Genomic DNA, 144,179 nt, shown 5'->3' with positions numbered 1-144,179 from the left:
TATTTTTAAATGAAAAAGTTTACCTTTAAAATGTGATCTCTCTTGGATGGAAGATTTTAAATTAAGAAAAGGATGATTCAATGTGATCAGGGATTATTACAGCAAGAAGGAACCTAACTGACATTTCATTTAATTGACTGAATTTTTTACAGGTAGGGATACCAGACCAAGACCCTGAAAAATTTTCTTAAACTGATCCTAGAGGAGAAAACTAAGAGTAGAATCTAGGTCTCCAGGAATAAGTTATGTGATTAAGAAAGCCTTATTAATGTAAATCGTTATATTTTTTAAAATCGGTTTTGATTCATACCTTTGCATGTAAAAAATGGCATCATAGTAAGCATGAATAGTCAGAGGCATAAAATGACTGCCATTTAATTCACCACTGTGATTGGGCCTGGCTTTCTCTACAACCCTTACAGAAAGAATAGGATGAACCAACTCAACTCTGCATGTAGAGAAGGAAAAATAGCTTTATGCCAATTGTCTATGCTATCTGCAAGAACGAAAGTGGAATTAACTAATTATTTCCAAAAATTTACACGGTGGAATTACATTCCAATCTGGTTTAGTAAAGAGAGAAAGGGATCGGACTAAAAAGACTAGAGATAGGGGCTTTGTATTCATTTACCACGCTGGGATTTCATTTCTTCATTTTAAAAATGATGGAGGGATATAAGCAGACATCTAAGGACTTTTTTAGTTCTGAAGTTAATTAAGTTTATGAAAATAGTTATATTAAACTATTGTTTCCATTGTTTCTCTAACAAGCTTCCATCTTGTGAGGAAAAAACAGAAAAATGGAAATAAAACAATTTGGAAGTATCTAAAGACCTGGATTATGCTCTTATACCTGGTCTTTTTGAAGGTCTTTTCTGAGATGTGGATCCCTGTGTGTTAATGTCCCTCTAGTATTAGATCAACTGCATCTGTTCATTTTACCTTCTCAATGTTGCCTAAATTTCCTGCATTGATATCAGAATTTCTGTGCATTAAAAAATATATGAGTTTGAATTTTATTATTATCACAAATATTCAGAAATGTATTAATTTATCATGTTTACAGCACCAAGCATTCTGTGCTGTTTCACGCATTCTTTTGGCATATTCACAACAATTATAACCCATTTAAACATCAACCACTTAAAAGAAATAGTTTTCTAAAGAAATGATTTATCTTAAATCGTTTTTTGTTCAGATAATTCATAGTGTAATCTCATTTGATTGAATATATATATATATATATATATATGCAGTTATAAAACTGTGCTCTTTAACACTTTGTGTGTATAAATTATTTCTATATTATAGCAAAGCTTGCACGAAATGGAACAATTTGCTAATACAACTGCTCAGGCTTTGGGGAAAAAAAGGATGCCAGTTTGTCAGTTTTAAAGACAACAACTGGATTCATTTGAAGAATGCATAATTCTAATATCAAATGAATTCCTAAAAAACACTCAATTTGTTGTAGACTAGATTTTTTTTTTTTTAAAAAAAGGAATATAGTTTAGTTATTTCTTTGAGACATTTATATATTGGTGTCTTTCAATAATTCTGTCCTTGGATATCATGTCTTGGTTTATGTCAAAAAATAATCTCTCAGGTACTTCAGGTGTTAGACCCCTCAGTTAAACCTAGGAGAAATTACTATCCCTAACCATGTTTTTTCTATAGTGTTATGAGAGTAATAAATGTATGAGTGTGTAAGATAAGTTCTCCCAGATCACAAAAGAGCAACACCCTCTGTTTCAATGTAATGTCTTGAGGAAACATAACAATACAAGTAACTGATAGTCAATTAAACATTTTGTTTTCACAATCTATTTACGTGAAAATTAATTATTTATAGGTAAATTATCTCCTCTCCTTTAGATTTCCTACCGGAGTTACAGATTTCCTCATGATGTTTTGAAGAAGGAAATTAAACTATTCACTAATTAAATTAATCTCATTGTAGAATAACATTTTGTAATAAGGAACTACAGATTCGATTTTTCTTTGGCAATGAACCTTTATTTATAATGGTATCTTGTCCTAGTCTATGGGGAAAATGGGTAGCAGCTGTGCTGGATAAACCACACGTAATTATCACATAGGATCTCTTTGCCAATGATATCGCTGGTTAGGTAAAATATACATTCTTGGTGTGTATTTTATAAATGTGTCATATTTCATATTACTTTTAATTGTATTTATGTACATGGAAACAGCCTCAATATTAGCCCTATTTATACTAGTGTAGAGAAAAATTATGTGATTCAAGTTACTTGAGGCTTATGTGATTCCTCTACTTCCTTCCTTTGTAAGACTCAATCTTAAGGGATTTTACTTAATATTCCTTCTGTCTTTTCTACTTTATTTTTATAATTTTATGATGCCTGAAAAAATACTTTTCTTTTGGGGGAATATACAGTTTTAAGACCATAAGTTAAGTATTGCCCATAATATATCAATGTTAATAAGTCAATATCAGACACAGTTAAATTTACATCTTAACACATTGTGAAATTCATATGTGAAATTGATCCATTTATGAAATCAAGCTACCTAGCACAATACTTTAGCTCCCTCTTTTGGTTGGCCCAGATTGTAATATGAAAATACAAGGAAATGCCCTAATATGCTTTCATTTCTACTGGCATTTTATGATGTTTGAGACAATATTTATTTCATTATTACTGCATAAAATTAATCATCTAAATCACTTTTCTAATAATAATAAGTCAAATCTACATCTGGACTTCTTTTTACTAGTTGAATGCTAAATTATTGAACACTTCATTTTAAAGTTAAAGATGTATTTTGACACAGTTTTACTACATATTATTTAAACTAAATTAGTATTTACTTAATTTTATGAGGATTTTCAAATATGATTTCTCCAAATAAAGTATGAGCATATATGTCACATATATCTGTTTCTCACACTCTATCAATAATTGTATCTCTAGATCTATATTCTCAACTGTAGTAGATTTTTCCAGCCTAATTTTTCCAGTCTTCAAATTTGTTCTTTCCTTTCATAACCAAATACTTAATCCTAGTTCCAGTTTGCATGATAAAACAATCTGAGTCCACCTCTCCAAATATTTCATTAAAATTTCTAGGAGTGTTTCCAAAATTCTGGATTTCATCTGTTACTACTTGCTTAGGATTCCTCTGCAAGTTTCTCAATTTATCTCAATGCTCACCCTTAATAGGTTCCTGCTTGTTTCCCTGAGCCCTACTAATTCTAGGACAGAATAGCAATTAATAATAATAATAATAATAATAATAATAATAATAACATTGCACACCCTTTACAGAAGGATAAAGGAATAAAAATGATGTTAGGGAACAGAAGACATCAGGAAAGAAATTTACAATACAGTATCTCACTGCTAATTCTAAATAGTCCAGGCAGTTTCCCAGGACTTGACTCTCGGATATCTCCATCCTTTGCTCTCAGCTTGCTGCCATGAAGCTGAAGGGCTCTTCTCTAACCAACAGGTGTTACCTTGGCACTAATTGTTACCTGGGAGCCCAGAATCCTCAATTTTTCTCAGACTATAGGAAGAGATTAACAAAAAATAAAATAATTTACTCTGATAACATTATCCCAGAGATGCCAACATTTTAAAAAAATTACATTATTAAAGAGGGGGCTTCCCTGGTGTCGCAGTGGTTGAGAATCTGCCTGCCAATGCAGGGAACACGGGTTCGAGCCCTGGTCTGGGAGGATTCCACATGCCGTGGAGCAACTAGCCCCGTGAGCAACAATTACTGAGCCTGCGCGTCTGGAGCCTGTGCTCCGCAACGAGAGGCCGCGATAGCGAGAGGCCCTCGCACTGCGATAAGGAGTGGCCCCCGCTTGCGGCAACTAGAGAAAGCCCTTGCACAGAAACGAAGAGCCAACACAGCCAAAAATAAAAATAAATAAATAAAAAATTAAACAAGAAGCTTAATATACCTGCATGACACATGAGCACTTGGATTTTTCCATTAGAGATCACAAGACCATTACTTAACCTATATCTACATGATTTATAGGGCCCCCTGAGAACAGAAAGCGCTTTCATGAGGACAAATCACACTTTCTAATTATAGAATCTAAAATACAATTCTATTAACTTTGTCAATAATATTTTGTCACTAATAACTACCCATGGGTCTGAAATATTTTATACTATCTTTCTCTTCTAATTTTGGGTAGATATAAAAATACTTAACTTTTTCTATGTTTAATATGTAGCTAAGTGAAGATGATATATATCTGATAAATTTTCTATGTATAATATGTGAAAACCAAATTTCTTTTGCTCTTCCTATAAATAAACAAAAGCTCAAATCAGTCTGAATGGCTTTCCTTATTTTTTCGGTTACCCGTTTATGAAATATTCCATTTGTAACATAGGAATTGATTCAAATAATTTTGAGAAAGATAATGGGCCTTAAACTGTTTCTTTTAAAAAATGAATAAAAATTAGAATTAATGTCTTTCAACTTATTATGAAAACTAAAGATAATATGATCTCTCACATGCATGTCATTAATTGGAAAAGAGCATATGTCTTAAGAAATAGTGGATCCCGAGGTTGAAATGGTAGCATGGATTAGATAATGGAATTCTGCAAAGTAAGCAAATGAATCTGAACCTGATGTAGGTGGCAGCACCAGAGGCTAGTCTAGCAAGTAAATGAGAATTTACAAAACTGTGCTCTGAAATGAGATTATATGGTTTCATATTCCAACCTAGTCATGTTCTAACTCCAGTCCCAGAGGAGTGATTTGATCCTTCTGAGCCCTAATTTATTTCTCTATAAGACACCCATACTAATTTTTCATATATGTTCATTTGTGAGGCTCAATGAAATATACCTAAAAAGTGTCTATTATGATAAAAGAAATATTAGGCAGAAAAATAGTTTAAGAAAAGTACTTTGCCATATGTATGTCATAAATCAAAGAAAAAAGGAAGAATAGAAAGAAGACATGAACAGTTTTGAGGTAATGACTTCCTGTATTTATTAAGCTTGAAGCTTCTTATGTTGAAAAAGAGGAGACAAAGAAAAAAATAATAATGAAAGAACTTGATAACACCCTGGTACTGAAACTCCAAATGATCTTAATGCAACCCTTTCAAAAACTATCAGGGATTAATTTAAATGAATAAAAATATGTCTTTTCTCTCTCTGGATTAAGGAATGATGTGTTCTTTGTAACTTTCTGCTTCCTTAATTTTCTCTCAATTTCACCAAAAAATTCATAAATAAAATTTATCATATCCTAAGTTTTATACTCTTAAAAGCATTTGTAACAGTCGGTTGAAGAAAACAGAATTTTATTTCATGAGTAATTTCCACATTGGACTTAATTTACTCTTGGATTTAAAACTACTACTCAGGAGAAAATTATGTGGAAAGTCATGACACATAAACTTTCTCCCAAAATGGACAGAACCAAATCCTCAGATTTTTTTAATGCAACCACTGAAAAATTCAAAGTTCATAAATAGCTAAACCTTAGATAAGCATTCTTATAAGGTAAATGGCATATAGGTTTTAAGTCTCCTGGCCAAATGAATTCCCTTTCTGAATTGATGGCAGACTCAAAAAAGCACAATGATTATACTTTTTGTATACAAATCCTCTAACTGTTTGTGTTCACATAGTGGCATTTTGTGATGAGTACTGTATTTTTTCATCGAACAACAATCTTTCTCACCTGCATCCCTCTCCTCAGCCTAGTACAGTCTATTGATTTCAGCACTGCATTGTAGAAATGACTTGTGAATGCATGGCCAAAACCCATACCTGATATTCCATCAGTGTTCTGGAAAATCCAAGATAAAGTTTGTAAATAATGGGTACTCATATGCCAGTACTGTCTGTTAGAGATATATTGAAATGTTACAGTATCAATTTCTGAGGATGGTTATAATTAAGGAAAAATTAAACTGTTCAAAACCAGTAAGATATGTAGAAATGTTAAAGGATAGATTATCTCAATAATAAAAATTATATAAAATGTCAGTACACATTGCATTTGTCTTTATCTATTCAGTCTTTCTATTTACCTACATTAGTTATGATGATGATGATGTCTTGTTAGATCAGGATGACAAAAGCATGAACTAGAAATAGTCGTTAACTAAGTTATTATTAGGAGATAATGACATACTGGATGTTCTGAGTTGCAGTGTTGACACAGGTGACCCTTATATGCTTAATGAGCAGAATACTTTTAGAAAAGACATCTGTGTCAAGTGTTTGGCAGGGTATATGGTTATAATATTATGCAATGGAAACATGAATTAAAGAATTCTGGGAATCACTATTAATGTTCAGGAAACCAGAGCATATATTCTAGAATTTATATGTGTAATAGGTATCTTCCTAAGAAGCAAACATTTGAGGGTTTTTTGCCTTTAATATATTACATTTAGTATTTTGTATCTCTGATGCTTAATGATGCTATTTATGCAGCAATTGTCTGTTCCCTTGGCAAATATATAGAGAAAAAAAATTAAAATTAACTGATCTTATCCTATTGTAGATTTAAAAGAGTTTCCTACAGAGAAGGATCCATAGCAAGAGGTGTAAGGAACCTCAATAAGGCCTGATTTTAGAAGGTTAATTATGATGCATTTTTACTTCTTAGATTTCTTCTTATAGAAAAGAAGAGATATCCTAATGAAGATTAATAGTGAGAGCATGATAATTTAAAATGAAAATAATAAATACTCTCCCTTTGGAATTCAGTAGGTTAATAGAGGTATTTCAAACCTGAATTAATCTTGTTGGTTGTGCAGTATTTCTAACTAAATTTTAAGCATTTTTAACGTTACAGTGCCTTAAAAAAGATATCCGATTATGTGCAATATGTGTAAAGTGAAAGATAACATGTTCAAATTTTTGAAACTGTCTGCTACACTTAGGTGTTCCCATCTTTTAATGCACAGACAGTGTATTGAGTCCTTTGATCTCTTGGTCCATTAGTCCTCCTCCAAATCAGACCATAATTCTATACTAACCTCTGGGTACATGATGCAGATAATTAATTTTATTGTAAAACACTTTTCATTCACAGGTTCTTATTTATTGAAAAATTCTTAGGAAAACTGGGGGACCTGAGAGTGGCGGATGGGGATAAAATAAAAATAAATCAAGAAACAAGAGAAGGTCCTTGTATGACCCAACAATTATTACAGCCCATGAGCTGGGAGTATAACTGATTCAACACTCTACACATGAGGTTGGGCAGTGGGGTGGGAACTGAGTCTATTCCTTAACAAATTTCCTTATAAGTTCATTAAGTGTGTTCTATGTGTGTCATACATAGACACACACACTCACACACACACCAATAAGTCATATCAGTGCCAATTTTACTACAGTTCTTTGACATATTGTTTAAATCATATCCCTTGTTTTGTTCAGTAAAAACTGTCTATCATGGAATTACTTTAAGAAAGGAACTAATTTATATTAACTAATCCTATTAATTCTCAAAATTCACACTGCTTTATTTGGATTACAGCATAGTGGTTGTATTATCACTGAAAAAGCCCAAAGCCCAGTTTTAGTCAAAGTTAGGTGTATTAGCTTCCTGCAACAAGGCATACTGCTCATCATGGGGAAATTGGAGATATTTGGTTGGGGGGAGTTAAGATAGGTTTATTACAGAGTTTGGGAATATACTGGGGCATTTGGGAAGTGCTTCAAAAAGCATGAATCGGCACTTGATTGGGTAATATCAGGAAATTGGGGCAATTCTGTACATGTATGTTCATTTCTATATGGAAGCTGGTAAAACAGTTTGAAGTTGACTTTGATAAAGACATAGTAAGAGAGGAAGATATTTGGTCACTTTGGGGGTGCCTAGTGGCCATGATTTTTTCCTTGTTCACTCATAGAGGGAGCTCGTCTAATGATGATATTCTGTTAAATTGTTTGTGCTCAGCAGAAGAAACAATAACCTAGCTCTTAGTTGCCAGGCCAGGTACCAGCTGTCAGCTCTCAGAGCTGATTTTTATTTTCTCCCTTATCACCTAATGGATATTTATCTTGGGCAATTTATTTAAGCACTCTAAACTTTCTTTTTTTTTGTATATAAAATGGTAATAATATAGCACTTCATCAAGAGGATGTTGACACTGTTATGTGACTTAAAGTAGATACATCAGTCCTAAAGGACTAGGGTGTTCAGGGAACTTAAAACAAACAAAAACTTTAATTTCCTCTCCCCCTATATATTCATTACAGGAGCCTAGTGGGGGTATCAGGGAGCTTCTTGTGGTCTTCATTTTGGGTCTTTGGGAAGACTTGATACTTGGTATGGCAAAGGGAAAAAAGATTGTGGCAGGATTATTTAGCAGTTTGTAAATCTTCCCCAAAAGAACATAGATCACATCCACTCAAACTTCACTGGCTAAATAGCTATAGGGAACTTCAAGATGGCAGTGAAGCACAATCCCAGTGGGCTAGAAGAGGGATACATGGGCTGTTTGTGAACAGAACAGATGATCACCAAAACTGCAAGGCACGTAACAGTGCTTGGTCTGTAAGATGTACTTCATAAATGCTAGATATAATAATAATAAATGACATTATTATCATCTCCATTTCCCTTCCCTCCACAATATTTAATAATAATGACTTATCTATCATATGTGAGCTTATTTGCAGATGAACTTTCCAGATGAAAGAAACACTGGGTTTTTAATATCTGTTAATGAGATATGAAGCAATTTCTTTGTAACTGTGTTGTGTTTGAATAGGTGATTTGCAAAGGTAACCATGCTAATATATTCTTACACTAGACTATTTGTAAAGTTTAGATAGAGAGTATTTGAAATTTAAAACTAAGGATAGTTCATGGTTGAGGCTTTTTTTTTTTCATTTTTGGGGTCAGTTTAGATTTTATTTGACTGGTAAAATTAAATAATCTGTAGATCCATTAAGAAATTGCCAAATGGTACACTAGACTCACATTATGCTGTGACTGTGAACACTAATTGAAAGCATTACCATGGTGATTGCTATAGTAACATTTAAATTGGCATCAGTGCCAAAAAATCTTTATTATTGATCTGATAGAGATTTTTTCACAGTAAATTTCAAGAATACAAATGAAATTTTGCCGGTATTTTCATTTGTATAGACTGAAAAAAGGAGCAAGTATATATGTTTTAAAGTAATAATAGATTTTTAATAAAAATTCATTAAATGCAAATGTTCATGCTTTATATATGATTTTATATTTTAATGATATCAGAGTACCTCATGCAGTTTTCTTCCATATCACATTATATTTTTAGCTTGAATTCTAAAAGAAATTAAGATATATACTATGGAATTCAATATACTAAATATTAAGTATTTAAGTCTATTAAGTTATTTAGTCCCTCAATGCATATTTCTAATCTGCTCTGTGCAAGATGATTTAATATAAAGACAAAAAAAAAAGCTTATTCTGATTTTGAATAATCGTCTGGAAAAAAGAGAGTCATAAGTAATTTAAAGATAGCTAACCTTAATTGAGAATTTTTCTAAGCCTTTCATGAGAATTATCAACAAGTTCATGAGTATTATTATTATTGTTTTACAAATTAAGAAACTAAGAAATAGAGAGAGGTTAGTGTCTTGCCCAAAGTTATACAACTAGTAGAGAGCACAGCTTTCTGAAACATTTCCAAGTTTGTGGTCTTAAAAAATGCTTCATTTTAACTCCCTGACCTAAATATTATGTAGTCAATAATGCTGAAGCATGAAAAAGAATCTTTTACCTTTACCAGGTACAGTCAAGAAAATATTACAAATTGGTAATAAATATTAATATTTAATTAACACTGTATTAGTTTCCTAGGGCTGCTATAACAAAGTACAGTAAACTGGGTGGCTTAAAAAAACTGAAATTCATTATCTCAACAGTTATGGAGACTAGCTGTCTGAAATCAAGGTGTTGGCAGGTCGCTACTCTCTCCATAGACACTTCCAGCTTCTGGGAGGTAAATTTGTGGCAGCATAACTTCAGTCTGTACATCCGCCTTCACATGGCTGTCTTCACTCTACATTTGTTTCTTTTCTTCTTATAATCCAGTAATATCAGATTAAGGCCCACACTAATTCAGAATGACTTCATCTTAACCTGATTACATCTTCACAGACCCTATTTCCAAATAAACTCACATTCATATGTACCAGGGATGAGGAGTTCAATATATCTTTTGGGGGACACAATTCAACACGTAACAAGTACTCTCATATACTAATTAAGCAATCATCCAAACTGTTGACTGAATATTTCTGGATTTCTTTCTTCCAAATATATCATAAGACTGTTTATCCTTCTTCCCAACACCTGAATTTAGACATAACCATGGGATGTGCTTTGCACATTGAAACATGAGTTCAAATGAGTAAGTCTCTTCTGCGTGGACAGCATAAGGGCCAGCCTGAGGTGCTCCATGTTCCTTCTGTCTTCTCTTGGCAATCCCGGGAGCATAGAGATGGGACTTAACTTGCCTTGGGTTCCTGGTGATAAGATTTATCACAGCCTCCCAGAAAAACCACAGTGATTATATACCCTGAGCAAGAATAAGCATTTGTTTCCAAAGTCACTGAGAATTTGAGAGTTTTATGTTACCATGGAACAATGTGACTGGTGCATAAATATCTACTGGAAGTCATATGCTGTCCTGACAACAACAACAACAACAAAACCCATAAAATTTGTAGCACCGACTTAAGGCCTGGCCATCCAGCAGTCAAGAAAGCCTTGTCAGAATCTCAAAAGATGGAAATTCATTTCATACAGGGGTGTAATATTTGGTAAAACTATCACCTGTGATAACTTGGAAGGCAGATTCTGGGGCCAATGAGCTTGTAGTCGCAGGGGAAAATGTGGAAAAACAGACTATCAGGAGGGTGTACTTGTCACTGTGGCTGTGTTATCAAAGTACTATAAAAAAGAGATAAATTCAGAGAGCTATTGCCAGTTTGTTAGCAGGAATATAAGGAAAAGGAGATGGCATGAATGGGGTACAGGCAGGGTGAGAGGAAGAGGCAACTTTTTTGATGCTTTTTCATAAAAGAGAAATAATATTTGGTGTGAAAATGGCTGATTAAAACTTTTGTAGCAAAAAGCAAATCAAGAGAATGGCCATCACTGCTATTTTTAAACTTCTGAATGGATTATATCAGCAAGTGTTGGGCTGCACCCTGCAGGCCTACAAGACCTATACATGCCCAGCTTCAACACCAACGAAAGAGCCTGGAGTCAGCAACAGAGACATCAATGGTTTAATGGATGAGGGATCTTACATGTCTGAAGCAAGGTCCTGGAGGACACCTCACCACGTGTTGTGGGCAGAAGGCGGGCAGGACCTGGTGGCAGTCTTCGCTCCAGGGTGGGAAGGGGAGATTGCCGGTTACAGGGGGAATTGAGGGCAGGTTGGCTCATGGGTTACCAGGGAAACCAGCAGAGAGGGATGCCCCTCACTGCCCCTTTGATAAGCTATCATAGTAGAGATGTTATTATCTAAAGTTAGAACAATCATTAGCTGGGGCCTGGAGCTAATATGTATGAAGTTCAGTAAAGTGAGTATGGTATAGGTGAAGCAGGCACTGGTCTAGCAAGGGATGTACAGAGAGCAAGTGAACAGGCATCTTGTGTGGTCTGACCCTACAGCAAATAATTCAGGACCCAGTTAAGTGTTCCCAATAAATCCTTTTACTTGGGCAAAATTTCTCATGTTAAAGACACTAAAGCTGTGGTTTGTCCTGTAAAGCCCAATAAGACTAAGGAACCTAAAATCAAGTTAACATAGCAAGACCTGTTGAGAAGTGGTAAGAAAATAAATAAGTATAGAAAATCTAAGTATGTATAAGTAGAAAATATCCTATGGAGTGTCTCTTGACACATGAAACTGAAAAGAGCCAAATAGAAAAAGAGGATTTAGTTTTTAAGAGTAGTACTGCCAAAAAACCACGAGCCCAGACCAAAAAACCTGGGTCTCATTGTTAAAATAATCTTTGGGCTATCAATTTCCATGGCCAGTAAACTGGCTAAGAATTTTTTTTCAACTGTCAAGGAGTCATACTGCCTTCTTCAGCTGTGGTCAGTGAGATCAATGAATATGAAAGAATTCCAGAAGGTGAAGAGCTACAAAGAACAGTGGACAAGGGAGACCCTCTCAGGAACCAGACTTGAAGAATAAGGTCTAATTATGGCCTAATTCTCCACTGCCAGGATAGTAGGATATGCGAACATGATTTCAAAATTGCCATGGATTTCAGAAGAAAAGCATTATGTTTATATTGCCCCTGTCTCAACCTATTTCTTGCATGGGTGGGGAACAGATATACTATTTTAGTTCATAGGTCTCAGGTCATGTGAAGCTTCATCTGGACTTGATGTACAGAGTACTGCATGCTACTATCCCCCTTGTACAATCCCTCAATTTGAACTTGATGACAAGTCTGCATGTGACCTGTGAGTTGTATTTTGGTACATTTTTATCCAGGAGGAAGAATCAAACTTATATTTGGTAGCTAGGGCTTTAACTATAATGATCATCCTTGTTATTTACGAAATATTTCTGAGTGTTTTGTAGGAAGGTACTTCACCAAAACCTCTGAAGTTAGACAAAGCAACCTGATTTGGTCAATGAAAAGTTGGAGAACAGTATGGAGGTTCCTTTAAAAATTAAAAATAGAACTACCATATGACCCAGCAATCCCACTACTAGGCATATACCCTGAGAAAACCATAATTCAAAAAGAGACATGTACCAAAATGTTCATTGCAGCTCTATTCACAATAGCCCGGAGATGGAAACAACCTAAGTGTCCATCATCGGATGAATGGATAAAGAAGATGTGGCACATATATACAATGGAATATTACTCAGCCATTAAAAGAAATGAAACTGAGCTATTTGTAATGAGGTGGATAGACCTAGAGTCTGTCATACAGAGTGAAGTAAGTCAGAAAGAGAAAGACAAATACCGTATGCTAACACATATATATGGAATTTAAAAAAAATGTCATGAAGAACCTAGGGGTAAAACGGGAATAAAGACACAGACCTACTTGAGAATGGACTTGAGGATATGGGGAGGGGGAAGGGTAAGCTGTGACAGAGCGAAAGAGAGGCATGGACATATATACACTACCAAACGTAAGGTAGATAGATAGTGGGAAGCAGCCACAGAGCACAGGGAGATCAGCTCGGTGCTTTGTGACCGCCTGGATGGGTGGGATGGGGAAGGTGGGAGGGAGGGAGATGCATGAGGGAAGGGATGTGGGAACAGATGTATATGTATGACTGATTCATTTTGTTATAAAGCAGAAACTAAAAAAAAAAAAAAAAAAAAAAAAGTTAATGGAATTGACCAAATGCCAAAGTTATTTTTTTCCTGCCTTGGCAAAGGTAGAAGCAGAGATTGGAGCAGGTCTCCCTCAGCCTGAAATTCTGATAAAGATGAGGTAGAACGACCTTCACAAGCTGACTTATGATAAACTTGCTGTGTGTGTGAGAGATATACATTATTGTTTTAATATAATGTTATTGTATTAACTAACCCATTCAAACTAGTATAGTCAGGCACTATTCCATTTAATTTATGTGTATCAACCAGTTTAACTCAAAACACTAAAAAAAGCAACAATAATACAACAGGCACATCAAGGCAACCAGGGAACCAATGATTAAATAACACGTTCAGGGTTACCTAGCTAGGACTTAAAATCAGGCATCTGGGAGCCAGAGGTTATGCCTCAAACAGTGACCTGTAAGAATCCAAATCTTAATATTTGAACAGTTTTCAAGGCTGACTCTACAGAAAAATGAAATCATGACAGATATTAGAACATTTGCAAATGTATTCGTCGCTAAGAGAGATTGTGGCATCTTCTAGGAATTAAAAGCTAGACCATTTGATTTTTTGAACATTTAGAGACCACTTGAAGAATCCAGGTAAAAGACAGTCTATATTTGTTCATAAAAGCATTGCAATATATTAATTACATAGTGAAGGTTATGTTTTCAATCCAGTGGTCACCTTCCAGTCCCCATAGTTTTGATCACTTGGCTTGATGTCACTACCTCCTCCTTCATACACTTTCCTCTCTGGGCTACAAGAAACCTCTCCACCCCCCACTCCTTCAGTTGCTCTGTCCTTCTTCTCCTATACTCTCTCCCTCACTTACTTCTATCAGATAGACACAACTGAAACAAACAAGGCACTCTATTGCTCTAAGACCCTTGATCTAGCTTTTACTATGACTGAAAGAACATCCCCCACATATCTAATTGGATGGCTCCCCTTTCTTCAAGTACTTACTCAACGTTTTCTCAATGAGACCAACCTGGGATTTCACTTCCCTTCCCCTGCCCAGCCCCTATATTCATATCCCACTGTATTGCTCTAAGATTTTTTTCAATAGCACTGAATACTTTCTACTATATGTTTTTCATATTTATTGTGTTTATTGGATATTGTGTTTATTTCTCTTTCTTCATGTTTTGTTTGTATCCCAAGCACCTATTGTGTGCTATATGCCTGGCAATAGTAGGCACCAGACAAATATTTGAAGAATAGGTGAATGGCTCCCTTCTAACAGACCCAATGCTCATTCGGACCATATAATCTTAGGTAGTTCCCTAGAATCAGTCTGAGACTTGGATTTGAGTACAGGTGATTGATTGAAAACGTGCTTCTCAGGAGGAAACTGTAAATAGGGAATGAATCAGGAGAGAGAAAGAGGAAGAAAACACCCTAGTTTAGTGGTTCTCATCAGTCCAGAAATATTCTCAGAAGAAGGGAGAGGCTATAGGCACTTAGCAGGCAAACCTCAGAGCAGCTGGCTGGTAAATAGATTGAAATGGTAGATGAGATCAGCATGGAACACGATAGAGTCTACTACTACAGATTCCAGATTAGCACTTAGGGTAAACCACGGATGTGCTTATGCTTGTAAACTGGTTAATGTAATAGTTACAACCCTCTCAAATCTCATTATAGTTTTCTAGGCAAATGCATAATGTTTTATTGCACATTAATAGAATATAATTATATAACAACCTAATCAATAGGTTAGTTTGAAGGAAAGGAAGACTTTAATTATGTGACATGGATGTACTATATTTCAAATTCTTTTTATACACATGATTTTATTTAATTATTATATCTCCAGTTAAGGTAAGCTTATGATTCCCATTCTAGCTATGATGAAAATAAAGTCTAGTTAATAAGCTCATTAAAACAGTGACACACTCAGGATATTAACCCCTATCCCTCTCTCCATATTTACTGTTCATTCCACTCTTCTGCCTACACCTACAATGTCAATGTAAATACATTCTTTTTTTCAAATTTTAAGTCCCTTTTATTTTGAAACATGGAGTCCATAAATTTAAACTGAGAAACATTACATTAATATCTGTACTAATCTCTAATTGAAGTTTAACATATCCCCAAATTATGTTTATGGGTATCCATCTATAGAAGTATTAGAGCTGTCTGTGACTTTATCATTAGCAGAAATAAAATATCATACTAAATATCTTGTTTGCTCATTTTTTCTTTGCAATTTTGGAACTAATCAGATCTGCTACTAAGTCTTGTTATTTATTGCATTACTTAAGAAGCATAGGTATTATTTTATAACAACCAGTTTCTAAAAATAATTTGATAGCTATATTTTAATAAAATTGATTTCCTTTTTAATACTATACATCTTATTTCTTAATTCATGCATTAAAAATATTCTGTCATCAGACTGACAGAAAGGTTCATGAAACAAAAAGTTAAAATTCTTGTTTAAAATCCATAATACTCTCTTGATTTTTGATAATAATATTAACTTGTCAGCTGTACTGTGGTAATTATTACAAATGCTTGCATATTTGTTTTGTAATTTGCTCTTTCACAGCTATTTAATTTACCCTCCTCTCCTTGGTACTGCCAAGCACATCCTACAACCCACCCACTTGTTCCCATTCTCTCCTGTTCCACCCTAAGACATAAGCTGGCCAAAAGTTTGGTCTGAACTATTGCCTTCTAGAGCTAACTCAGGAAAAAAGCTATGTCAAATCAAATACAGTTTTAAATATGGACAATTTTTAGCACTATGTGCTCTCTGTTAAACGAGAAACAGTGTAGGCTGATGCATGTGGGACATTCATTAACTTGCATCTGACAGGCTCTGATGCTCACTTTTGACACTGAAAGCTGACATGAAACCACAGGTAGAAAATTCATTTACACCTTTCTCCACTGATTAAAAATTTGAAATATAAATTTTTCTTTCATTTTCCTGATAGATTAAGTATTATTCAATAAATGACTTATAATGTCAGTAACCTATTCAGGGATGTGGCATAAACATTCTCTTGTTATACATGTAGTACACATTCCTAGAATATAAACTCCTTAAAGAAACTGATATTCTGTTCAACTAGAAAAATGTCTAGAAAAAGAGTAGGCACTTTATATATATCTGGTGAAAGAATTACTACATGGATTTTTTTTGTTGACTTCATGATATGTCCTCATATTACATGTAAATTGCATGATTTATTTACCTTTTTCCTAGTCTTAGACATTTAAGTTCATTTTTACCTTTTCCCCAGTGTTTCTGTCAGGATATTTTCAGGAAACAGATGACATACTGAATGATTGGGAAGGACTTAATGGAGAGAGTGGGCAGGGTTAAAGGTATGGTGTAGTGTTTTAGGGGTGTGTGTGTATGTGTGTGTGTTAAGCACTGCTTCACTGCCTCTGCCACTATAAGATGCTACTGCTTTATCTTGTATATTTCCTGCTCTAGTCCTAGAATCAGACATTTCTCCAAGGAGCCCTGGTTCCTTTAATTAGAAAATGGTATTAGAAACAAAGATCTGGATGCTAGGTGAGTTCACTGGTACTGGATGGTATTGTTGCTAGGCCATCTCAGCTGATAGAGCAAGGAATACACGTGTGTAGACTACCTTGTATGTATACACATATCTATAAATATTTCAATATATAGCCATCTGTAATTATATTAAAGTACATGAGTTTTCATTGACTTCTCCAACTCTAATCCACTACCACATGGATCAGGCTGTCTTCCTCCCCTTGCTTATACGTAAATTCTCACAACAGTAAGAAATGTAACTCCTAATATCAGCCATCCATTTACTTAATTATTCAATTTCAGTATAAATGTAGAACAGCATAATTGTTAACCTATACCCTCAGAAGAAACAACTTTATTAACTAGAATGCAGTGCATATATGTAATTTCTTTCCATTTAGTCTTAGAGACTTGACTCATTTCCAGAGTTATTTAGGGCAGTACCTTTCCCTCCTCCTCCTTTCACTCAGGTTGTGTCATACAATTTTAAAGTTAGATTACCTTGTGGTAGTCTCCATTTCTTCTTGGACCTCACCTCTCCAGTCCCCAATTCCTAAATGATTTTTTTTCTTTTAATGTGCATATATTAAAGTTTATTCTGTGCTGTAACACTGTGTGGGTTTTGTCAAATGTATAATGTCATGTAACCAGTATCATACAGAATTCACTGCTTTAAAGTTCACCGTTGTTCACCAATTCATCCCTACTATCTTCCTCTCAAACCACTGCAACCACTGATCTTTCTATTGTCTCTATACTTTTGCCTTTTCCAGATTGTCATAGTGTTTGAATCATTCAATATCTAGCTTTATCAAACTTGAAATATGCATTTTAGTTTTTCACTTAACACTATGCATTTTAGTTGCCTCATTTGTGTGTGTGTGTGACTTGATAGCTCATTTCCTTTTATCGCTGAATAATATTATATAGGTATACCACAATTTGTTTACCCATTGACCTACATTTTGTGCTAGTCTGAGCCTACTGATAAGCAATGTCGTGGCTAGACCAGTCCCTGTGTTTCTTATGATTACAAAACACCCTCAGCAATAACCATCAGAAAACTCTGGGGGACAAAACCCGAAGGTGTATTACTCACAACTCCTGGAAAGCACATGGCACACCTAGGAGCACACATGTAGGTCTTGGGGAGGAGGAGTTGGAGAGAGACAGAGAGAGAAAGCGAGCGAGCACGATAGCTAGTGCATGGGTTTGGGGTTCTATTTTTATTGGGGTCGAAAGTGGGGGCGTAGGGTTTCTCACACTTTATTGGTGAATTTAAAAAGTAAGAGCAGAAATTTAAGGTGCAGGAAGAGAAAAACAAGTGGCTCACAGACTGCGAGAAGTGTTGAGACTGGGAAATTTTAACTTCTATACTAGCTTAATTATTTTTTTCTGTGGAAAGCCTTCTCTTTATCTGATTTCCTACATCTTCATAGACTCTCTGTTGTGCTTTGTTTGTTTTTTTCCCTCAGATGAAAGTGTTATTGCACGTGCTTATGCTAATAAAATGGTGTGCAGTCCCCTTAGTTTTATTATAGCTCAATTTCATGCTGCATATTATGTAATTTTGCCACACCAACTTGAAAAACTTTTTGTCCAGTTTCCAGAGTTTAAGAACACACAGACTAAAAATATCCCCATTTGTGATAATATCAAATTCCACTTGTTCCCTACATCAATAATGTCTTGATAGCCAACCTTCTTAAAGAAATTGTGAACATAGCTTTCTCCTAAAAGTTTTTCCATCGCTGACCCTAAGATGATTCACTTATAAGGCATATCTCCAAATTAAAATATGTCCAAAATAATACCCCCTAATGTGTCCCAGTTTTTCTTTGTCCTGTTGTATTATAGGGGGTGCCTTAATTGAATAGATATAGTAGTACCTTGGCCAACTACAAAGGGGGCATCTTTGTAACAGAGGGTCATACGTAAGTTTTGACCCCTTGATTCCCATTCAGGGGACTGATACTGGGAAAAAACCTGCTTGCCTATCTCCTTTTGTTTGAAAGTGATATGTTTTCCATAAATCATAGAGAATCATCCACCATTATTTACTGTTTAATCTAGCTCCACTTTTCTTACAGTGTTTATTTTTCTCAGATGCTGGCAATAAGTTGTTTACATGTCTTTATATTCTATAATCCTATATGTATATATTTATATTCTGTTATGTATAATGTTATTATTGTTATTTTGGTAGGATATTGGCAAAACCTGTTGTAGAGCTTCTCTTCTGATACCGGTTTATACTTTCAGATTTCTAGAGAAGACCTTAAGCTAAATTTTTAAAGTTTAGTTTAGTGGTGGAAACTATTAAGGATGCTTACAGAAAGCTGGCAGCTCATATTTATTCCATTAATGTCTGTTTTTCTTGAAATAGTTTTATCACATTTAGTTAAAGATAGAATCCCAAATTATAATGTGATAATAATTGGACATGAAATTCTTCCAAAAAAATTAGTAAATTATTTTAGCAAACTTATATATAAATTAAATAAATATAACAAAAATGATCAATTTCATATATATACACATATATTTATATAATAAATGTAAGAATTATCAATTACTATGAAAAATAGATATGTTAAAACATATATCCCTAAATAGTTCCTTGATTACAAGACTTAAAACACTTGTAATTTTGGTGTCTGTTCATATTCACAGAATTGGTTCTTTGTATATGTGTCATTTAACTAGCTGAAATTTCAGACTTATCTCACCAAATAGTATAAAAAATACAATAGTGTGTTGGAAAGATCAAACAACATATGTATGCCTTTTGCCAAATCCATAAAATAACTGCTTAATCACAAATAGCTTTCTTTATCTCTCCAAACCTTATATATCTCATCTGGAAAAGGATTCAGAAAATACGCCTATAGCCCAGAAGTTTCTTTTTTTATTATTTGATAAATACATTAATGTATATGGAAGTACTTTGTTGACTACACATCTTAAAATGATAATATACTAAAATCAATCACATACACTTGTTTTGTATGCACATTTTATCTGAGAAACTTTGCCTGAAAATCATGATTGGGATAATGAAAATACTTTATCTGAGTTTAAACTATAGTGATAAGAAATAATGATATAATTCAATTTTGGATGTGGATTTTATATGCTGAACATCCTATTTAATTACTATAATTTACATTTTTTCTTGGTTCACAAATAGCCAACAGCCATTTTTCACAAATGCAACTGAAATATAATTAAGAGAACAAGGGAATTATAATAAAATAATTTTCAGCTTTTAAAGTTAACAAGATTCAAGTGAATTCCCTGATTACACAATCAAAATTAAACTAAACTTAAAATATTATACTTCATAATGCATCTGATGTATTTATTTATCAACAAAAATTGTGATTAAAATGCAGAGCATTTAAGGCTGATAGAGATAATTAACCATAGAAAAATTTAGTAATCAGCTTGTTGCTACTGAATAAATAAAGGATATGAAGAATTTTTAATAAACCCTATGGGATAAGAGCTTGCTAACTTTAAAAACAAATGCAACAAAAATCCTTTATAATGTTCATTTTTGTCTAAGAGCTGAGGAATGTATAGGTGTTAAATTGGCCCGGGAGGGATACACTAATTTTTCCTAAAGGTGAAAGAATTATGCCTAGAATTATGAGGAAAATGAAAGTATTTAATAGAAGGGCTTCACTGTTCAAACACTCTATAATTTATACCCATCACTTTGTGAAGTTCATACTTAATCCCATGTTATGTGAACTTTTATGATTATTACTCTTACTTCACTGCAGACTGTATTTCATTTGTTAGAAAAAAACACCAGAACTCTTTTAAAAGGCACATTTCCTCCCAGTTAAACTCTTTCCATATCTCTAAAAGCTTGCTTTTGCAGTTGAATATTGTCAATCTCATATGTGATCCCAGGCTCAAATTAGGATTATCCATTTTAGGCATGAATCAACTAACCAATTAATTTTACAAATATATTTTTAATTACCTATGGCATGTCAATAATTGTTTCATGTAGGACACAGTGATTTACAAAATATCTCACCACCATACGTTACATTATAACTAAAGGAAACAGTCAACAAACATAATCCACTAAATGAAAGGTATAATTAAAATCATTGTAAATTATATGAAGGAAATAAATGGACGGTATGAAAGAAATCAGTAGAGACTGAAGTTGGGTAAGCTTTTTTTGAAAATGTTGTTATGGAAGACTTTTCAAGAAAGCAAAGTATGATATAGAAACTGAAAATAATGAGAAGGAGTTGACTATGGATGAGCCAGGTAAGATTGTTCAAGGTCATAGTATAAGTAAGGCAAAAACCTTGATTTGGGCAAGCATGTAAAGCTCCTGAAGGAGGCTTCCAGGTGGGTGAATATGGAGGAATATTACTTAACAGCAGTGCAATTAATATCAGGAGCACTGACATCAGTCTGACAGAATTCAAATCCTGGATGCCTTCCACCTTCCCACAGGTGCCTGCCATTTTGTGATTTTAGCCAGTTACTTTAACCCCAGTTTACCCCTCTTTCTAATATGGTCATACGTTCCTTATAATATTGTTACTAGGAGTGTTAAAGAAACGGTGTCTGAAAAAAGACTTAGCACAGTGCCTACAACACAGAAGGCAAGTTAGAATAAATGTTGGTTGCCAGAATCACAGATGTTAGTAGGCTATTTCTAGAGCAGTAGAGCCCAAGTGCAAGGGAGTGCCTAGATTTAATTTTCAATCTTTCTCTTGCTATTTATATGAACTTGTGCAGTCATTTAACCTCTCTGTGCCTCAGTTTCCTTATAATAATATGAGGGATATGAAAGATTATAAAAGGATCTATTTTAAGAGGTTGCCATAAATATATAAATTAAATTACATAAAATCAGTAGACCAGTGGATCACTTTGCTTCCTATTGTTAATTATCTGAAATGTTAGTAGTAGCAGTATAAAAATGACTTCATTTTGACCAAAAACAAGAAGAAAAATGATTCTTTATTTTTCTAATAGATTTTCTTTTCCCCTGATATAAATGACACTCAAAAATAACTCAATCATCTACCTAGTTCACAAACTAATAATCTAGGAGTTATATTTTATTTCTCCTTTATTTAATCCTTTATAATCAATACATGAGAAAGTAGTATTTCCTTTTCTGAATATTGACTATGAAGATCTTACTCTGGTCTTAGGTCTGGTTCCTCAGAAACAGCCCTTGAGGCAAGGATTTGGGTGCAAGTGATAGGTTAACAGATTGCTTCTAGGTCAGGAAGTGAGGGAGAGAGTGGGAAAGCAAGACAGGAAGAAGAATCCAAGTGAGAGTATAATTTCAGCCAGTTCCAGCCTCAGCATGATTCTTTTTTTCTTTTTTTTAAATAAATTTATTTACTTATTTATTTTATTTTTGGCTGCATTGAGTCTTCGTTGCTGCACGCGGGCTTTCTCTAGTTGCGGAGAGCAGGGGCTACTCTTCGTTGCCGTGCACGGACTTCTCATTGTGGTGGCTTCTCTTGTTGAGGAGCATGGGCTCTAGGTGAACAGGCTTCAGTATTTGTGGCACACGGCCTCAGCAGTTGTGGCTCATGGGCTCTAGAGTGCAGGCTCAGTAGTTGTGGTGCACAGGCTTAGTTGCTCTGCGGCATGTGGCATCTTCCCAGACCAGGGATCAAATCTGTGTCCCCTGCATTGGCAGGCAGACTCTCAATCACTGTGCCACCAGGGAAGCCCAGCATGATTCTTTAGGGGGGCTCTGGGATGCAAATAACATGTTGGTTTTAATACTTCTGTACCTGTTAGACAATGGCTCAGGGATTCCATGGGAGATAATTGTAAACTTGCAAGCATTTAGGCTCTGTGCCTGTGAGCAAAGTGGCTCCAGTAGCCAAGGGAAGGCCTTCAAAGAGTTGCAGGTGCAGGACATTAGAAGCAAAGCATACAAAAATTGTAGTGCATGCAGTGTGTGTGTGTGTGTGTGTTGCCCATATTAAAGAATCAAAAGAAACCAGAGTAGAGTAACAGTGTCCACTTCAAACTTCTCTATGAGCCATCATCATCTCTTTCTGCCCTACAGTGATGACTTTAACTGTCTCCCCCTTAACCAAAGCCTTTCTTATCCTCTAACCTGTTTTCTAATCTGTAGCCAGATTGATCTTTTCTAAACATGGCATGTTAAAGTTTTCCAACTGCTTGCACTGGAAATGAAAATAAATTTCTTACTATAGATTATAGTGGCCTATGGGATCCTGGCCTCTGCCTAAGTCTCTGGCTCCATCTAATATATGCTGAACTTTTCTGCTTAAAGGCTTACATTCTACCTAAAGTGGGCATCATAGAACAGGCCACAGGAAATGAAGAATGTTCTTCAATTTCTCTTGCAAGTGTCATCAGCAAGGACGATGGCCAAAGGAAATTTCCCAGTGGGAAGAAACCAGGTTACCCAGTGTAGTCAACTAAGGAATTTGTTGTATTTCATCAAAGTGAATTAACAATTATACTTGAGATTCTCTGGCTGCTAATTTTCTACTGCACCATCCCTGATCAATAAAATGCAGGCATATTCTAATCTACTGGGCATTAGATATTACTTTTCCATTACACTTTTTGTAAACATTATTTGATATTGTAGTGTTCTGACATTTATTTCAGAGTTTTACAGGTTGTGGTTAAGTTTACCAGTTTCCAGTAGTTTACAGGATTGGTAATAGCCACATAAAGTTGATGGAAATAATCAATAAACAATCTAAAATAAGGATGTTGGTGGAAAAATCAATAAACAATCTATAATAAGAATAAAAAGAGTTTTATTTGGGCCAAGCTGAGGACTTTAGCCCGAAAGACATAGACTCAAGAACTTGAATTGTGTTCCGCCAGACTACGAAATGAAGGAGGCTTACAAGGGCAAAAACCTTTATACATTAAAAAGTTACATAAGCTGTTTGTCAAGAATTAGGATTGGAGCTAGCAAGAAGAACAATCCTTGTTAAGCAAGGATTGGTAGGGGTCCAAAATGGTTGCATAATTTCAAGGGGAGACCTTGAGATCATAATGTTGCAGCTGCTAGGAGATGTTGTTTAGAGAATGCGGGTGGTGTCCTTGAGTCTGATACAGTTTAGGAAACTCAAGTTCTCAGTGATGCAGGAAAGTGTCTGAAACCATGTCCTCAATGGCCACCAATCTCCATTTTGGATGAATGAACCACAATTACTCCATTTTGGTTTTTAAATGCACTCTTTTCTTAAATGGTTAAAGCAGATGTACAATGCATGTTCAATAAGCCATTGATATGCTCTTTTAATTAGCATAAAGTTCAAGTTAAACAATGTATAAGCCAGAATGACTTCCTCATACCTCAATATGTGAAAATTTCTCCCATCAAGAGTAATTATCATTGCCCAAGATTTCAGAGTAAAAGACAATAAGGTGACTTTGATTTCTCTCATTCTGAATGAGAGATTTGTGGCCACATATGTGTATTTTGTTAAGTAAGAACATTTTTTTAAATAATAGGTATGGAAACTAGGGTACATATAGCTGGGCAAGCTAATAGCTCTGTACCAATAGCAAGCATCCATTCTTTACTCTGCTATGTTGGTGATAGATTAATACATATATATGACTATACTGGAAGCAAACATGGCTGATAATGGCGATGATGATGTTGCTAATGAAAACACTAACATGTTGAGAATTTGTATGCTAGCACTATGCTAACTTACTATAAGCCACATGTATTATCTTATGTAAAAAGTATTGTTTAAAGCTGTGGATCTAAAAACTAGCTCCAACACTTACTATCTGTATGATCTTTGTCAAATTACTTAAATTCCTCACACCTCAGTTTTCTCACAGGTATATGCTGCTGTAAAAATTAAATAAATCTTTGTATTACAAATAACTATGACTTTGTGATAAAAGTTCAAGTAAAATTAATAACAATACCTTGTGAATCAGGTATTGATTATTCTCTTTTTATACAAGAAGTAGTTGAAACATAGTGATGTGGGTAAATATCCAAAAGTCTCAGATAATAAGGGATAAAGCCAAGCTAGATGCTTATATTTGATCTTTATGACTTGATAACTGCAACTGAAACAACAGATATATGGGTCCAGCATTGGACATCTGTCCTAAGCCCTGTAAATTAGAGTCCATTTCCAGAATTTTTTAAACTCAAGATAGAAAAGACTATCAGTTGCTTTCTGGATTGGATGATGTTAAATCCGAACTTCATATATTTGTATATTTCATCAGGTTGAGAAGGCTTAGGTCAAAGCCAGAGAGAAAAGAGAGAGAGAGAGAGAGCTCAGGTACTCAAGCCCCTAATTCTAGTTTTCATAAGCAGGAAATGCCCAGTTGCTTCTTTACTCCTTTCATTCTTTCCTTTCCACAACTTGATATTATAATCCAATGAATTCTTTTTTTTTTTTTTTTTGCCTACACTAGTTGGAGATGGGTTTTTATTGCTTATCAAATCATTATCATGAGCAGCAATATCTCACATCTTCTAGATCAAATCCCCTACTAATTAAACAAATTTACTAATAAATAAAGTTAATTTTGAAATATCAAATGAATTATTTTTACTTCAAGAAGAATCAACTTACTACCTCAATAGAAAAAAACATTATTTATTTCAAAATTCTGGATCAATTATCCCATAGGTAAGACCTCATATCTAATTTTGCAATATCAATTTTGTGTGCTCCGTTTTTTTTTAAATTATTTTAGGAAATATATGTGATGTTGTTTTTAATTATCAGGTAAAATGTTCCTGAACATGAGGAGAGCATGTTCTCCTCAGTCTCAAATAAATTTGAGTGACTTATTCAACTGATTTTTGGGAAAAAATGTTATTGATTGCAAAGGATCAACATGGTACAGTGCTAGGTAATGCTAGACACAATCCAAAGTATATTTGGTATCATTTAATTTGCCTTGAGGCAACATCTCAACGTATTAGAGAAGAATAAGGAGGAGGAGGAGAAGAGGAAGAGGTGAAGGAGAACAGCTTGCAAAAGTTGGTAGATTGTGAACAGAAAACAGTGTTCTTATTCATATATATGTATATATTAATAAATATTCTACTTTTATTAGTCTTGAGGACTTTAGGAACACTTGATATGATCTTTGTTGTATTATGGAGCTTATCTTTTCAAAATAATGAATATTTAAATTACTAATATATTTACATGCTATAATACAGTGGTAGTAAAGTCAGCTGTTAAATTCCTATTTAATTTATTTGTATTATATATGTCTCCCTACTTATCTGTATGATATATGAGTTTTTAATGACAGTTCACTGATGTAACATGGAAAATAATGTATTAATGATATATTATTTATAACAGTTAAATAACATTCAGAAAGTTTTATAGTTTACAGGTTATGTGAAAATGAAACACAACCTAATAAACCATTTTTCTCCTGCTACTTTTCAGGGGAAACAGACAGTACATTGAATTTGATTTCCTGCTGAAGCCGCAGATAATGAGGACTTATCATTGCCTACCACTATTCATCTGTACCTATATGTTTCATACAATTGATGCTATCCCATTTCAAGAAAGAGCTAACAGTGATTTACCAAGTGAAAGGATAGTGGGTCTGACACAAGATGATGGTAAAACGCTACATCGCACCAAGCGTGGCTGGATGTGGAATCAATTCTTCTTGTTGGAAGAGTACACAGGTACAGACACACAATATGTAGGCAAGGTAAGAATTTTTATATAAGTCTAGAAGCTGAAAGTGATAGTTATTTTTTACAGTAGCTTTCCACAGCATTAATGATAATTTTAAAATATTTGACAAATGGCGATGTGCAGAAGGCATCATGTTGTAAATTCTTTCGGTAGGATAGTGTGGGGAGTGTGATTTATTCAGGTAGTTAGCTTAGGTCAGTATCCATAATAAGCTTCAAAATAAAATAACTAATTTGTGGACTTAATTCCTTATTAATCAGCTAGATATGATTTAATATGCGTGTGCATCTAAATGATTAAAATAACTTTTTTTGAAATTTAAAGTTATGGGTAAATAATAACTCAGTGTGTTATATGAAGCAAAGCAAAATGCAATTGCAATATACCAAAAGTTAATAAAATGTATTGGTCTCTGCTGATGAATAATTTATCAAAAAAGTTAAATTAAAATGTCATTAAGATTTCTTAACTCCAAATTTCTGATATTTTCTAGGATTGTGGAGGGAGCTGGGTCTGTAGGTAGGAAGTGCTAGTAAAAAAATTAAAAATTGCACGTGGATAAATTCAAGGTGGTGGGGTTGCATATGGCAAGAAGAAAGAAATACTAATACACATGCACACACACACGCACACATCTACACAAACGTTAGTCTAATGGGATGAAGTTAGACCACTACTATGAAACGCCCAAACATGCTGAGATGTTTTTACACACAGCATGAGATGTGAATCTGTGTTAAAACCTCTTGTACAAATTCACTGTGGGTGGAGCACAAATCTGGGATGATCACTTTGCTTTCAGTGTCAGGGTGTACCAAAAGACCAAGAGGAAGAATTATGAGGATTTTTTATAAGGAAATACTGTAGAATACTTTATGTCATTTCAGATGTTTACAATATAAGAGAGAAAGGTCAGAAGTGTTAAATTAAGAGCAACTTTTGTTTTCACAATAATGTAAACTGAAGTTTACTAATTCTGTTTTCTATAATAAGGGATACCCTTGGTTCTTACTCAGGAAGATTACCAAGTAATAACAATTGCCATGTAGTTTCACAGTAATTTGAACAGACACATGTGACTGAATTACTTGGGCAGAATAGTAATACTGCTCAAGAGAAGATTTAAATTTAACAAGAATCATAGCAAAGTCTCCTAATATTCTGTTAGAGAAACTTCATATGCAATTGATTTTTTACACATTAGATCTAGATCTTGAAAAATCCATAGCTATCATGGATTAATAATCAATTGCTCACATGTCTATAATTATTGAGAACTGAGCAGATTTAACTATTTTAATACCTTGTTGTTAAAACATATTTATTGCATGAAGAGATAAATTTAGAGATAGTATTTATTATTTCTAAAGGAAACAGTTTTCATATAATAATTCTGAAATATCAACTTAATTGACCAATACATTTTAGTTAAAAGATATGTATTTTTAAAAAATTATCTGGTCACTCCGCGCATCATGTGGGATCTTAGTTCCCTGACCAGGGATCAAACCCGCGTCCCCTGTTTTGGAAGCACAGAATCTTAACCACTGCACCACGAGGGAAGATCCAGAGATATGTATTTGTACTTGATTTGCTAAGTGCAATTGTCAAACTGCCTATAAATAGTCACCATCTAAATTCAATAAGGTATCTTTTTTACAGAATTAGCTCTCATTTTTTCATAGTTTTAATTCCAAAACGTTTACTATTCCATAGCTGAAATTACCCAAAGTATAATCATAGAATTCTGAACTGGAAGAGAATTCTAGCATTCATGAAACTCTTGGTTACAACTGGATAGTACTGGTGTAGGTAATAACTAAAATGATAAGAAACAGAAACACCAGCTGCCAAATCATTAGGAGTCTGGTTTATATTTGATTGAGTATCAAACGGTGGGATGACTCTCTCTTGCAATTTTATATGTTGATGTGTGCACTAAGTATGGATATTTTTCCCAAGCATATATAAAATGATGTTCTTGGATAGGCGATTTTCTCTTAGGCTTTTAGAGTATGGCAGTATGATTTGTACAGAGACAGAAATAAAGTCTGAGATTTCCTGAAGGATATTTAATAAAATTTTATAGCACATTATAGTGTTTTACAGAATCTAAATAAATGATCTTTATAAAGGTTTTAGAATGTCATTACTTATGATGCAGTACATGTACCAGCTGCTTCTGATATATGGGCACATTGTATCCCAAAACGCTCTTTACAGTTTCATTGTTTAAAGCTAAGAACATATAAGAAAAATATTAAGCATTAAGGCTAGGTGCTCAGGACAGTCTACAAAAGCTTATTTCATACTGAATTCTACAAAATCTACTTTTACAGTAGAGTGCTATCATTTCATTCTTACTTCCAATCCCCTCACTGCCAGTACTGTAATACCACATCTCTGCACCACTGCATCAGCACACTAAATATAGTCTTTTCACTTGACTTTATTTAATTTTTAATTCTCAAAAAATATATTACACAGTTTCTTGAATGATATCAATCTCTTGGACAAAATGTATATAGAAAAATAACCTAAATTTACTTAGGTAGATTTCAGTGTTCAGTATCATTGTGTATTCCTGCCTATGTTCTATATTCCCATAATTAGGTAGCCTTGGCTCCTAAAAAAGTGAAAGCTTTCCTTTTCCAAATACTTGACCTCTATCTGATCATGTTCACAGGCACTTTTCCACAGAGTATCTAACATCCTTTTCCATAATCTCATCTCTTCTCTGCTTTAAGTCCTACATCAGGTACATCCTCCTACATAAAGCCCATCTTCATTCTCCCCAGCTAGAATTTCCTGTCAAAGTTATGAAATCATCTATCAAAACCTTATTTATGGCACAATTTTAATTATCTTGGTCCAGTAATTTATCTCCTAGAATCTGTGACATTTGGGATTTGAATTAGTGTTAGATTTAAGGTTTTTTTTCTTACTTTATCAAAATATTTGACATATTTACTCAAAATTAATATTTAGTTGATATCTCAACAGATCTTTACTGAGTATTTATTAATCTGGGTCCTGAGAGATCGACACTATAAAGCACAGAAAGAGAAAAATTAAAAGAAATATATTTCCTGTTCCTGACACGTTACACCAAAGTTGATTCCCTTTCTTTATTTCTGTTATACTCGAGGGTCCTAATTGTAACCAAGCCCCTCCCATTTTGCTCTAGGACCTCAAAACAGTACATACAGTTTAGAATAATTTCACTCCAAAATAACTACCACAAGTATTTAGAATTAAAAGTAAAATAAGTTTTTATGGAATTAGGAATTATAACTACTTCTAGAAAATTTTTCATTTAAAATATATTAGTGAGCATATTTTTTCTGGAATATAAGTAAAAAAAGTTCAAAACATTAGAATGTGGTAGAAAATGTTTATTAGTATGATTCCCAATTATATGTGTGATTTTTCCTGATATCTTCTACCAATTTCCTTGCTTTTGAACTGTTTCTAATACTCCAACATTGTCTTCCTCTACTTCCAAACTTTCAGAGGATCAAATGCACACTTACATACTCATCAGTGTTAAAAAAAAGAAGAAAACAAAAGAAAAAAGAAAGAAATAGAAGTAGTAGATTCTTCAGGAGGGTACAGGTAGAGTGATAGGGGAAAGTATTTAAGCACAAGCATCATTAATTATTACTAGTAGTAATAATTATCATTATAATAAAAGGAATTTGTGCTACTTATAAAAAACAGGTCTAGAAAATTAAAAGTTAATTAAAAAATCAAAAATAACTACAAGCATACCACCAAGACAAGGTAAATTGTTTACATATTTCTACTTATTTACTAGTTATATTTTCTTAACATTCTTGATTTTCTATTGCTTATGAATATTTTATTTTGGCTTTCTCATTCAATGTTGTGTTTTTGGATATTGTTAAAATGTCAATATTAGCCATGTCATATTATGTTGTATACATAATCATAATCATTTAAAAAGCTTCCAAATGTTCTATTTAGACTGTCTGGTTTTATACATGCATGTGCACTTGCACGCACACACACACACACACACACACACTCACATCTCTCTGTGATAAAAATTTTGTACCTGATAATTTTTAGTATGTTTTAAATTATCTTTAGGGTGAATTGGGAGATTGGGATTGACATATATACACTAATATGTATAAAATGGATAACTAATAAGAACTTGCTCTATAAAAAAATAAAATAGAATTCAAAAATTCAAAAAAAATTATCTTTATTTAGGATAAATTATTGAAAGTGAATTTCGCAGCATCAAAGATATGAATGAGTTTAAAGTTCTGGATGTATATTAGTCAATTGCATTTCAGAAAATTTATACGACTTCTCTTTCAACTATATAGGATATTTGCATGTTGTATATTTATTTGTAAGTTTATCACTGTATTTTAATGTGGATGTTAACCCTGTGCATTACTGTTCAATTAGCTTGAAAAACTGAACACCTACAATGTGGGACACTATGTTGAGTCCTAAAAATAGGAGTCAATAAGATGAACTGGTCCTTATCTTTGAAATAGATAGAAATAGCTTATTGTAGACAGGAAATTCTCTATCTACAATAAGCAAAATGCTATTATTGCTGGCCTGCTAGGAGAAAGACCCAATAGAAGTCTCAATTTAGGGGGAAGATGACACATTGTTTTTCTTATCCAGTGGACTGAATTCTTAATACCTAAACTTTCACCTAAACTGGATCATTCTCTAAATTAATAATGTTTGTTTATTTGCTAATTTAGGAACTGCCATATTTCCCTATTCCAGTGAACACAGACATTTTTACCAGATAATCACAAATATTCAAACTTTCCTCATGCAAATATTTTGTAATTTGTCCACAATAAATCCTAATAACTCACATTAAGGGTCTTATAGCTATGATGGTGGTGTCCATGGGAAAGGTGTTAGAAAGTTATTCTAAAAATTGTCCAGCCTTCTTTACACTGATTTAAATCATAAAGTAATTGTGGTCACTCTAGATATGCTATTAAATTTATAATTAGTGGAATTTCCTCAGTAAATATTCTATTTCTCAGCCAGAATTTCCTAGTGACGTGATTGCTATAAATCATCATAGTTAGAACTATACATTAAAAATTAGAGGCAAAAACAAGGGTTCAAGGTTAATGAATACGTAACTTGGCAAATCTAAGGGGAAAGAGTCCTTATTCTCCTACAGTGGGAAGTGATATGTTTGTTATTTTGTGAAAGTTTCAACTCCCTCAGTACTTACTAACAACAAAAGGTTTTTTTTAAATTAAAACTCCATTCTCCCCCAGTGTATATTCTATTTTTCCTCTATGAATACAATCAAGACTTGTCGCTATTGTGTGTTATTGGTTTTAGAAAAAAAACTTCATTTTAAAAACTGTTTTGGGGCTTCCCTGGTGGCGCAGTGGTTGAGGGTCCGCCTGCCGATGCAGGGGACGCAGGTTCGTGTCCTGGTCTAGGAGGATCCCACAGGCAGCAGGGTGGCTGGGCCCGTGGGCCATGGCCGCTGAGCCTGCGTGTCCAGGGCCTGTGCTCCGCAATGGGAGAGGCCACAACAGTGAGAGGCCCGCGTACCGCAAAAAAAAAAAAAACTGTTTTGGTAAATGTGTCTTAATACTTGAAAAAAAATGCGTTTTGTTTAGTTACAGAGTATAGTATTCTGCAATCTTAGGTAAAGATGATGACGGTACTGTTCAGTTCTCTGTCATTACAATTTGTGTATCTCCATTTTCCAATTCTTACTGTTAGAAGAATATTAAACAGTTCCATTTAAAAAGTTCCCTTCTTACGTTTGTAGATTTTTTCATTTATTTCTATGCAAGTATTTGGTGCATGGCCAATTATCTTTTATGTTTCTGATTAATTGATGTTTCATTTTTATGAAACATCACCTTTATCTTTAATAATACTTGCTTGAAGTTTACTTTGCCTGATCCAAATTTATCCATGCCAACTCACTTATGTTTGTATTTTTGTTTATCTTTTTCCATCCTTTTGTTTTCAGTCTTTCTGTGTAATTATAGTAAAAATGCAGCTCTTGTAAACAGCTCAGAGTTGGTTTATGCTTTTTTATCCAGTCTGATAATCTTTAACATTTAATTGGAATGTTAAGTCCATTCACATAAAATGCAATTATTGATATAGTCTGATAATCTTTAACATTTAATTGGAATATTAGGTCCATTCATATAAAATGCAATTATTGATATACTTGGATTTGAGTCTGCCATTTTCTTATTTTCTTTTGTCCCATTTATTTTCATACCTTTGTTTCTGCTTTCCTACCATCTTTTTTGTTAATTGCATATTTTTAAATATCTGAATTTATGTCCATTATAATTCATCCTTAACCTATTATACTGTGAACTAAATTAATATTATTTTATAATTGTTTATAATATGTTTATAATTATTACAGTAATCTTTCAACAATATAATTTCTCTTGCCTGTAGGATTTCATTCTATTTTTGTCATATATTTTCCTTCTGTATATATTATAAAGTGCATCATACATTGCTAATGTTTATTATTTAGGCATTTTATTATTTATTTAAAAGTAAAAAATTTAAAAAATGTTATAAAAATGTTATATTACATGATTACCACTTCCAGTCATGCTTTTCATTCTTTCATGTAGATCTTAATTTCTGTATGCTATCATTTCCCTTCAAACTGAAGACTTCCTTTAGCATTACTTGTAGTGTGAGTTTGCTGTAAGCAAATTTTCTTAGCTCTTTTTAATCTGAAGATATCACTATTTGACTTTTAATTTTGAAAAAAATATTTTAATTAGTTATAAAATTATATACTGATTTGACAGGTTTTTTTTCTTCCTTTCAGCACTTTAAATTTTTGTTACATTGCATTGTGGATTCTATTACTTTTAATAAGTCAGTCATTATTCTTACCATTGTTGCTCTGTATATAATTAGTATTTGTCTCTGGTTGCTTTTAAAGTTCTGCCTATATCATCGGCTCTCAATAGTTTGTCTTAGCAAGTATCTTACTTTGATATCTAAATGTGTTTTATTAATCCTGCTTGGTATTCACTGTCCTTCTTAGACCAGCAGATCTTTTTGCACCAAATTTTAAAATGTACAATCATTTTATTTTTGTGGCCAGTTCTACAAAATTAATAAACAGCATGGACATGTAGATTTAAACCACTCAAACACCAGAATGACCAAGAGTAAAAAGACAGAAAATCCCAAGTGAATGTGATATGAACAAGCTGGAATTCTCATGAATTCAAGTTGAACTATGAACGCTAGAAACATTAAAGGAGACCAAAATGGAGAAATACAATATGCTTAGGGATTGGAAGATTAAAAAATAATCTAAAGATTAAATGCCATCATAATCAATATCCCCATGTATTTCTTTTAACTTTATTTTGAATTAATTTCAAACATTCTGAGGGTTGTTCAAATTGTACAAAGAACTATACAGCATTCAGCAAGATTTACCAATTATCAACATCTCACCCATTTTATTTTATCACTCTTTTTATTTATACAGATTTTATACTGTGGCAGAACCATTTCAGTTCTGTCATTACTTCTAGGTCTTGTCTGTTTCTGAGCTCTATAGGAGTAGTTGCAAATCCACAATAACTTGGAAAGATTGAACTCTAATTTCTGTTTCCTGCTGATGAAATTCACAACTCCTTAGCCTTCTTGCTGACATTTTCTACTAAGTTTCTTGGAGTCGGATATTGTGCATGTGAAGTTTAGACATCAACTTGGAGATGTTAATGGAGACTTGAGGGTTCCATTCTCTGTGACCCTCTCTTCCCTAAGATTGTGCTCTCCAGTTTCTATCTACCCTGGCAAACTCAAACTCCAATCAGTGTCTCCTCAACCCAGTAATACTGCTTCTTCCTGCTTGGGCTCTAATTATATGCTCCTAACTGTATCTGGAAAGTACCCTTAGAGGAAAAGTCTGGTAATGATATTAGGCCACAAAAATTTAACTCAAGGTCATAGGCTTTGCAACAAAACCACCTCCTTTGATTGGTGTTTCGTGTCATCAAGCAGTTTTGTCTGTCTGTATATCCTTTGTTTGGGTCATGCTTTCATAATTATTCTCAGTGGATATATCTGTCCAGTGAAATTACCTGTGAGGATAAATGTCAAGATTGCTTTTGAGAAAACACATCATGATGTGACTATGCACATTTCATGAACCAGTAAGGCTTATTACAATATTGTAAGATTTTAAAATGTTTCAAATGTGCTAAGTCAAAATAAGCTCTATGTTTTCCCCAAAGGTATACTTATTATTTCTGTTTCATGGTTTATTATATCAGGTAGGACTTTCAGAGTGTTTTATATCATAAGCGGTAGTGAGAATTAGTTCCTTACTGTGATATGTGACTCTAAACAATACGATCCTTGGTATTTTAAGGTTCTCTGGCATGTTAAGAAACATGATGGTGCACTGTTTTCTTCCTGGCAAAGAACTCAGCCCTTCAAATGGAAATTTGCTGTGGCCATTTGTAAATGTTTTCTATTCACTTCTTGTCTGGACCAGCAAGCCTATTTTAGAGTCACATTTCTGCTTTTCCATTCCTATCTCAAATGCCCACTGAGAACAATGATAGATGTCCCTTCTTTCCAGGGCAGTTTTGAACACCACCACTCAATCTACCAGTACATCACTGAGAGCATGAGGGCAGAAGTCAGGTGTCACTAGTTAGCCTACCTCTTTTGAACTATCTACTCTTCTACTATGTGCATAACAGGGTTATATAAAATAAACATAAAGAGCATTTCATAAAAATACTTCCATTATATCCATTCAGACTAGCTTATTTTTGAAACTATAGATTTTCCCCCCTAGTTCAGTGTCTGGCATTTATTAGCACTCAATTCAATGTTGAAAGTAATCTAGGTTTTTGAACACAGGAGTGTGATGTTATCATCACTATTATAATCAATGCACTGATTAAGCACAAGATAGAAATGAAAATGAACAGGCGGATGGCTTCCAAACTCATTGAACTGTTTTAATGGAGCTTTGCAAAAGGAAAGAAATATCACATATCATGATGTTTTACTTATTAATTTTCATAAGTACAAAACTCATTATTTTGCTCATTAAAGATGGCCTTTTTTTAACATCAAGACGTGATTTTAACAAAATGGAGCAGAAGAGGGAAAAATTGTCTTAAAATATATTATGCAAAATAAGTTGGTAAAATTGAGCCACATTAAATATAATAAACAATACATGTTACTTTGTTAATTTTCAATGAGATTTAAAATGATACATTATAAACACTGTTTTAACCTTAAATTCATTCATGATATTAAAGCAGAAAATGAAATCACAGTACAAAAATGAAAGTCCATACAAAGAAATATTCATTAACACGTTTCTGAAGATATATTACAGTAGAGAGTTACACACTCAAATCAGTGAAACTTCTTGCTGTTGGTGTTGTTGTTAGAATTACTTTAAAAGCCTTGGTCATGGAAGGAGTTGAAGCTGGATATTGTTTTACAGTTATATGTTTGTGATAAATTTAAACTCAGTCTCAAATGTATATCAATAGTTAATATGATTTGCACTGCTAATATTCAAGGAAAATTTGAAGTAAAGAACTAAACTAAAATATAGGTCATAAAGGTGACTACAAGCTGAAGTACAAAAGCAAGTGATGTAATTATGTAATCAGATATCTAGCAGGACTTCCCACAGGCTACACTGAACTTAGTAACTTAGGTTTTCCAATGTCTTAGGCCATTAACTGAAGTCATAGTATAGAACTAATATGGAATGCACATTGAATAATTAATCTTAAAGCCCCATCTCATTATTAGGTATCACTTCAATGATAGATAAAAATATAAACTTTTTTTAACTTAAAAAAAAATTTAACATCTTTATTGTAGTATAATTGCTTTACAATGTTGTGTTAGCCTCTGCTGTATAACAAAGTGAATCAGCTATATGTATACATATATCCCCATATCCCCTCCCTCTTGCTTCTCCCTCCCACCCTCACTATCCCACCCCTCTGGGTGGTCACAAAGCACCGAGCTGATCCCCCTGTGCTATGTAGCTGTTTCCCACTAGCTATCTATTTTACATTTGGTAGTGTATATATGTCAAAGCTACTCTCTCACTTCGTCCCAGCTTACCCTTCCCCCTCCCCATGTCCTCAAGACCATTCTCTACGTCTGTGTCTTTATTCCTGTTCTGCCGCTAGGTACATCAGAAACTTTTTTTTTTTTAAGATTCCATATATATATATATATATATATATATATATATATATATATATATATATATGTTAGCATACGGTATTTGTTTTTCTCTTTCTGACTTACTTCACTCTGTATGACAGACTCTAGGTCCATCCACCAAACTACAAATAACTCAAATTCATTTCTTTTTATGGCTGAGTAATATTCCATTGTATATATGTAACACATCTTCTTTATCCATTCATCTGTTGATGGACACCTAGGTTGCTTCCATGTCCTGGCTATTGTAAACTGAGCTGCAATGAACATTGTGTGACATGACTCTTTTTGAATTATGGTTTTCTCAGGGTATATGCCCAGTAGTGGGATTGCTGGGTCACATGGTAGTTCTATTTTTAGTTTTTCAAGGAGTCTCCATACTGTTCTCCAGGGTGGCTGTATCAATTTACATTCCCACTAACAGTGCAAGAGAGTTCCCTTTTCTCCACACCCTCTCCAGCATTTATTGTTTGTAGATTTTTTGATGATGGCCATTCTGACTGGTGTGAGGTGATACCTCACTGTAGTTTTGATTTGCCTTTCTCTAATGACTAGTGATGTTGAGCATCCTTTCATGTGTTTGTTGGCAATCTCTATATCTTCTTTGGAGAAATGTCTATTTAGGTCTTCGGCCCATTTTCGGATTGGGTTATTTTTTGATATTGAGCTGCATGAGCTGCTTGTATACTTGAGATTAACCCTCGTCAGTTGCTTCATTTGCAAATATTTTCTCCCATTCTGAGGGTTGTCTTTTCATCTTTTTTATGGCTTCCTTTTCTGTGCAAAAGCTTTTAAGTTTCATTAGGTCCTATTTGTTTATTTCTGTTTTTATGTCCATTTCTCTAGGAGGTGGGTCAAAAAGGATCTTACTGTGTCATATGACAAAGAGTGTTCTTCCTATGTTTTCCTCTAAGAGTTTTATAGTGTCCAGTCTTACATTTAGGTCTTTAATCCATTTTGAGTTTATATTTGTATACAGTGTTAGAGAGTGTTCTAGTTTCATTCTTTTACATGTAGCTGTCCAGTTTTCCCAGTACCACTTACTGAAGAGACTGTCTTTTCTCCATTGTATATCCTTGCCTCCTTTGTCTTAGATTAGTTGACAATAGGTGCATGGGTTTATCTCTGGACTTTCTATCCTGTTCCACTGATCTATATTTCTGTGTTTGTGCCAGTACCATATTGTCTTGATTACTGTAGCTTTGTACTATAGTCTGAAGTCAGGGAGTTTGATTCCTCCAGCTCTGCTTTTTTCCCTCAATTTTGCTTTGGCTATTTGGGGTCTTTTGTGTCTCATACAAATTTTAAGATTTTTTGTCCTAGTTCTGTAAAAAATGCTACTGGTAATTTGATAGGGATTGCATTTAATCTGTAGATTGCTTTGGATAGTAGAGTCATTTTGACAGTATTGAGTCTTCCAATCCAAGAACATGGTATATCCCTCCATCTGTTGTGTTACGTTTGATTTCTTTCATCAGTGTCTTATAGTTTTCTGAGTACAGGTCTTTTACCTCCTTAGGTAGATTTATTCCTAGGTGTTTTATTATTTTTGTTGCAGTAGTGAATGGGATTGTTTCCTTAATTTATCTTTCTGATATTTTGTTGTTAGTGCATAGGAATGCAAGAGATTTCTGTGCATTAATTTTGTATCCTGCAACTTTACCAAATTCACTGATTAGCTCTAGCAGTTTTCTGGTGGCATCTTTAGGATTATGTATGTATAGTATCATGTCATCTGCAAACAGTGACAGTTTTACTTCTTTTCCAAGTTGTACTCATTTTATTTCTTTTTCTTCTCTGATTGCTGTGGCTAGGATTTCCAAAACTATGTTGAATAATAGTAGTAAGAGTGGACATCTTTGTCTTGTTCCTGATCTTAGAGGAATGCTTTCAGTTTTTCACCATTGAGAATGATGTTTGCTGTGGGTTTGTCCTATATGGCCTTTATTATATTGATGTATGTTCCCTCTATGCACACTTTCTGGAGAGTTTTTATCATAAATGAGTGCTAAATTTTTTCAAAGGCTTTTTCTGCATCTATTAAGATGATCATATGGTTTTTATTCTTCAATTTGTTAATATGGTGTATCAAATTTATTGATTTGCATATGTTGAATAATCCTTGCATCCCTGGGATAAATCCCACTTGATCATGCTGTATGATCCTTTTAATGTGTTGCTGGATTCTGTTTGTTAGTATTTTGTTCAGAATTTTTGAATCTATGTTTTTCAGTGACATTGGTCTATAATTTTCTTTTTTTGTAATATCTATGTCTGGTTTGGGTATCAGGGTGATGATGGCCTTGTGGAATGAGTTTGGGAGTTTTCCTTCCCCTGCAATTTTTTTGGAAGAGTTTAAGAAGGATGTGTGTTAGCTCTTCTCTAAATGTTTGACAGAATTCACCTGTGAACCCATCAGGTCCTGGACTTTTGTTTTTTGGAAGATTTTTAATCACAGTTTCAATTTCATTACTTGTGATTTGTCTGTTCATATTTTCTTTCTTCCTGGTTCAGTCTTGGAAAGTTATACGTTTCTAATAATTTGTCCATTTCTCTCAGGTTGTCCAATTTATTGGCATAGAGTTTCTTGTAGTAGTCTCTTATGATACTTTGTATTTCTGCAGTGTCTGTTGTAATTTTTCATGTTTCATTTCTAATTTTATTGATTTGAGTCTTCTTCCTCTTTTTCTAGATGAGTCTGACTAAAGGTTTATCAATCATTTTTATCTTTTCAAATAACCAGCTTTTAGTTTTATTGATCTTTGCTATTGTTTGTTCCTATTTCATTTATTTCTGATCTGATCTTTATGATTTCTTTCCTGCTACTAACTTTGGGTTTTGTTTGTTCTTCTTTCTCTAGTTCCTTTAGGCATAAGGTTAGATTGTTTATTTGAGATGCTTCTTGTTTCTTGAGGTAGGATTGTATTGCTATAAACTTCCCTCTTAGAACTGCTTTTGCTGCATCCCATAGGTTTTGTATCATCATGTTTTCATTGTCATTTGTCTCTCTTTTTTGATTTCCTCTTTGATTTCTTCAGTGATGTCTTGATTATTTAGTAATGTATTGTTTAGCCTCCATGTGTTTGTGTTTTTTACATTTTTTCCCTGTAATTCATTTCTAATCTCATAGGATTGTGGTCAGAAAAGATGCTTGATATGATTTCAGTTTTCTTAAATTTACAGAGGCTTAATTTGTGACCCAAGATGTGATCTATCCTGGAGAATATTCCATGTGCACTTGTGAACAAAGTGTAATCTGCTGTTTTCAGATGGAATGTCCTATAAATATCAATTCAATCTATCTGGTCTATTGTGCCATTTAAAGCTTGTGTTTCCCTATTAATTTTCTGTCTGGATGATCTGTTTGTCCATTGGTGTAAGTGAGGTGTTAAAGTCCCCCACTGTTATTGTGTTACTGTTGATTTCCTCTTTTATAGCTGTTAGCATTTGCCTTATGTAGTGAGGTGTTTCTGCTGGGTGCATATATATTTATAATTGTTATATCTTCTTCTTGGGTCAATCCCTTGATAATTATTTAGTGTCCTTCCTTGTCCCTTGTAACATTCTTTTTTTAAAGTCTATTTTATCTGATATGAGAATTGCTACTCCAGCTTTCTTTTGATTTCCATTTGCATGGAACATATTTTTCCATCCCCTCACTTTCAGTCTGTGTGTGTCCCTAGGTCTGAAGTGGGTCTATTGTAGACAGCATATATATGGTTCTTGTTTTTGTATCCATTTAGTGAGCCTGTGTCTTTTGGAAGGAACATTTACTCCATTCACATTTAAGGTAATTATCGATATGTATGTTCCTATTACAATTTTCTTAATTGTTTTGGGTTTGTTTTTGTAGATCTTTTCCTTCTCTTGTGTATCCTACCTAGAAAAGTTGCTTTAGCATTTGTTGTACAGCTCGTTTGTTCGGGCTGAATTCTTTTAGCTTTTGCTTGTCTGTAAGGCTTTGATTTCTCCATCAAATCTGAATGAGATTACAATTCTTTTAGAACTGTTAACAGTTGAATATTCACTATTATTCACAGCATAATCACACTATATTTAAAGTGCCATTTAACCCCCATATCTCCACAGTTTATTTATCCTCTCCAATCAATTCTCTGACTATTACATCTTGTTCAATTTAAAAGGTCTACATTTAATATCACTCTCTATGATTCATTTACCCGTCTGCCAGGCAGCAGTTGCTATTTTCCCTGTGATGTTACTGTATATTTTACAGGGTTTTTAAATGTTCTTATCACACAGTTGTATTTCTCTGTGTGTGTATGCAGTTGTGTGCATGCTGTGAATTAAAACAAAAACAAAGTCATTTTCAAATTCAATGCCCCTAGTACAGTGCAGGCATACACACACACACACATCAGAGCAATAAGAATAGCTTTCTTTTAAGGAGATTAAACTTTGCAAGCAAATATTCTAAGACAAATACTGTTGTTAAAGTACATTTCAACCATGTAATTGATTTTACCAACATATACGAATACTATGATACATGATAATGATTCACTCTAAACTCCCTTCTTTTTGACTTGCAGGTTTTTATTTTTAATGAATTTTGTGCATTGAGATCGCAATGGATAATACTATTTAAAGTGGTTCCTACTAAACCATTATTTCTCTAAAGTTGGAATAAAATAGTGAGAGTGATAATACATTGCCATAGTTAACACTCCCCAGAGTATAAAAATTGACTTTTTTAAATGATGTGTTCAAGGCTATAACCTTCGTTTCTATTCTATGAGATATAATATGACTGATAAATGAATCCTAATTTTCTATCATGTCATTTCACTCCTTGTAATATGTGCTTCATCTTGACCATTTTTATGGTGAACAATGCTGGAATCACACAGTACACATTGTCTTTTCTGACTTTTGGTCAAAGCTAGAAACAGAGGCTCCCTTTTTTAGCTTTGCATAAAGCTGAAAAGAAGCAGAGTTGGCATTTATGTTACAAGGAATTTCATAGAATAAAAGGTAGCTGAAATGTGTGAATTGTGATAAGAATGGCCTCTTCTGTGTCAGAAGCCTTTTTGAGCTTTTTACTGCTAACATTCTTTTCCTCACTATGGATCAGAAAAGTTAGAGGAAATGAAAGTTTATGTTGGTATTCAGTTTGAATTATATGTGAAGATCCCAGGACAGTTCTTACTGTATTCACAGTAGACATTTGAATTACTGTAGGACTTGCAACATTTATGAGAAATATCATCTTATTTATATGCTTACTAGTATACAAGACAAGGTCAAATTTGAAAAGTGAGTTTTTTTCTCAAATAAATAAGATCTAGTCTATGTAAATATATGGAAAAATTCAGTGAAGGCAGAGAAATGAAGATTACTAATGAAAAACCTTCAAGGTATACTCAATTATTCTGTCATACTTCTTTGGATTGTAATGATTTAGTTATTTTCTATGTTTATTTTAGCTAAGTAAATATGACATAACTTGAAAAGTGAAGCTTGGTCATAAATATCCAAGCAACACAATATTGGGAAGATCATTTATATGACATGTGGAACCACGTATATCATGTATGTGTATATATATTGATAGAGTGAGTTTGTTTTTTCTCATATATTTCTAAGTTTAGGTAATTTGTTAGAAAAACTATAAATAAATCTATAAAGGTTATTCTTTACAGTAAAATAATGTGCCATATAGTCACTCACCTGGCTACTTGAAAAAGTTTAACTGATTACACAGAAGAGTAATTTAAAGTCAGTAACTATATAATTTCAATTATATGTATAAAGAAAAAGTTAATGACTATTTAATTTTGTGACATTTCCATAAAAACAAAAACCTGACATCTCTCAAAATATTAGAATTCAGGATTTACTACTATATTTTAAACATTCATTTTCATTTAAAAATTCAAAGTGTCATTAAAAATGCTCAAGAACTTAAAATTGCTTTTGTTATGAAGAAAGTTTTAGACCCATGACTTACCTTGAAAAAGATATATATATATAACTTTACATATATAAATTTTTAACCCACCCATCAGTAGAAGAAAAATAAAAATCTAGAATTGTTGATGTCAGTTAGCAATAAAACAAGAAAAAGGGAATTAAAATAAATAATAAGCATATATATCAGGCAGAGGAAATTTTGAATTTTAAAGTATTAATACAGTATAATTAAATGCTACAACTATGTATTGTTAGTTCTAGGCACTATGCTATATGACATCTAAAGTTTACAATGAATGTTTACAAAAATCTTACAGCCCAGTGTCATGGGGATCAGGAGCATACACCCAAGGGAAAAAGCTAAATTTTTTTTAACAACCCACTTAATTGGAATCTCTGCTTTTGCTTACTTCCATGCTCTAATTTATCACAATGTTATTTCCAAAATTTAAAATGGTAATCATCCCAAAAGTCTTTTTCTGGCCAATTAACATAAAAACAGATTCTCTACTTCACTCACAATAACAAAAATAATATCTAAACAATTATTAAATGTAGTTATTTTCCAATGAGCCTTGTAAAAATGAAAAAGTTTGAGATTTGGTAAGGGATTTTGAAGTGTATTTTAGCTATAAGTATCCAAAAATGACAAAAGATAAAATAATAATTAATAGTTGATACTGTGACTCTCCCACCAGAAATGTACCCATTAGATACAAGCTCAGAAATATTTGAAGATATATGTATGCGAGTATTTATTATTCAATATATCACTCTATATTATAACCAATAACAACAACAAAAATGATTTAAAAATCAATTCACTGAAAATTACTTAAATAAGAATGAACAATACCTTCACAGAGAAAAATGAGTATAGGAAACTACTTAAAATGATATGAGAAGCTCTCTGAGGAAAATTATTTAGTAAAAAAAAAAAAAAGAAAAACAAAAACAAAAACAAAAGTACAGGGCACCAAATTTTAGAAGGACAGACAACACCAGTTAATATTGCATATTTATACCTCTGATATATTAGACTGTATTTCAGGTCAATGAGGTAAGACAGATGGGATCTTTATATACACTTTGCTTTATATGTTTGTAGGATATCTTAATTCTTTATCATTGTCACATATTGCTTTCATAGTAAGGAAAAGTACTAACACTTAAATTCAACTTTGCCTGCCATGAGATCCTGTCCAGACTTGGCCCCATCATTCTCTTTAAATTCTAGGCTCTTCACCTACCAAAGGTTAGACCGCTTAATCATACCAAAATCATTATTGTCTTTAGATCAGATTATGCTTCTTATACCTCCAGCATTTTATAAATGGTTTGTTTTTTTTTTTTTGAGTGTGCTGAACCATCTCTCACCTCTTTTGTTTGCCATTAACTGGATATAACACCTATTCATCTTTCAAAATTTACCTCATGTATCACCAATTCCAGAAAAGTTACCCTCAAATCTACCCTGGGTTTCCCCTTCTCTGAACATATTTCTATATATATTTTAATAACACCATTTTATATTTCCTTTGTTTGGATATTTTTCATTCCACTAAAATGTAAATCCATTAAATTAATGTTTATGTTTTTTACCTCTGCAGATACAATATCGCATAGTTGCTGGTACACAGTAGGGTCTATAATTTGCATCTAATGAAAAAGTAAGGGCCTCCCTGGTGGCGCAAGTGGTTGAGAGTCCGCCTGCCGATGCAGGGGATACGGGTTCGTGCCCCGGTCTGGGAGGATCCCATATGCCGCGGAGCGGCTGGGCCCGTGAGCCATGGCCGCTGAGCCTGCGCGTCCGGAGCCTGCGCGTCCGGAGCCTGTGCTCCGCAACGGGGGAGGCCACAACAGTGAGAGGCCCGCATACCACAAAAAAAAAAAAAAAAGAAAAAGTAAAAGAAGACTATAAGAAATAACAAATAGAGGTTTAAACGGCTGGGTGTAATTTCAAAAAGATAGTGTGAGTACCTTTCACTGTTTCACCATTTCTCTCTATAGAATGTAAACTCCATCCAGCAGGCATTTTCACTCATGTATTTCATTGTTATATTCCTAATGCCTAAAAAAGTGCCTGAAATATACATATATATTCCAGTGATCTCTGGGGCACACTTCACAGTGTCCAGTGAAATACTGTATTATTTTAAAAAGGAATAATTACCAATCTGCACTAATGTTCATATGATATATGGTTAAGATCAACTTGCATTTGTGCCCATCACTCTAGAATAATATCTACAGTAATGAAATAAAAGCTCCTGGGTTTTTCTATTCCAGGAACTTTTAGAAGAAGGCTAATGGTGGCTATTGATTGATTCATTGATGATTGACTTGGTGCTCATTTCACATCATCGTAGAAAGCTATAAAGTATTAACCTGTAATGCTCTTGTTGGGCTCAAATGTCAGCAATGAACAGTTGCTGTCACCACAAACAAGGAAAGACAGAATTGACATTCTTTGTACTTAGCCCCTTATTCTCTCTATATATTTTGAGAGAGTCTAAGACCTAAATGGCTTATCCAAAATAGATTTAAAAGTAGTCTAGCAGGGAGTACCCCAAAGTGGACTGGAGTCAGAAGCTCGATTAGCTGCTATCCTACAAAGGAATGTAAATTATTTGGGTGCTGTTTTATGCTCTACATTTTCCTCTAGACAAAAGAAGCACTATTCCTTTAAAAGGACAAAAGCCTAAATGATGTAGATTGAAGATTATATCATTACCAGTAGTTCTAAATGATCAATTCTAATATGATTTAGTGAGTTCTGATCAATTATTATTCAGTACTCATATGTATCATAGTAACTATATTTGCAAATAATAGTAATGTGTAGTTTTTTAACTTTTATATCCTCATGAAATCACTGCAAATTAACTTGTTGAAAGAGAATAGATTTTTTTTGTAGGAAAATATATTGTCTTAGTTTTTAGGAGGGTTATTTATATTAAGAAAATAATTCTTATTTAGAAAAAAATTGTTAAACAGATTAGACAGAGAGTGAGATCTTTAGAGCAAAATCAAACCCAACACAAAATATAGTAAAATGAGAAAGTCTAGGGCTTTTTGCCCCTATTGGTGGGTAGTACAATGGAAGAGGACAGAGGTAAAGAGGCTACTGGTGACAGGAGGCTAACTGCTTTGATGAAAGGTCAATAAAAGTTAGTAATAACACCATGCATTTGATATCAGAAAGGGCTCTAAGATAATGAACACATAGTGCTAAATTTCTGTCTAGTGGTCAAGGTGATGCTGTGCTAGGGCTTTCATATAATAAATAAAATCTCCTACAACAAAATTAAAATTATGTATGGATCTATTAGTAGCTATGTTGGTTGGTTCACTGATTGGGTTGGATAGAAATTAAGTCGATTAATTTTTTTCTCATTTTCTTTACTTAAAAAATATTATAAATGGGATGATCTGGAAAACAAACAGAAGAAGAGTCAAAGTGATAGTATATAGGCATCCTTGATAATTGTTCAGCTAGATGGAGAGGACTCTGCATTTTAGTAGGACATTAAAAGGGGTTAGTGCAGTTCTATCTAAAATTTCAAAAGGTCAGAATATGCCAAATGATACCCCAGCTTACAACTGGGAGCTATAATGTATGTTTGAAAATTAATATCACTTAAATGACAAATGAAAATACGCAAAGCTTCAAGAGCATATGAATTTTCTCCTCAATATCTATTAGTCATTAAAATTATGCTACTCTTTAGTTTGTTTCTCAATTGAACTATTGATATTTTACAGAGAATTTATTTTTTTGTGGTAACTGATTGTCTTTTATATGTTGACAAAATGTATGAATACCATTCTCAACAGGAAGCCTTCAGTGCCATAACAATATGATTAATTGGAAAGTCTAATGTGATGTCTAAACTCTTCAGTTGTTTGATAATGGCATATGGAAGGTAAACTCTGTGTCCATAAATGAATTGTCTTGATTTTATTCTCATGTTTAACTAATAACTTTACTGAGTATAGAATTAATTTTCAAAATTACTTCAACATGAACATGAGTAGCACTGATCACTCCTTTGTCTTTGAATGTCCAAAGCTGTTCATGAGAATATTCCTGGGCTGGTGATCTCCTCATTGGAAGCATCTAGGATGCCTTCTCTTTATGTAGTGTTGTAAAACTTCATGATAACAGGAGAGAAAGAAATTCAAAAGTAAAAGGATCCAAATTCTTATGTTTCATCACTTTATCATTTTTTTAAACTTTTTTGGAAATATTACTAATATAAAATTAATCATTTTGAAGTATATAATTCAATGGAATTTCACACAGTTTCAGTGTGCAACCATCACTCCTAGTTCCAAAACATTTTATCACCCCTCATATAAACCCTATATTCACTGAGCAATCATTACCCAGTCCCCCTATCTCCAGCCCTGTCAACTACTAACCTTTTTTCTATCTTTAAGTATTTACCTATTTTGGATATTTCATATAAATGGAATCTATACAATATCATCTTTTATTTCTAGCTTCTTTAACTTAGCATAATATTTCTAATGTTCATACACACTGTAGCACATATCTGTCCTTTGTTTCTTTTTATAATTGAGTAATATTCATTACATGAATACACCACATTTTGTTTATCCATTCATCCAGTAATGGATCTCTGGTTCCATTTTTTTGCTATTGTGAATAGTGCTGCTATGAACATTCAGGTGCAAGTATTTGTTTTAATACATGTTTTCAATTTTGGAGGGTATACAATTAGGAGTGAAAATGCTGGGCCATATGATAATTATATTTTTCACTTATTGATGTTACAAATACCTTTTCATGTTTTATTGATCATCTTTGGGAAAAAAACATTCAAGTCCTTTAACCATTTTTTAATTGTATTGTCTTTTGGTGTTACACTGTAAGAATTCTTTAGGTATTCTAGATACTGGACACTTATCAGATATATGTTTTGAAAATATTTCCTCCCATTATGTAGGTTATTTTTCACTTTTCTGATAGTGTCTTTTGATGCACAACAGTTTTTGTTTGTTTGTTTTTGTTATTTCTATGGCATCCAATTTACCTAAGTCTTCTTTTGTTGCTTGTAAGTTTGGTGTCACATGTAAGAATCTACAGCCAAATCCAAGGTCGTGGAGATTTACCTTTATGTTTTCTTGTAAGAGTTTTATATTTTTTAGCTCTTAAACTTAGGTCATTGATCTATCTTAATTTTTGACACCATGTTATTTTTATCCTTACTTTTGACCAGTCACTCTTATTAATATTTTTGTATAGGTTTTTATTACATAGATCCCTTCTGGATTTCTAATTGCCCTTCTTTTAGAGTGAAATATTTTACTAGGGTAAATTAAGTTCTTCCTGGATATAATAAACATACAATTTAGAATTTTTTTAAGGTAAATTTGTCTTCACTGTATTGATGTACTATCTTCTGGGTGCAGTTTTTTAATTTTAATTTACTTACCTTCAAGTCACCAGTTTTCTTCAAACCAATCATAAGCATTTTTGTCTGTTCATATCTATGTCTATTATTATACCCCCTATTCCATAATTTGTAGGTGACCTTTCCCTTTGTGCATATGAGAGATCTCTACAGAATAACAGACTTTATCTCAGGAGGCACATATGGGAATCACGCAGGCAAGCAAGGAGAACATTCTTTCCTTAAAAACAAGGGAGACTAGTGTAAGAAAGATTTCTGATTTTTTAGAAAGCCTTGTTTCAATCTCTTGTTTAGATCTCCTGTTTCAATCTGAAGGTAAACTGCCTCTCTCCCCCATGTTGGTTAGGGAAAAAGGGTAACAAAACTCAATCAACCAATGATGCGATTGCTTAAACCATTCTTGGATTAACTTCTTCAATGTTCATCTTGCTTCTCATTTTCACTTTCCTTTTCTGTTAATCTCAGGATTTAGTATGTAAAAAATAAACAAAACAAACTTCTCCATTCCTCTCTAGAGTATTCTTTGTTGTTGCTCTCTGAGTTTTGTGTCTCTTTTCTCAGAATCATGTGTTAGTAAATTTGCTCCACTCCAGGAATTGGCTAGAATTAATTACTGTATTCATCTTTGTTCTCAACATTATTCTAAATTCATTCACTTGAGTATTTTTTCATATTTCATTTGGCTTGTGAGAAAGAACAGAAAACTAAATTTGTTTCCTTAATCTGCCTTTTTAAGTTAGAAGTCTCAATGACTTTGAGGTAAGCTTTAAATAGAATTCACATATAAAATAATGGTGATTTGTTTAAAATAAGTGCCAGAATGTATTCATTAATTTTAAGAAAGCATAAAGTCATATAGCATGGAATCTGCAGCATGCCTATTGTTGTGCATCAAATTTGCCACCACCAAACCTGATTACAAATTTCAAAGAGACATTTATTTAATATTTGATATGTGATATTAAAATCCACTAAATATAAATAATGCAATATTAAAATTCAACTAAATAAATGGATATTTTTGAAGGAACAAGTTAATAAAATTAAAAAATCAGATGTACAGAAATTATTCAATTAATCCTACTATAATATTTTAAGGAAATATTAAAAGCTAAGTACTAAGGATAGAAAGGTAATTAAATGTCTTCAGATAAGTGAAAAAAAGCACATGGAAGGACAACTTCATTGAATTATGCTAATGATTATGTCTAATGTTCATTGAGCAGTAACCATGGTCTAGGAATTTTTCTAAGTTTTTTTAATATTTTTTAACAAATTTATTCCTCAATTCTAACAATGATCGCTATTATTAGGATGATTTTATGGAGATACAAAAGGTTAAATCACTTGCTCAGGTCACATAATATCAATTTGCAGACCTAGGATTTGGATCCAGTCAGTCTGCCTCTAAGAAACATACTTTAAACCACTACATTATACTGATGCTCAGTTTAGCTTAGTGTATGTTATATAACTAGTATATCTGCTAACTGAAGAACAATTAGTGTAAGAAACTGTACCTGAAAATATATGATAAGCAGAATGATGGTCCCAAATATGCCTATATTCTAATACCCAGAATCTGTGACTTTGGTACATTATATGGCAAAAGAAAATTGAGGTTGCTAATCAGCTAATCCCTCTGATGGTCAGAGGGAGAGGGAGAAACAAAGAGAGAGAGAGAGAGAGAGAGATGCAACCACAAAAGAAAGTTCAGAGAGATACCATGTGAAAATCATTTGACTTGCTATTGCTGGTTTTGAAGGTGAAGGTAGTGGTTTATGAGCCAAGGAATCAGGCAGTCCTTAGAAACTTAAAAAGGCAAGAAAGTGGATTCTCCCTTAGAGCTTCCAGAAAGGAAAGCACCCCTGATGAAATCTTGATTTTAGCCTAGTTAGACCTGTCAGACTTCTGACCTAGAGAACTGTAAGGACTGGAAGATAGTTAATTTGTGTCACTTTAGGCCATTAAAATTGTGGTAAATTGTTACAGCAGCAACAGAAAACTAATACAGGGTATAACTATGGGCTTCTCAATAGTGTAACATTTAACCTGAGCCTTGAAGAACAGTCAGAAGTTAACGCTTCAAGGAAGTGGGGAGAAGACATTCCAGATAGTGGAAGCTAATGTGTGTAAAGAGAGAGCCAACAGCTAAAAAGGAACAGAATTATTGTGGAATGATAGACTAGTGATGTTTGGTTTTAGTTTACAGTGACTGTTTAACAGCTTGTTATGATAATATTCTAACAGTCCAATTTAAGTTGTTATTTAAATTGAAGTTTATAATGACATACATAACAGTCAGCATTTGATTTTATGAAGCTTTGTCAAAGTTATTATAATTTTAAAACTCATTTTTTTTCTAAATTATCATTGTATTTTTCTACCTTTACCTCAGGATGTGAGTTTTTAAGATGCAAAGAGTGGTGATTTAGATTTTCAAGAATGGGAAAAATTGGGTAGTTACCAAAAACAAAACGCTCTAAATTTCTAGAAATCTAGTTAGGTAGAGAATTAATGTTCATTGATAATTAATCAGAAATTAAGGAAGCTGTGGAAAGTGTTGTTGTTAATTGGAATTTACGTATTTATAAAAAGGCATGAACAATGATGAGGAGTCAGGAAATCTTGGTTTAAATACATTTCTGCAATAAAATGCTAGCATGACCTTGGACACAGTAATTCATTTGTCACTCTCAATTGAAGGGGTTGTGCTCAATTATATTGAGATCCATGGTGAATAAAGCAAGCTAATGCGGTTATAGTTTAGTGAGCAAGGAGGAAAATAATGCCTAGATAAATTTGGAGAGGTAGAAAGAGTCAAGGCCATGTGGGTTCTTGGAAGCCATGGTAAGATTTTGCCTTTGTGTGTGAATGTGTGTGTGTGTGTGTATATTTGTGTGATTTAGCACAATGACAAGATGAAAAGCCATGGATGTGTTTTAACCAAGTGACTTTTACATAAATTGATCCTATTTTGGAAAGAATCAGTCTGGTTGTTGTGTGGAACATGGTTTCTAAAAGTGACAGATTCAGGGAGACTGATTAGGAGTCCACTGATTACTTACAGGCCATCAACAGTGGTGGCTGGAACTAAGATGTTAACAGAAAAAGTGTGATGATAGGACTACTTGCAGATAGACTGGATAAAGAGGATGAGAAAAAGAGAGGAAATACTTTTGATGTGATCAGTTGAACAATGGGTAGCACTATTGACCACAATGGAGTCTACTGGAAAAGGCAAGGTGAGGGGATGAGAAGTGGATGACTTAGGGAGAAACAGAGAATTCTTTTGGGACTATATAAAGTTTTAAATGGCTTATTTGGCACACTGATGGGTATGAAAGGCAGGCATTTAAATGTTAGATTTGAAAAGACAGTGGAAAAATTAGCATGGAGATGTCACATGTGGTATCATTCTCAAAAAATTTGTATGTAGACATCTGAATAGATAAACTACTTAGAGACAAAGTATAAATAGAAGACAGGGATAAGGGCTCTTCTTATTGTATAATAATAAATTCTTTAAGGCAGTATCCATGGAAAAGTCTAGGAGAAAATGCTTTATGAGCACACTTGCAGTGCACTAGTGAGTAAGTTTTATTTAAAAAAATATTCTTGAAGTATAATAGAGAAAGATTTAATAGAATGATAGTCAAATTTTCAAATTCACTCTGTAATAATTTAATCAAAGTTATGTAATGTCTGTATATGTCAAATTACTGTCTCATTAGGTTTTTTAAGGAAGAATGATATATTACTAAGTATGAACTTTGTTTTTCAATAAAAATGAGGAAATGTGTAGCTTCTATAAACACTGAGGTTACACTGAAGTTGGTGTGAAGAATCCACTGCAGGCAGTCTGTTTTATGCTGATACCACATAGAATATTAATCATATAACATACTTCCTAATTACATATTTATTTTAGTTTCATTTACTGTTTTGAAAACAGCCTCACTGTTCAACTTTGACTATTTTTTCTTAAACTGTTTGTTCCTTAAGGAATGGAAACATTTTAGATTAATTCCATAAACATTAGTTTTAGCACAGCAAAATTCCTAAGGAGAATTGTTTTCTTCTGGTTTTTTTTTTTTTTTTACTGGACCTATGTGTTGGAGATGGAAGTTTTGTAGGCATATTTGAATCAATAAAAGTGGAATCAGTGAGGATAGCATTGTGATGTCACTGATTAAGAAATGAAAAATGATTGTCCTTTCCTTCTGAGCTAAAACAAATGATAGAGAATTGTCAGATCAGACTCAAATAAATCAGAGATTATTGCCCAGCAGTAAGCTTCACTAATGGTTTCAAGGACACATACAATCTATGGAAAAATAGGAAGGAGGGAGAGATGCAGGGTATTTAGTGTGGCTTCCCAGATCCCTACTTGGTGTATCTCAAGCCCACATCTAAAGAATAGGTCTAAGTAAGAAGGGCGGTCACTTGCTTTATAAAACATGGTGTATTTAGGTTATGAAGCATCTCCACTTTATACTCATATAACTTACATGATATTTTCCAGAGAGCATGCCTCATTAATCACAGGTTCTTGATTTAATTACCAAAGGCAACCCTAAACAAGGTATAGTCTACTAAAGCATTTTGAAGGTAAGTATTCTCCTACTAAATACCATTAGTTTTTTTTTTCTTAGGACATCTATTCTTAGCATGTTTGCAATGAGATTAGATCATGTTCACCTGTCTTCTTTCAACCTATGGAGTGTCTCTTCAGTAATGCAAAGAAAACATTTTATAGGTGAACTATTTCCTAGTTTATCCTCTGTCCTCAGTCAGTATTCCATACTGTACGCTTCACAGACACATTTTCATTTTCTGTCTTATATTTTGTGTTATATTTTCTACAAAGTTTAATCTTACTAATGTGATGACAATGAACTGGACTTTTTAGTCATACACTAATAGGAATTTCCTTTGCAAAACTTGTTGTACATGATGATACGTCTTCAGAGTTGTTTTAGTCTTCTTTTGTCAGTGCAATTACTCTTATTCCTTCAGTGACCAAAATCATGTGAACTTTTTATATGTGTTAATGTAAGCATTTACTGAATGTTTAATTTTCATAAGGCCAACTTTACTTCCTTTTCTGGACAAACAGTTTTCAGAGGGCTTTCATCAAGTGGCGGCTTCAATTCAGATCATAAAATATTTTCTCACCCTGATGAATTATCATTTACAGAAATCTGGTTTTAATTCTATAAATCAATTTTCAAAGCATTTGTTCATTGTATAGCTTTGTCAGAGAGATTAATGTAGTAATATCCCTATGTACCACACTTTTTTTTTTTTTTTTTTTTTTTTTTTTTGCTGTACGCGGGCCTCTCACTGTTGTGGCCTCTCCCGTTGTGGAGCACAGGCTCTGGATGCACAGGCTCAGCGGCCATGGCTCACGGGCCCAGCTGCTCCACGGCATGTGGGATCTTCCCGGACCGGGGCACGAACCCGTGTCCCCTGCATCGGCAGGCGGATTCTCAACCACTGCGCCACCAGGGAAGCCCCCATATTTTTTTTTAATACAGAATTTTATTTATATAATTATTTTTAAAATATTTTTTATTAGTTTTTGCTTTATAACAAAGTGAATCAGTCATACATAACCGAAGAACATTATACTGTGAATTCTGGGTTTCACTTGGTTTGTGAACATAGCATATTCCAGTGATAATACGAAAAGGTTTAGGACACTGGAGTCCAGGTGTTAGCATGTTACAGTCCATCTATATATACCCAGTAGGGATGACACAGTTTTGCTCCTCTATTTATTCAAACCCAATGAATTGAATCATTGTAATTTTTTTTATTTATGCTATTCAGGCCATTAGAAAACAATGATAAAAGCCACACTTCTTTGCAATGATCCACTATTCCTTTAAGTTTAATATGGTATTCATACAATTGAACTTCCTTTGCTTGGCTCTCTAAGACACACAGTTACTGACCTTTAAAGCCATCAGGGATTATATCTGATTCCCTATGCTTGTAATGAATAAGCCCTCTGTCACCATTGTTGACAGCTCTGCTAAAGTTATTATTAAATTAATCCATATAATTAGAGCTTTGTTTTCTTGTAAGACCAATTTCCAGCCATTCCCAGTCTCCTGGAAAATAGCTTTTCTAATGCCTTTATTTGTGTAAAGACTTTTTCATCATCTTGACAACATTCTAGGAATATTATTTCAATCCTACTGAGAATCTCCAGACAAGCTCCTAACATCCCCACAGTATATTTGAAACAATGGGGCTGGTGCTTATCAAGCCACCACATATGTTGCTGCCATGGAATAATGAGCAGGAGTTCAATGTTCTGTGGGGATAACAAGTCCTGTGGTTTCTCCCTTCACTTGCCTTTGGTCATCATTAGATATGAGGGGAATAACGAAGAGTATTACTCTCTTGTGCTGAGATGCTCATTTGGAAATTGCATAGTTGCACCCTCCCTAGTATTTAAATCCTTTTAGGAGTATCTTTTTCATTTGTTATGTCTCCCATTTCTATTTATTACTTTTTTTTCAACCCAAGAATGACTTTTAAGCTTAGCAGGCTTATGTACACATAGAGCTGGTAATAAAAGCAGCTTTATTAATACTTGACTTCTCCCACCCTTATCTCTAGGCAGATGAGGGATTTGAATAGGACAAGCCCTGCTGCTTGGTAATGGAACCACATTTTATAGGTAGGCATAATTAGGCCACAAGGATTGATATTATGACTCATCCCCAAATACCTTTAGAAATATGCACAGTAAATTTAATGACATCTATATCAAGCCTTAGGCATTCTTTAGATATACAACATTTTTAAATGGGTCTGGCATCACGGGAGAAGGAATAATAGAAGAAAAATGTTCTTAGATGGAAAGATGGAGTGTTTCATAATTGCATTCCTCCACTCCTCAATTCCTACATCTAGATTCTATAAACAATTCCAGTGAGGATCTCACATTACTCCCTCTCATACTCAAACTTAGGACATATTCATTTAAATGATTAAGACAAACCAGTCTTTTTAGCCACACATTTTTAATAACAAGTGTTTCTACTGTCTATTGAATAGAGTAGTTCTCTACGTGTAATAAATGTTGTGATATGTTCATAAAATTGGTTTCCCTGATTCTTTCAGTATGGTAATAACAGTGTAAAAAATGTGTAACTTGAGTAGAAGAATTATACCCATGTAGGCCACATTGACAGAAAATTGCCGTTCTAAACCTCTCCATGTATTTTTTGATGTACATCTACTACGTGATAAGCAAAACTGAAATAAGAATTGGTGTCAGGCCTGGATAACACATATTTGTAATCCTGAGGGCTACCAGTAGAGGTCATGTGTTATGAGCTATGTCATGTCCTAGTTCTTAGGAACTTTAGCCACAGCCATTTTCAAGCAATTCCTTTTCTGCTGATATTGGATGAACTTCTGGACACCTAAGATATTTTGCAGGGTACTAGGAGAATTTGTTATCTCTCAACCCACCAGTGATTGGCTGAGCCCCAACATGTCGTTTCATTTCATTAACCCAAATAGCTAGCTCTATAAATCTAACTAGGGCACTGCCCTAGCATTCCATTGCCTTTCTGTGCTGTCATCTGTTTTTAATGTTGTTCAAAGGACATCATTTTATAGTGACTATAAGTCACAATTTACATACAATAAACTATTCAACTATTCTTAAGAGCTTAATGATGTCATATATGTTTGTATGTACACACACACACACACACACACACACACACAATTTGTGACCACTTCTCAGAACAAGGTATAGAGTCTCCATCATTTCTGAAAGTGACATTTTGACCTTTCCAATCGATATACTGATATTGTGATTTATTATCCTCTAAATAAATTTTGCTTGTTTTTGATCTTTATATAAATAAAATCATACAGGATGTTCATTTGTATGTTTGATTATTTTTAGTCACTGTACTGTATGTGAAATGCATACATGTTGCTGAATGCATCAGCATTTTGTTTTTTAATGCTGAGTAGTGTTTAATTGTATGGATATACATAATTTGTTTATCAATTCTATTAATTGTCAGATTATTTTGCATAAAATTTATATGAAAAATTTGATACAATAAAAATTAATATGAATAATACAATATAAAATTTTTATACAGGTATTTAAGTGTGCATTGTCATATATGGGTACATACTAAGGAGTGCTTATAGTTGGTCTTTGGATAAGTATTATATAATTGATTTTATTAAAAACTGCAAAATAGTGTATCAGATCTGTAAAATAAGTTACCCTTCAAACTGGACAGTGTTTTGCACAGCCTATCTTTGTCAATTTAGTTTTCAATTTCAGGTATTCTGGAAGATGTGTAGTATTTCCCATTGAGCTTTCAAGGTTGAAGCATTTTGATGAAGAATAGCATTGTTGAGAACGTTTTTATATTTGTTGACTATTCAAGTATCTACTTCTATGAAATGCCTGTTGTTCTTTTACCCATCTTGTATTGGTTGGATTCTTTTTATTTTGTTTACTGATTTGTCATTTTTTCATATTTATAGAGATGAGGCCTGTCCTAATATGTGTACTCTGTGAATATTTTATTCCAGTCTATGACTTGATTTTCACTTTCTTTACGTTGACTTTTTTGTGATTTTACATTTTTTTGTTTTGTTTTTAATTAACAACATTTATTTTTTAAAGCAGTTTTATATTTACCAAAAAAAGTGGATCCAAAAGAAGAGTTCCCTCTCCATATAGCTTCCCCTATTAACAACATGCAATAATGCCATACATTTGTTAAAATTGATGTAACAAATATTGTAACATTGTAATTAACTAAAGTTCATAGTTTATATTAGAGTTTACTCTTTGTGTCATACAGTCCTATGGGTTTTGAAAAGTGGATAATATCTTGGATCCACCATTACTGTGTCATACAGAGTAGTGGGCCTTAAAAATCCCATGTGTTCCCTCTATTCATCTTTCCCTTACTCCCCCCAAGGCCCTGGCACCATTGCTATATTTTTATCTCTAAAGTTTTGCCTTTTCCAGAATATAGAATGTATTTAAATCATACAGTGTGTAGTCTTTTCAGACTAGCTTCTTTCACTTAGTAATATGAATTTACATTTCTTTTATGTCTCTTTTTTTAAAGAACTATAATTCATTTGCCAAGAGTAGGGGGAAAATGTAATCTAGAAAATGTTTAATAAAACCAGAAAAGGCAGAAAAAGATTAAACAAATAAGAAAAGAAACAAAGAACCAGGGTGATGAATAAAAATAATTACAAATATGGTAGATATCGAACCAACTATATCAAAAAAACCTTTAAGTGTGAATGGTTTAAATACACCAATGATAGATAGAGAATGGATAAATAATACAAAACTTCACTAGATGTTGTCTAAATGGACTCACTTTAAATATAAAGATACAGGAAGATTAAAAGTGAAGAGATAAAGATATTCCAAGCTAGGAGTAATCGAATGTTGAAGGATCTACATTAATTTCAGTCACAGCCAATATCAGATCAAGAACACTTATCAGGAATAAATAGGAACAATACATAATGATAAAAAGGTCTGTTCTCCAAGGAGGCAAAACAGCACTTAATGTGTATGCACCAAACCATATAACATCAAAATTCCTTGTCGTTTGATGAGTATATTTTAATTTTTATTAAATCAAAAATATTGTTTCATTTTCTTTATTGTTAGTGCTTATTGGTTTTGTATAAGAAATATTTGCCTACCTTTGTATCATGAAGTCATTTTTTTTCCAAAATACTTTTTTTGTTCCTGCTATCACATTTAAGTCAGTAATACATCTCAAATTAATTTTTGTGGATAATGTGAGGTATGGATGAAGTTTCTTCATTTTTAAAATACTGGTATCAAGTTGCTTCAGCAGGATTTCCTCAGAATTCTTTCAAAATGAAATTGCATTGGCACTTTTTTCTAAACTCAAGTGACTGTATACCTGTGAGTTTATTTCTAGATTTTCTGTTTGTCCTTGTTTGTGTTTCTAATACCTCACTGGCTTCATTATTGTAGGCATACAATAAGTTTTGGAATATAGAATATAAGTTCTCTTTGTTTCCCTTCGAGATTGTCTAGGCTACTCTAGGCCATTTGTATTTTCATGTTAATTTTAATTTTAGGTTGTCAATGTATTATTAAAAATACTTCCTGGAATTCTGATAAAGTTTGCATTGACTCCATATATGATATATGATATAAAATGTTAAATATATATTTTGGGGAAGGGAGAGGAAAGAAGTAATACAGATCATATGTAAACAGGCTGTGGGCCAGATTTTTGGTCACTCCCAGTCCAATTTAGTAGTACAGAGCACATTGTGGTGAATGTTTCATGCGTAACTGAAAAAAATGTGTGTTGTGTAGATATTAGTTTTTGTTCTATAGAAATATTATTGGGATTGATTTGGTTAATAGCATTGTCCAAATATTTTATAACTTTACTAGTATTTGTCTTTTTGTTCTATAATTATTAAAATTAGTGTATTAAAATATCCAAGTATAAATATAGAATGAACTTTATATTGATGCAGTTACTTTCATATAGATATATGTATATACATGGATTAGTATACACCCACATATAATTTCATTGTTCTATCAGTGAACTGCTGAGTGGTTCTAAAAGCAATACTCCAGTAGAAATTTCCAGTAGCAACCTAGCATCCAGATCTTGGTTTCTAATGCCATTCTTCAGTAAAAGGAACCAAGGCTTCCTGAAGAAATGGCTGATTCTAGGACTGGGAAAGGAAATATACAAGATGGTCCTGGAATATCTTGTATTGCTAGAAATTGAGAAAATGCACACACACACACAAACACACAGTGAAGATGAGGGTGTGTCAAAAGGACACAATAACTGACTGTGAGGGTTCCCAAAGGGCAAAGATGGAAACATTGGAGCAATAAAAATCCAAAGAGACCATACTGATATTAATACATAATCATAAATAAGTAAATGGAAGAGAATAGACAAATCTTCCACGTAGAGCAAATCCAAATAATTTAGGAAGATACTCCTCCTTCAAGGAGGTGAAGCATAACTCCTCACTCCTTAAATGTTGGTAGAACATAGTGACTTCCTTACAAGAATATACTAAGGGAAGGGAGAATACAGAGTAACTTTATAGTGGAGACACTGGGCAAACACTAAATCAACTAAGTGAGCATCAACAGTAATACATCATGTTGAAAATAAATACCCTTGATATGATGTAATGAAATGGCACTTTACCCCTGTGGTCTTTCTTCCCAAAACACATAATCCTAGTATAATCTTGAGAAAGAACATCAGATAAATCCTATTAGAAGGACATACTACTAAATACATGGCATGCACACCTCAAAACTTTGGAGGTAATAAAAAACACAGAGAGTCTGAGAAACCATCACAGTATAGAGAAGCCTAAGGAATATGAGGACTAAACGTAATGTGGAACAGATAAAAGATATTAGGTTAAAAGTAAAGGACTCCAAATAAAATACAGACTTTAGTTAATAATAGTATTTGTCAATTTTGGCTCATTAATTGTAGGAAATATGCTATAATAACGTAAGAGGTTAATAAAAGAGAAACTGGGTGTGAGGTGTGTGGGAACTAACTGTAGTATCTTTGTATTTTTCCTGTAGATAAAAAAAAATCCTAAAAGCATTATTAATATGCACATACAGTATTAAGTGAACCTATCTGCTTTTTGTACCTAAATTGTTAATTTGCTGTTTTAATTACATGTGGATAGTATAATGACTCACTGTGATCTATTCTAAAATCTCATAATTTCAGTTATATATCTAATGTATTAGATTCTTATAAGAAATAAAAGCTAATCATCTCCATAATAAAATTAAACTGTGATTTGGATTTGTCTACTACTTCTTTTAGTTTTATGAAATGTGCTTCATGTATTTTAAAATTATTGTTCCATCCACAATATCAGTAATTGTTATATCTTTCTGAGATAATGCCCTTTTTATCTTTATAAAACATTCCTCTTTATCATTTCTCAAAGTTTATTTTGTCTGATATTAATATAGCCCCACATGCTTCCTTACAATTATTATTTCCTATGTTTTTTATTTCTTTACTTCAGATGTATTTGTGTTCTTGGCTATATTTAAATCATGGCTCTTGTAATCTACATGTAGTTAATTATTTTTTGGTGTATTCTCAAAATCTCTTTATTACTTGAGGTTTTAGTCCATTAATATGTACTGGACTATTTACTTGTATTACATTTGTTCTACCTATTCTTTTTTTAATCCTTTTTTTATTTCTTGCCTTTCTTTATGGAAGAGTGTTTCAATTTCCCCATCTTTCTTTCTCCCCTAATTAGTATTCCATTTTACATTTACTATGATCTTCTCAGCTTTATCTTCTTGTAATATTTACCAGCTGTGCTAAGGATTATGGAAGGATTATAAAGATAAAGATAAATATCCATCCTTAATTTACTTAAGTCCAACTGGAATATGATGCCATAATTGCAAAATGTTATAACTTTGCAAAAAGTACAATCCATTTACCTTTTACGCACTTGCTGATTATTGCTATACAATTTACTTTTACTGTGTTGTATAAACCTCATAATATATTGATATTATCCTAGATTTAAACAGTCAATTGTCTTTAAGAAATACTTTTAAAGTCTCTTATATTTAGCAACTGTTTTGCCCTTTCCATGGCTCTTCATTTCTTTCTTTATGTCAAAGATTCAATCTAGCATTATTTCTATGCAGCCTAAAGATATTGATTTAATATTTTTGAAATGAAAGTCCTATTACAGTGGATTCTCTCACCATTTTTTTCTCAAAGTGTTATTATTTCTTCATTTTTGAAGGTTATTTTACTGAACAATTTTGGATTTTATTACTTCTAATGTGAATTCAGCTGTCTTTATTGTTATATTTTTTCCCTGAATATATGTTTATTCCTTGGATGCTTTAAAGATCTCTTTGTTCACAACAGAATCAGATTTAAAACTGATCAAAAAATAACTAGAAAACATTAAAATTTCTGAAAATTAATAGTACACTTCTAGATAAAGAGGAAATCACAAAAAAATTAAGAAATATGAATATTTTCTCTAAATAATAGTTTTCATCGATTTGACTATGATGTGCCCAGATTTACATTTTTTGTAATTATTTTTTATTGAAATTCACTGAAATTGGATATATGCCCAGCAGAATCACTAATCTCTGTATAGGCTCCACTTCCCTGCAGTAAAACTCTTCGCAGGCAGAATGCTAGGCTAGAGTGAATTTATAGTTCATCTTGTGGCTTCCCCTCTGCTGTTCAGTTCCTGAAAACATTGGCTTCATATATTTTGTCCAGATTTGTAGTTGCTTACTATGAGAGGGTAAGCCCAGTTAACCCAGGTTAGCCCAAACTGGAAATGTTTATGGTGTAAATATATTGCATATTAGTGGCCTTCTATTTAGGTTTTATTTATCATAAAACTCGATATTAATATAACAGTCATGAAGCCCATACCTAATATAAGTAAACTTAAAGATAATAAATTGTTTTATCTGAAACAAACACAAAAAATATACTGTTAAGACACAGAATATATTTCCAAATATAGTGGAAATGCATTTTAACATTACTAAAACATCAGAAATATATTGTAATTGTTATTAATGGTTATTTTTAGCAACTGTCAGCAACAGCTCTATGGCTTTCCTCATTAAAAATTGAGCAAGATGTTAGAAAATTCCAAATATAATTTTAAGGATGTGTAATGATTGTTCATAATAAGAGTTGGGCAATATGGCATACTTTTGCAATTAAAAACACTTTAAACAAAAATTAAAATAAGCAAATAAAATACCCTTATTTCTCATTTTTAAAGGAAGATTGATTAGAGATGAATTCACTTTGATTTTGCAAACTTTACTCTGAGTTCTTCAGAGAAACAGAACACATATAACATGTTGAATAGGTTATATATATGATAACATATTTGTAGATTTATGTACACACACACGTATATGTACATGCACTGCTTAAAGTTCTGTCCACTGAGAGGATTTCTCTTCAGCACTGTCCTTCAAGGATGTCTCAGAAAGGGACTGTAGTATTGTAGTCCAGTTTTGAGAGACGCCTGAAAGTCATGCAGAAGTCTTTTTAAACCAGCCCCAAGGCTTTTCTTCTTCCGTCACCTGAAGAAGAAACTCCTCATGAGGCTACAGGTGAAGACTGGGGAGAGAGGGCAGTGTAGCAGGAGTGGGGACCATGGGCATTTGGGCCACTACTTCCTGTAACTTGTGTTTTCAGGGCATATCCAGGCCTGATCACATATGTACCAGTTCCATTTGATGATGGAATACTGTTGCGCACACTCAACTTTATGGCTTGATAGGTCAGATAACATGCAGTTCATGATGAGCATCTCAGGTTGCATGGTAACTTGGTACCCACAGTTAAGCAATCAGTTGGTAAGCCAAGAGGTTTTTCTCAAAAGGAGATTAGTTGTAGACAGAGGGTATCAGGGCTTTGCTCCAAAATTAGGAGGGTCTGCACTGCAACTCACCTATAGGGGCCTGTCACAGGCTCCAACCAGCAGATCACACTGATATTTTAGATCTCCCGGAATCAATATTAGTTCAGAGTCAGTGTCCAGTAATACCAAAATGTCCAATTATTTTCTTTTCCTCACTGCACAGTTATCCTAGTAAAAGGCATAGGTTTTTTAGGGAAGGCTGGGAAAAAGACTAAGAGTACAAATTTTTGGTGTGTACTGGGGTCCTTTCTCAAGAGGACTTGACATCCTCTTTATTCAAGAGATTCTGATTCTGTAAACTGGTTCAGGCCTAGGAACTGATTGACTCTGTTTTTATGATTTATGTTGGTGTTTTGCTCTCTTGACCTTGAACTTTTCTGCTTTTACGGGTTAAGTATGGATTTAGTAGCCTTCCTCTCTACTTCTAGGAACACTGTACTCAATTAGCCTATGCCATAGGCCTGTGTGAGTCAGACTATCCTGACTGCTGCTTTGACTCTGCTGTCCATTATGATAATCCTGCCACCTATCTTTTGGCAGGTGACTGCTGAACTTAGCCTCTGTCGCTCTGGGATCCAATTACTCCCATTGCATATAGGTTTCCCAATTCATTGATAGCAGTTCCCACTATAAGATCTGGCCTACAGAAAAGAGTGATCACAAAGCTCTTCAAGGATGCCTGGGCTCTCTCACTATTTGTTTCTCACCATAGTGGTGAAAGATGTCTTCTGGACCCTCTCAGTGTGGGTGAGTAGATCTTAAACGACAAAGCTACACTAACATTCCAACCTCCCTAAAGACTACTAGTTTTCTTTCTCTGGAAAACCCAGACTAATACAGATTTTATTTTTATAAATTATAATATATATATATATTTATATATACATCATGTATATATATATTATAAATACACACAAAATTAATTCTGTTTCTCTGGAAAAAATTATAAATACATATCCATTACATTATTATATACCAATATACATTTATATTATATTATTATATAAACATATATATGTAAAGAATTGGCTACCATGATTATGGGGCCTGGAAAGTCCTAAGATCTGCAGTTGGCAAGCTGGAGACCCAGAATGCCGATGGAATAGTTCAAGTCCAAGTCCAAATGCTTGAGAACTGGAGAGTCAGTGGTGTAACTTCCAGTCTGAATCACAGACAGCAGGAAGAAAGAGTGAATTCTCCTGTTTTCAGTCTTTTTGTATTCCGGCCTTTAAAGGATTAGATGAGACACACCCACTTTAGGAAAGGACAATCTACTTCACACAGTCTACAGATTGAGTTGTGAATCTCTTCCAGAAGTATCCCCATAGACACATTCAGAATAACATTTAACCAAATATTTGGACATTCTGTGGCCCAGTTAAACTGACATATAAAATTAACCATCACAGTTTAAATTTTTAGCTTATTTTGCATGTACATATTTACTTTTTCAAAATTTCTAAAAACAAAAAAATTGTAGCAGAGCAAAACTAAAAATGTAATGTTGGAAAATAATAGTTAGCATTTAAAATATTTATCCATGACTTATTTTGCTTTCAGTGTATTTATTAAATTTCAGAAGAGGCCACTAAGTTATGACCAGGAAGCGAAGACTATTTGGTTTATTGATGTATGAAGAAAATAATTACTTTTTGGTACTCTTATTTCTTAAGGGATTTTATGTGGGCTTTGTTCTATAATAGATAAACAATATTTTCAAGATTTCTATCTTTATGATACTACAAAATGTTGAATTTTGGTTTTATTTTTAAGACTTTTGTTTATATTTGTTATTGTATAATAGGTTTTCCTATCAATTTCTATCAATTCTAAATGTATAATTCAAAATTAATAATGTACATAATAGAGAAATTTAGTATTTTAAGATAGTAGTTTTCATTTTTGTTATATTGCACCAGAAAATAACTATTGGGAGCTTTTGTTCTTAAAATGAAATTGTGAATTAAAGACAATGTTTTAAAATGTGTTTGATTTTGTGTAAAATAATACTTTTAAAATGGCATTTTAAATTAACAGAATAAGTAATATATATGAAATACTGCGACAGGGTTTAAAACAGGTAGAAATGGAATAATAAATCTAAATTACAATGATTTCAATATATAAATGACTAAAATAATATTAGTTTGCTGCAAAGATTTATTTAGTAACTAAAATTTAATATATTCAGACAACATACTTATTCTGAAAGTCTTGTAATTTCATAAATATTTTAATTTCCCTTTGGACATCATCCTCAGTCCAAACACCATGATATTATAATGCTGAATTTTCCTTGAAATTTTAAATATTGAATATAAAACCATTCAGAGGAAAGTATAGTTACTAGGATTATTATTATGTTTGACTAAATATTTTTGTAGACTTCAACATATTTTGAATGAGTAGAAAATCTAAGAAGTAAATTGTTTCCATAGGTGTTTGAATCCAACATGTAGAATCATATATAATTTAGTGTGATAGACACAGATTCAGTTTCCTACACATTTTAATAATCACAATAGAATGTTAAATCTCTATTAAATGCAAATAATAAAGATATAACAATATTTATTATAGTGTTATTATGTTAAATATATGGAAAGATAGTGGGGAGGGATATAGAAAATTTAAAACTAATTTTCATTTGTGTATACATATGTAAATTTCCACAGAAATTCTATAACAGTACAAATGCGTTCCTGCCTTTTATTTTGGCTACTTATTAATAATTTCCATAATATAAGCATGGGATAGGGATACCTGACAATACACAATCTTTACCTCACCACATTTAATATTCCACAATTTTCAGTAAATTGCAGCATTATCCCTGGATTATCTTTGTTTCAGTCTGACAATATATTTGACAATATTGATAACTGACTAATCTCTCATGTTTCTTTTTCTGTGTATAAATGTGAGAACACTAGAGTACACACTGTGGGAGACATCGTGTAGTTTAATTCCTATATCTCTCCAGACTAGTTTAATTTAGTTTTCCTTTATTTTATGGAGAAATTAATACAAATTTATTCATAAAAATGTATAAAACATATACAACTTAAAAACAAAGGGAAACATTTTAAAACTATACAAGTGCTTGCAATATTATGCATATGTTGAGTATTTTTATGAAAAATAAAGATATAAAAAGTTGAAATTATACTCTATAGATTGTATTTTAACATAATATCTCATTTAAATGATTTACATCCAACAGTATATATGTAGACCATAATTTTAATGACTATAAATAATAGCACTGTACACATTCTAACCACATTAATAAGGTGAACATTTTAGTTGTCTCAACATTTTTGCCAAATTAAATAAAGCTTCTAATACATTTAAATTATCTATCTATACATCTATCTTTTTCATATTTTCCTAATTATTTCCTTCCATTAAAAGTATCTTCTTTTTCTCCTCTTAGAATAAAAGTACTAACAATACAAAGATAAATGTACAAAAATATCTATTATACAGTAGCTTGAAAAAACTATTTAAAAAATGCAATCATTAAAGTAATTTTATTTACATAGATTTCTAAGATGTAATTTTATTTAAAAAGGCAAGTTTTATGTTATTTATAATCTGATTTTTCTAATAATCACTGACAACTAAACTTGTTTTATATATGTAAAAACATATTGTTAAAAAAAGAGGAAATATTTGGTTTTTAAGAAATATGTGTTGAGGCCATAGAAATTATATATATATATATATATATATATATCAATCTTTCTCTCTTGGATTTTACAGTTTAGTGAGCACAACAAACAATTTTACCAAATGGGGTATCATGATAGGAAAGTGAAATGTGTTTTATAATTACAGAGCAGGCATATTTATTCTAGTCTAGAGGGTTAGGGAAAGCATCCTTAAGAAAAAAATATTTTAATGAGATTTGATAAACATTTAGTTAAGGGAAAATACAGAGAAGAGAAAGGGTGTTAAAGGGTGAGAGAAACATCTGCAAACATCAGGTACGAAAGCTGGAACAGGTCTTCTGAGAAATGAAGAAAACAAAACAGGCAAAACAAAACAATTGGTATGTACAGAGTGTATAGCAAAGTGGATAAAGGTGACAGAAAACACATCTGGAGATGAGAACAAGATTATGGATAATGCATAAATAAGGCTATAGAGTCCAAGGAAATAGAATAACAATAAAAGTAACGATTCTTTTAAAAAAGAATATCATCCCCTTTTAATAGAAGTGGCTTAGATTAAACACACACACACACACACACACACACACACACACACAATTTGCCCAATATAACAGAAATTTGCATGAGACCAAGCCTGGTTTATAAGACTTTAGATTCATGGTTCTTATGCACTGTACCTGGTTGAAGATTCTTAAGCTAAGAAGTAATATGACTCGATTTGTGATGTAGAAAAATCAGCTTCTTTAGTATGGAAAATTGTTTGGAGTAGAACAAGAGGGAGGTAGGCATCAATTAGAAGATTGTTCCACTGGTATAGATAAGATATGATGAACAAAACCCGGGTGGTAGCCATAGAGATGGAGACAGATGGATGGGTGGGGGATATATTTCAGAGAAGAAAAGGTTACATATGGTTATTTTAACATTGGGTAAAGGAGGAGTAAAGTATGAATCTCAAGTCTGTAATTTTGGCTACCATAAAAAATAGATTCAAATAGTTAAATTGTTCAAAGATGGAATGGGACACTAAAGAAATAGATGGAGTAAGAATGTAATGGGAATTGTGAAGTATATGATGGAAGACAACAGAGCAGGCATAGGCTAGTAAAGACTCAAGTTTCAGAATAGTGTTAGGTTTGCAAAAACATTAGGATTTTTTCCAACTCAAAATTTCTGTAAATACATGATCCGTTTGTCTGTTTTAAATACTCAGTGAAAAATCTTCTATACTAAGAAGTTTACTTTTAAGATAGGAATGAATAGAAGGAAGATAATTTATGAAAAAAATCCTAATATTTTCATCAAATTATTTACATGACCAATGGAAAAGCCCTGTGTGTTTTACATCACTTGAAATTTCAAATGTCTATAAAATACATCAATTTCCAAAAGGTGAGAACCTCCTGGTTGAAAGAGTACTCTCCCAAAGTCATTAGAGAATAATCTATGAGATTAATATTCTGTCTCTGGTTGGTCTCTGATGACAGAGCCTGTGCATCTGCAAGCAATATTACACTGAAGGGAGTGAAAATCATTTAAAATTATGGTATATATCCTAAACTTATCATTGTAATAAGGTCAGAAATTTCTCACATCACCTCTTTGAGTTTAGTGATTTTAGATGTAATCGAGTATATTAATATTTTACACTTAAGATTTATTAGACCAATGGATTTTTTCTTGTTAATGTACTAGACATTTAAATCTTGGTAGCATTCTACTCAAAAATGTCTTGGAAACACTGTGTTTTGAGAAATTTATATATACTTTTTATTTTATTTTAAATGTAGTCTCATATAAATATGTATTTAAAAATTTTGAGAATGATAAAACTAAAATGTTTAATCTCTCCACAGTAAAAATTAAGATAACCACTGCAATCATTGTTCCAGTGATGTCATGTAGAGATAAATTAATATCTGCCAAAATTATTTTTTCTGTAATAACAATGCACATATTTATAGAACTCTTCTTTTCTACCTCTCTGAAGCTTCACACTGACCAAGATAAAGGAGATGGAAATTTAAAATACATATTAACAGGAGATGGGGCTGGCAGTCTGTTCATAATAGATGAAAACACAGGAGATATTCATGCGGCAAAGAAATTAGACAGAGAAGAAAAGTCCCTGTACGTTCTTCGTGCCAAGGCTATAGACAGAAAGACCGGGCGGCAGGTGGAGCCTGAATCTGAATTTATAATTAAAATCCATGATATCAATGACAATGAACCGAAATTCACAAAAGACTTGTACACTGCCAGTGTTCCTGAAATGTCTGGAGTCGGTAGGTATATATTAATCCATGTAAACTAAGTTTTCTTTTTTCTTTTATTTTTTGCTAAGGTAGTTATTATGGACATACAGTTATGAGATGTGATCTCTTTCAAGATAAGAACTATAACTGAAACTACTATTTAGTGTTAGCTATCTCACTTCTACTTATTTTCGGTTGTATGTTTCTTAATGTTTCCTGCTATTTTGTAACTGACATCTAAGATGATTACTGAGAACAATTATTCCATTGCATTTCAACAAACGTCTTTACCTTTACTCAAATGTCATTCAAATGGCAGTCAAGTTTAATGTATTTTGGCCTGAAATGAAAGGAATATCAAATAGTGTCAGCAGTTTTAGACAGTTTTGTTTGCATTATTTTGCATAAAAACAATGATTGCTTGCATTTGACAAATTTCTTTTGATCTCATTTGATCACTGAAACAACTTGATGTGGTAGGCATGGGAAATAGAACTTTAAATCCTCATTCTGTTAATTAGGAACCCTGGATTCAGAAAGATTAAGGAACTGAATTAAGATCAAATGACCTGATAGCATAACAACAATATTCCAAGTCTTTTTAATATTATTTTAGCTATGTTCTATCCAGCAATGGTTTATCCTGAAAACTGAAAATAATCATTTCATTTTTTAAGGTTGCCCATAACTTTAAATGCCATTTGTTATTATGCAATGTTTTTATCTGTATATGTAACTACATTTAGCTATAATTATATGAAAGGTTTAGATTTGTTAATGAGATAATAAGAGCTGACTCTTAAATATTATTTCTAAAAAATAAGTGATATAAACTTACTATAATATCCCAAGCATGTAACTGATTTTGAAAAATTGGTATTTAGTTGAATATTATTTCAAAATCAGTTATAAGTATATAACTTTGACATTATTGTAATTAATACATGGGTAAGTCTAAAATAATTTCTTAAAGAAGAAAAACAAACATATCCACCTTTACTGAGTGATTGATATTAAATATTTCTTAACTATGTGTGCCATCTAGCTAGAATGGCTATTTTTGGTTATTTTCTAGAATAATCAAAAATTTGTAAAGAAGTTATTTCCTCTAAACTCAGATGAAATCTCATCTGTCTGAGAAAAGTGCAGTTTTTCTGCCTTTTCAGGTATTCATTCCAATAATATGAAAAGCACTTATCAAATTAGACAAGACTCCTATGAAATCTTAAAGCTTAGGATGAAATATGAGTGCTTGTGTTTTCTTTAATATTTTTAAATATATGTTAGCCTGGTACAGTTCCATGGAAAGTACTGCACTGGTCCACATAGGTCAACCAGTGGGCTAATGTAGATATACATCATGTCTCCTTGTGGGCTTATATTTGAGATAAAGATACATCTAAAATTATGCTCTCCATTGCAGCTTCCTATTCTTGAGCATTCTATAGTTTGGTTTTCCAATTAACACCTTTTAACCATTGTAAAACATATATTTTTTTCTTGTATGTATGTTATTTTGCCAGATATTTTAACACTTAATAGTATAAAAACTTTCACTTATCCTTCTCCAAAAAGATTTGACATACCTATAAGAGTAAAAAGTATAATTCAGATGACAGAGATAGTTGAATATGATAAATTTGGATAATTGATTTAAATTTGAATAACTTTTTAAATTTTCAAAGCATTATCTCATTTTTAAGAACAGAATACTTATCAGAGACTGTTTATATTTAACCTCAAATACCTTGTATTTTCTCCTATATTATTTTGGGTTATTTAATGGGATATTATCTTCCACTCAGTATAGTCTTATAATTTATCTACCTAATTCAAATACAATCCTTCTCTGACTATATCTGATTATATTAGTATTTATCTGAAATACTAATATAATCTAGATTCTTTTAATATTTATCAAGTGTGTAATAAGATCAGAACTGGACTAAGTACTTCTCTATTTTATTTTTTACAAACCTTTCACTTGTTCAATACCTATATTAAAATATAGAATATATAAGCTTATACATAGGAGAAGGCTTGCAGATTATCTTGTCCAAAAAGCCCTTTATGTAAGGCAATATGTACTTCGTTTACATAAGCTTTAAATTGTGGGCAGTACAATTTCTGATTACTGTAGACCTTAAATATGAGAATTTGGGTCAATGCCAATTACATTTCCTGCATGTCTACAATTACCAAAAAACAAGAAAAGCATATAGGAGGCAGCTTTATGGCTCCAGTTGCAGATTTTGGTACTAATAAACAAGTATTTAAGAACTACAGGTAAATCTTGATCCTATTTATAGAGGATAGTTATTATTCTTTATTACTAATATTGACATTACTGCACTAATTGATCCCTCCTTAGCCCACTCATACACTTTGTACATATATCTATTTTTAAACAGAAATGCACATATTATAAATACTGGGTTGGCCAAAAAGTTCATTTGGTTAGTGAATACATTGTTCAATAAAGTTCTTAGTGAAAATAAAAAAATGTGTCTTCTATTTTTACTTAAAACTGAACGAACTTTTTGGCCAACCCAATACTATATGTATATGTGGAAGATACTATACTTGGTTTAATTATCTCTTTTAATAAATAAGTAAAAACGGGCCCAAAAGAGTTAAACTGGCTTGTTCAAAAACATACAGAGATGACTTATTACTATACTAGATTTAAAAAGAAAAAAAGTTAATAAAATGCAGAGATAGCTGAATAATTTTAATACCTTACTATTTTTCTCCACTGTAAAACAGTTATGGTTATTATGCAAAATGTAGTTTGGAAAACTTCTAATTTTATTAGATTCTTAGTGACTCCTTGAGTGTAGCGTTTTTCTTATTTTCTTATTTCAATTCAAATTTCTCAATAAAAGTAAATCCAAATAAGTGTGAGGAAAGAGAAAATTGCATTTTACAATAAGATTTTATATATATGTGTGTGTGTATACATATATATATATATTTATATATACACATAAAATATATGTCTAAATAAAAAGTATATGTATTTATATCCTGAAAATGTATTGTTCTTTTGTAACTCTCCTACCTGATTTAAAGGAAAATAAACTTATTATAGTATTATAGATGTGATTTTCTCTGCTTTTACCTATACAAATAACCATTTACAGAGAAGTGTAAAGGGTGATACTTAGGAACTTTGTCAGGCTATGTGTAACCCATATATTAACAGCTAAAACCTGTGAATAATCACATAATAAAGAATGCCTCCTCTCTAAATGAAGTAATGCACAATTACCGAATTCTAATCTTATTTTCATTAGTGATTTTAATTTAAATCAAACACTTGAAAAATTACTATTATTAACTTTGAGGTAAATGAAGTCTAATGGAATAAAATTTAAAAATTCTTTATTCTCATTTTTTTTCTTTTTTTCTTTATTCACATTTTATCCTTCTTTCCAACATTGTAGTCCAATGTTCTCCTTTATACTGTCCCCACTACGTGATTATTTTTGTCTTAATATATTTGTCTTTTCTTTTTCTCTCTCACCAAATCCTCTCCTTGCTTTTTCCCTCTGCCTCTGCTTCTTTCTATCAAATATGCCATATTTCATTTTGGTTCAGACATGTGCCTCCCCATCCCTTTTACTGGTAGTTAAAATCAAATGACTCCAATTAACTCTTTAAATCTGAAACACATTAGCATATTCTGATCAGAACACTTAATCTGGATGATACATGAGGATATATAGTGAAAAAAAAGGAGATACACTTTGAATTAGGTATTTGTAGCAGATTCCTACATTTTATGTTTTCCATTTTTTGTGGTTATTATACTTCGATTAAAGATTATCTATTATTTTTCTATATTTGCATGCATTCATCTCCCTCAAGGCAAATTCCTATTGTGAAATTTTGGAGGTTTCTCATTGACTGGGTAGGTCCCTCAAAAACTGATCCAGTTCCCCTCCCACACTGTCCACCCAACAAGGAATCTATCTGTAGTTTTTCACAGATCACACAACTAATGCATCATTGAATGCTTCATGTCCTAAACTAGGCCCTTTCTTAGAGGTACACTGCCTGTAGATTCAAATATGTGTCTAATCATATGTCTAGACAGGCCATTTAATACAGTATTTAGAATGAAGCTTCTTCATACTGGCTAGATCAAATCCCATCCTATCACCTACTAGCTGTGTAATCATGAGCAACCTCTATATGCTCCAAGGCCTGCATCCTGTGTTTATCATGAGGATAAAATAATAATACAAATCAACTGCTGAGAACTCTGCCTAGTCTACATTAAGCAATTTGTAAATGTTAGATCTTGTTATGACTTTGAACTAGAAACTCTGCTGGGCTTTAGAGTTAAATGTTGAACAAAAGCAGACATAGCCCTTTCCTTTGGAGAGTTTACATCACACAAAACCTACATATAACAAATGACATAAATTTGTCATTCAGGCTTCACTATATTTTACTTAATATTTGTTTAATAAAAAAGTAAATACTGGGCTTCCCTGGTGGCGCAGTGGTTGAGAGTCCGCCTGCTGATGCAGGGGACACGGGTTCGTGCCCCTGTCCGGGAAGATCCCACATGCCACAGAGCAGTTGGGCCCGTGAGCCATGGCCACTGAGCCTGTGCGTCCGGAACCTGTGCTCCACAACAGGAGAGGCCACAACAGTGAGAGGCCCTCGTACATAAAAAAAAAAAAAAAAAAACCAAACAAAAAGTAAATACTTATTTTAAATTATTTGAGAATAAATGAAGCATATATAGCTCAGTAAATTCAGAGGGATATAAAAATCAAAGTGGTGTATTTCCTTTTATTCTGTCTTTATAAGCAAATTTTTATAAAATTAGTACAAAACACATAAACCACTTTCTATCTAATTTTATTACTAAATAGTATGAAATGTAAAATGTCCTTATATTTATGGAAAAAGAAAACAAAAATCTATCCATTCCCTAGAGTTCAACACACTACATATTTTCTTTTACTCATTTTGCTATTATAAATAACGTATCAGTGCTATGCTACCAGTGTTTATTAGTGTTTAACAACATTCTAATTATTACCATGATTCTGAGAAGGGGAACAGTATTTTATATGGGTGTTTGTAGCATTTTCGCCACATTATAGGATTGATTTCCATTCTTTAATTTCTTTATTATTTTTAGGTCAAGTATTTTCAGGTAGGTTCGAAGATCATATACCCATGATAAAGAGCAAATGATCAAAATCAAATTTAACAACAAAAATATTATTAAAAGTGTCAAAAAAGTATAAAGGTGTGTTTTTACCTGTGCCCATTATGAAATGATAGCCACAGCCAAAGAAAAATGAGTCTGGTAGCAAAAGAAATGTCATGAAATCAGTGAATTAACTACTTGCATTTAGCATCTTGGTTATGCTTAATAATTCATATTTCAAATAACCATCAAGTATGAAAACAATTATTAATCTAACATATGTTCACATAGGGTTATATAAAAATAAATATAAATCTGAAAATGACTTGAGTTGAACATTTGAACATTATTGTGGGATGGAAATCTCTTTATGATTTCTGCTTTGGTCTAACTCGGACATGAGTGGATGTTTTTTAAATGATAAAAGAGTACACCTGGTACTGGCTGAGTAAATTGTACTGTGTCCTCTCATGGGACATAACAATTCCATTGCAGCTGAGGAAACAGAGGCTTCAAGAGGAAGAGCTCAAGTTCTCATCTTATGCTAATTAATTTTGAGAAAACATAAAAATACTTCCTAAATTCATATATTCAAACATACTGATGGAAAATAAAGCTGTTAGTTTAATCTTAATGTTCAATATATTAATTTCTAGAATCTGCATAAGCAAATATATGCAAATTTTGAGAAACATTCCCTACAACTCAATTAGACAAGCTATGTGTGTGTAATGTATGCTGGATATTAAAATAGGTTACAGAGCCAACGTGGAACTCACTTTTTCTAAAGAATTTTAAAATCTATGTAAGTATCAGAGTCAACATTTTGAAAAATTGTGTGTAATATACTAGAAAATGTCCTACAAACTCATTTTGCTCAAGGAATACATGGTAGGCTTTAGTTAATAGTAGCTTTAGAGTCATGCCTTGAATCTTTATAGAGTTCTAGAAAATATAAGAAAGGTCCATCAATATATTACATTACCTTTAGCGCCTAAAACTAGCTCCTTTAAAGCTCTTTTATCTTTTAAAACATAATTATATGTGACAAAGTTAAGAGAAAATAATTTAATTTTTGTAAAATAAAATTAAACTGAGAGTATTGGTAAATTATAGTATTGCATGTGAGACAATTACACACTTTCTTAACTCTGGAGGGGTATATCTGCTGATTTACATATGTGTAGCAAATAATACATAGCATATCAATAGGTATAATTATATATGATTATGTTAACTACATTACAATGAGAGGCACAGACAAAATAATCATATATATCTTGCATACCAAAATTTTTAGCCATTTTACCTTTTGTGTCTTGATAAAAACAGGGCCTCTTTATTTTCAATTTATATTATTTAGTTAATTTATCAGAATAAAAAGCAGCAGGAGTGTTTTTAATGTTGGATTTATCTTTGAACTCACACTTCCAGTTAGCAATACATGTATTAATTGAAAATTGTATGTGCACTGTATTCAGTGAAAAATTGTTTTCTGTCACAGTATTTTCAACCAATTAGCGCATATTCATCTTTATGATAAATTTTGCTTTTGACTTTTTTAGATAGCTCAATAATAGTAACAATATTATTAAGGAATATTTAAATTTAAAAAAAAATGAAAGATAAGTGATTTTTAGCAGCATAATTTAAACAAATTTCTTGAAACATGTACCATGGCCTAACACACCACATTCCCAATAATATGGTTTCATAAATATAGCTTCAAGTTTCTAAGCACTTAAGTGTCTGTGTTTGGGTGTGGATTCATGTAGGTACATCTGTTATACAAGTGACTGCAACAGATGCAGATGACGCCAACTATGGAAATAGTGCCAAAGTGGTCTACAGCATATTGCAAGGACAGCCATATTTTTCAGTGGACCCAGAATCAGGTAACAACATCTAATACTTGGTCTCTTTCTCATTATGAAATACATCTGCATGCACATTTATAGATTTTCTATATTTAAAAAGCTATTAAGTATCATGTTTTTATTTATTCCTTATATTGATAGTTATTCCATGGATACAGAAGCAGAATTCCTATTATTTAAAAAGATTTGAATCCTTAGCCCTTTAGACTAGTATTTATTGAATTTAAATTTATTACATTAAATACAAAATTTCACAGAGATTCAACACATTACATGTCTTAGGAAATACTCAAAACCAAAAAAAAAAAAATGTGACAATCATCAAAATTAAGCTTATTCATCTACAGGCTTTTGACTAAAGTTAGCTTTTCTAGTCCAAAGGATAATTAAATTGATCTAGCAAAAATGTTTTCCTGGGGCTTCCCTGGTGGCGCAGTGGTTGAGAGTCCGCCTGCCGATGAAGGGGACACAGGTTCGTGTCCCGGTCCGGGAAGATCCCACATGCTGCGGAGCGGCTGGGCCTGTGAGCCATGGCTGCTGAGCCTGTACGTCCAGAGCCTGTGCTCCGCAACAGGAGAGCCCACAGCAGTGAGAGGCCCACGTACCACAAAAAAAAAAAAAAAAAAAAAAAAGTTTTCCTGAACAATAGCCCATGGAAGAACTTTTTTCTGTTCTGTGAATTATGTTAAATTGGTTATATATGGATTGAAACACTTATCTAGGTACACTGACATCTTACCATGTTTGTTCTGATTAATGTCTGTAAAATGGATCTTGTATGGCTTAATTTTAAAACACAGTGATTGAACTACAAAATATTTGTCTATTTTTTCCAAAAGGCATAATAAAAACTGCATTACCAGACATGAGCAGAGAAAACAGAGAGCAGTACCAAGTGGTTATACAAGCCAAAGACATGGGTGGCCAGATGGGAGGCCTTTCTGGAACCACCACAGTGAACATCACTCTGACAGACGTCAACAACAATCCTCCTCGATTTCCCCAGAGTAAGAGAGGTTTCAGTGATACCATGTGGAAAGTTTCTCAAACACACTATGAACAGTTTAATACTTTTACTAGTAGTTTCACTACTAGTTTATAGATAAAGATGAAACCACAAGCCCTCTTCCCACAGAATATCACAATTTCCCACAAATTAATTAACAGTGACTAGGATCATTTCATCATTAAGTAGGTAATGGAGAAAACAAGGAAATTAGGTTCTTTTTTGGCAACTTTAGTTATCTTCTTCTACCTTTTGAAGAGTTATAAAATTTTCTGGACTACCTTTCCCGACATTTCCTATGACCATCTAGTTCTTTTTCTTATCTATTTCCTGGTTATGAGCGTGGACTCTCAAGTCTGACCACCAGGCTGCAAATCCCATGTCTATCACTTGTCTTGCCTCAGTTCTCTTGTTTGTATGTAAGAATTATAATCCCTTATTTAATCAATTCTAAAACATAGGTTTGTTGATGTTTTAACGTCTCTGAAATCAGATACTATATTAAAATCAAAGCAAGTTAGTTTAATTGGCCACATTTTTCTTTCTTATTGGCCCATGGTCTCATGAAATAACTTGGTTGTGATGGCACCTGAGATATGTTAGAGTTTGCTGGTATCTGTTACCTACTTGTGAAGATTAAATCAGTTAATAGACTTTCAGTTGTCACGATTTCTATGTTAAACCATGGATTCTTTGCAAGCCATGAGGTCCTACAAAAACAGACTCATTCTCTGCTGAAAATATTTCTATGTTGCAGCAAATAAAATGATAAGAAGTCCTATCTTGAAATGTTCTGTTAAGGGCCCTGAAATTTCAATTTATAACATTGATTCCAATACAGTAAAGCATTTTTTTCAAGCTAATCAAATTTGAAATACTTGATGATACAGCTCTAGATGGTGGACATACACAAATGATAAATATTAAAAAATAAACTTTGCTGAGAATATGGATAATAAGACTAATTAACATAAATCTAAACTTTGCATTCAGGTTCCTTAAACATAAACTGAAAAAATATGATGTGATGAATTCTCAAATGACTTGCCACTCTATAATTTTATGATCTATTATAATCTCAGCAGAAGGTTTGGAACTCTAATAGTAATAGTAAAAATGTTCTTGAACTAAGAACTGGGCTAAGCATGTTAAAGACGTCATTTCATGGAATCTTCATAACAAACCTATGAGTTAATAGCTATCATCACCTCTATATTATAGATGTGTAAATTAAGGGTTAGAGAATTTAACTAACTTGCCTAGTGATGAAAATTCAAATCCAGGGCAGTTGGATTTAGAAGTCCCTCTTCTTAACCACCAAGCAAATTGGAAAGAGAACAGACTTTGAAGTCAGGGAGACTTAGTTTTGCCTTCTGCTTTTCCCAGCTTTAAAGGATGATTTCCTTGAGCCTTATCTGAGGATAATACACCTGCCTTCGTTCTATAAGGACTAATGTTAGAATTAAATAAATTAACATAGAGGGCCTTTGGCCTTATATAGATTTCAACACATATTAAATGTTTAAAAACATTTCTAACTTTCATTAACATTTTTGTGATATTTTCCTATTATCTCTTAAATAAATCCTCACAAACTGAAATGCTTTCATGAACAGGACTATGTAATGGCTGCAACTGCAGGCGACAGAAACGTTCATATCCCACTTAAAGACATTAACAAGCAAAAAAAAGAAAAACACACAAAGAAAGAACTTGTGTGTGGATTTATTTTTTCTATCCCTGAGTTAGAATATAAGAATAAATGCATATTCTAAATCATTTAGTATAAGTAAAAATGTGTGATGACAATGTTGAATGCTTCAGATAAGCAGTAAATAATTGTTGTCCTTGCCCTCTTAAGTCAAAAGCTCTGGATTCTAATATCAGGACTACCATCTATTATCTAAATAACCTTGAGACATTCACTTAATCTTTCTGGAACATATATTTCTCATTTACAAAATGAGATACACTGCCTTTATAAATTATTTTTCTAACTTAATAAATCTATATTTTTTGATGGCTTACAATTCAATATGATGAAAAACTCTCCTAATTTGAAATTAATTTAAGTAAAAAAGGCAGAGGAAATGAAAGATTTTTGTTATCTAAAGATGAAACAGCTTTGATTTAATTTTCAGGTACGTATCAATTTTATTCTCCTGAGTCTGTACCTCTTGGAACTCACCTTGGAAGGATAAAAGCCAATGACCCTGATGTGGGGGAAAATGCTGAGATGGAATACAGCATTGCTGAAGGAGATGGAGCAGACATGTTTGATGTCGTCACTGACAAGGATACACAGGAAGGGATTATAACTGTCAAACAGGTTTCTTCTTGCTGTCTTCATTTCCTCCTTGAGTGCTTTATAGTTTATTTTTGCTTTTCAAGGAAGAAAAGCCTAGGATTTATTTGTCCCATCCTTTACATGCTTCTATCCTTCATATAAGTGGGAATAGTTGTGATTTCACTTCAAATAAGTTAAGCATCTTTATCATTGACAGTTAAAAACTGTTATAAAACCTCAACAGCTTGTGCTTATAGTAGACAACAATCAAACAAGGATTAGATACTCTCAAAAGTCTTTGTTTTATATTTCTCCATGGTATTATTTCATTCACTGTTTAAAATATTTAAACTGTTAAGTGTGATGGTTTATTAAAATAGATGAAGCCTGAAGATGTTTGATTTTTAAAGCAGTGGGGGAGAACATTATAAAGCATTACACAGAATAATCAAGCTAAATACTGATTACTTTATATCACCCTAATTTCCCTGCTTTCATTCACATCTTTTTTTCCACAGTGGTCAGATTAATAATTTCTTTTTTCTTTTTAAAACATAGTTTTAGAACTGTAGGACTTAAGGAAGCAACTTATGTGAATGGTTTGTTAAATCTCAATTTTATGTTTCTGCTGATTTAAATTTTTTATAACTTTAATAATAATAATATAGTAAGAAATAGCCTATGTATTTACTAGATAATACTTCATTTACCTATGACTACCAAAATGTAAAATGCATTACTAAGTGTGAATCAATCTTAATGTGTATACTATTATATAGAACTACTCCTTGTAAATGTGTAAGGCAAAAAAATTTTCCTAATTTATTTTTTATACCCATGAAGCAATAATTGGGAAAGTTATTTAACAAGAATTACTGGGACTATTAAGAGAGGTGGTTATTAAATTTTGAAATTGTCTTCCATTTTTATGTCTACTATATTATACTAATTTTTCTTATTTTATTTAACTTCAGAATTTAGATTATGAAAACAAAATGCTGTACACTTTAAAAGTGGATGCAAGTAACACCCACCCTGATCCACGATTCCTGTACCTGGGACCTTTCAAAGACACAGCTGTGGTCAAAATATCTGTGGAAGATATGGATGAGCCTCCTGTGTTCAGCAAAATTTTTTACTTGATAGAAGTAGATGAAGATGTAAAGGAAGGCAGCATCATTGGACAGGTTACAGCATATGACCCAGATGCCATGAACAATTTAATAAAGTAAGTATTTTGAGAAAAGTTAAGTTTGAAGAAAAATGATAACCTCACTACTTATAAGCTATGTGAAAAAAAATGTACCATGTATGATCAAGTACAGTAATACAACCAAACACTTCCATAGCACAGACTTTTAGCTGGGCTGTCTTCTAAGTGCTCTGGATATATTATTTCATTTGACTCATCGCATATTACAAGGTAGCTCCTATTATTATATCTTTCTGTAGATGATAAGACTAAGGTACTGAACATTTAAATAACTTGCCAAATAATTAGTCACTGGCAAAGCTGGGTTTGAGGTTCAGGCTGTCTGGCTCCAGTGTCCATGATTCTAATCCCTTAGTTATTGATGTAATTCTTGTCTCATTGCCCTTCTTAGATAAACCATAATTCGAATAATAAGATATCTAAACAAATACATTAGAAAAGAAGTTCTTCTAGAAAAGCTTAAGAGATACCTTGAAAACTGATGAAAAACATCTTTTGAAAATAGTCCCTAGGCACATTTTACATCAAAATTTTTGAGAAGCAAAATATCAATTATATTGTATTAATAAAACAAAGAATTAGTAAAATGAGTAATGATATTTGAGAACAGTAAAACTATTAAACATTGGTATAGTATAGTAAAGAATAGTGTAATACTTTCCCAAAATTTGAATACTGTATTAACCATTTAAAAGTTTTCAAATATGCCAGAAACTCTGCTTAAGGAGAATATAAATATAGTTGTGACATAAATGGATGAATAGGATGGGTGGATGAAGATGGGTAGGTATGTTGATGAAGACAAAAGAGACAGACAAATAATATATTGTCGGTTAATGTGTGGCTAGTAAGATGCCTAAAATTATGCTTTGTTTAAAATTTAATTTTTTATCCAACAAGGACCGACTGTATAGCACATGGAACTGTACTAAATATCTTGTAATAACCTGTAATGGAAGGGAATGTAAAAAAAAGAATATATATATTTATATGTATATATAACTGAATCATTTTGCTGTACACCTAAAACACAATATTGCAGTAAATAAACTATATTTCAATAAATATTTTGATCAAATTTAATTTTTAATTAAGAAATATAAATGGTTAAATATTTATTGGGAATGCCCAGATTTCCTGGAATTCATATCATACCATCACATAGAAAATCAGTGAGCACAATACTAAGCATATAAGTATTAAATTTAGTTTAAGATGTAATAACTATTCATGTTATTTACAAAGCAACATTTGTTGCACTAAATATGCCCTAATTTATATTTAATTTGTTGGTCAATTAATATATTTTTAAAATAAAGAAAGTTTGTGAAATTTTAATCTGTAGTTAGTACTCAGAGTTTAGCTTGAAATATTTGGTTAGTTTTAGGTTAATTAGAATAGAATTGACTTAACTTTCTCTTTTAAATAAATGTTCAGGTTCAAATTATATATTTTGTATATTGCTAATTAATTTAAAAACATGACTTATAATGATATCAATGTATAAAAGATTATTTTACTGACGCTTTTGTATCAGCAACCATGAAATGGATTAATTTAAAATGTTCGTATTATATAAAACAGAACTCCTAAAATGAAATGAATAAGTAATCTAGTTTTCCAGTGGTCTACAAATATGTGCCAGCATTTTTATATCCAAAATGTTTATTTATTTTTTAATGAAATTGAGTGCGGCTGATTGGTTTTGGCATCTCTTATATGTGCATTTATTTTTGTAAGTAACAAAAAGAAGTTTAAAGTGTTTTTGTGTTCTTTGCAATATTGAAATAGAAATAAATCACTTATATTAAAAATGAATAATGGATTGTCCATACCAATAGCTATAAATGCTCAGTAAGTATCTGTTCTTGATAGATTTTGAAATTTTCAAAGAAATAGTATTCAATGTCTTTTCTACTTCAATTGTGGCACCAGATTCATGACATGAGACAAATATGTTGCCTATCCTTTCCTCTATAAAATAATTGTTATCATTTATTGAGCCCTTGCTATGAGCTGGAAACTATCCAAAGAGCTTTATATTTATTAGATCATTTAAACCTCATCACAACATTATGAGGTGAGTACAACAGATATCATCTACATTTTAAAAATATTTTATTTTATATTGGAGCAAAGTTGATTAACAATGTTGTGTTAGGTTCAGTTGCACAGCAAAGTGATTCAGTTAGACATATTTATGTATCTATTATTTTTTCAAATTCTTTTCCCATTTTGGTTATTAAAGAACACTCAGCCAAGTTTCCTGTGCTGTACAGTAAGTCCTTGTTGATTATCTAATTTTAAATACAGTAGTCAGGGCTCACAGACTTAGAGAACAAACTTATGGTTAAACAGGGGGGAAGGGTGAGGGGGAGGGATAGATTGGCAGTTTGGAATTGACACATACACCTACATTTTAAAACAACATAAATTGAGATGCAAAGAGTTTAAGGAACATTACTAAGGACACTGAACAAATAATTAGCAGACTGAGGTTCAAACTATTGATGATCTGAATGCACAGCTAATATATCTTTAGCAGATATATTCTGCTTTCTTACTGACCTAATTATTAATTAGAGATAATTAATATTGTTTCACATTCATAAACTGCTTTGACCGACCTCAGTGGTACAAAGCAAAGCCTCAAGGACAAAATTATACAAAAAGCAAAATCTGGCTTTTGTCCCTCAGAATTTGGTCTAGTTTTTCATCATTTTTTCCATTTCCCACAATAGGAAATTTCTTTTTTTTCCTTCCACCTTTATTGAGATATAATTGACATATAGCACTGTAAAAGTTTAAGGTGTACAGCATAACGATTTGATGTGCATACATCATGAAATGATTAATGCAATAAGTTTAGTGAGCATCATTCATCTCATATAGATACAAAGTTAAAGAAACAGAATTTTTTATTTTTTTTCCTTCTGAAGAGAACACTTAGGATTTACTCTTTAACAAATTCTATATATAACATACAGCAGTGTTAATTATATTTATCATGTTGAATATTATATCAATATCACTAGTACTTACATATAACTGAAAATTTGTACCTTTTGGCTGCCTTCATCCAATTCTCCCTCCACCTACCCCCACCTCTGGTAACCACAAACAAATATGATATTTCTTTATGAGTTGGTTTTTGAAGTATAATTTTCTTACAACACTATGTTTTTTCCTGTTGAGCAACACAGTAATTCAAAATGTCTATACATTTCAAAATGATCAACATGATAAGTCTAGCTACCATCTGCCACCTTACAAAGGTATTACATAGTTATTAACTATATTCCCCACACTATACATTTAATACCTATGGCTCATTTATTTGCCACGTAGAAGTTTGTACCTCTTAATCTCACTCACCTATTTCTTTCCTCCCTTATACCTTCCCCTCTGAGAATTATCTGTTCTCTGTATCTATAACTGTTTCTGTTTTGTTATGTTTGATCATTTGTTTTGCTTTTTAGATTTCACGTACAAGCGAAATCATACAGTATGTGTCTTTCTCTGTCTGACTTATTTTATTTACTCTAGATCCATCCATGCTGTCACAAATGGCATAATTTCATTCTTTTGATGGCTAAGTAATATTCCATTGTGCATATATGCATATATACCACATCATCTTTATCCATTCATTTATCACTGGGCACTTAGGTTTCTTCCATATCTTGGGTATTGTAAATAATGCTGCAATAAACGTAGGGGTGCATATATCTTTTCTAATGAGTGTTTTCTTTTTCTTTGGGTAAATACCCAGGTGGAATTGCTAGATCATATGGTAGTTTAGCTTTAATAGTTTTGATGAATCTCCATACTGTTTTCCATATTGGCTGCACCAATTTATATTCCCACCAACAGTGTATGAGGGTTCCCTTTTGTACACATCCTGTCAACCTTTGTCATTTGTTGTTTTTTGATAATAGCATTATGACAGTTGCAAGGTGATGTCTCATTGTGCTTTTGATTTGCATTTCCCTGATGATGAGTGATGTTGAGCATCTTTTCATGTGCCTGTTCACCATCTATATGTCTTTGAAAACACGTCTATTCAGAACCTCTGCCCATTTTTTAAACAGGTTGTTTGGTTTTTGTATATCTTGGCTATTAACCACTTATTGGATCTATTTTGGCTATTAACCACTTATTGGATCTATCATTTGCAAATATCTTCTCCCAGTCAGTAGGCAGCCATTTCATTTTGTTGATTGTTTCTTTCACTGGGCAAAAACTTTTTAGTTTAAGTCCCATTTATTTATTTTTGCTTTTGTTTCCCTTGCCTGAGTAGATATATCAAAAAATAATATTACTAAGACCAATGTCAAAGAGCTTATTGCCCATGTTTTCTTTTAGAACTTTTATGGTTGCAGTTCTTACATTTAAGTCTTTAATCCATTTTGAATTTATTTTTATGCATGGTGTGAAAAAGTAGTCCAGTTTGATTCTTCTACATGTATCTGTCCAGTTTTCCCACAACCACTCATTGAAGAGACTATCTTTTCTCCATTAAGTATTTTTGCCTCCTTTGTGGTAGATTAATTGCCCATGTAAGTGCAGGTTCACTTCTGGGCTCTCTATTCTGTTCCAATGATTTATGTGTCTGTTTTTGTACAAGTACCATACTGTTTTGATTACTGTAGCTTTGTAGTATATTTTGAAATCAGAGCTCATGATACCTCCAGCTTCATTCTTCTTTCTCAAGATTGTTTTGGCTATTCAGGGTCTTTCATGTTTCATACAAATTTTAGAAAATTTGTTCTAGTTCTGTGAGAAATCACTTTGGTATTCTGATAGGGATTGCATTGATTCTGTAGGTTGCCTTAGGGAATATGGATATTTTATATACATTATATACAAAACTGAGTCTTATAATCCATGAACATGGTATATCTTTCTATCTGTTTGTGCATATGTATTCTTCAATTTCTTTCATCAGTGTTGCATAGTTTAGCAAGTACAGGTCCTTAACCTCTTTAGATTTATTCCTATGTATTTTATTCTTTTTGATGTGATTGTAAATGGTATTGTTTTCTTAATTTCTCTTTCTGATAGTTCATTTTTAGTGTCTAGAAATACAACATATTTCTGTATATTATCAATAATTTTGTATCTTCCAACTTTACCAAATTATTGATGAGTTCTAGTATTTTTTTGGTGGCATCTTTAGGGTTTTCTAAGTGTAGTATCATGTCATCTGCAAACAGTGACAGTTTTTATTCTTCCTTTTTAATTTGGATGACTTTTATTTCTTTTTCTTGTCTGACTGTGCTGTGGCTAGGACTTCTAAAACTATGTTGAATAAAAGTGGTGAAAGTGTGTATCCAGGTCTTGTTACTGATTTTAGAGAAACTCTTTCAGCTTTTCAACATTGAGTATGATTTTAGCTGTGGGCTTGTAATATATGGCCTTTATTATGTTGAGGTATATTCCATCTATATCCGCTTTGTGGAGAGTTTTTTTCTTATATAAATGAATGTTGAATTTTGTCAAAAGCTTTTTCTGCATCTATTGAAATATCATATAATTTTTATTCTTCAATTTGTTAATGCAGTATATCACACTGATTTGCAAATACTGAACAATCCTTTCCTTCCTGGGATAAACCCCATTTGATCATGGGGTATGAACCTTTTAATGTATTGTTGAATTCATTTTGCTAATATTTTGTTATGGATTCTTGCATCTATGTTCATCAGTGGTATAGGCTTTTAACTTTTTTGTGTTATCTTCATCTGGTTTTGGTATCAGGATGATGCTGACCTCTTAGTATGAGTTTGGAAGCATTCATTCTTTTTTAATTTTTTGGAATATAGTTTGAGAGATTGGTGTTAACTCTTCTATAAATGTTTGGTAGCATTCATCTGGGAAAATATCTGGTCCTGGATTTTTGTTTGTTAGGAATTTTTTTTTTAAATTACTGACTCAATTTTATTACTGGTAATAAAATAATAATTTTCAATTTCTTCCTGTTTCAATCTTGGGAGGTTGCACATTTCTAAGAATCTGTCCATTTCTTGTAGGTTGTCCATTTTCTTGGTGTATAATTGTTCATAGTATTCTCTTATGATCCTTTGTGTTTCTGTGGTGTAGGTTGTAACTTCTCTTTTTTCATTTCTGATTCTGTTTATTTGGGTCCTCTCTCTTTCTTCTTAAAGAGTCTGGCTAAAAGTTTATCAATTTTGTTTATCTTTACCAAGAACTAGCTCCTAGTTTTATTGCACTTTCCTATTGTGTTTTTTGTTTTTTGGTTTTTTTTTTTTTTTTTTTTTTTGGTCTCTATTTACTTCTGCTCTTATCTTTATAACTGCTTTCCTTCTAACTTTGGATTTTATTTTTTCTTCTTTTCCTAGTTCCTTTAGATGTAAAGTTAGGTTGTTTCTTTGAGGTTTTTCTTGTTTCCTGAGATAGGTTTTTCTTGCTATAAACTTCCCTCTTAGACCTGTTTTTGCTGTATCCCAAAGACTTTGGGTCATTATGTTTTTTTCACTTAGTCCATTTACATTTAAAGTAATTGTTGGGCTTCCCTGGTGTTGCAGTGGTTGAGAGTCCGCCTGCCGATGCAGGGGACACGGGTTTGTGCCCTGGTCCAGGAAGATCCCACATGCCACGGAGCGGCTGGGCCCGTGAGCCATGGCCACTGAGCCTGTGCGTCCGGAGCCTGTGCTCCGCAACGGGAGAGGCCACAGCAGTGAGAGGCCCACGTACCGCAAAAAAAAATAATAATAATAAAATAAAATAATAAAGTAATTGTTGATAGGTAAGTACCTATTGCCATTTTGTTAATTGTTTAGGGGTGGTTTTATAGTTCTTTTTTGTTCCTTTCTTCTTTTTCTTTTCTCCCTTTTGATTTGATGGCTGCCTTTACTGTTTTGCTTGGATTCCTTTCTCATTTGCATGTATGTATCTGCTATAGATGTTTGAGTGGTATCAGGATGATGTTGGCCTCTTGGTATGAGTTTGGAATTATTCATTCTTCTTTAAATTTTTGGAATAATTCGAGAAGAAGAGGTATTAACTCTTCTATAAATGTTTGGTAGAATTCATCTGTGAAGACATCTGGTCCTGAACTTTTGTTTGTTGAGCGTTACCATGAGGTTGTTACCATGAGGTTTATATATAGCCATCCATGTACATATGATTATTTTAAGTTTCAGATCTCTTAAACTCAAACAGATTTTAACAACCCTGCATTTTTACGCCCCAGCCCCACTCCACATTTACTGTTTTGACATCATATTTTACATCTTTTTGTTTTGTGTATCCCTTAGTTATTTATTATATATATAGATGATTTTACTACTTTGGTCTTTTAACCTTCCTACTAGCTTCATAAATCGTTGATTTACCACCTTTACTGTATACTTGTCTTTACAAATGAAATTTTTCCTTTTGTAATTATCTATTTCTAGTTCTGCTTTTCTTTTTTACTCAGAGAAATCCTTTTTCTTTAAATTTGGTTTGTTGGTGCTGAACTCTTTAGTTTTGGCTTGTCTGTAAAACTTTTGATATCTCCATCAAATATGAATGAAGCCTTGCCTAGGAGAGTATTATTGCTTGCAGGTTTTTCCCTTTTCATCACTTTAAATATACTGTGTCACTACCTTCTGGCCTGTGTAGTAACTGCTGAAAAGCTGACTGATAGCCTTATGGGAAATCCCTTGTACATAATTTGTGGCTTTTCCCTTGCTGCTTTTAATATTCCCTCTTTATCTTTAATTTTTGTAATTTAGTTACAATATATCTTGGTGTGGTCCTCTTTGGGTCGATCCTGTTTTGGACTCTGCTTCTTGGTCTGAATGCCTGTTCCCTTTCTCAGGTTAGGGAAGTTTTCTGCTACAATGTCTTCAAATATATTCTTTGCCCCTTTCTCTCTCTTCACCTTCTGGACCCGAAAATGTGAATCTTAGTATGCTTAATTTTGTACTAGAGGTCTCTTAAGTTGTCCTCCTTTATTTTTATTATTATTTTTCTTTTTGCTGTTCAGCTTCAGTGATTTCCACTACTCTGTCTTCTTCCAGCTTGCTGATCTGTTCTTCTGTATCATCTAATCTGTTGATTCATTCTGATCTATTTTTTATTTCAGTTATTGTATGCTTCATGTATTTTGGTTCTTCTTTATATTTTCTTAACTCTTTGTTAAAATCTTCTAACTTGTCACTTTGTTCATCCAATCTTCTCCCAAGTTCTTTGAACATTTTTATGATTATTATCTTGAACTCTTTATTGTGTTGATTGCTTCTCTCCACTTCACTTACTCCTTCTTGTGAGGTATTATCTTGTTCCTTCATTTGGAACGTATTGCTCTGTCACCTCATTTTGCCTAATTTGCTGTTTTTATTTCTATGTATTTGGTAGGCTGGTTACATTTCCTGACCCTGGAAGTGACCTTTTGTATTAGATGTCCCATATGCCCCAGCAGTGCACTCCCCTCTGGTCACCAGAGCTATATCCTCTAGGGGTGCCCTCATGTGGCCTGCATGGTTCTTCTGTTGAGGCAGATTGAGTACTGCAGATGGTCTGGTAGGAGTGGCTGGCCCCAGGTCTAGTTGGTTACCAGGCCCTGCCTTGTGTGGAGGCTGCAGGCTGCTGGGTCTCAAGGGGCAGGGTGACATGGTAGCTGGCTCTGGGGCCTCATATATCCCGGGGCTATTACTGGCCCACAGGTAGGCAGAGTTGGTGACTGTGGTGATTTTGGAGCTAGGGGTCCTCAATTTCTTGTCAGCCTGTTGTTGGACAGGGCCAGATCCCAGGGGACCCCTGGACTGGTGTCTGCCCATGAGTGGGTGATGTTGGGTACTGTGGCTGGTTCTGGGCACTAGTGGCAGAGCTGGGTCCTGGAGTCTCTGGTTTCAGGGACCAGGGGCCCCAGAGTTGGTGCCAACCTTCTGTGGGGTAGGGATGGGGCCCAGGGGGTCCTGGGGCTTGTGCCTGCCCACTGGTTGATAAGGCTGGTCCCAGGGCAAGTGCCAGCCCACTGGTGGGTGGAGCATGTTAGTACACCTATTAAACTATCCCCAAAATCTTCCCCCAAAGTTTCCTAATTCCCCTTTGTAATACTTCCCTCCCAAACATCCTGGAACCAAACCCTGTTCCCAGGCAAACACTGAACTACTTTATGGCAATATAGATTAAATTTGATTGGATTTTCTTGACTTTATACAAATGAAATCATACAGTATTTATTCTCTTCTGTCCAACTTCTTTCATTTAGCATAACTATCTTGAGATTTTCCATATTGTTGTATGCATTAATAGTTTAATTTTCTAATTGCTGAATAGTATGCCAAAGTGTGGAAATACCACAATTTGCTTATCTGTTCACTTATTCATTGATATTTTGAGTTGTTTCAAATACTTGGATATTATAATACATTTATACACATTTGTATATAAGTACACATACAAATATTTGTGTATCAGTATTTGTATAGTTACATGTGTTCACTTTTCTAGAGTAAATATCTAGGAGGGTTATGATTGGAACATGTGGTGGTTATATGTTTAACTTTTAAAGTGGTTATACAATTTTACATTCCTATCAGCATGTGTGATGGTTCCAATTTCTCTACATCCTCACCAACCCTTGGTACTGTCAACTATTTTAATTTTAGCCATTCTAATAGATGTATAATAATATCTCCATTACCTTTATGGCTAATGACGTTGAGCATTTTCTTCATATGTTAATATGTCACCAATATATGTTTTTTGATGAAGTGTCTATTCAAAATTTGCCTAAATTTTACTGGGTTATGTCTTTGTTATTGATTTGAAGACACACACACATACATATACATACACACACACACACACACACACACACACTGGATACAAGTCCTTTATCAGATATACGATTTGCAAATATATTCTCCCCAAGTCAGTGGATTGTATATCCATTCCCTTAAAGTGACTTTCAAAAAGCAAAAATTCTCAATTTTAATAAAATCCAATTTATTAACTTTTAAATGTATGGATGAAGCTTTTAGTGTCTTATATAGAAAGCATCTGCCTAATCTCAAAGTTCTCATTGTATTTTTTTTCATGTAGGAAATTTATTGCTTTTAGTCATATTTATATCTATGATTCATTTTAAGTTAATTTTTATATGGTGTGAGTTATGGATCAAAGTTTTTTTTCCTTTTTTGTATATGGATGTTTACATTGGAAATGCAATGTTTCCTGTACCACTGGTTGAAAAGACTATACTTTTCACTGAATAAACTTTGTACATTTGTCAAAACTCAATTGTTTATATAAGTATGAAACTAACTCTGGACTCTCTCTTCTATTCCAATTATATATTTATCTATGTTTACAAAAATGGCACACTGTTGTACACCTTTATAAAAAGAGTCTTTAAATTAGGTAGTATTCATCATTTAACTTTTTTTTTTTTCCTACCTGAAGTTGCTTGGTAATTCTAGGCCCTTTACATTTTCATATATCAAGTGCTATAAAACAGCCTCCTGAAATTTTCATTGGGATTGTGTTGAGTCCATTGATCAATGTAGGCAGAATTGATAATAACTTAATGATACTGAATATATTAATCCATATACAATGTGCATTTCTCCATTCATGGAGGGTTTTTTCAGCCATGTTTTGTGGTTTTATGTCTACATATCAAGAACATATTTTATATTTTTTTGTTGCTTTATTGCACTGGCAAGAACTTCCAGGACAATGCTAAATAGAAGTGATAAGAACAGAAGTCCCTTCCTTCCTCCTTGTCTTATGGAGAAATTAGTTTTTTATTATTAAGTATGATGCTGTTAGTCTATCTCTGCTTTTGTATTTAAAATATGTTCTAGAATCATATAGTTGTGTTTTGCTTTATTGCATAATGTAACATTCTGTTCCTTTTAATTGTGATGTTTAGACCATGGATTCTTTGGATTAATACTGTATTTTATTTTGCATTCCTTTTTTTATGTTATCACTTTCATTTCTTTTCTTTTTTTTTTTTTCTGGGTACAGAATTTTAGATTGAGGGCATTTTTTTTTCTAGCTCTATAGTAAAGATTTTTCCCTGCCTTTATGTTTATTTTTCTCTTTGTAACTTAGCTGTTCCTTAGGATGCATTTAAATTTTGTCACTGGTTTTAAGCAATTTGATTATGATGTGATTTTCTATAACATGCTTCATATATTTTGTACTTGATGTTTATTAAGCTTCTTGGATCTGTGAGTTTATGACTTTTCTCAAACTTGGAAAACTTTTCAACCACTGTTTCTCCAATAATTTTACCCTACCCTCCTCGCTTTTAGATCATTTAATTTTAATTATGATAGGTGTTTTGAAAGTGCAACACAGCTCACTGGTGCTCTAATTTTTAATCCCCCCACCTTAATCATTTTAAATATTTCCCATTCATCTTCGAGTTTACTATTTTTTTTCCTGCAATATCTAACCTGCTTTAATTCCATCAGAGTATAATTTTCAACTCACAGACTGTAGTTTCTCCTCTAGAAGTTCTATGAAAGACATATATCTATTTATCTATCTATATCTATATTATTTCCTTAAACTTTCCTCTAGTTAAATATACAGAATGCATTTAAAGTAACTTTTTAAATATCACTGTCAGCTAATTCTGTCAACTGTGTCATTTTTGGGTTAGTTTCAATTGAAAGATTTTTCTTTGCAGTCACATTTCCCATTTTTGCTTACCTGTGATTTTTGATTGTCTGACAAATATTGTGTTTATGCTGTGTTATCTGTGTTATAGCTTTTCATTTCTATAAATACTATTGATCTGTGTTCAGACGTGTGGCTAAGTTACTTGAAACAGCTTAAACCTTCTGGCCCTTGCTTTGGCAGCCCTTTGTCTAGATATAATTTTGCCCCATAAATCAAGTAAGACATTTCTGAAATTCTACCAAAGCCCCATGAGTTATGAGTTTTCTACTTTGGCTGATGGGAATTAGACTATTTCCAGACACATACTGTTCAGTTTTGCTCCCTCTGGCCATTATAATTGGTTACATCTATGACTTCATTTTATCTGCTCTCATGCATGTTCTGATTAGCACTCAGCTGAAGAGTTGAGCAGGATCCTCTTAATATTTCTGTGGCTCTCTCTCTGTGAAGCTCTATCCTATGAAGTCCTCTGCCCAGCAAATTCTACCCACCTTGGTCTCCCTGGAATCTCAGCATTATCTCCTGAATTCAAGGGACTGACAGGCTCCATCTGGGCTCCCACTTCCTGCATTATTGTTTAGAAACCCTCCCAGGCAGCAGCCAGTTTTGAGGATCACATAATTTCTTCCTCTTTTCTCAGGAATTACCCTCTCTGTCTCCTGGTATCTAATGCTTCAAAAATAATTGTTTCATATATATATATGAAATATATATATATTTTTTATTTGGATTTTAGTGGGTTTTGGCAGGGGTGTGTGTGTGTGGTAAATCTAGTCCCGTCATTTTATATTTGAAGAGGACAGTCAAAATATCATTTTGAACATGTTTTTGATAATATAATTGTAGCCATTCATTTTAGAAAAAAGGGATTGCATAGGTAATTTTGTAGCAAATAAGACATCTATAATTCTCCCCTCAGTAGATACTCCAGTGCTATTTATTCTACTTCCATCAAGTATTTCATCTTTTAAACAGTTTATCAATCTCCTATTTTTTAATTAAGTAGAGCTTATATAATATATATGGGTTTATGTATTTTACTAATTGTGAATATTTGCTAATGTCATTACAGTTCTTGATAAACTTCTACTGTATAGATAACATACTATCATGTAGGTAATGCATCACTGATGAAAATTTAGATTGTCTGGAGATATATATCTGATAATTTCCTCATGATACAATTGTAGGAGAAAAATTTCTTGATCAGAGACTGATAGTAAAACTTGCAACCTTGCTTTATGGTATATAAAAGTGGCTGATGCCTTTTTAAGTCCATAGCTCTTCCAGAAATATTTACTTTTTATAGGGTACTCAAGTCTTGCAAAAACAATGGGCAGTAGTGTTACCTGTAAAATCTCAAGAATTATGACAAAGGGAAGAAAAATATTTGGAGAACAAATGAATCTGAAATTATGTTCCTAATATTATACTGTCAAGTCTGACAAAATACAAGGTCATGCCTGAAAATATAACATTAGACTGATTCCTGTTAGCATAAAAATGTATGCAAAAAAAGCTTTAGAAATTCAATTATAGTGTGAAAAACCAGCAATAATTCAACAAGGAGACAACAATATAATATTTAACTCTTTCATTTGCTCTGATAGCATTTAGAAGGATGACTGATCCCCAGAGCAGAAATAGGCTATGATAAACATCATGGAACAATTTCCAGGGAAAGTTTGGGAAGTAATTCTCACCCACCAGTAAATCTGTTCATCAAACATATTTTCTGAAATACATCTGCCACTTGCAACATAAGATTATGGTTACAATTAGCAGCTGTTGTCAGCTCCGCTTCACCTCATTAGTAATCAAGGATTTCCTAAGTTATAGGGTTGATTATAGCTTTACAGGTTCTGAAAGAACATGTTGTCTAATTTCACACCAATTTTATGCTCAACATATTTAAAGGTTCAACGAATTTTAGAAGAAATCAGTTCTACTGCAGTCAAATAGAGAAGTAAATACAAAACAAACTTGCTGGTGAGAAATTTAGTTATGTCACCATAAAATGTACATGATTCCACCATAAACTGGAATAAGTGCCTTCATATATACCAGTACTTATTTAATATTTGCTTGATTTTATTACAGAGAGTAAAGTAATAGTAATTTTAAAATCATGTCAATAATATTTGGAAAAAAATAAAGGCTTGAACTATTTGTTGAAGCAGTATAGCCATTCTCAAGGAAGGTTTCATAGTTTGTAGCTAGAAAACACATTTCTGGAAAGCAGTAGCTGGAAAGGAATGAGAAAACTCATAGCCTAATTATATTGACTTAGTGGAAGATGTACCTGGAATTCAGGAAAGGAAAAGGAATACTATCTTTGATATATTCCTACATATTACTGATTTGTTCTGGTGTAATTTAATTTACGTGTTTTTTTGTAGTAGGTGAAAATATAGGGATCTGTTATGTGTTTGATTCTTAATTGTAGAGCTTAAAAAACAAACAAACAAACTAGAACCAGAGTTCAGCTTCCAGTGTCACATCACTTGCGATCTTTTTACCTTGTTATTTTTGCTGCCTATGTGATTGACTCCTGTTTCTGCAAAAGGTATTCATTCAAAAAAAGTATGCCAATGATCTTTTCTAAAACTTATTGTTATAAATTCAATATAATGACATCAATAAAGTATTGTTTTAATAAGCCATCTGCTGGGACATAGAGACAGTTTTGTCTCATGTTATGTGTTTATCAGCCTCTTTTAGGTCATTTGTTGTAATCCAGTGTACTTATTATTAATAGGTAAACCTATTCTGTGTTGAAAATAGAGCACTAGCTGCTAAATAAATAAAAATTATCTCTGGGCTTTGAAAAACTGCAAGACATCATTTGCAGTGGGGCAAATTTATAAATACAGATCTGGAAGTTTGCAATGTTAATGTTAAAGTGAACTATTTATAAATCATCAAAGTGACTCTCCTTCATGAATTCTTAACTTGAAAACAGTGCTTTTCAAGGTTGAACCTAAGAGTAGGGCAGCCAGAAACACAGACCTATTTTGATCTCACATAAGCTCAAAGTGAGTCAGAGCTAGATTTGTATAATGTTAGAATTGTTAACTATCCCTCAACCATAGAAATCTCCATGCTAATCTCTAGGGCATGTGGCAATGGGTAAAAAGTGATTTTTATTTTACTTCTGATCTTTGATGCAAGTGATAGGAAGGAATCCAAGATCTATTCAGCAATAAGCAGATAATGGTTAACTACTGACCTTTCCAACAATGGAGATAAATATATACAGGTGAATATTATGAATTGAGATTCATTCAACACATAGATGTGGTTATGCTCTTTTATTTGCTTTCTTTTGTGTTCCTTTTAGGATTGTTTGTATTCATAAGCAGAATTTGGTGTAAGTACTTTAGGAAAAAAAAAACAAACATTTTTTAAATGTTCCAATGTTTAATGTTTAAATGTTCCAATGTTTCTCAGGCCACATTAGGAACTAAACTGTAGGAGGATTGAAACCTAGACATAGGAAACACTCTATTATCTTTTATCTTAGCACTATTTAAGCAATAAAAATTAAAAAGAGAAAATTTCATATGACTTTTATTCTTGATCTTAGTACATTAATGAGTATTTTAAAAAATAAGAACGATCTCAGATCCTTGTCTGACAATAAATGCTTAATTAAAACTCAACATAACTTTTGCTTCTAGGAAATATATACACTACTATGCCTTTTTATATAATTATTTTTATATTTAGGTTTAAAATTTTTCTCTATTTACTTAGGATTTCCCACCCCAGAAGGATAGTTACTCTTGGGCAGCTACCATATGTCACATGAGTTTTTTTTTTTCAATCCCCAAATTCTTTTTATAGCAACCATGTAGAAAAATTACAATCATAATTATTGCAAAAATAGGGAATACTACCATTTCCATGTAGCTCTACTGTACACTGCACACTTCCAAAAGATAACAAGGTGACTGTCCTGGTTTCAGATTTTGGGATGAGGTACAGGAAGAAATCTGAGACCAACTATGCCAAGATTTTAGCAATTTTATCTATGAGATGAAATCTAATATATATACATATAATATGTATATTTTCCACATGCCCAAATACTCACTTTGAAGCAGTATTTGTGAATTTGAAACAATAATTTTACAAAATTTAGCAGAAAGTAAATTAGGTAAGCACCATCATATACTATATTAAGTTGTTAATTTTTTTTGGAAATCTGAGTTTACTAATAGATCCCTTAAGTTAAGCACAGTCCTTATAATAATGGACTAAGCCACATGTTCTTTATTAAAATAACCCAAAGAAATAATCGAATTTAGATAAATGTATTTTTGTCCAATATTTTAAAAATTGCCAATGTTTCACAATGTTTAGAAAATTAAATGTCTATTTTTTGTCAAAGTCAGTGCCTGATAGTGGATATATTATGGATTTATAATGGGAGTTGTTAGTTTCCTAATTCACCAGATTAAAAGGGAGTTCATTTGCTAAGTGTCTTTAATAGAAACCTAGAAAAAATGAGGATGCCACCAGATGCTGATTAGTCTGTTAGTTCTCTGTCATTGTTGCTCCTTTGGCTGTCCTTATTCTAACCAGTTTATCCCATGGTCTTAACCTTGCTATACAAAGCCTTATCTATGGACCTTACAACATGGGATTCACCTAAGAGTTTTTTAGAAATGCAGAATAACAGTTCCCACACTAGACTTACTGAATCAGAATCTGTTTTTACCAAGATCCCCATATGATTCATATGAACATTAATGTTTGAGACACACTTAGATTCCTACATGGCTCAATTAAACACTCAGCAGCAGAAATCTCAAACTTGCAAAAATGGTAGCTAGTACATCTGTGGTTCTTTGTCATTTCAATTTTTATTTGGAAAAGGCTAAAGGGAGAGATTGGAGGAAGACCTTTGATTCAGCTGAAATGATCTTTGAATAGAGAACCATTCAAGAGCCATGTATTTTACAACAGCCTCTGCATATTCACTTATAAGGACTCTGTGGACACATGTTTTTATGTGTTATTTTCAACATAATTTCAATTTATCCAATGCAATTGACTCTATCAACTTTAATATGACTTTAATATGTCTCAAGCACTGCAATAGGTCTATGATAGGATAAATTAATCAAGTGACAATTAAAAACTCACTTAAAAGCTGCCACAAGGATTCATGAGTATAACTAAGGACTCTGAAGTACACATAATCATAGAATAGTAATAACGAAAACAGCCAACTACATCAAATTATCTAAATGACAATTATATTAAATACAAATTCAAGAAAATTATCGGTATTTTACTTGTCATATTTATCAGACCATCATGTGAACTGCCTATAACTTTAATAAATGGTAGATGAATTAATAATTTTAAAACAATGCCTGGAATAATGAGTCTCTTTTCTGCTAGATACTCTGTTGATCGGCATTCGGATATAGACCGGATTTTCAGTATTCACTCAGAAAATGGTTCTATTTTCACTTTGAAGCCTCTTGACCGGGAGTCAACCCCTTGGCATAACATCACCATTACAGCCACAGAGATAAGTAAGTTGGAAATACATCCACCTGAACACATTATTTTTCACCAAAGTAGTAAAATAATAGCATTAAATAGACTCTTTTACTTGAGTGGAATGAATTTCCACTCTTGCTGAGTGAATTCTCTCAGCAAGAGCTGAGAGAAATGATTTAGAGTGTGCTGGATTTTTAAATTATTTTAATGATTATCAAATATTCATTTTATTTTAAACTTGATTTTCTTTTACATCTTACTGTAGGATAAAAATATAATCTAACTTCATAAAAATAATCAGTCTAAGAAAATTATCTCTTACAAATAATATTCACTCTCAATTGTATTCTCCTCTTTCTATCATGCTCTTCATCTGAACCGTGTAAGAAAGCTGAGATATCCATCAGCAATCCAATCAAGAAGTGAATACCCCAGAAATGATCTGTTGCTAAGTTACAAATGGGGCAAACAATATCACTACTACTCTGTAAATGAGACTGAAATCTTACACATGTTCTCATTGCAGATAACTCAAAACAAAGTAGCCGCATTCCTGTTTTCATCAGAATTCTGGATATAAATGACCATGCTCCAGAATTTGCCATGTACTATGAAACATTTGTCTGTGAAAATGCAAAACCTGGGCAGGTAAGTTATTATAAACTTAAAAAAAATTTTCTCTTCACAAAGGCAGATGACACTGCATTAGTTTACTTGCACATTTTTTTCATGCAAACTATTGTCAGTCTTCCTTGTCACTTGTTTATCTCTCCTTACCAAAAGAATCACAATAATCTTAAAAAGATGATTTTTTAAATATTTTATAATCCATGATATACTAGGAAAAATTATAATATATGCTTTAATTTATAGACTAGGTACATAATGAGTATCACATGTATAAAAATTTCCTACCTGGATTCATAATCATACTGATACTGAGCTATAATCACAAATAGAATGAACATACATTATTAAATAAAACATGAAGTATGAAAATAAAATTGTTGTGTTAATATAAAGGAAATCATAATAATTGTCTTGTTGATTACATTTTGCTACTCTGAGTTGCTCAAACAGGACATTTTGGTTTGAGACAAGTTATATTTTGTTTGTGATTTTTCAACTTTAATATTAGTGAGATAAAAAAGAGTGTACAAGAGTTACAAAGTCCACATATAAAGTAATATTTCAGGTATCTCTAAAGTAATTTTAAGAAAATGCAGAATATGTTCACTTTTTACACTAAGACAATATTTTACAAATACAAACTGCATAAATGTTATTGAAAGAAATTTTAACGAGTTATTTAGATATTTCCTTGAGGAAAAAGTAGGTAGATAGTAAGAATCATATATAATTCTATCATGTCCATTTAATATAGAAAATAAAGTGAAATATAGTCTTTCTTCTATTCCAGTAGAGATTATCATGAACTGAATATTTCTGCCCCCTCAAAATTCATATGTTGAAGCCCTATCTCCCAGTGTGGCTGTATTATCTGAAGATGGGGTCTCTAAGGAAGGAATCAAGGTTAAATGAGGTCAAAAAGTGGGGCTCTGATCTGACAGTATTAGTGTCCGTTAAAGAAGAGACACCAGAGAGATCACCCTCTATTGTCATACACACGATCAAAGGAAAGGCTATGTGAAGATGGAGCAAGAAGGCAGCTGTCTGAAAGCCAGGAAGAGACCTCTCACTAGAAGCCCACTATGCTGATACCCTGATCTTGGTCTTCCAACCTCCAGAACTGTGAGAAAATAAATTTCTGCTATTTAAGCCATTCAATATATGGTGTTTTGTTATGGCAGCTCAAGCAGACTAAGAAAGAGGTACATACCACATTCCACTTACATACACAGAAATACAAATGAAGTTTTTATTTTCTTTACACCAGCAAAGAATCATTACACAGTTATTTGGACTAAAAATTGTTTTCCTGGGCTTCCCTGTTGTAGCAGTGGTTGAGAGTCTGCCTGCCGATGCAGGGGACACGGGTTCGTGCCCCGGTCCGGGAAGATCCCACATGCCGCGGAGCGGCTGGGCCCGTGAGCCATGGCCACTGAGCCTGCGCGTCCGGAGCCTGTGCTCCACAGCGGGACAGGCCACAACAGTGAGAGGCCCACAAACCGCAAAAAAAAAAAAAAAAAAAAAGGTGGTTGAATAAGCCAACTAATGTGTAGCTATGCTCTGAAAAGTAAGCAGCAAATTAAAAATAATCATTCATCGAACTGAGAATATGCCATTGTTACGAAGCGAAAAAAGGAAAACCCTAATTCGGTATGACCTCATCTTAACTTGATTACACCTGCAAAGAGCCTATTCCAAATAAAGTCACAACACAGGTACTGGGGATTAGGTCTTAAACATATAATTTGAAGGGATACAAGTCAACTGATAATAGCCTGTAGATATTCTTTACTTATTTATTAGTATGCTTTTTTATTGTTTCATGTGAGTTATTTATATATTACAAAATTAATATTTGATAATGATAAAGTATAATTGATATTAACTAATTAAAATTATTTTAATATATACTACTGCTATTAGCATGTCTATGTCATTGTTCATATAATCAGTGGAAAACAATTTTCCTGTTAAAATTAACAAGTTTAAGAATAAAACATAATATAGGTGTCAAGCTGATACATATTCTCTCTTAAAATATGTTTAAACATTGGCTCATCTAATCATTTCAAGAACTCAGTCATACAATGAAAGGATCAATGATGTTTGATGTTTATGATTAAAATATTACTAAATATTTGTTACATTATTGCTATTCTGGAACAGAAGTTTGAGCAAGAATATTAGATCTTATATAAATTTTTCTATGTCATGTGCCAATCTTGAAAGGAGAAAATCATATCAAGTTTATATTAATAATTATGCACTTTCAGAAGTATTGTATAAAGAAACATAAGGTTACATGTGCTTCTGTCAATAAAATGAACAAAATTATAGTTAATATCAAAGAGGAAAAAGTATTAACTAGTGAGTATGCAGGTTGGTATGGCCATGGAAGGTACACAATAACCAAAACAATGGGTATATAAAACTACTGTGAAATTCTAATAATTCTTCATCACAGAATGTTGGACTATTATACCTGGAAGTGGTGCCACTATTTGTTTTTGTAGAAGAGAAGATTGAAAGTAATGGTAATTAAATGACTGTAATTATACATCACACAGACGGCAGACCCAGGACTGGAAAACAGGCACCCTGATGTGTAGCTTTGTTTTTATCCACAATAAAATGCTCAATGGAATTTTTCTGCCCAACCTGTCATTTGCTGCTCCATCTTCACACTATGGTACACCTCTGACATACAGGGAGCACAGCTGAGAGGTGTTATAATTTCTCAAATTCAACAATGATTTTACAAAACTTTAGAAGCATTTATTTGTATATTCTTCTAAATTTTGCAAATACCATTAAAAAGAAGAGCAAACAATTTGAATAAAGTATGCAATATGATTGTACTTACGGTGCCCCATAGCTTCTCCTTTCTGGTATTATATGGCATATTGCTCATATTCCCAAAACTATATTTATAGTTTCCTTAATCTCTAGGAGTGGCTGTGTTATATGCACATTTTTTTTAAAAAAAAAAACACATCTGTTATGTCCTTTGCCTTTGAAACAATCATTATCTCGTGGAAGCAACATACTGGTAACCAATTCATAATAAAATGGGCTGGTAGTATGTATTAACAATGTTAAAAGACAAAAGATTGGCGTGATCAAATTTTTCTTTTCTTTTCTTGAATACTATAGTGGCCAGGAATCAGATAATGATCCATAGAGGTGCTCTGCAAACTGATACTTGATGGGCATTTTTCATTCTTCATTAAATAAGTTACATTAGACAGAACTACAAAAAAAGATCTTGGCAAAATTTTCTGAAAATGGAATTTTTTGTTTAATTTCAGTATTTAATTTCAGTGATATATTTAAAGCTCAAACACTGATTTAAAATGTAATAACAAGAGTTGCTTTGTGTGCTCTATTTAACTTTTTCTTTGGTTTTAGTTGATTCAGACTGTCAGTGTCATGGACAAAGATGACCCTCCCCGAGGCCACAAATTCTTCTTTGAACCAGTGCCAGAATTTCCCCTCAATCCAAACTTCACCATTGTAGATAATAAAGGTACAGAATATTTTTGAAGACAAATATTATGAAACCTTAAGAGGCAAAATTTTAAAACTGGTCTGACTTTTTTGTTTTTTCAGATAATACAGCAGGAATCATGACTCGAAAAGATGGGTATAGCCGCAACAAAATGAGCACGTATCTGCTGCCAATTTTAATCTTTGACAATGATTATCCAATCCAAAGCAGCACTGGCACACTCACCATTCGTGTGTGTGCCTGTGATAATCAAGGTAACATGCAGTCCTGCAATGCCGAGGCCTTGGTCCTCTCTGCTGGCCTGAGCACGGGAGCTCTCATCGCTATCCTTCTCTGTGTCGTCATACTACTTGGTAAACTATGCCCCTGAAAGATATGCCCATTCAACTCAAGGAATTCTCTCCCTCATTACCCAGTGATTGAACATTGAAAAGCATTCTTCTTTAGAGCTAAAGGCTGAAAATTTTAACTTGTTATTAAAATTGTTCTTCCAATTGAAAAACAATTGAGTTTTTGACTGTGGATAGTTCTAGCTTTAAAGAGTCCGAAAACAATGATATAATAGCTAGTGATATATACATATATTTTAAAATATGTTTTATATTTATAGTGTTTAGTGTTAACTAAGATCGTCCCATTTCTAAGGACATTTCATTTAATAATTGATTTAATTTTCATATCAGCTCTATAAGGTAAATACTTTTATTCTTCTACAGAAAGGTCAGATAACTTACACAAAGTCACTCATTCAGAAAGTGTTTTAACTAGCATTAAAACCCAGGTTATTCTATTTCAGAATCCACCTTTCTAAGCATTATCCTCAAAACAAAAGACTACTTTACAAATAATATTACTAACAAATACTAAGTTATATATATCATAAATGGAATTGGTCAGTGCATTTAACTTGTCACAGTAAGATAAACTTTTTTTTTAAGATAAACTTTTTTTTTCATAAAATTTGTTAAATGTAGGCACAACACACCAAATTAAATTTTAAGCTCATTTCTTAAAATATCACTATGGCATTGTGGTCATACCTATTCCAGCAATATTTTCTAAATAAAGTCATGCTTCCAAGTGCAAATGCTTTCTTTGAGCATGCCCTAACAGGACAATGATTTAATTCAATTAAACAGTTGTTCCACTGTAACACATTCCCCCAAAACTTGTTTCCATCAAATATTCATCCAAAATGAATGCTTAGGGCAGGAGAGCTAGTCAAATTTATGGCCCAATGCTCATATGTGCTGGCTCCTTTTCACTGCAAATCCTCTCAGGCTATCTGGATAAAATCCCTTTGGCCAGATATTCTTGCAGGACTTCAGTGGGGAACTGATGAAAGTGAGGGGAAAGCATTTGTCTCAGTTATGATGATCCAACTATTTAGAAAAACATTTTCGTAGGATGGTTTAGAACTTAACACACTACTACCATCAGCAGCAGCAGCAGTCCACATCTCCACCTGCTGCTAGAAAGTTCAACTCCTCCATAAAATATTTTTGTATCCTCATGGAGATTAAATGTTGGCTTACGCTCTTAGCTAAGTGCTACTGATATCATATTGCTTTATTTGCTCAAATAGTTTTACTATCCTAATTTAGGACAATATGGAAATATGTATATTTCAAATTTGATTTTTTAATTTCAATATTAATATAACACATACTAACACCTAAAGACATGCATGCATACATGAGGGAACATAATCCACCCCAAAAAATAGGTTTAGATATTATAACATTATCCAACTAAATTGGATAATATTTTTCTCTACGCAGAAATCTATAAGGCTTCTTTTATTCTGAAAAGTCTGCCATCTTTCTGCCCTCGGAAATATAGAAGGCACACAATTCTTGTATTTTACCTTTTCAATTTATTGCCTAAATGTGGAATGATTTTCTATTATTTTAGTTAAAATGGGTTCTAACTCATAAGGTTTCATTATAAAAGTTCTTTAAGTATCCCTGCTGTTATTTCACGTCTTTATACAAATGGCTGGACATAGTTACTGTACCTCTGAAGTTAGAAGAGTCTGCTTATTGAAAAATGGTGATATAGCATGGATAATAATATTTTAGACCTATCCTGCTACAGTCTGAAGAAATGTAATTCATAGTTTATATCCATGTTACAAGGCAAAGTAGCAGGTTAAAACCTAGGGCAGGGCTTTTTAATCTTTTTGGTTCCTTGGACACCTTTCATAGTGAAGATGAAGCTATGGACCTATTTAGAATAATAATTTAAATTTATAAAAATAATACATGTAACACAAAAGGAAATATATTTATCCAAATTAAACAAAAAACAAAAAAGCAAGACGTGTTTAATTATCGTCATATGTGCTTTCTTCTAGAACAAGTCTAATGATTATTTGTAATATATCCTAACTATAATACAATATAAAGTATCTGTGATTTCTATTGCTTTAAAAGTCACACATACTGTTACTATCACTACAGTTTATGCTGATATCCATAATAGAAAAAAAATGTTAAATTCAAGTTATAGTGAAAATATAACTTTCTATATTACAGAATATAACATTTTTTTTTCTACTCCTTACCTTAGTCTCTTTGAATTCCATTCATATACCCCAGATTAAAAGCCTCAGTCGAGGGAAAAGAAGCAGATAATTTTGGCCTGACAAAGCAGAAAACCCTCAGAGCAGATTCTGAGGACCATTTGTGAAATTTCATAAACATTATATTAGTTAAGAAACCCTTAAAACTATTTGACTATATGGTTGTTCTTCTATGCATAGAGAATTTATAAATTAATTCATTCAGTATTAAACTTAGAAAGAACCCTGTTTTTCTACTGCATGATTCACTAGATTTGTGGATTTCAGGTCTATGTTGGACTTAATTTACAATCATCCTTTAACAGAAGAGAGTATAGATATGTCTCATTATTAATGAAAAGTTTTTTAAAATGTCTTCAACATGATTCTGAATATAGCTCAGCACCCAAAGCCTGATCTGTAGAGGTTAGCGAAGATACTTTTAACAAATCTTTTGTTTTCTTCTTACCAATTAGTAAGAGCTGAGGAAAGTGTATTGGCCAATATGACAACAGCATTGTATGGGCCTTAAGTGTAGTTACAGGGGCCTCCAGGGCCATGGTGAAGTGCAGTCTCAATGGAAATGAGTTTGTGTAATCTCAAAACAAAGACTGAGAAAATGAATGGTAGGTTTCTGAGGCAACATGTTCTTATTTTTCAGTAAGACATCAGTAGTATTGACAAAACATTTAACTTCCATAAAGTAAGGAAAACCCGGTTTTTATTTCTCCCCAGCAATGTATAAGTATGCTTTTGGAAAATATTCTTTATTTTATTCTTAACTTTCTTATGTATAAAATTATGTACTTGGTTCATTTTCTATGGAAACATATTTTGTTGGAAATCGTGATCTTTCCTATGTTTTAAAATGTAATTTTTAATTTCAAAATGTATTTATCTTTCAAATGTTCATTGTCAAATATATGCATAATAATTTAAATTCCAGTAACATAACAAGAAATAAGGAAGTATGTCATATGTGGGGAAGTTAATAGTTAACTTGATAACATAAGCATGTAAATAATAATACAGCATATACAGGGAGCACAATTAACATTTCAGCCCCAAAATTTGAATGCAACTATATATCAGAGAAGTCCTCAGAAACAAGGTAATATCTGTAAGATGAGAACAAGGTAAGGATGAGTTTGAGTTCTAATTTTATATTGTAGCTTATAGAGTTATATTTCAGATTTTAAGCAGACTTTCAAAACCAGGTCAATAAAAGAAATTAACTAAACAGATGTGACATATGGGAATAGATGAGATTAGTAGCATATATATGTATGTGTGTACATATGTATGATATATATACACATAATATATATTATACATACATATACACATGACATATGCATATATGTGAGCAATACTTTGCCTGTATTCCCTTGAGTCCTTAAGATAATATTAAATTGGTACTGAATTTCTCTTGGGATAATCATGATTGTAGCTTTAGAATTTTAGTATTTTGAAACAAACATGCATTGGGGAAGAATGAGGTATTACATACTTATAGTTGGTTAAATGCATTCGCCATAATTGAAGATTTTCAATGCCAGAGCCCCATAGGATATTGAGTCTTGAAAGTAAATAAATGACATTGTAATATCTGTTTCTTTATCAATATAGTACATCCAGTCACTGGCCCAAATCATCCTGTATTTGTGCAGGATAGTTACTCTTTATATCCAAATGAACTTAACACTTCTTACACCACACCAAGGTCACAAAAACAAAAATGCACTATATTAATTTAAACCCGAATCATGGAATCTCACAATTTTCTCTCTGGTTTTTTCTTCTTCTTGTTGTTGTATTTGTTTTTGTTTGCTTTTTGTTAATAGTTTTAGTTGTGCTGTTTGCTGCATTGAAGAGGCAAAGAAAAAAGGAACCTTTGATAATTTCAAAAGATGATGTCCGGGACAACATTGTGACCTACAATGATGAAGGCGGCGGGGAAGAAGATACCCAAGCTTTTGACATTGGCACATTAAGGAATCCAGAAGCAAGAGAAGATAGTAAATTTAGAAGGGATGTAATGCCTGAAACAATTTTTCAGATAAGGAGGACTGTACCTCTGTGGGAAAATATTGATGTGCAAGATTTTATCCATCGAAGATTAAAAGAAAATGATTCAGACCCAAGTGCACCTCCTTATGATTCACTGGCAACGTACGCCTATGAAGGGAATGATTCCATAGCAGATTCACTCAGTTCTTTGGAATCTCCCACAGTAGATTGTAACCAAGATTACGGTTACCTCAGTGACTGGGGGCCTCGTTTTAAAAAACTTGCTGATATGTATGGGGGTGATGATAGTGACCGAGATTAAGAGTATGGTATGACTTCATGGACATCAGTGGAAGTACTCTCTTTGTTACTAGATGGAGTGGCCTGCATTCTCTTCCTTGGAGGAAAATTTTTTTAAAAATCAAAATTACAAACAATACTTAGGTGTTGTCTTAGTAAGAGTTTGCTTAACCAGTAAGTTTCTGTGAATGAACACGAATGACATAGATTTTAAAACGTAATAATAACCAGTTCACCCTCTTTGACTAACAATCTCTGAAGGAAAGTATATCACATCAATAACCAATAAAAAGTACATAAAAGGCTTTTTGTGCCTTTGCTTAGATATAAGAACTTTATAAATAATGTTTTCTTAACTGACTTACAGTCACCTTTACTATTAAATGAAACGTGCAACTGCTTTGTAAATTAATATGAAAAAATATATCTCTAAAGAAATAGGAATGACTATTACTGCCATATTTATTTAGTTGAAGAATGTCTTTCTGTTAATTCATTCATATTTTTATAAATGTATATTTATATTTTTGTATTTTTATGAAATAAAATAGTATTTATAAAAATAAATTTCACTTTATTTAATTCCTAGAAGAAGTTCTGATCTCACTTATAACATTTTTTTAAACATCTTTAAAGGTAAAACATGATTTACTCAGGGAAAAAGCAGCTAAATTATTGCATGTAATTTGGAAACAGAATGTGGTAGGACTATAGTGAGCTTTGGTACAAGTTGTGATTTTCTCCTGCAACCACTAGAATATGGACAAGCGTTTATTGAATCGTTGATATCTCCCCATCCATAAGGATGTGAGACACATTTACAATATAAAATATTATAAATATACTTGTGAACAATTAACTTTAATTTTTTTGTACAATTCTTTCCTATGGGATCAACCAGTAAATTTTATCGAAAGTAAATGAACTATGTGTCTGTAATGTGTAGATGAAGAAAAAAATCTAAACCACTCTTCCTTCATCAACAGTGTAGTTTCAGAATGAGAAATGATAGTTCCAACTTTTCTCTTTATGATTAGATAATTGATGGAATATAATTTGGTAACATTTAAAATGTGTATTAACAAATTAGTGGAGTTTTTTTTAATTGATAATTTTGTTGAGGATGTTGGAAGCCACTGTATTTGAAGAAATCTTGAAAAAACTAGTGACAGGTAGACTGGAGATAAGGAATCTTAAGGAAAGTAAAGTTTTCTTAATGATTGGGACTGACCAGAAAACAGAATATAGACACCCTAAGACACAGGAAATAAGAATAGAGAGGGATAATTGTGCAGAGTAATCCTTTGCAAATTTTGAAAGACTGCAATGTAGAAAACTTGCCCTGGATTACCCAGGAGAATAAAACCTAAACTGAAAGACAGAAACTTCACAGGGAGATTACATGATATCCATTTTCTATGTCATGAATTATCCTCTTTTTCTCCTGTATTATTGCTCCTTTGAGGAACAAATATCTTGCCCAGGGTAATTTCTAGGTGGAATTTATATAGAAATTTGGCTTTGACTAGTCTGTTAGCAAGCCTTTTAAAATAGCAACTATTTATTAACGTATAAATAGGCACTTATGTATTCTGTTACTATGTTGTAAAATATTTAAAGACCAAGACTATTTCAATAACTTTACCACCAGTAGCTAACACATATTAAAGGTTTAATTTAATGCTAAGAAAACAAAAACATACTGGGTATTTAAAAAATAACTGAAAATTTTTTATCATCGGAATTGCCCAGAAAACAGAAAATTTTTAGTTTTAGTTAAGAAAGTATTAGTTTTTACCATAATAAGTAATTAGTTTCTCCATTGCTAGAAATCTTCCTGCATAAATCAGACAAATACTTGAGAAGGATTACATAGAGTGGCTTAAGGTAGTAAGAAAAAATGAATTAGATGTTTATTAATGCCTCTTATAATCATTTATTCTATAATCACCAGAGGGATAAGTGACAATAAGTAAACACATTCTAAGAAGGCCCATAATTACTGTATGAGTAACAACTATTTATAAAAGAAGAGATTATGTCAAATCAGAAATGGGGGAATTGGTAGTTGAATTGCCTGCCTGAGTTCACCATGCCATAAATACTAAGAGCACCACAACAAACCAAGCTTCAGTTATAGACCTATAATTGCTATGAGAAAATCATATTGATACCAGATAAGGCATATTAAGTTTTTAAGCTCGATTATGAAGAATTGTTCATTTGACTACCATTTTTTGGCAATTAAATATTGAATTTAATTTCAGAGTTATTCCTTTCCTTCATCTGGAAATCAATGATGTACTACTGGACTCTTCATAAGGGCAGAGTTAACAGATTTCATACTTAATATGTACATGATTGTTTCTGCTATAAATTGGAGGGTCAGATTTGATCAAATAAATTACAAGATCTGTGTAATACTGATACTTCCTATAACTGTCCAGTAATACTTGAAATTCCTTCAGTGGAAAAATGCATTTAGGAGTCAGGTGAGATTTTATTATTTCCTTACTGGCAAGTAAAACATTTACCTAACTTCTCCAGAAAAATAGACCTGAAAACATTTACCCTATTGGGTTTGGTTAATTTTATTTCACTAAATGCACACAATACACTCGATAATATTACTTTCAATCACTTGATTCTCTTGGACTGTGGAGTCGGTAATATCTGAGGAAAATTAATAGTTAATGTGTGCTTACTTTTCAAACAAAATAACTTAATTAGCTTTGACTGCTTACACTTGAGATAGAATTAAATTAAAGCCATTTGAGTAACCACTGTTCCAAATATAATTAAAACAATCATTGTTTTATTTTGAATGTTCAATAATTTTCAGAAAATATAATATCTGTCTATATTCATACCTGAATATTTTTCATTGAGAGGAAGCTACCTACATTATTAGAACTTTAACACACAACCTGAATGTTACTACATTCAATCCTGCTCTCAGACATATGAAATAGATTCCAATGACTTAAAAATCAAACTTAGTAACTAAAGAGCATTAACAACAAAAACAAGCCAACAAATAAGAAAAAAAAAAAGTAACATCTTACCTTAGCCAGTGGTTGAACTGACCTCAGTTGATTATTCCTTTTATCCTGGCAAAAGCACCACAATTGGGGCCTCCCTGGTGGCGCAGTGGTTGAGAGTCCACCTGCCGATGCAGGGGATACGGGTTCGTGCCCCGGTCTGGGAGGATCCCATATGCCGCGGAGCGGCTGGGCCCGTGAGCCATGGCCGCTGAGCCTGTGCGTCCGGAGCCTGTGCTCCGCAACGGGAGAGGCCACAACAGTGAGAGGCCCGCACACCGCAAAAAAAAAAAAAAAAAAAAAAAAAAAAAAGCACCACAATTGGCTTCCAGGATTCTTCATTCTTCTGTTTTTTCTTTTATTTTACTCAGGCTTCTTTACTGGTTACTTTTCTCCTTCCTAACTCTGTATTTTGGAGTAATTCAGGCTCTTACCTGTTTTTTTTTCTCTATTTAAATCCTGGCCCTTGATGATCTTACTTACTCTTTCAGTTACTATATGTATCTATATCTGTATCTTGATATAAATATAGCAATAATTACAGACATAAACTGAAAATTTCAAAATTTAGACCTCCCATCTTTACCCCTTTCTTAAAATCCAAACATATATACAACTAACTATTCTAAATTTCCACTTGCATGTCTAATTAAGTGGGATATGTCCAGATTTTAACTTTTAATTTTCACCCAAAATTTATCCTATTCTCCACCTGTTTTATGTAGGTTGATGACAAATCGATCTTTTACTTGCCCAGGCCAAAAACCTTATAGTCATCCTTCATTCCTCTCATTCATATCCAAAATTTTAGAAAATCGTGTTGACTGTACCTTCAAATTTATCTGATATACAATGACTTTTCATCACGTCTCCTGCTACAATCCTGGTCTAAAAGTATTACCTGGATAACTGCAATATGCTTCTAAGTGCTCTTTCTTACTGGCCTTTGCCCCTACCATCTATTTGAACACCAAATACAGAGCGGGTTGCATTTCTTTTTTCTTTTGTTTATTTTGTTTTAATTAGATAAGGGTGAGCATCTCATTTCTCGACTCAAAACTTATCAACTGTTCTTCAAAATTAGAGTCAGTCCTCCCAAATGATCTACTAGATCTCGATCACATTACCTCTTTGATCTTATTTGCCTCTATATCCTTAACTCATGTCACTTCAGTTATTCTGGGTTTCTTGTTGTTCCTTAAAGATGCTAACGTTTTCCCCTTTGAACTGACTGATCACTCTCCTTGGAACAATCTTTCCCCAGATATCCATGAAATTAACTGTGTAACTTTCTGTAAGTCCTGGGTCAGATGCCACTTTCTAGATGAGGACTATATTAAACAATCTATTTAAAACTGTAATCCTCCAAACCCATTTCTCCTTTCCACATTTATTTTAAAATAAATATTTTCTCAGCAAATATCACCATACAACATTATACACAATTTGTTGGTCATCTAATTGTTGTCTGCCACTTCTACTAGAATTCTTTTTGGTTCATAAACTAGACCCTGTACACATAGGACAAGGAAAGAACAAAGAAAGAGGCAGGCTGCTCCAGATTAATATGTGGCAGTTTTAATAACCAAGGAATCTTACATGTGAGACCTGCTTTTGTGGCCTTAAGACAAGTAGACCTCTGCAATCTCCCACCAAAATCTTAAAGGTTTATATAGAAGCCTTACCTGGGTACAGTCACATATTCAATCCAGATGGTCTCAACATACCTTACTCTCTCAAGGCTGTGTCTTTAAAACAACTCCTTGGTGTGGGAATGGTGGGCAGAAGGTGCTTCCAAAGGGCGGAGAGTGGGTGTGGAGCCTCCAATTGCCCGGGTCCAGTGTGCAGGTTAACCAGCAGTCACATCCTCTTGATAACTTCCTCCAGCAATGACTGGTACCTTTGGTTGACAAATTTCAGATATTATAATCTTTTCGTATGTTATATTAACTAAAATATCCCATGCGTCTAGATTAGCGCCTCATACCTTCTTGAAAAGCAGCAAATATTTTACAAATGGGGAATGGAATGCGCAATATTTAAATATATTAATTTGGTAAAATATTATGAATACATAGGAGATTAAAAAACAAATGTAAACAAAAATAATTATACTCAAATTTATAAGTGTGCATGCCTTCAATATGATATTGATTATAGCCTAGATTTTCAATCAAAATACTGTTTACTGCATTTTGGTTGATCATCAAGTTACTATTTGAAAAGACCTTTTCAAAATTACAAAAAAAGCATGAATAATTTTACCATTTTTTTAATGCTTCACACGGAACTAAAATTACACTCAATGATCTTTGCTTCTCAAAGAATATAGTAGTGAGATTTACTAGATTTCAGGTAATCAGTTCGAAATGTGAGAATCAAAACAGAAGACAACACAAAGGAGGAATAAAATAAATATCTTTTTTGCTTCTGCTGTTTTAATTATTTTTACAATCTTCTAATCATTAAACTGTTCTCAGCCCACAATTTTCTGGTACTTGAATAGTAGAGTAAGGGTGAAGGTAACGGACCAAATCTAAGAAAACATTTTCTTACTTAAATATGTTTAAGTAAATTTCAGTAATAATATGTGCTTATTTTTAAAGAATAAATATTATTTGATGATAATTTATATGAAATAGAAAAACCCATTATTTAAATCTATACATTCAAAATAACAATGCACCAACATTATCTGATTTGCAGTCTTTGTTGCTGCTGTTTGATGGGATATTGTTAGCTAACTTTAGGTTAATAACATGCATAAAAATCACCATATTATTGTCAGCATTTAAAATTCAAGATATTTTACTTATAAATTATTTCCTCTAGATTTTCTTGAAGAATTTACTAGTGAAATTAAGCATTTTTTTCTTATGTGTATGTGTCACTCAGTTAATTTCACAAATTGCCAATTCATGTCTGGAACAGTTTTAGATATTTTTATTTTCTTATTTTTTCTAAACACATAATTATATGATTTTGATAGCAACAATTTTTAAGTGATGTATAAGTATCTTTCACAAATATGTGGCTTGTGTTTTCACTATAATTTATTACAATGTAACCAAAATGATATATGCTATGGTTTATGGTTTCTCTGCTATTTTTGGCTTGGTTTTCTGTGTGTCCTTATTGCTAGTTTAACTCCAAACTCTGTGTCAATTGTCTAAATTTTCTCTCTAGAAATGTAGAAGCCCAAAAATGTAGGGAACCAATTTCACTCCTTGAAGAAATCTTTCCTTCAGTCACTAAACCACTCAAGTGAGACATTAATTACCCTGTATGCCAAGCGTATCCATGTACCTCCTCCCCTGATCAACCTGAGCTTTCCCTGGATCTCTCCTTCAGAGTTAAGTCCTGATTCCCACATGCCACGTCAGTTTGCTTTACCTGCTCCTTCTCCCCACTATATTTAAAATAATTTGGTCTACATATCTACCTAGTGATGGCATTGCTTATTTGTGTCTAATATTATATTCCATTATATTTTTTCTTCCAATTTTATTGAGATATAATTGATATATAGCACTATATGAGTTTAAGATGTATAGAATAATGATGTGACTTACATACATCATGAAATGATTACCAGAATAAATTTAGTGAACATCTGTCATCTCATATACAGAATTAAAGAAATAGAAAAAAAATTTTTCCTTGTGATGAGGACTCAAAATTTACTCTTAACTTTCATGAATAATGTACAGCAGTGTTAACTATATTTATCATGTAGTATATTATATCACTAGTACTTTTTTATAACTGGAAGTGTGTACCTTTTGACTACCTTCATCCTATTCCCCATCCCCCTACCTCCCGCTGCTGGTAACTACAATCTGATCTCTTTTTCTGTGAGTTTATTTGTTGGTTTGTTTTTGAAGTATAAGTTGACCTGCAACACTATGTTAGCTCCTATAACACAACACAGTGATTAATATTTCAGAATGATCACCTTGATAAGTCTAGTTACCGTCTATCCCCATACAAAGATATTACATAATTATTGACTATACTCCCCACACTGTAGATTTCATACTCATGACTCATTTATTTTGCAACTGGAAATTTGTACCTCAATCTCCTTCAACTATGTCTTTCCTTCCCCGCCCACAAACCCCTCCCCTCCGGCAATGACCTCTTTGTTCTCTGTATCTATGATCTGTTTCTGTTAAGTTATATTCGTTTTCTTAGATTCCAGATAAAAGTGAAATTATACAGTATTTGTCTTTCTCTGTCTGACCTTTCACTTAGCCCGTGGGTCCCCAACCCACAGGCCGTGGACTGGTACCAGTCTGCAGCCTGTTAGGAATCTGGCTGTAGAGCAGGAGGTGAGTGGCAGGCGAGCGAGGGAAGCTTCATCTGCCGCTCCCTATCTCTCCCCATCGCTCGCATTAGAACCCTCAACCCCCGACCCCACCACGGGTCTGTGGAAAAATTTTCTTCAACGAAACTGGTCCCTGGTGCCAAAGAAGTTGGGGACAGCGGACTTAGCTTAATACCCTCTGGGTCCATCCATTTGTTGCAAATGGCATGATTTCATTCCTTTTATGGCTGAGTAATATTCCATTATATGTATGCATGCATATATATATATATATATATATATATATATATACACACACACATATATATTCAAAGTGGTCTTTCAAAGGTTTTGAAAAGTTCTACCCACAACACAGTGAGGCGTCTGATTACAGAAGTTTTAGATAATAATATCTGAAACTGAAGCCATCTAATATCTAATAATAAATAGCAAAGTCTAACAGAACTACAATATATTAAAACAAAGTATTAAAAATGTATACTCTGCTATAGTATAAAACAAGCTGTTCAGGGGAGCACATACAACAAAGATTTATCGTGTTCTTATAGTGAGTCAAGGACTGAGTGCTTCATTACCATTCTTTAATGGCATGAACATCAAGTATGGATGTTGCATGGAGCAATGGAAACTTTCATCACTGAAATGCTTACTATTAAATAACAACATATATAATAATCTCTAAATTATAGAAAAGAATCCGAGTCAATACATTTTTTTATTATTATTTAAACATAGTAAAATGTTAGGATAGTGTCCAAACAATATCACTGACAGAAAAACTAAGATGCAACAAAATGAACAATATTTCTGTTGGTTAATTTTCCTTAGGTGGGATAATTACCTGTGATTGGAGAAATTCCCATAGAATTATGTATATTATTACTTTGCCTTGAGAAATAAGTAATATGAAAATATGTATAGAATTAAATATGTTGGGGCTTCCCTGGTGGCGCAGTGGTTGAGAGTCCGCCTGCCGATGCAGGGGACGCGGGTTCATGCCCTGGTCCGGGAGGATCCCACATGCCGCAGAGCGGCTGGGCCCGTGAGCCATGGCCGCTGAGCCTGCGCATCCGGAGCCTGTGCTCCACAACGGGAGAGGCCGCAGCAGTGAGAGGCCCACGTACCGCAAACAAAAAAAGTCTACTTTTCTTTAAAAGTTAAAACAGAGTTGAGTTTATTTTGAATCTTCTGTTAAAACTAACAACAATAGGTATTCATACCTTGAAGGTGGGTAACAGTGGGAAGCTTGCCCTGTTTCCTTGCACAGGATTGGGCAGAGAAAGCACAATGAAAGATCAGGGATTTGAGGTCAGAAGTGAGACCTTACATTCTGAATTTCCACATGATACTTTAAAACTTTTGAAAGACCTCTTTGAGTTAGTTTGTGGAGCAAGCAATGAAGATGGGGCCTAGCAGCAATTAAATCTAATTCCAAGAAGGGTAATTGTACATTATACCTGTCATTAACCATATTAATTCTAAAGAGGACAATCTGGAACTTGGGCATCTCTTACAAGGATGAAAGAAGGGAAATAGGCAATGGTGACAGTAGTCCCATTACCTCTTTCTCTGGTCACTGAATAAAATATATGTATTTATTTATTTATTTTGCCATGTGTAGTCAATTAAATCAAATCACAGGTAAGCCAAGGTAGCATTTTGATGGCCCTCCCCCCTGCCCCATACACACCCATTCCCCAGCATGATTTTAAATATGTCTAAATCCAAATATTTCTGAAGTGCTGAGATAACTTTTCAATGATTAAAAATTCGAAACATTGCCAAGGGTAAAACTAAAATAAGACTGTGCTAAACAGGTTCATCTACTGATTCCTAGTCATTGTTGGCATCTATATAATGAAATATTTTGAAAATGCAGAGAACAGTTCATATGTTATCTGAGTGTGTTTTTATACTCGATTTTAACATTTATAGGAAAAAAACATACTTTGAATTACAACCATCCAAACAATAGAGAAAAGCTATCTGTGAAGCTTAGAGTATTCTAAATACCCCCTTGTTTTCCTGTATTGATGCCATCATGCTAATAAACTACATAACTTATAAAAAATGGAGTTAACAGATTCACACTTGTTCCAGTTTCATAACTGTTGATGTATTTGCTTAATGAAATAAGGCATCTTATCAAGAAATAATCATATAATATGATCTGGTTCTTACTTGGGTATTATTTATTGAATTATATTAACCTAATGAACTGATGGAAAGGTCGATCTAGTGTCACTAAATAAGAGAAGAGACATGCTCTGAACAGGGGAGTTGATTATACTTATCTAAGCATTGGTTAATAAAATAGTGGGGAAGTTATTTCCATTTCATGGTCTGTAAAATTAATTCCTTAACCTTCCAGCTATAATGAAAGATCATATTCTGCGTTTTTCATTAATAATCTACTCTCCTACATATTATCATGAAATTATATTAAATATTCTCAACCTTTATTCATTAAAACTTTAATGCAGTAACCATCAGTTTTGCTCACTGAATAACAAATAATTTAGAAACAATGTTAAAAGATATTTAAATGCAAATCGATGTTAAATGGAAGAGTGATCTGAATTCCTAATTTTTTTAATTTAAAAACTGACTTTAATTCAGTTGAAACTAATAGAGTTAAACTGCTTGCTGTTAGTTCATATATGACAAATTAATTAATTAGCATGATCTGTTATTTTCAGCAGCTTAACAAAAAATGTTCTATTTATTCCCTAAATACTATATTCACCTTCCTTTTAAGAATAAATATGCATGCCACCAGGCAACAGAAGTCTATGAATAAAATAATATTTCAGAAGAAAAACAAATGTGTACTTAACAATTTGGGGCACCTATTGTTGATAAATTTCTGCATATGCAGTAAAAACACCTTTGTGAATTGGGATGAAGGATGTGAATTTAAGATTAAGAGGAAATTCTACTCATCTTTGAGAGAAAATCCTTTTTACAGATTCATATGAGGGTCCAAGGCAGTGAAATATGAGTGAACAGAAAGAAAAGCCCCAAGCTAAAAAATATGTTCAAACCTCAAAAGGTATTTGAATTTTCAGAATTTTTCTAAAAGGAGAACACTGTTCTGAGAAAACGGGGAGAAAGTTTATCCTTATTCTTCAATTATGAGGGAAAGGAAATTACCTCATTAAATTTTAACTTAAAATTAAATCCCAAATAAAATAAAATCAATCATAGAAAAATGAGTTAAGTTCTAATCCACTGAGAACCAAGATGACAATGATTTAAGCAATAATATGCTCATATGGAAGTTTTCATGTTCTCTTATAGCATTCATCATCTTTCTAGACAAATGTTCTTTACTAATACAAGCCTATCAATGCATATTGACAGGAGAAAAATAAGTGGCCAGGGAGACAGTAAATAAGAAAGGCCATAAATCTTCCCCTGGTTTATCTTGCTTATCTTATTTAAATTATGTTTTGTACCATTTCCATTTTAGGATTTGTCAAGTGTCCATCATCATTAGCTTACTCAGTAACAGACATTGCCAAAGGAGAAATCTTCAGCTCTGAAACTGTTTATAATGGATAGAAACATGCATTTGAGTATATTATGACTCTGTCAAGTACAAAGGGGCAAAATAAATTCTGGAATCAAAATCTGGATAAAAGTTCTTAGAAAACTTACTTCCTTGGAGCAAGTATAACATTTAAAATGGGAGGGGCTTCCCCGGTGGTTCAGTGGTTGAGAGTCCGCCTGCCGATGCAGGGAACACGGGTTCGAGCCCCGGTCTGGGAAGATCCCGCATGCCGCGGAATGGCTGGGCCTGTGAGCCATGGCCGCTGAGCCTGCACGTCCGGAGCCTGTGCTCCGCAACGGGAGAGACCACAACAGTGAGAGGCCCGCATACCACAAAAAAAAAAAAAAAAAAAGGGGAAAAGAATCAAGTGTAAACATACAAATATATATATATATATATATATATATATATATATATAACCTCAGAACATGCATTTTATTATATTCTGATTAGCATCTCATAGGTACTTTCAAGGGGAAATAAAAACAAATGCTTACAAACATAAGCATTACAAAAATTACTGTTAAGGTCATTACACTAAAATCTGTTCTATACTAAGCTGTAAACTTTTGTATGGACACAACATTTAATCGCTTTGTTGTGTACATGTGTTTTAGACCCAGGCACTGTGCTAGAAATTAATTGAGCACAAATGACAACAGGGTTTGAACCTCTGTAGCTTAATGTCTGATACAAAAGTATATTCCCACTAGGACAATGATGGTCAAATGTTTGAGCTAATAACACAATTTTAAATATTAAAATTTTGATAGCACACCTAAAGGAATTAAAAATGTCAAGACAACATAAAAATTTTTACCATAAAACTCGAACAGTATCTGTAAAAAAGTCACCTCCTTGCCATTAGGCAATTCTGTATAGTACTATTTACTGACTTGACCAACTATCTTCCCACTCCCAAATGTAAATTTTCTTGTTTTCTAGGGATCATTAGTCATTTTACTTCAGGCAAATCTCTGTGCTTTCTGTAATCCTTCATATGGAATTTCAAAAGTTCTAAGATACTCTTAAGGGTCATGGAGAAAGTGGGGAAGGGGGCAGGACTGAGAAACTGAGAGACAGCTTTCATCTTTTCCACAGGCAGTTATTCCTACTTTGTTCTCACCCCACCATCATGGGCTATTTCAGAATTATAGTTTTAAGAATATAAGCAGGAGTGGAAAGAGCCTCCAGAATTTTGCTCACCATTCAAAATCAGGAGATACATGTTGGATTTTCCCTAAAAGGTATTCTGGTCCATTTTCTCTATTCTGCTTTGATGACAGCACTAGAGCAAATCACCTATTCAGGAGCTTAGAAAGCATCTAATTAAGAAGAAAAAGCCAGATTTTATTTTATTCTGTTATTTATATATATATATATTTTTGCAGTACGCAGGCCTCTCACTGTTATGGCCTCTCCCGTTGTAGAGCACAGACTCTGGACGCGCAGGCTCAGCAGCCATGGCTCACGGGCCCAGCCGCTCCGCGGCACGTGGGATCTTCCCGGACTGGGGCACGAACCCGTGTCCCCTGCATCGGCAGGTGGACTCTCAACCACTGCGCCACCAGGGAAGCCCAGATTTTATTTTTAACAGATATCCTTGATCTGCTTATGTGAATTATGCTTGATTCTCTTGGAGTAACATTCCACCTGACTTTGGGAGGTAGGACTATGGTAGATTGAAAAATTGGACATAGATTCTCTTTACAACTCCTCAAACCACAATAGTAATCTATTTCCCAATACCCTGAATCTGGACTGACATCTCAACTTGTTTTAATTTGATAGAATGTGGGAGAGGTGATTTGTACACGTTCTAAGCCTACACCTCAAGAGGGAGGACTTGCAGCTCTGCCCATTCCCTGACGCCTATTCCTCCCTCACTTGAACAAGCCTGGCTAGCTTTCTGGAGGATAAGAGATCATACTCATATGAAGACAGCATCTAGCTATTCCAGCAAATGCCCCAGAATTGTAATCAAGTCCAGAAACTAATATCCAGGCCAATATGAGAAGGACCACACACCTGAGCCTAGTCCAAATTGTCAACCCAATGAATGGTGACCTAAATGAAAGTGCTTTTGTTTTATAGCACTAAGTATTAGGGTGGCTTACTATATAGAAAAAAATAGCAGAAGCACTAAGGAAGAATCATTTCCTACCCGGCACACTGTGGAGGCAAGTTAAAATGTCAATTTTCCATGAACAACATCCTTCGTAAATCTGATGTCTCATATTATCCCTCTGCTACCCTGTAATCTTAAGTACATAAAATTAGATGAAGAGTAGGTGCTTGGTGATTGGAGAGCAAAGACATTTCAGAAATCTCTTAGTGAGCTTCAGAGAAGTATTTAATGACATATTTTTGTCCTCATCTTATATTTATCAAAAAGGAAAGATGTCATATCCAACATGTTCCATGTGTTTAACTGAAGAAAGGGATTATATATGAAAGAGAGAACAGAATTAAGAGAACCAACAAGAGAGAGTGAAGCACCCAGTGACCAATGGCAATGAGAAGACTTTCCACCAATTCCAAAAAGAATATGGATTAAAGCAATGTGACAGGAACAAAATTTAGAATAAGGTTCCTAATCAGGATCTGTATCGAGAAATCTGTCTAATACCACACTCAAAGCAAGGGGTATCAATATTTTGATATCTCTCTCTTCTTAGCTACTTCTGGTGTTTTCCATTGGCTAAATGCTATAGGAAGCTAAAAGACATGGAAGCCCAGTGATGTAGTCACACACTGTTAGATTTTAGCATCCTGCAGCACACAGCAGGTCAACACAGCAGATCAGAGAAGCTTGGAAAATTTATCTGGAGAGACAATAAAAAAGGTCTATTATGAGATCTTAGTGTGAGTCCATTCTAACATACAATACACACATAAAACTAATGCTTCCCGAATGAACTTATGTGCCAGGCATTTTGCTAAGTGCTTTATGTCTCTGTATGCACTTATTCCTCTCAAAAATACTATGAGATTTGTATTATTATTGTCCCTATTCCTCAGTTGTGGAAACCAAAGCACAGAGAGATATTTTACCAGAATCACATAGATAAAAGGAAGAAGACTGAGGATTCAAACAAAGGACACTCTGGCTCCAGAATATATGATTTTGTGCACTTCCCTGCATTGCTTTCAAAATATTTTATAGTATCATCACTGGCTAAATAAGTAATGTTGACAGCCCTGGAAACCTAGAGCTAAAAAGCACCACTGAAATTAATCAGCAGAAGTTAAAACAGGTTTTTCAAAAGGAACCCGAATATCTAGAGGTATAAGCACTATATCCCCATAATTTCCCACAAACATTGAGCACACTCAGCCAGGAGCTACCCCTATAAACATGCTCAGTCCAATTAGAAGAGACAGTCACACTCATTCCACCCCTGGGGATTCCATAACAATTCTCCCCTAACACCTGGAGAAACACTCTAGCATAGTGCTTTGTACTAAAACTTGTTTAATACATACCTAGTAGCTGTTCAGTCAGCAGATCACTCAGTCAATTGGCCTAAACCTGTCTCCTATGAATCTCCTAAGGAGATTCTGAACAAGCTGAATAACTGTATGTGTCAACTCTTTCCAAAGGCCCCAACCCTGGTGAGCATTCTTATAACCCAAGGCAGATAGTATCTCCTATCAACCTGAACATGATATTATGGGTCTGTGATTTGCTTCAGAGACTTTAAAAGAAACTGTCATATCAGTTATAAATCAAATGATAATCTGAAGAGCAAGTGATTTCAAACTATTTTTGAAAGACAATATTACCAGAATAGTCAATCCGTATTAATTCTATGATTTCAGTTTTGATAAGAAATTTGTCAATTTAATTTATATCCAATTCTATATGTCTGGGATGGCATTACAAACTTCTGTATTAGCGGTAAAAACATTCCAACTAATCATAGTTTTGATTAACCTACATGTAGAGGTCTATTATTATAAAACACTCTAAAGGTCAAACTATGATTATGCAATTATTCCATGCTCCAAAAAAAAAATACTACACCAAGATCAAAGAGATCTTTTGGAAGTATTAGATCTTAGTGTTAAAGCACTAACTTCTTGATATTAATATACTTGCAAATATGTAAAGATTACTGGCTTCCTAAAGTCTGAAGTTAATAAATTCTCAGAAAATATTCTTTTTGATTATTTAGTGGGTTATTGTACTTTATTCATCTTAGCACTGTTTCAGCAGAAAATATGTGAATGATCTTATATGTCTAAAATAAATAATTCCTATTTCTTGATAATAGACTGTCTTAAAATATAGTAACTGACAGTAAAGTAAGGGACATTCATGAAGTTCAAAAGTTAACCCAATTAATATCCCAGGTGAGATGTATACATTTCCCTTTGTTTTTTAAAATTTAATAAATTAGATCCCTTTAATATAAGCTTTAAATGCACTAGCTACATTTCTCACTTTTATTTTTCTACAGCCATCTACTGCACCAGTGTGGCAGCTCCAGAATAACACAGATCAAATCCTACTTATTCACTTATCCTTAGCATATAGCACATGCCAACACTCTGGAATTAGTTTACATATATTTGTTGGTTACATGAATGGAAATATTTGGGATGAATATATCAATTACATTAAACCATATTTTGAGTTTTGAATTCTTTGTGTTAACAAATATATAAATGATGTAAGATATTTTAGTGAAATACCTTAAAATTTATTAACCCAAGAAACATTTTTGTGCTTACTCCATACCAGGCTTTTTGGGCACTGGAGATAAAATAGTAAACAAAAGAGATAACAGCTTACCTTATTCCTTACCCTACCTAAAAGTGCTTATTATTTTAGTTGACAGTATTCAATATTACTTATTGAGTATTGACTATGGCTTTGCTACTATTCTCAGCTTTTTAAATCTATGAATTGATTCAATCTATTATTGAGGTAGGACTGTTATTACATGCATTTCTTTTTTTGTGTGATTTTTGAATTTTATTTTATTTTTTTATACAGCAATTTCTTATTAGTTACCTATTTTATACATGAGTGTATATATGTCAATCCCAAACATGTGTTTCTGATATAAGTAAATAGACACAGATTAGATAATTTGCTTAAGTTCTCACAGTTAATAACAAAGTTGGAAATATTCCCCATTAAGTCTGCCTCTAAATCCTGCAGATGTAACCACTATGTAATAATCCAGGAGTAGTTTATCAGAGGGCTATCATAGCTTCTAAACTGCTTATTTTAGTCAACCCAAAAATCTGCTCCCTTAAGGATAAATAATGGAGTCTAAAGATGGAAAAAGTTCTTGAATAAGTTAAATATTATAGTTTATAATAGGAAGATACACAAGCCTCTAATATAAGCCAGAATTCGTGAGCTGGAGATCATAGAGAACAGAGCCATGTCTGTGTGGAACACAGCTATCAGCTGACTGTAACACTGACCTTGATTTATATCACGAAAGAGAAATTCCTATCCTTTTTAAGTAACTAAATTATTGTTGTATCTGTTACAACCTAACTTTACCATGACCAAAAGAAGATGATTATTAAATAATTTAACTCAAGTCTTCTCATTAGAAAAGGGTATAATTAACAGTACCAAATAAGTCATGTATTTGGAAGAAAATATTGAATTTAGCTTATCTATTTGCTGTCCTCCAAATATAGAATAGGAGCCATTTTAGATTTTCAGACATTTACTAAATATTATCCTTAGCAGCACTGGAATCCTCATTCCATTTATATGAAATGCCCCATACTTAGTAAATTCTATCTCGAAATCCAGCTTTAGTATCCTACTCATCACATACTCACACATGCATGCACACACACACACAACCAACCAGTCAACAAGTGGCTGGCTTATGTTCATTTTACCTTTGTCACCTTGACAGCTATACACAACAGCTATAACACAGGAAGATTATAAGGAACAAGAGCTGGAATGAGATTTTGTTTTGCTTTGTTTTTATGAGTGTGGTATCAGTAAAATAGTGTCAGCAGAACCATGTTACTGTGAATTAAAGGATGAGAGATTAAGGAAAAAAGACAAAGGCAGAAGATTCCATCTAAAAATTGGGGAATTGATAAAAGAGGGGTCTTTTATTCTATTTATTTAGTTGGTTTCTTTTCAGGTTTTCTTTTTCTTTTTTGGTACTTGTTACTAGTATATTAAAGAAAAGTGCCCCATGGGATACAATACAAATGAAATTGCTGCTTTAAAATTAATTTAGTAAAATACGGTAGAAATTGCTGGGTTTTGTCTATTATCTATTACTGTCTTCCTCCAAAGTAGTAATACTTTTTGATTAGCAAACGGTCATGCACAATAAATATCATACCTCAGTGTCCCTTGCAGCAAGTGTGGCCAAATCACTGATACTGAATGTGAGGATTCAAGTGTTCAACCTCTGTAGTGGTGCTCTTTGCCTCTTCCACTGCCTTTAATGCAGGAAAGTTGGAAATATATGTATAAGGGTAAATTACTAGGGATAGTGGTGAAAGAAATAGATGAAGCAGAGCCAAAATACTAGCTCACACTTTTATATGATAAAGAGATACATTTCTAGCTTGCAAAAAATTGCCAAAAGTTATTAAATGTTGAAAACATGGTGTCTATAGGTTTTCGGAATGTTCAGTTCTTCTCAATTATTGAAACTGTGAACTCATTTTAATGTCAAATACTCTTGTATAGCCAAGCCAGAAGGTTGTGGATTAATTCTTTGTTTTGGAGTTTAGTTCCATCTTATCTCTTGATATTTACTTCCTCACTGGGTAGCTAATATTCCTGACCTTTCCAGGTTTGGATCACAAAAAATTAAGAAGGGGAGGTAAGAAGGCTGCTATAAAATAGCTCAGTTCTTTCTCTGTGTGGTCCACATCTGGTACTTGTAAACAAACACGCACATATACTTGGAACTTTGTCTACAAATATTTGTTTTCCAGATGTAGCAGTGTGCTTCCTCAATACAGCTCTTTCAAGGTATCTCATTGGTATAAATCTTAAGCCCTCCAAATTTCTTAGGCAAAAATTACTTCTATTAATCAATAAGGAAAAAACAGCCTTCATGTCCCAATGGCTTAATTCAATATAAATGACGTTTGTTTTATGCTCATCCAGTAGTTTGAAGTGGTTATACTGAAGGTGATTTTCCATACAGCCATTCAAGAAATAAACTAGGCTCTTCCATTTTGCAATTCTATCAGCCTTTGTATTTGGCCAGACAGGACAGAGAGAGAGAGAGAAGGGTATTTGGGGGAAGGCTTGGAAGTACTGTATCTAATTCCTTTCCACATTGCAGTGCCCAGAATGTAAACGTACAGCCACATGTAAGGGAAGTTGGCAACTGTCATCTATATATAGTCTGAGGAAGAAAGATAAATTATTTTAGTGAATCAGTAGCCAAAATAATAGCCATTCTCTGAACAAACCCCAGACTTCTGTGTCTTGCAAACTTCAGTGATACCTCTCAAGTCTCTTCTACTGGTCCCACTGAAGTCCTTCCCTCTAGACAAAGCACCCCAAATATGTCTCCAGAAAAATCATTGCTATTAATTTTTCTGTATAATTTTACTACTTCAGGTTTAGCGTAAGGTTTCTATCCAAGAGATTCCAGACTCATGCTACAGGGTCTAGGGCAACAATTTTGACCATCTGTCAATTTGTATTTGGGACTGATATCACAGCATTAATCATATCACTGTGTCTGTGATAGAATTTCCACTTTAACATCTTAGAGAAGAGTAAACACTTAGAGAACAAGAGTAAAAGTAAGTAAAAATGGAGAGGTTGAAGACATAGGAAAGAATTGGGATGGAAGAGAATGGTAAAATGATTGGCCCATTACATTTCAGAGTGAAAGAATGAGGGCCAAAAGTATAACTCTTTGAGGTTCACAGGATTTTTATGGCTATTTATTGAAGTAAAAGTTCCAGTGTATTCATTTAAGAAGACAAAAGAATTCTTCAAGTCTGCTGAAAGAAAAGTCTTCCCCAAAGCATGCAGAAGTCACTGCATAGGTCAACTCAGTAGAATCATTTCCAATCTCATGTAAAATTAGCCTTTTTGCATAAGCCCATAAACATTTTTCATAATATAATTTAAGGCAATTACCCTCCTCAGAAGTGAATGTGGGAACCTGTAATATTTCTCTTAATATTATCATCTGAAATTCTTATTTTCTTCTTCTGAATTCTTAGAACTATATATCAACTAACACTGTAATCTTGGATCAAGTTTACAATAAAACTCCACTTTGATCTTTCCAGATTGCTCCCTGACAATCTGTGAACATAAAATAATTACTTAAAAATACTAATTTACAATTACAGAAAAATAGGAAAAAAGCATATTAATTTAATTAATCAACAATTCCAGGGCTGAAAAATTGTACAAAACTAAACTAAGTTGTTATTCATCATAAAGGGTTTATTCCATGACAACTATGGACAATAAGGAAAATAATACAAAGTTATTTACTCAGCTTACCTCATCTGACATACATCCTCATTTTAAGTCAATCAAAACATACTGTATTATTTACCCAATATAGAATGTGGCACAAAGAACTTAGTTTATGATTAAATGTATATTTAAATTTATTAAGTCATTACATTAAATACTATATATTTCACATAAATTAAAAAAAACACCTATCATAGCAAAAGTGTATTCAATTTTGTGTCAAGGTATTCACTAGGTAGTTTGTAAAACTCTCTACTTTGGGATGGATGTTTAGAAATTTCTTACTTCTTTCTGAACTCTCTTCATTCAGATTGTCTTCTTTCCCTCTCTTGACTTTTACCTGTTTCAATGTACTCTGTAAGCAAGAGATTTCTCTGAAATGATCCAATGTGTAAAAAGGATTAATTTCATTAAACTTTCATTTTACTCACTGAGAAAACTTATAAACTCTCTATGTCCTTTGCTCTTTCTTTTTCACACTTTTTTCTCTTTGAAGATTTTGCTTCTGTCACTTATTGTGACTCTCTTCTTCTCATTCCATCTCACTTCGTGTAATAATAATATCAATGCAAAATAGATATTCCATTGTGTAGTGTAATCCCTTTATTTTGGAGGATGGTTACTTTACCACTTTTTGCACAGTAGGAACATTTTGTATTCTTAGGAATCCGTTCAATATATTTGGATTAAAAAAAATATATGAACCTTGGCAAAATACCAAAAGGATGATCAGAACCTCAGGAAACAAAATTACTCACCTGCAAATGAAACTCCTGGTTAGGTCACTCTAAAGTGTCCCAATTATAGCTGCTGAGCAAAATCAAAGAAGACACTGGAGTAAGGGAAAGTAGGACATAGAATGAGTGCTTTCACATTTAACTTTTTATGGTCCACCACGTGTAGACTGAAATGATCCAGCAAAATTTTAGATCTGCATTGGCAGATGTCTCTACCCATCAGCTTTCAGTGGTGCTCTTCAGTTTTTAGATAAATATAGTCATAAGCATTAAACAAAAGGATCTTGGGCTTCCCTGGTGGCGCAGTGGTTGAAAGTCCACCTGCCGATGCAGGGGACACGGGTTCATGCCCCGGTCTGGAAGGATCCCACATGCTGCGGAGTGGCTGGGCCCGTGAGCCATGGCCACTGAGCCTGCATGTCCGGAGCCTGTGTTCTGCAACAGGAGAGGCCACAGAAGTAAGAGGTCCGCGTACCACAAAAAAAAAAAAAAAAAAAAAAAAAAAAAAGGCTCTTGTACTGAGTGTATGGTGATAAAATTAAAGATGTAGGCTTATCCTTAGAAAAATGTGTTTGAAGACTTGTGATCTGTGTCACTTGAAGAAACAAGACAATTGAAGCAGTCTTAAAACTTCTTGGAGGTCTTTATAGGCATCAAAAACTTTAATAAGTTTATTTATTTAACTGGTGTACCTGCCCAGCTGGTGCTTTCAGTAAATAGTTTATCTAATGGCTAAATCTTCAAAGCCTACAATAAAGACCATGTGAAAAGACTCTGCTAAGTGTACTTTAAAACTACTCTCTCCAATCATAGCACTTATTTTCATATGTAGAAATTGTATGATGGTTGTTCTCCCTAGTCAATGATATCTAGTTTTCTTCATTTATTTTTGTATATCAGTCACTTACTGTGATGTCAAACATATGATAGACACTCAAAACTATTCATTTATATCAGGAAACCCTGAATAAAATTGAGTTCTAAGGTCTTATAAATGAACATAGAAAAATAGTTATTAATTGTTTAACTGGAAAAACAATGATTAGCCACGTTAATTTTTTCCTACGCAAACAAATTATAATTATATTCTGAAATCATATTTTAATGTTTGCATATTTCTAGACACACTTGGGTTTTCTGTAACCTCTGAAATGTATTCACATTATTCCTTTCATTTATTCATCCATTTGTTTATTCAATCAGTCAATCAATTGTTTATTTAGAAAACAGTGTGGGATTAATATGTGCTACCCTCAGATTTCTGCATCATTAATACAGCTGTGAATAAAAAAAGAAAACTTCACTGTAGTCATATTCTAGTGGATGTAACTTCTATTTTAGTGAAGAATAGACAGAAACAAATATATAGACATTAAACAGTATAATAGAGAACTGATTAAGTCTATGAAGAAAATAAAGTAGGTTAAGCAAGACAAGTATTTTTTAGTAAGTGTTTATTATTTTTTATAAGGGTATTAGTAAAACGCTCCCTGATGTGGTAATATTTGAGCAGACAGACACTAGGCAAAAATGGGAGAAAAAAAGTGCTCGAAAATCCCAGAGGAATATTTCCCAGGCAGAGAGAAAAAAACACAACGTCATCAAGACAGGAATTTTCTTGGCATGATCTCTGGAACAAGAAATCCAATGTGTCAAAATGAAATTGAGAAAGAGGGAAAGAGGTAAGAGATAACGTTATAGGCATAGCAGTGGCTCAGGTAATGGTCCTAGAAGAGGACCATTATATGGAATTTAGATTTTAGTCTGAGTAGGATTGGGAAACGCTGGAGAATTTTGAGCAATATGATGTGAAATATTTTAAAAGGATCAAATTTTGTGTCATAGACAAGGATGGCTGCAGTGGAGGTGGTGAGAAGTGGTCAGACAAGGTATACATTTCAGTGGAACAATCAATATTATTGATGTGGTGGTATGAAATATGATGAAGAAGGCTCAAGGATGATTCCCCAGATTCAGTCTGGGCAAGCAGAAGAAAAATGGTCTATTTTCATTAGATTGAAGTATTGTAGAAGGCGTTGGTTTAATGGGAAATTACCAAGAGTTTCATTTCTTACACATTAAGTTTGAAGTAATTTTTAGGCATCTAAATACAAGAACTTAGGACACACTTTTATGGAGTTAAGGAGTAGACTCTGGGATATGAATTTGCAGCTCATCAATGTAGAGAACATTTTAAAAGTTTAGAGACTGAATAAGATTATCTAGATAAAGATCAATTTGTCAAATGCCGCTCATGGTTGAGAAAGATGTTTTCAAACTGTCCATTGGATTTGGCATCCAGGGTCTATTTGTGATTCCAAGAAGAGCTATGTCAGTGGAGTCATGGGAAATGAATCATGACTGAAGTGTTTTTGAAGGAGAAAGGGAGGACTAGACCAGAGGATTTAAAAATTCAAATTTAAATAATTTCCTCTACGTGACAAGCCAGCAAAGTTTATGCTAATTGGAAGGGGTTCAGAGTCAAAGGAGAGTCTTGAAGTTGGGAGATATTAAAGCCAAGTATATGCTGATGAAAATGATTCAACAGAAAACATGCTGGTAGAGGAAGTAGAAAGCAGGGATAATTTCTGAAGTGATGGTAAAGAAGGGAAGGGATAAAAAGCACAAATGGATATTTTTGCCTTAGGAAAGAATCAAAACAGTGATCCACTGTGATAGGAAGAATGTAAAGAACAGATTCAGATAGATTTGATAGATTTGGTGGTAGATGCAGGTAGAAATTTTCTTCTCAATTCTTCCATTTTCTTAGTGGAAAAGAGCTAAAATTATCTTAGAACAAGGCAAGAAAAGGTAGTCTTAAATGAAAGGAAAGGTAGTTTTTCCCTTTCTTCTTAAAGGAGAGAGGAGAAGGTGTGACATAGGTATCTAAGACAGTACATCTCTGCTATCAATTGTACTTAAATTAATTCTATCCAGAATAAGAGCACTTACTCCCTTTTACCCTTTTAAGACTCTAACCCCCAGTAAACTAGAATCGACCCCAGGTAGAATTGACTACTCTTTCTTCTGGGTTACTACTTGACTCTGAATTTTGTTCTCCTTCTGTAACACTCTCTGGCATTTTAGTTTTATCATGGTCTCACTCTGATAGACTAACTGGCTCAAAGGTAAGAACTTTTATCTTACAATTCAAGGTATGCCCAGTGCTTTTCACATACTATTCTCTTACTATATGTTTCATTAAAGGAACAAATGATACTTTATACACTGATGAAGTCTTAATTAAGAGATACAATTTGAAGCCCTCATCATAAGCTTAAATATCAGACAATTCCCACAGTATGATAAATAAGGAATATTGCAAATTGCACTATTTACACAGTCTCAGAAATCTAGGGTTTCAGCAGAAGTGCCTTCAGTAATCTACTTGGAGTACTTAAAATGTCTTTGGTGCTTCTGAAGCCTAAATCTTCACTAGTAAAGCAAATCAATCCAATGACATTGTCTTGGGTGAGGGACTTAATTTTGGCCTATACTTGAATCTGTAAGTATATAGGAGTATTCCATTCAGATACCACTATTTGTTTTGTGTTTATTAGATTGTAATTTTTACTTGAAATTTAAATATGTTCCTAAATAGTAGTTTAAAGATCAGCACTAATTTAAAAATAGAGGAGATATTACTCAGTTGCATAACAGTCATATTTGAGAGTGGATTTTAGGGTATGATTGCATTAAATTGGGTTGGGATGAACACAATTTTAATAACTGTTCTACATTGTCGGCCAAAATTACTTAAAAAAAATTACTTCTAGGGCTTCCCTGGTGGTGCAGTGGTTGAGAGTCCGCCTGCCGATGCAGGGGACATGGGTTCGTGCCCCGGTCCCAGAAGATCCCACATGCCGCAGAGCGGCTGGGCCCGTGAGCCATGGCCGCTGAGCCTGTGCGTCTGGAGACTGTGCTCCGCAACGGGAGAGGCCACAACAGTGAGAGGCCCACATACCGCAAAAAAAAAAATTACTTCTAGCCTGGTCTGCTTCCATATATAAAACTCTTTATCACAAAATACTCTTAGCTGTAGAGCTACAGTCCACATGCCTTCTTGAATCACTCCCTGGCTGACTCAAAGGCAAGTTAAACTCAACAAGATCAAAATGAAGTCATGATCTATCTATGCTCAGAAATGATTTTCTTCCAGCATTCCCTATCTTAGTAAATGACAACTGATTCCACCCAGTAATACAAGCCAGAAACCACAATATAACACTCTCCTGCAGTCTTCCTTATCTAATCCATCATCACATTTCTGTCAATTTTTCTTCTCCTATACACTGTTTAAATGTGTCTACTTCTTTCCACATGCAAAACTACCTTGTTTCTCCAAGATGCTGCCAGATCATTCCAGGATTTCAGTAATAGCCTTTTAATTTGGCTCCAAGTATCATGGCCTCTTTCAAACCATTTTATTTATTCTGTATTCAGGAACAGTTTTACAAGGTTTGAATCTTATTTATGTCCCTCCATATCCTTAAAATTAAAACTAAAAACAAAAATCAGTGCATTCCCATTGTTCTCAAACCTTTTAACATGACACAGAAGGTCTGGCTCCTATATGTCTCTCCAGTTTTGCCTCACATACACACCCCCTTCTCTCTGAATACCAGCCATTTTGTCCTTTTTTACATTTCTGCAAATGTGACATGCTTCTGTTCAAAGACACTTTCAGTTGTTGTCTCCATTGCCTGGGACACTGTTAACTTTGCCTCACACATCATTCCACTTTGCAAAATTGTACTCTTCCTTCCAATTTAACTTAAAAATCACATCTCCAGAGAAGATTTCTCTGGTCTATCTGAAACAATCAACTCCTCTTACACCATTTCAAAGTTATTTATTTATTTTATATTTATTCAATGTTACAACATGTACTGTTTCATTAGAGCTATGGTATTTTACATGTATTTGTATATTTTGTGATTATTTGCTTGATTACTATCTATCCCATTAGATAGAGACTCCACAAGGTTCAGCAGAGCCTGTGTGCTTTGCTCACAAGTACTTCACTAATGTCCACTTCAAAATGAGCTCATAGAATGTCCTTATTAAATATTTCTGAGAAGATAGCTAAGTAAAAATACACAGACACACTTATGTAGAGAAATAGTGCTCCATAGAATATATAATAACTTCCCAAAGACAGAGCCATTATAGACTTATTAGAAACATTCTGGTTTGAAACTAACAAAAACATGGTTTTTTTTTTCTTTTTCTTTACAGAAGCAAGGTGCCAGAAGCAATTCTGAAATCAATTGTTAAGAATTGCACAAGCTAAAAGAGGATTCTGCAAACTTTTTGTTTGTTTGAACAGATGGCAGGTGCTCATGTAAGAAAATACATGCTATATAAAAAATAAATAAATAAAGCAAATTAAAATCAAATAACAAAATATATTTAGGTTAATGATATATCTATCTATAGAGGAAACACTTATTCTTCCAATGATTGTTCATAAATCATTACTCAATTTTCACACTTTCTTGGTCTAATTTGAAGCAAGTTTCTTTTACAATTGAGGACAACCTAATGATTTTCTTATACATAATTAATCTGTTGTGTTTTACAAGAAATAACATATATAGTGTAATATTTAAAACTCAATTTAATACACATTAAAAATTATTAAATTAAGTATCAGTTCTAATCAATATGAATTTTAAACATAATTTAATGGGAAAGTTTCATAAAGGAAGTATTTTATACTTTTATACTTTATACTCATCTTTTTTAAAAAACAATATATGTTGTATAAAATATACTACATTCCTAATTATATGGATGACTCCTTCAATTTATATTCTGTATTTGTTACAGTTTAAGTACAATAGTCCCAGAAAAGGAACAGGGAGAGTTGTATTTCCCTGGAGGCTCTGCCAGTCATTAACTACTTGGCCTTGGGAAATGCACACTGGCACCCTGGATCTTGTTTCCTCATAACTCAAATGAATGTGCTACTCTTGATTATTTCTAAGGGAACATTCAAAGCCATGATTCTGCAGTTTGATTTTCTAATTCAAATAGAATACAGCATTAATGTAGTTATAGATTTTTATCCCTAGAGTTTCTTTAATGGGGGAAATTAAAATAGCTTAAAGAAAATCACAAAAGTATAAGTAAAAATGGTAAGTAGACCTAGGGATTATTTCCCAATTTGGATTTTGTTGCTGAGAGATTGTTTCCATGGTACACATTCTGTCAAAATCCCTCAGAAAAGATATCTATATTATCATTATTTGCTCTGACAATATCAGCTGTTAACAGTCTTATACTTCCTGTTCAAAACAGAGATTGAAGCCAGGACAAAGAATGAAATGGTGTAAACTCATTATTGGGTAAAAATTTAATTCAAACACATTATCATTTAAAAACTATAATCTTGTGCTCTCTCGAGATACTCACTCAGGGATACTGCATCATTATCTTTCCTTAGAGACCATTAAATAAATTCTCTGCAGGGACGTGAAGGCCAAGAAAAATCACCATCTCATCTATTTAAAACTAGAACATGTTTCATCTTTCTACATATTAGATTTATTTAGAAATTACATTTATAATTTGAAAAGTTAATTTTATATAGCAAATCAGAAATAAATTACATGCTTATATGCATGTATTATATAATATATATGTACGTACATATGTATGTATATATGTGTTTACATACACACATTGCAAAGTCAGAGCATGTATGTTTAATAAAATTGCCCTCTGACATACTTTTTCTAGCTAATAATGAATCACAGATACCCATCAAGTAAATTAAGATCTAACTTACTCTTTTAAACAGCTAATTATTCTTCATATGGAGTTTTTTGTTTTTTTTTTTAATTACATGCTTGGAACAACTAACATTAGGTAACATATTACTCAACATATTTTTGTATACTACATGTATCAGATTGTTGAGTTCCGCTGATCCACCATTTTGTTAAAATTAATCATGTAATGAACTTTGTCTTGCCTTGACTGTTAATTACTTCTTTATGAATTTGTGTTTTTCTCATATATTGTACCATTTTATACCTGGGGTATATACCAGAATAAAGAATCTGAAACAGAGCAAGCAGTTTGCTTTAGTATAATATTTACATTTTATACAATAACATATCAAATTGTATATTGTGTATATTAATATTGTTAATTCTCTTCTTTATGTGAGATATCTGAGACCTCATAGTTAATTAATTTTGACTCAAAAGTATTTTTCAATGATAAAATTAGTATATAATTTTAATGCATTTAATTTCATCTAAAATAAAATATTTTATTTAATGTTCTACTCCAGATTCTTTAAACTTAGTCATTCAACCATATACTACGTAGCAACTGGGAAATATTGAGTTATTTTTTTAATAAATAAATACACACCTTAAGTACATGCATTTCTTTCCATTTGAACTTAGACTGAAATTACCTCTTTTAGGAACTACTGTGAATGTTTTTTGGTTTGTTCTTGATCTGCTATTTTTTTTCTCTTAATCTGTGGTTTTCATAGCTCATCACTTGTACTTAGTGCTTGTATATCCTTCTGTCTCATCGAATTTATGCCTTATCCATCCTGACCCTTGTTCTGGCTTATGTTTACTTTGGCTTACCCCTGCATTCATAGCTTCACTTGATCCATGATTTTGACATTCCTCTAAGGTCTTGAGTGGGAATTTCTCTGTTCAAGGTTTTGGACAAACATAAAGGCACTGGCTATTGAAAACCCTAGGTTTCACATGAAGGGAACTGATGTGACAATTTGCCATGGCTCTTGTAAGAAATGGCCATAAGAAATGGAGACCTGGCTGTTCTCCATTCTCACTCCTTGCATCTGATACAAATGCTCTATGATTTGTGGCTTAGCTCAAAATTCAGTTGATATAACTGTACTTCTAGAAGGTTTAAAATATTCCATCTGGTACTCTTTTCATCACCAGAGACTGGCAGATAGGATAGCAAATTTGAATAATGTTTCTCAAGTTTCTCTACAAATATATCAGTACAAAAATACAGACTCTTGGTTTGTGGCTGATAAAGAGTAGACAAATTTTCTTATATCTGTGTTATCAAACAAGGAGATTTATACTCTTGTAATGAGTAAAAATCCTATTCTTAGAGGATTACAATATACTAGTTCCTAACAAGTAGTTACTTGCCTCAGGGCAGTAACCCTGAGTTTCCATAGGCCCCTGGGGAAGGGCACTGCTTCTTAATTACATTTCACCAATTAAGTGTTTGCCTGCAATTTTGAGACAAACCACAGAAAGAACTGCAGATCTTTTCAGGGTTTAGATGCAAATTCTGAATTTTTATCTCTAATTAAGATACTTTTACTAATTGATAAAATTATAATGAACTAAAAGATCAAGAACACCTTTTTTCCTTCCACTTTTCATGCAGCAGGAGTGTGAAAAGTGACAACTCTCTTGTAAAGAACGGTGATATTGTTTCCTTCTTCTCACTTTCTGCCTTTCTATACCTCCTATGGCTGAGAAAGTGGGCTACAGAATTAACCGTTTTCCTGCTGGATCAGACTTCCAGCCAGAAATCTGTGTCTTCTGTCTCTTTTTGTAATGATTATTTCTTCTGTCTCTTATCTTTGCAGGTGGTAGTATGATGCTGTTATGGGTTGAACTCTGCCCTCAACCCCATCCCCTGCCATAGTCCTAAACCTTAGAAACTCAGAGTGTGGCCTTATTTAAAGATGGGGTCTTTACAAAAGAAATCAAGTTAAAATGAGTTCATTAGGGTGAGCCCTAATCCAACCTGACTGGTGTCCTTATAAAAAGCAGGAATTTGGACACAGAAACAGACAAGCATAAAGGAACGTGATGTGAAGAAACAGAACAAAGATGGTCATCTACAAGTCAGGGAGAGAGGCCTGGAACAGACTGTTCCCTCTATGAGAACAAATAAAAATCAAAAATAAGATTTTAACTCTACCTCATAAATAAGGATACTGTTCCTCCACCTCCCTTTTCTCAGGTCATTTACTTTAGAAAACTTGCAAGTATAAGTTCTTTCTCTGCCTCTTTGAAACGTATGTACATATTTTTAGAAACTAAATGAGCTTTTTGTCAGCTCTATGACCCAGGAATGTCTTTTTTAAGGAGCTGGGAGCCATCTCTTTGAAATCTAATCATCTAAAAAGACAGCACTCCAACCTCCCAGTTTTTGTGGGACGGTAGGAGCTTAACCTCTATGGGTAATTTTTCTGAATTGCAAAACTGTCTCCTGTTACAAAAAAAAGATGTGAAGTTTGCTTTTTCTCTTCATAAAGCCAGTTAGATAACAGAGGTGGTCACCCTACTTACAAGATGAGTCTAGAGTAAGCTATGTGTGAAAAATGGTGCTGTGAAGTACTCTTACCTCAGGACTTATTATTGTTCATCTTGAGAACATGTAGGTAATGGGTTGTATCTGCTTGATTATATAAAAGGATGAGTTTTTTCTGTCTTTGCAACCTCTTAGGGGACTGCCTGTTAGAGCATCCCGTTCTGCTTTAATGCTTATTCAATAATAAAAGTATTTTCTTTGTCTACTTACCTTTATGGGGCTATTTTCTTGGATAGGAGAGGATTTTGTTTTTAATTATATTTCCCCAGTACTTCACATCCCTCGGAAGGAACCAACATTGCCAACACCTTGATTTTGTACTTCTAGCCTCTATCATCTTGAAACAGTAAATATGTTACTTAAGCCACCCAGTTAGTGGTACATTGTTATGGCAGCCTTAGCAAACTAATTAAATGTTAAGACTATGGTTTGAGTTTAAGGCCTAGGAACATTTTAAGACATTAACCCAGTTTGTTAGACTTCTATTCATTGGTCTATGTTATGCTAAATACACACTTCCCTTTAAGATTTCATGGGAATGCAGAAGGCTGACAATGAGAAATCTGGAATTCTTGGGCTTTAACAACATAACACTTTCCTAACATACATTCTACCATTATTTGACACAAATTTGATACCATTACATTTTTCACCTACTGTATTAGAGATTAATATCTCAGAAACATATCATTGACTTCTGTAAAGGAATTCCCTACTTAAATCTTCACATGTCTATATGCCTGCATGATTCTTAAACCATTCCAGAACTTGTTAAGAATACCCACCCAGTTGAGCCCCAGTTTAATACCCACCCAAATAATGTCATGATGAAAAATGATCAGTCAAAAGTGAAATGTTTAGATTTTTTTTAGTAACCAATCAAAAAATGTCGTGAGAAACATCATATTTTAAAGTAACTGTTTGTTTTGGTCCTATATCAAGCTCCTACACTGCAGAGTGAATCGCTGAACTCTCTCCAGAGTGATATGACTCTCTCTTTCCTCGCAAGTTAATAAATTCAGACTTGATACAAACTATTTTGTTGTGGTGGTTGTTTTTCTTAGTCTTCAATGCCTCTGTTTATGAAGATAAATAGGCAGAGATAGCGTGTTTATCTTTTTATCCATGATGGGGAAGACCACAATAAAAATAAATAAATAAGTTTTGGCTAAGGCTTTTCCACAAGTTTTCACTGTTAAATGAGTTTTTACTCAAGTGCTAATATGGAGAGGAATCCAAGCAATCCTCCATCTGCCCCAGCTCTCTAGGCCCATGGAAGGATGTATCACAGATAAGGGACGGGAGAACATGTGTGGAAATCAGCTTGGATGTTTTCTCAGAACAAATAACTGGTCCTATTGGTTGCCAGGATGAGCTGACAAGGGGCATGAAACACTCTTTCAACTCTTGCTCAGACTTGGGGGAAGTTAAAATTCAGAAACTTGTAGAAAGGAGAAAAGCCTGACTAATGTTTGTTCAAGACAAAGCAGAGTGTATGAAATGGGCAACTGAGAACATTTGGTCAGTGGGGGATGAAAACCTTCTCTTCTCTAGGAAATGTGGTTCCTCTGTTCAAAACTAGACCATGATGAACAGGGGTTGCTTGGTAGTTTTGTGGACCAAACCCAATTTTACTAACACCGTCTCTTCCGGTAATCCAACCCTTTCCCTACAGGGGAAGCACTCCCTTTTAGACATCGTCAGGGCGAAAACCCATTAACAATTTCTAGGAACTAAAAATAGAATCTGTGTAATAAAATAAAGTCTAACCTTTTTTTTTTTCCTTTGTGCTTGCTCATAAGGTGACGCTCGCAGAGGCCTTGCAACTGGCACTTCAGGCCAGAGTTCCTAGTGCCGGCGGGGCCGACACCTCAACTCTACTACCTTCAACTCAAGATGGCGGCAGTGGGCTGTGTGCAGAGACGCCGCGCAAGCGCCCTTCAAGGCACTGCAGCTGGAGCCTAAGCAGCACAGCTGTGCCTGCCTGGAGAGAACTCCGCCCACTTCTCTCCCTGTTGATGGAGCTCTGGAAAGCAATCCCGCTCACAGCCTGTTCGGAGAGCACAGACTCTAGTCTGAGCTCACACCTCTCCCTTCTCTGATCAAAGACTAAAGCTTTCCTTAGCTTCTGAACCGAACTTGGTCATGTTCTATTGGTGCAAGCTACACTAGGCAGGAGGACGCTTGTTGGGATCAACTTGGGAGGGTTGTAAGAACTTCACTAAATCATTTTTTGGGGAATCACTTATATAACATCCTCTACACTTGGAAACCAGCAAAGCTGTGAAGTCTCAAAACAAATCTCCAGGGAAACACTGCTTTTTGTTTTTGTTTTTTAAACTTAGTATATAGGAGCCTTTAATCTCTGTTAAAAAAAATGAACAAGCAAATGTATCTTTAATTTTAAATAATTATTCAAATATACTATTCTTTAATGATGCTTTATTTTCCATGTATCTTGAAGTTATTTAAAAACAGTGCATTTTATAAATTGAAGCAACATAAGAAAACAAATTACAGAACACTTTAAACAAATACTCATCAACAAATGTCAATTTGTAAACATGAAGTTTTATTTTATTTTTTTTCTGAAACAGTGGGGGGTAAAGATGATAAAGGTGATAGAACTATATAAGAAATACATTAATGATGCAATAGGAAAATAAAGTAAATTTACTAAAACAAAGGACAGATCTTACCAATGTCAGAATTTTCTCAGCAATGTTTATGCTTTATAAGTATATATTCATAATCATATAACTATTATGAATAATCCTTCAGGGTAGAAAACATTAATTTAACTCTGAAAATTGTTTAGCCACTGACTACTGATTTCTGTTGAAATGACTGAATCTACGAAATCATAGTTTTCCTTTTTTTTTTTTTTTTTTTTTTTTTTTTGCAGATTTCCTGTTCTCAAAGCTCTCATTATTACCCTCTGGATCCATTTTTCTCAGATAGACTATGTGCTTTACTTCTTATATTCCCAGAAACATTGGGCTTAATTGCAGGTGTTGTGGGAATACATTTATGAAATTTAGAGAAAGGCCATAAGGGAAATGACTCACTTGGTAGAAATCCATGCCAATAGTGTATCTGGAATGATCCACATTACTAACTTGGAGTACAAACACAATTACCTCACTTTTATTTACTCAGTTTATTACAGGAGCACCCAACTGCCCTCAGTGGTGGGAAGTCCCCTTATTCCCCAAAGCCTCCCCCAACCACCCTACTCTGGCAGGAACACTAGGGACTTAGTTCAAAGAAGATAGGTCCTGCTTCAAGAAGCCAGAAAGAGAGAGAAATCTAGGAAGCATGAGCAGTCCACTAATTCCGTGGCTTGGGTCTCTGCCACATGAGGTTACAGGTGGTCCTGCACATTCTGATGGCAGGAAATGTGTTCATGTTTACTACAATACTACTATTGATTCAGCTCGTTTCTTCCCATCACCCCAGCAGCATCCCCCTGAGCTCTGAGGACACTTCTCTTTTAGATCACACTCACATGCTCAGCCTTGTCCCCCTAATGCTTAGCACAGTGCCAGGTGGACCACACTGGAGAAGAACCCAGCCCCAGTCTCCTGAGGTGCTGGAATAAGTCTTTCCCCTGGAGCCTGGTTCGCTCCACCTGCATGGGATCACCTTGGCACATCCCAACAAGGGATCTCCCTAATGCACATAAAGGGGAAAGGCAAATGTTGTTAAGCAATAAACATATACTCGTTTTACATACCTACACCTACACCTACACACAAACTTTCACTGGCAAGGATTTCCTGTTTGCCTTAAATTTTCATGACTTAGAGGGTCTTTATATCCTCCTCTGCAATGAAGCAATATCCTCCAAGAGACTGTTCTTGCCTATACAGTGGCAGTGGCACCTCATTCCAATACTAATTTTTCATAAAGAAAAGTCTGCTTCAAGACTGTGGCTACTGAGTGAGGTCAAGCAATCATTATTTAGGGCTTGAATGCTCATAGGAGGAGAGTTAATCAGCCATTTGCATCTCCCCCAGCATCTGGTAATTTTACCCATCATTAGAATTTCTTTTTATTTGTAACACATGTTACTGCAAAGGATTAATACCCAAAATATATAAAGTTCACCAGTGATCAAGGAAGAAACAGCGTAGTAGAAGAGTGGCACTTCACACAAAGGAAATCTAAATGGCTAATAAGTCTTATTCGTAACCTTGGAAATTCACATGAAAACAATGAGATCCATTTCACACCCACCAAAGGGGTAAAAAATAGCAGTTGGACAAAACCTAGCACTGATGGGATGTGGAGGAATGGAGATGGTGGTGGGAGAGCAAGTTGCCTCAGCTCCTTGGAAAGACAGTGGCATTCACTGGCCACCGTGCTGTTCAAATAGCCCCATATGTTGGCGGGTCTGTGAGTAGTGGTGCATTCATCCAACGGGCTTCTGCAGCAAGGGCTGAACAAGGCCTTTCCAGGACTGGCCAATGAGGGCAGTCCATTGCCCTGAAGGAGACCCCATGCCACCAACACCAGTGAATCTCAAAAACCTGCGCAGCCCCCCATGCATTGGGGGTGTGAGCTGGGGGAGAAGCTAGTGCTTCCCCAACTGTAACGGGTATGGTCAGCAGCCTCATGCTGGCCCCAGTGAGCTTGCCCATTGGCAGTCGAGGTCTTGGTTGTCCCTCCCAGTCTGAGTGAGGCCAACCAGTGAAATGACGCAGGTGACTTTGGAGGCACTGACATTTCCTCTTGGATCACTTGCTGTGGGGCTCCAGCTGCCATGCTGTAAGGATACTTCAGCTGTCCTGTGAGGTGGAGAGGCCCCATGATGAGAAGCTGTCACCACCACCCCCCAGCCACACCAGCATTAACTGGCCAGGCAGTGAGTGGCCCTCCGGCCCCAGACAAGCCTTGGCCAAATCTTACTGCAGCTTTAGGAAGGACTGAGCCAGAGCCATCCAGTGAAGCTGCTCCCTGACTCTCAGAAATGGTGTGAGATCATAAACGTTTACTGTTTTGCATCTATGTTTGGGAGTGATTTGTTATGTAGCTATAGATAATCGAGAAACCTTGCCAAATGCAGATTCTTTAACAATCCGCTGTTGAAAGCGTAGGATTCGGCACTTTAACAAGATCCAGGTGATGCCAGTGAACCGGCAGGTGGTCCATGATGAGGAGGAGGATTAGGGCTCCACCCCCGCTACAGCGAGAGGCACTAACACAAAACAGTGCCCTTGTCCGCAGATTCCGCACTGCAGGAGGGGTCAGAGCAGCCAGGCTGTGAGGACGGCGAGGACAGCCCAGCCCAGCAGTGGCGGCCCACCTCGAGCATCAGGCCTGACAGGGGAAGGATTCATGGTGGACTCCAGAAGGTTCTGTGAGCCTGGAGCCTCCTGGTGAGTTCTGGTTCCGTTTAATTCAGAGTGTGCTCAGTGGACTCTGGAAGCGTCTGTGAGTTCTGGTTCTGTTTAATTCCGAGTTTGCTCAGTGGGCTCTGGAAGCTTCTGTGAGTTCTGGTTCTGTTTAATTCCGAGTTTGCTCAGTGGGCTCTGGAAGCTTCTGTGAGTTCTGGTTCTGTTTAATTCCGAGTTTGCTCAGTGGGCTCTGGAAGCTTCTGTGAGTTCTGGTTCTGTTTAATTCCGAGTTTGCTCAGTGGGCTCTGGAAAGTTCTGTGAGTTCTGGTTCCGTTTAATTTCAAGTTTGCTCTGTGGACTCTGGAAGGTTCTGTGGGTTCTGGTTCTGTTTAACTTAGAGTTTGCTCTGTGGGCTCCGGAAAGTTCTGTGAGTTCTAGTTCCGTTTAATTTCAAGTTTGCTCTGTGGACTCTGGAAGGTCTGTGAGTTCTGGTTCTGTTTAACTTAGAGTTTGTTCTGTGGACTCCTGTAAACAAAGTTTTCAATGATATATTCTCTTTGGGTATAATGATGTGAGACTTATATGTGCTTTTAAAAGGCCCATTTTAAATTATTCAGTATGACTGTAGTTATATTTGAAACAAGAGATAACAGTATTTAGTATATGTGTAACATAAAGAACAATAAAGTACAATCCAAAAATTCATTAATGCAGAACGCCACAATAAGCCATATAGATAGAAGTATCTATGCAATCTATTTTCAGATTAAAAAGTTTCAATTTATTATGAGACCCCAGTATACATGAGGCATGAGTATTTGGTAAGTCGCTTAACTATGATATCTTTTTGTTTCATACTTTTATTTAAAGAAAACATAGCTGAAAATGTACAGGTGACACGGTAAGCAAGGAAATACCTTTAATTCTTAAATTTGTATGAATAATATTATAATCATCTTCCTTGTGACTTATTTTTACCACTGATTGGAATGGTTGTGACATTGCTTTTAACTTACTAGTTCTTCAATTTGTTGAAAACATTTCTGTTTAGAAATATTACTGAATAAAATAGCACAAATATAAAAAATACTCATTAGTAATTGATAAATTAATCACCTAATTATTTTTTAAATAGAAATCGTAGCATACTGAAATCCTCTAGCATTGATTTGCACTAGGTGTAAGAATCAGATTTGAGGCTCATGCTGGTCTAAGTCCTAAGAAAGGAGTTACATTTTAAAAATAAGGGCTTTGGGCCTTGTCATGTTGTCATATTATGCACAACTAAAAACTCCTGATAATCTATTGATGTTTTCAAAGGCCATTATCACCTGCAAATATCTCAGCTTGAATTAATTTCTTAGATTAAGAATCCTGTGTCTAAGCAGAATACTACAGGGACGAGTGATGACAGATGAAAGCAATAGTATGATCACTGGGGAAGGTATTGAGCTATGATTCAGGGGTGACCCAATGATATGACATCAGGTGAAATATTTTATCTTTTAATAACTCAGCCTCCTATTTATAAAGAAGGGTTAATACTTGCACTCATTACATTTGTAAGAGGTAGATAATTTCTTTTCAAAATAAGGTATTATTAACCTATCACCCTGACCTCTACAGATGAGATAATTAACCACGAGAAATTCAAAAGTAATAATTATACTTGCAAATAAAAGAAAGAAGTATTATGAAAGTTAGCTGGTTCTGGTCCACAGTACATAGTTAGAAACCCATGAGGCCAAATGTGTTTCAAATTAAGAAACTTTGGATTTCAAAAATCTAATTTGATGTATTTACTGTATATTGATTATCCTATCCCCTAACCAAACATATGTATGCAATGAAACATGAATATTCATTAAAAGGGATAAATTAAGACTATAAATACTTCATACTAGTTCACAACAGTTTGTGTTTTTTGTGGGGTTTTTTTGGATCAGAAGATAATCTGGTTTTCAGAAAATTTCTATTTCACAATTTAAGTAAGTTAGAATTTTCTTTCATGTAGTCAACAGGAACATATTACAGAGTAAAATATAAACTTTGCCTTAAATTTGAAAAGTAAAGTCAGGAATTTCCAGGAAATTCTGTGCTTTTGGAGAAAAAAATGAATTTCTAGAGATTCCTGTTTGCTCTCTCTCACTTAGATATCATTGTAATCAACCAGTTTAATAAGCAGTGTTTCAGTGTTCAGTGTAAAGATGAAAAGATATAACAGATAGGAAGTACTAAGAACATACACCAGTCAATGTAAATAACTAAATAGCTGCATGAATAAATGTGTTGTAGTATGATACGGTGTGATAGAGAGGGGAAGGGAAGGGAAGCCCAGAATCAGAAATAAACTGGGTGATGTGGGGATGGGAGTGGGATCAGACATAAGAGAGCTCACTAAGGGAAGAGGAGGTTGTTATAAAAATGGGAAAATGGAAAGGAAGTTTGCTACCAAAGGACAATACAAACTAATGGCAATTTGTTATATACTTATATGAAATAACTTTCAACTGTTATTTTAGGAAGATAAAATTAAAAGTACCTTAAATGACATATTTAACAAATTCAGATCACTTTAAGCTTTAACATTTTCATTGATAGATAATAAATTATGTGTAATGATTTAGAAAACTAAATACCAGAATCCCAGGTAATTTATGGAAGTAAATATTTTATACTTTGTTTCAAATCTCTTTTAGGGATTAAATATTATGGAATAAAATAAAGATCTTCATTACTGTAGGAATATCTTTTTTTAAAAAAAATAAGTTCATTTGATTTATTTTTGGCTGCATTGGGTCTTTGTTGCTGCGGGTTTTCTCTAGTTGAGGTGAGTGGGGGCTACCCTTCATTGCGGTGCGTGGGCTTCTCATTGCAGTGGCTTCTCTTGTTGTGGAGCACGGGCTCTAGGCGCACGGGCTTCAGTAGTTGTGGCTCCCGAGCTCTAGAGCACAGGCTC

General features: G+C 33.4%; 1 protein-coding gene across 2 annotated transcripts; it reads left to right on the top strand.

Annotated features, from left to right (window-relative positions):
• Positions 1 to 26,379: 26,379 nt before the first annotated feature.
• CDH9 (cadherin 9) lies at positions 26,380 to 106,442 on the top strand. Of its 2 annotated transcripts, XM_060091609.1 has the most exons (11): positions 26,380 to 26,607; positions 68,420 to 68,714; positions 75,633 to 75,752; positions 76,574 to 76,741; positions 78,882 to 79,069; positions 80,002 to 80,255; positions 97,305 to 97,441; positions 97,936 to 98,057; positions 101,448 to 101,565; positions 101,649 to 101,900; positions 105,955 to 106,442. In XM_060091609.1, exons 1-11 carry the CDS (start codon positions 26,380 to 26,382, stop codon positions 106,440 to 106,442), a joined length of 2,370 nt encoding a protein of 789 aa, XP_059947592.1. The 2 variants fall into 2 exon arrangements, with proteins under 2 accessions (XP_059947592.1, XP_059947593.1); XM_060091610.1 differs by lacking the exon at positions 75,633 to 75,752 and having other exon boundaries at positions 26,539 to 26,607.
• The last annotated feature ends 37,737 nt before the right edge of the window (positions 106,443 to 144,179 follow it).

This window comes from Mesoplodon densirostris, chromosome 3, assembly GCF_025265405.1.
Source record: "Mesoplodon densirostris isolate mMesDen1 chromosome 3, mMesDen1 primary haplotype, whole genome shotgun sequence".
In the NCBI taxonomy this organism is placed as follows: Eukaryota; Metazoa; Chordata; class Mammalia; order Artiodactyla; family Ziphiidae; genus Mesoplodon; species Mesoplodon densirostris.
The sequence above is the reverse complement of the archived record's forward strand: the minus strand, read 5'-3'. Positions and strand labels throughout refer to the sequence as shown.

What these genes read in the sequence shown, in the direction of transcription:
- CDH9 (XM_060091609.1), top strand. Translation starts at nt 26,380, where the DNA reads ATGAGGACTTATCATTGCCTACCACTATTCATCTGTACCTATATGTTT. An exon ending in TTCAGTGGACCCAGAATCAG is followed by an intron (nt 75,753 to 76,573) that starts GTAACAACATCT and finishes TTTTTCCAAAAG; the next exon opens with GCATAATAAAAACTGCATTA. An exon ending in GGATTATAACTGTCAAACAG is followed by an intron (nt 79,070 to 80,001) that starts GTTTCTTCTTGC and finishes ATTTAACTTCAG; the next exon opens with AATTTAGATTATGAAAACAA.